The sequence below is a fragment of the Scleropages formosus genome, chromosome 13 (genome assembly GCF_900964775.1).
Source record: "Scleropages formosus chromosome 13, fSclFor1.1, whole genome shotgun sequence".
Lineage (NCBI taxonomy): Eukaryota > Metazoa > Chordata > Actinopteri > Osteoglossiformes > Osteoglossidae > Scleropages > Scleropages formosus.
In genome coordinates this window covers 29,524,703-29,665,348 of record NC_041818.1, presented here as the reverse complement: position 1 = coordinate 29,665,348, position 140,646 = coordinate 29,524,703, and the positions used below count along the sequence as shown (strand labels likewise).

The 140,646-nt window shown below is 49.3% G+C and overlaps 5 protein-coding genes and 1 pseudogene across 17 annotated transcripts in view; 5 read left to right on the top strand and 1 right to left on the bottom strand.

Moving 5' to 3' along the window:
* The window catches only part of LOC108923003 (ubiquitin thioesterase OTUB1-like), a gene marked incomplete at its 5' end in the record, with an annotated part of 6,725 nt that extends 61 nt beyond the window's left edge, over positions 1–6,664 (top strand). The window contains 8 exon segments of the mRNA XM_018733441.2: positions 1–4; positions 1,180–1,240; positions 1,419–1,428; positions 1,431–1,516; positions 2,018–2,136; positions 4,693–4,777; positions 5,701–5,895; positions 6,250–6,664. The exon segment at positions 1–4 is cut by the window's left edge and continues 61 nt beyond it. Of these exon segments, the coding sequence (XP_018588957.2) occupies positions 1–4; positions 1,180–1,240; positions 1,419–1,428; positions 1,431–1,516; positions 2,018–2,136; positions 4,693–4,777; positions 5,701–5,895; positions 6,250–6,447 (758 nt within the window).
* Positions 6,665–7,641: 977 nt separating this feature from the next.
* On the top strand, positions 7,642–20,503 carry ctc1 (CTS telomere maintenance complex component 1). Of its 5 annotated transcripts, XR_001965186.1 has the most exons (25): positions 7,642–8,258; positions 8,850–9,013; positions 9,281–9,521; positions 9,627–9,847; positions 10,073–10,208; positions 10,605–10,886; positions 11,894–12,022; positions 12,146–12,372; positions 12,496–12,649; positions 13,041–13,238; positions 13,453–13,588; positions 13,837–13,948; positions 14,024–14,413; positions 14,506–14,636; positions 14,897–14,986; positions 15,772–15,909; positions 17,433–17,488; positions 17,666–17,769; positions 17,972–18,125; positions 18,465–18,539; positions 18,686–18,848; positions 18,985–19,049; positions 19,142–19,295; positions 19,542–19,677; positions 19,915–19,945. XR_001965186.1 is itself a non-coding variant. In XM_018733544.2 (24 exons), the coding sequence occupies exons 1-24, from the start codon at positions 8,217–8,219 to the stop codon at positions 19,797–19,799; spliced, it is 3,798 nt and encodes a 1,265-aa protein (XP_018589060.1). In that variant the 5' UTR covers positions 7,642–8,216; the 3' UTR covers positions 19,800–19,908. The 5 variants fall into 5 exon arrangements, 3 of the variants coding, with proteins under 3 accessions (XP_018589060.1, XP_018589061.1, XP_018589059.1); XR_001965187.1 differs by lacking the exon at positions 18,465–18,539 and having other exon boundaries at positions 18,632–18,848; positions 19,915–19,946; XM_018733544.2 differs by lacking the exon at positions 19,915–19,945 and adding an exon at positions 19,792–19,908 and having other exon boundaries at positions 14,024–14,636.
* A 217-nt stretch (positions 20,504–20,720) lies between these two features.
* tfr2 (transferrin receptor 2) lies at positions 20,721–34,529 on the top strand. Of its 3 annotated transcripts, none has more exons than XM_029257572.1 (18): positions 20,721–20,787; positions 25,627–25,660; positions 26,113–26,374; positions 26,627–26,816; positions 27,114–27,254; positions 27,457–27,568; positions 27,686–27,928; positions 28,243–28,382; positions 29,209–29,390; positions 29,517–29,636; positions 29,882–29,964; positions 30,186–30,249; positions 30,906–30,973; positions 31,224–31,300; positions 31,899–31,983; positions 32,066–32,293; positions 32,434–32,574; positions 32,790–34,529. In XM_029257572.1, the coding sequence occupies exons 2-18, from the start codon at positions 25,631–25,633 to the stop codon at positions 33,030–33,032; spliced, it is 2,409 nt and encodes an 802-aa protein (XP_029113405.1). In that variant the 5' UTR covers positions 20,721–20,787; positions 25,627–25,630; the 3' UTR covers positions 33,033–34,529. The 3 variants fall into 3 exon arrangements, with proteins under 3 accessions (XP_029113405.1, XP_029113406.1, XP_029113404.1); XM_029257573.1 differs by lacking the exon at positions 20,721–20,787 and adding an exon at positions 22,514–22,818; XM_029257571.1 differs by lacking the exon at positions 20,721–20,787 and adding an exon at positions 25,047–25,076.
* An 878-nt stretch (positions 34,530–35,407) lies between these two features.
* LOC108923074 (phosphatidylinositol 4,5-bisphosphate 3-kinase catalytic subunit alpha isoform) lies at positions 35,408–53,883 on the bottom strand. 4 transcript variants are annotated; one of them, XM_018733547.2, is made up of 22 exons: positions 53,318–53,883; positions 49,054–49,297; positions 48,307–48,469; positions 48,010–48,219; positions 47,577–47,827; positions 46,304–46,555; positions 45,936–46,021; positions 45,519–45,624; positions 45,163–45,315; positions 44,804–44,935; positions 44,517–44,641; positions 42,996–43,077; positions 42,384–42,548; positions 42,185–42,288; positions 41,607–41,778; positions 40,019–40,125; positions 39,008–39,129; positions 38,434–38,512; positions 38,173–38,343; positions 37,955–38,072; positions 37,628–37,779; positions 35,408–37,073 (listed from the first exon to the last, which is right to left on the bottom strand). In XM_018733547.2, the coding sequence occupies exons 2-22, from the start codon at positions 49,240–49,242 to the stop codon at positions 36,800–36,802; spliced, it is 3,213 nt and encodes a 1,070-aa protein (XP_018589063.1). In that variant the 5' UTR covers positions 49,243–49,297; positions 53,318–53,883; the 3' UTR covers positions 35,408–36,799. The 4 variants fall into 4 exon arrangements, with proteins under 4 accessions (XP_018589063.1, XP_018589064.1, XP_018589065.2 ...); XM_018733548.2 differs by lacking the exon at positions 53,318–53,883 and adding an exon at positions 50,983–51,262; XM_018733549.2 differs by lacking the exons at positions 35,408–37,073; positions 39,008–39,129 and having other exon boundaries at positions 37,687–37,779.
* A 10,581-nt stretch (positions 53,884–64,464) lies between these two features.
* LOC108923194 (disks large homolog 4-like) lies at positions 64,465–98,553 on the top strand (annotated as a pseudogene).
* Positions 98,554–109,570: 11,017 nt separating this feature from the next.
* On the top strand, positions 109,571–127,476 carry LOC108922885 (ephrin type-B receptor 4-like). 4 transcript variants are annotated; one of them, XM_029257294.1, is made up of 18 exons: positions 109,571–110,131; positions 110,232–110,671; positions 115,361–115,431; positions 115,552–115,833; positions 116,141–116,534; positions 120,218–120,373; positions 120,853–121,185; positions 121,355–121,473; positions 121,600–121,768; positions 121,857–121,959; positions 122,998–123,062; positions 123,231–123,344; positions 124,258–124,505; positions 124,809–125,024; positions 125,821–125,970; positions 126,090–126,283; positions 126,389–126,547; positions 126,622–127,476. In XM_029257294.1, the coding sequence occupies exons 2-18, from the start codon at positions 110,563–110,565 to the stop codon at positions 126,728–126,730; spliced, it is 2,991 nt and encodes a 996-aa protein (XP_029113127.1). In that variant the 5' UTR covers positions 109,571–110,131; positions 110,232–110,562; the 3' UTR covers positions 126,731–127,476. The 4 variants fall into 4 exon arrangements, with proteins under 4 accessions (XP_029113127.1, XP_029113126.1, XP_029113128.1 ...); XM_029257293.1 differs by lacking the exon at positions 109,571–110,131 and having other exon boundaries at positions 110,143–110,671; XM_029257295.1 differs by lacking the exons at positions 109,571–110,131; positions 110,232–110,671 and adding an exon at positions 112,512–112,848.
* Positions 127,477–140,646: the final 13,170 nt, after the last annotated feature.

The following is a 140,646-nucleotide window of genomic DNA, read 5'->3' as shown; positions in this document are numbered from 1 at the left end:
GAGGGTGAGCGAAAGCGTTTTATTGCAGGAGAAGACAGTCCGCTCACAATATAGCTCTGCAACGTAACTTTCTAAGCACAATGTTGCATTCAACAAGAGTCGTGGAACCGAGTTTAGGATGGAAACCTAAGTTATGCTGCAGGAGTGAGTCAGACTCAGTCAGATCATCACATCACTCAGCAGGCAGGCAGGCAGGGGGACCGGACTGTGTCTGCTGTTCCCGAGCGGAGCACAAAGAACCGGCAGTGCCATGCCATTGTGGCTTCAAGATGATAATCCTAGTATTACTAATAATGTCGCAGATACGCTGACATTCTGAAAGTGAATCTGAGCTACAGCCAACTCTGTTGTGTGTTATGCTCAAAAAAGTTGCTCGATGACTGACGACAGACAGGATGATCTGTCGCAGATGACATGATGATGTAACAAATAACATAGTCATGTGTCAGAGAACATGATGAAGAACAATAGAGACACCGTTATCAGAAATACACTCCGTTTGCTAGGACAGAGAAGAGGATGGAACCGCTAGGTTTTTATAAAGTTTATGTTCACGGAGAGTGGTGCGCTTTCCCCACCGTTGTCATGGTAACTGCTTGTTACTCTTATTAACAGTTAATTTAGCCGACCCTTCTCTCCAAAGTGACTGACTTTTATTTACCCTTTTATACACCTGGTAATTTTGGAGCAATTTAGGGCAAGTACCTGGCTTGTAGACCGTACTACAGCTGGAAGTGGGATTCAAACCTGTGACACTGGGTCTGAAGGCAGCAGCTCTAACCCTACCAGCTGCCCTGCTAGTTTTCCTCTTATCTGTCTTTAAATTTGTCTAACTTTTGTTATCAGTAATGCAGTAAATGTTCATAGATGTAATATTAAAAAGAAGCAGTGAAAGAGGTTGATTTGAGTTTAAATAAGACAAGTTTTAATGGGCCTAGAGGTCCTGGGATCAGTTTCCCTTCATCCATGGTGAATGTGGCCCTTGCAGACCATTTTGTTTTCTTCATATTTGTCAATGAAAACATTAAATAACCTCAACCCTTAGCTGCATCTGTTACACTGAGCTGTAATTTCAGTGCTAGACCTAAATGTCTCTGTCCTGTGTTCATTTTCCTCTCTGAACACATCCCTTTTCTCTTGGTCTCTGACCAACAATGCTGCTCTTCCTTGCTTTCATAGGGGTCACTGTCTGGCTTACGATGAGGCCATCATGGCCCAGCAGGACCGAATTCAACAGGAGGTAAAACTATGAATGTTTTCAGCAGTTTCTAATAAGCAGTGGTCACATGGGTCCAAATTAAAAGCAAATTAGTGTTATGTCTCACTGGTCACCAAATGCTTTAAGTGCAGAAGGAGAAATCCTTTGTGTTATGCTGTTCCATGGAATATTCACTGATGCACTTGTTGTGTGTTTTCAGATAGCCACTAGTAACCGTTAGTGTCAGACCGGCAGGATCTCTCAGTTCTCTCTAAGGAGTACGCCCAGGATGACACCATTTACCAACAAAAGATCAAGGTGAGAACAGCAGAATTCAATGTTTCTAAATTTTCTAATTATGTTCCGAGTGTTATTTTACAGTTCTTATTTATTTAGCAGACACTTTTCTCCAGAGCGACTTCCAATGAGCTCTATGTAATGTTACCAGCCCCACACCTTATTGACCAAGGTGGTTTACACTACTAGATACACTACTTACAGTGGGTCACTCATCCATACATCGGTGGAACGCACTCTCTCTGTCGCTCACACACTACGGGTGAACCTGGACAGCAAGTCTTTGGACTGTTGGAGGAAACCAGAGCACCTGGAGGAAACCCACGCAGACACGGGGATAACATGCAAACTCCACACAGACTGAGCAGGGCTCAAACCCACGTCCTCTCGCACCATCCATGCACTGTGAGACAGCAGCACTATTCGGTGTGCCACCGTGCTGCCCAGTTATGTTCAGAGTGATTTATATTTATGTAGCAGATTAGTCATTTAAGTGTAATATTTTGTATTGATCTATTTCAGGATTTGCACAAAAAGTACTCGTACATCCGGAAAACAAGACCAGATGGAAACTGTTTTTACAGAGCTTTTGGTTTCTCACATTTGGAGTCACTGCTGGATGACAGCAAGGAGCTGCAGCGGTGAGGTTCATGACTCCCTAACACACTAGAGCTTGTACATTTATAGTATTTTCAGTTTGTATATATTCTGTGCTTTGAATAATTCTGGTTTAAAAATTGTGTTCTTTATAGCTTAAATAACCTCTCATTAGTTTTCTGGGATAGGAGACCCTACTTTTTAATACAGGCTTTCCTTGCATAACCATCATAACTTTTTTGTGGAAGTGTTTGTGAGCTGAATTCTTGTAAAACTGGCTTTTAATTGCCTTTCATTTAAATGGGGAAACATCCATATGATGGGCTGGCATCCCATACAGGGTGTATGCCCCCTAAGCCTTGCACCCAGTGATTCTGGTATAGGCTCTGGGTCACTATGACCCTGGTCAGGACAAAGCAGTTACTGAAATTAGATGGAGGGGTTAAATGGGAAAAATAATGCTTTTCTGAGCCACAAAACATAATTTTTCTTTAAATAGCAAAAAAATTCAACCCTTACCTTATCCTTTTAGAACAGAACAAAAATCTGTCAAAACAGTGTTTAGAATTTTGAAATGCTTTGGACACCTTTAAATGCAGGCTTAATGACCCATATGTTTAAAATCACTTGGACATAATAAATTTCTGTGCTCCTTTTCCTCCTTATTTATTACAGTTATTTTCTCTTTTTTGTTGTTTATGTTGTTCTCTGCCAGCATGGTAGTACTTCTCGCCTGTGCGTGTTGATATTGTTAGAATGTAGCTCAGTCTGTGTGGAATTTGCATGTTCTACCCATGTTCAGGTAGGCTGCTTCTCACTACTCTGGTTCCCTCCCACAGTCCAGAAATATGTGTCAGGTGAATTGGTGACTCTGAATTGCCTGTAGTGTGTGTGTGTGTGTGTGTGTGTGCGCGCGCGCGCGCCTGAGCAAATGTGCATGTATGTGTGGCTTGCCTTGCCCTGAGATGGACTCTCCTGTCCACAATGTACCCCACCTCACACCCTGTGCTTTCAGGATAGGCTCCAGAAACCTCCACTGGACAAGTGGGTATTGATATTGGATGACTGATGGATTTTGTAGTTTTACTGTTACCATTTTTAATTGTGATTGTTAGAGCACCTTACAATAATGTCTCGCACTCACACACACATATTGTCTGAACCGCTTGTCCCATATGGGGTCGCGGGGAGCCGGAGCCTAACCCGCCAACAAAGGGCGAAAGGCTGGGGGAGGGGGGACACCCAGGACTGGACACCAGTCCGTCACAAGGCACCCCAAGCGAGACTCGAACCCTAGACCCACCGGAGAGCAGGACCTAGTTCAACCCACTGCGCCACCGCATCCCCCTTACAATAATGTAATTATTCTTATTACTTCTGAGTTTTGTCATCAGTGTGCTGAGCCATTTGTGACGTATAACTTCTTACAAAAGAATAGTATATCAGGGCACAGTACTTGCTGTTGATTGTTCCATTGAAAATAAGAAGGGACAAAAGATGCACTCAACTTGCCGTGAAATAAAGAATAAAGGGCACTGGGTGCTTGAAACCCCGTTGAATGTGCACAGCCATGCCATGTGTGTGCTACTCAAAGTCAAAGGCTCATATTTTGAAGTTTCTACTCATACATTTGCATTACTCTTACGATGTGCTTGTTATAAGATGTAGATTTTTCAGAAATGTTAGAATATGAGTGACATTTGTTTGTAACTGCAAATTTCCATAATATTAGCAATTGTTGCACAAACACAGGCTGTATTAGTGTTCTGCATAGCACTTTTTATGTATAATTATTCTCCTTGGTCACTTAAAGTTATATTTTTTTAAATAAATATTACTTGCATAAGGTTTTACATTATTCATGTTAAAAAGTTTGCATCAAATAGTTAAGAGCTTTTTTTAAAAAAAATTAAGTTGATAAAGCAAGTTGGATGTAGTGTTGTATCTGATACGGCTCAGCTTAGTCTTGAGTTGCTTTTATCTTTGTTCAGTCTCCTTCCTCACGGCCTGCTTTAAAGCGTTTATCAAAGGTCATATAAATAGACACTTAAACACAAGAAGAAGCACAAATAATGGAATGACGCAAGAAGGCAATAGACAAGAAATGTGCTGAATCTGGTAAAGAAACATGTGGAGGGTAGCTGGCTGCCTGTCCATCTGGCCAGTTCAACAGTATGCTGTTAGGAAAAGACGTTGTGTATTTTGGAACCGATTTGTGGAACAGGCAGGTGTTAGTCTGGATCTGATGAGCAAGCAGTGGTCACTGGTTCAAGCAACACAGTCAGTTCAGACATGCAGGTGTTAGGCCATTTTCTTGTTCTTCAGTGAAAAGGTCTTTCATCTTGGGCGCATCAAGAAAAACAAAACTTACTGCATAAGAGAACAAAGCTATTAGCTGCTTTGCTTAATTGCTGTCATTTTTAATTTTTTTTTTATGTTTCATATAGGGCTCTGGTTTTATACCTGTCTGAAAAGTACTTTCCTTGCTCTTGTAAACTATTTCAGAGCTTTGCAAATAGGCTTATGTATAGGAAACCATTCTAGCACTAGCACTGGTGTTTTCTTCACACTCTTACTGACTTTCATGTGGTGCCTCCAAGGTTCAAGGCTGTGGCGGCCAAGAGCAAACTGGACCTGGTGAATCAGGGCTTCACAGAGTTCACTATTGAAGATTTCCACAACACAGTGAGTCTTGTGCTCTTGCAACCCACACATCTACACACACTACTATGTTCAAGTTTGCATCACGTATATATTCAGCCAAAGCGCCTCGTAAGTCATCGGGGCAGCTGGTAGCGTAGTGGTTAGAGCTGCTGCCTTTGGACCCAAGGGCAGCAGGTTAGAGTCTCCCCTCCGGCTGTAGTACCCTTGAGCGTGGTGCGTGCCCTAAATTGCACCAGCTGTATAAATAGGTAAATAATTGTAAATCACTTTGGAGAAAATGTCAGTTAAATGAATAAATGTGAATGTAGGATTGTGAACATATACAAAAGAGCATGAAGAAAATGTCTTATCATTTTATACTTCTATGTTAAAATGAGGGCAGCACAGTGGTTCAGCAAGTATTTTGCCATCTCAGCACCTGGGTGGTGCAAGAGAACGTTGCTTCGATCCCTGAGTAGTCTCTGTGGTTTGCACATTCTCCTCGTGTCTGTGTTTCCGATGGGTTCTCTGGTTTGTTCCCACAGTCCAAAGACATGCAGTTCAGCTGAACTGGTGTCTCTAAATTGCCCATAGTGTGGGAACGAGTGAGTGCATGTGTGTGGATACCCTGTGATGGAGTGGCATCCTATGCATCGTGTACCCCGTCTCATCCTCGCACCCAATACTTTTGGGATAGGCTCCCATTCACTGTGGCCCTGCTCAGGACAACTGAAATTGTGATTGTTGAAATTAGAAGGACAGATTTAAAAAAGATTTTGATTATGAAAGGTGGTGTTTTAAAAAAAATTCTGCTCCACTATACTAACTAGCAGGTGTTGAAAGCTCCTGGTTCAGCATCATTTTATCAAGTATTACACCAAAAGTGACTAAAGTCCATAATTCTGGAGATAGTGGAATGTCACGCTCCATGTCATGTCATGTCCCTCTTCATTTTTTGTCCCCAGTTCATGGACCTGATTGAACTGTCTGAAAAGCAGCAGTCTCTGGGCGAGCTGCTCGACTCCTTCAATGACCAGAGTGTTTCCGACTATGTGGTGGTTTACCTGCGGCTGCTCACGTCCGGCTACCTGCAGCGTGAGCACGCCTTCTTCCAGCATTTCATAGAAGGAGGGCGCTCAGTGAAAGAGTTCTGTCAGCAGGTAACGTGTGTGAGATCTTTGTGAACTTGGTAGAGTGCAAGTTTGTGGATCGGTGGCCTTCGCAGGGCTATAACGTGGGACTTTACGTAAGTGCAACAGGCTGCTTTTTGGCAGTAATTTACTGTCCTTCACTTTCAAAGTTTTGCTTGAGAAGGTTTAAGTTTACAGCAAACCTGCTGAAAGGGCCTTTTTTTTTTTGCTGCTGTGGAGACTTATTGTTGCACTTTGGTGTAATGTTAACAATGCGGAAAAGAGCATTGCTTCAATTCTTGAGAGGAAACAAGGTAAAGAGAGTAATTGGCCTGTACTATTGTTTGGATATTTGCTGTCACATTACATGTTTCCCTTCTTCAGGAGGTTGAACCGATGTCCAAAGAAAGTGATCATATCCACATCATAGCCCTGGCGCAGGCGCTGAACGTGTCCATACTGGTGGAGTACATGGACAGGGGGGAGGGAGGCACAGTCAATCATCACGTGTTTCCTGAGGGCAGCGAACCCCGCATTTTTCTGCTCTACAGACCAGGCCATTACGACATCCTGTACAAATAACAGCGTCTGTCTTTGAATTGCACAGTTGGACACAACGGCTGTGAAGAAACATGCATCTGCAAAAATGACAGTAACATGTTCAAGAACACAACACATCGTGCCCCGACCTTCCCCCCCATCACAAAAACTGAAATAAAATGTTTAAATATAGCAATGACTCCAGGCATTTAGAGTTGTACAGTTTTTTTTTGTGATTGTAAATGGTGTTGATTTGGCCTTTTTTTCCTTTTTTTTTTTTTTTTTTTTTTTTTTTTTAAGTTTTTTTTTTTTTCCTTTGTTACAGTTTTGTGTTTTATTAAAGGGATTTTGGTCTTGTCAGCTTTGTATGTTTTCTTGTTACATCTGCTTGGTTTATATTTACTCATTTGTCATTTGTTAGTATCTTTAATGGAGAATGTCTGTCTCACTGTTCTTCCTTGTTATCATTTGTCCCTGAATTCAAATGTTGCATTTATTGTCATAGTGCATTTTTTTCTGCTCACTTTTTTCCATGTAGTCTCCATCTTATAAAATTTACATTTATTCATTTAGCAGACACTTTTGTCCAAAGCGTCGTACATCTCAGCAAAAGTACCATTTATGCATTACATTAAGAGAAGGAGACATGGCTGCAGACATGTGACTCTCAGCAAACCTAGTTTGTTACCTTCCGCTTGCTGCAGCGACGTTCATCGTTCGAGTAGGTGCATAAGACACAGGAGAGACAAATCCCGATACCCTCCCACCAATTGTTTTTTTTTTTTTTAAATATTATAAGATACACAAATAAGCAGTACAATGCGAGCAGAGTAGTGGCTGAATAAAGGTTGTATCTGGGGATGCTTATGGAATTACGACGCGTGAACAGTTACACCGTAAATGAGCTGGAGAGATCTTGGGCGAAGTGGATCTGGAAAAGGTGGGTCTTCAGACCCTTCTTGAAAACAGACAAGAGTTTCCGCAGTTCTGAGTGACGGGGGAAGGTCGTTCCGCCACAACGGACCTAGGACCTAGAACCGAGAACCTCCGAGCTTTGCCTCTCGTGCGCGGGACCGCCAAGCGAGCAGAAATAGACGAGCGAAGGGGTCTGGTTGGGGTGTACCGGTTGATTAAGTCTTGTAAATAGCTGGGAGCAGTTCTATTGATGCATTTGTACACAGTAACCAGGGTTTTGAATTTGATTTGAGCAGCTGTAGGAAGCCCGAATAAAATCATATTCGCTGTTCAATTGATTGTCATAAAGCTTGCTTAGAGTTAGTTACACTACTAGTCTAAGGGTCTGGAAACTTGAAGCGTGTCTCGAACAGCAGCGTATCTCCGTGTACGCTGCTGTTTTACAGCTGAGTTCCTTGTTAATATCCGTGACAGAGCACTTAAAAGAATGAACGAGTCAGCGCAGCGCAGCACAGCAAAGTACAGTGAAGTATAGTACTGCGAATGGCTCGGTGCGCTTCGGTGAGGCCTCCCGGGCGCCAGGTGGCGCCAAGTATCTCGAAACGCCTCTGGGAGACGAGCGGAAGTAGAGGGAGCCCCGCTTTTACGTCAGAACCGTGCCGGGGCCTCCAGAGCAGTAGGTGGCGCTCGTCCCCAAGTGAAGACGCGCGAAGCCTGTTTGAAAGAGTTGGTGGGAAACGGCGCGATGCACGACGATGTGGAATAATAATGGATTTAACTGCAACGAATTTCCACGAGCCTCTCCTTTCTGGAGAAAATTGCTGTGAAGCGGACATGTGAACCGCACGCGTCGTGCGTTTTGCAGAGGAAAGACACTGACTGAGGGTACGAAAATCATGGATTCGTTTCTGCGGGAATTTAAGGACAAAAACCGAGCGGTAAGAAGAAGACGTCGCTCACGCTGCTGCAGTAACTTATTTATTATACATACATACATACATATTATATAATATTTGTAGTTAATACTAGTTAATCTGCTTACACGTAGAAGAAGTAAGTAATGAAATTACATGACAGTGTGACTGACAGACTGTCACAGGTGCGTGTGTGACACAGACACCACAAGACAAGACACGACAGACAGACACAGACAGAGTCACACAGTGAGTGACTGAGTGTGACAGAGCTGGCCGAAGGCAAAGATGATGATCAATGATGTGACCTCTGACTCTGTGACTGACTGTCCTGTGTGAGCAGCAGGGGTAGCATTTTCGGTGTTTTGTGCTCTAATAATTTATTTATTTTAGTATGGAAAAGACTTCCTCAACAAGTCTTCAAAATCTTAGCAGAATCAATGAGTGACTCGGCAGAAACAAACAAACTAGCTGTGACCCAGAGGTGAAAATCCTAATGATCTACTGACTGAGCGATGGAAAAAGTCTGTATTGATTTAATCAATGTGCTATTTTCTGTGAAGTGATGCTTAACTCTGCTCTGGGATGTGAACGTTCTAATCTACCTCCTTCCAGGAGCTGCTGTGGCTGCGTGCCCTGTACCAATGCGTGGTGGGCCTCGTTGGGCCGGAGCCGAGCCCCCCGGCAGAGCACCGTGTGCTTCTGCTCGCGCTGGGTGCGGTCAGAGCTCTGCGGCAAACGCTGGGCTCCCATTGCGACGCGCTGCCGCTGAGCTACAGGTACTGTAGAGTCTTTTGGCGTCTCTGTGAACTCTGCGGGAGGAAATCTTGTTTCTTGTTAAGGATTGCACTCTTCGGGCAGCTCTGAGATATAACCCCCACCTGGCTGTCTCCAGAAGCGTCGAATTCTCCGAGCTCCATCGGTGTCTGCGTGTCTCAGGAAAAGGCTTTTCTCTCTATTTTTTCCACGAAGGTCATAATATTGTACGTTCGTGAGTGAGGCCTAAATGACAGCTGTTGATGGATTGTTTATTTTTCCTTGCGCAGGCCAGTGTCTGTGTGTGAACTGGTGAGGAGGCAACTCGTTCCCTGCTGCAGTCAACTGACCTGGAGCAACAGTCAGTACTGTGAGTGGGCCGCAGATGCTGAGCGGCTGCAGCCCGAGGACGTGGCGCTACCACGGGAAAACCTTCTGCTCGTCGGTTATATCACTGACCGGGAAATCGAGACGTCAGAGTGTGATGGGATTCTGAGAGCGAAAGATGCAAATGCCAGTGTTAACTGTATGGTAAACGGACACATCTTGATATTACATCACAGTTTTGATTTTGCAGCTCTGCACACGTGCTGTGTTCCTGTGTCCTCTGATGGTTTTGTTCTCCTCCTCCTCCAGATGATCAGTCCCTCTCCGATGTGGCTGGACCAGTTTGTGCTCTTCCCCAGTTGGAGTTTCATTCCTCACAGGAGCTGTGGGCTCATTCAGGACATGAAAGGACACTTGGAAATCGGTGCCTCTCCCATCCCCCTTGTCCTCCAGGGTGCCTCTCAGAATTTGCAAGGGACTTTTACTGACCTTCTGGGAGTCGGTGAAGCAGCCAGGTATCTCCAGCAGAGGTGAGGGACAAAATCAAGAGAATCATGGACTACATAATTTCTTACTGCTGGTCACTGGAGGTACAATGTTAAAACCTATAATGTTTGTAAACAGTTCTTACTCCTCTTGTGTGTGTAATTTACCTGTGTGATATTGTATTTACTCTAAAAATATTTGTTGGCAAAAATGCATTTTTGTGGTTTTGTTATTGTTCCTTTATTACAACGTTGCTGTGTGTGTTGCAGCCATAGGCACAGAGGAGTCCGTCTGCACGTGTGCGGTCATGTTTCAGCTGTTTGCCCTCTGCTGGAAATTGCCGGGAAGCGCCTTTTCTGCTTCTCTCTGAGGGAAGGGGAGAACAGCGTGCCTGTCGTAGTTCCAGTGAGTCACTGGTCCACGGTTGCAACTTCCTCAGCAATGGGAAGAAGCATCTCATATCGCGGAGATGCCGAACAATTTTTCTCAGTATCTGCTGGTCTGTGTCTGTCACGCTCATTTAAAGCAATGTGATGTAAATAGTGAGATATCACATTGTGGATCTTCCAGATATGATCATTAAATCAGACATATAGCCTCCACATCTCCATAGCACTGTAAAAATGGAGAGAAGAATTGGAAAATCATGTCCTTGATAGTGTAGGGCTTACCCCGTTGCCTCTGACTTCATGCCAGTTTACTTTTTAAAGCGCACTTGACAGGCTGACAGAGAAAACAAGAAAAACAATAAAAATATTGCATCATCAGCTGTCTAACTGTCATACTTTTCTGACCCCCCAGGATTCAGGTCATGTTTGCTGGGAACTGTTTTTGCATGTTGGAGACCGTGTGTGTATCTCGGGGCTGCGTGTCTGTGCATTGCGAGCATGGCATAGCCATAGGGTGCTTTGTGTCACCCCTGAGTCGCACTTGCGCACCCCGCAGACACCCCAGGAAACACACTCAGCAGGGATTGAGACGTGTGTTCAACTGGAGACATACACAGGTCCACGCTGTGCTGAGGAGTATCTACAAACTCGCAGCAGAGCAAGGAGCAAAACCTCCCGGATCATCAGTTACAAGGTGCATAAATGTGCCTTGTTATGTTGTTGTACAAGTGGGTGAATGACTGTAGGGAATTCAGTTTAGATTGGCAGACAGCTGGCAGCATAGTGTTTAGAGCTGCTGCCTTTGCAGCCAAAGGTCACAGGTTTGAATCCCATCTTTGGCTGTAATATCCTTGAGCAAGGTACTTACCCTAAATCACTCCAGTAAATTTACCCAGCTGTTTAAATGGGTAGATAATTGCACAAAGTGCAAACACTGAGTCACTTTGGAGAAGAGCGTCAGGGAAAGGAATAAATGTAGCGTAGTGTGCCTGGTATTGTAAGTAACCTTGGTTAAATTCCTGCTAAATACTAGTGAATAATCATTGTAAGTCACTTGAGAGAAAAGCATCAGCTGAATGAATAAAAGTAAATGGCTGATGTCACTAAGCTGTATACTGGGAGGTGCTTGAAATCCAGATTCAGTCCCCGTAAATGTGACGAAATGTCTTATAAACTCAAGTAGGGATATTAAGTTGGAGGGTATTGGTATAAATATTAAATTGGTGGGAGGGTATCGCGATTTGTCTGTCTTGTGTTTTATGCACCTACTTGAACGATGAACCTCGGTGCAGCAAGTGGTAGGTAACAAACTAGGTTTGCTTGAGACTTTCATGTCTACAGCTATGTCTCCTTCTCTTAATGTAATGTATAAACTACTTTTGCTGAGATGTACGTTGCTTTGGACAAAAGCGTCTGCTAAATGAATAAATGTAAATGTAAGTGAAATTCCTTCTAAAGTCAAATTCTCGTAACTCGAATGGGCATATCTGGATAGTATGACAGTTTCTTGTTTTTCCTCTGAAATGTTATAGATGTACAGCTATTTTAGTAATTGGACAGATTTATAAATCATTCACTCTTCATCAATCTTTCGACTCATTCTGCTTCCTCGTTTTTTGGAGTCCATTTTACCTGTCAATCGAGCCTACTCTTCATTTAATTGGCGCACACACCACATCAAAGGGTTTGTTCCTATTGCAGGGGGTCCTGACAAGGGTCCTGGATGCTGAGGGGGGACTCTTTGAGCTTGACGGGAAGGTGGGGCTGTGTGTCGCCTATCAGCCCCTTCAGGAAATGGCCTGCAGCTTCAGACCTGGAGCTCAGATCGAGGTGAGAGAGACGAGCTGCCAATGCTGTGAGAAACCCTGTCCCTCATGAACCCATCCCTCTGTCTGTCAGATCCTACTTCCGTCCTTCAGTAGCTTGTTGCTGTCACCCTTTTGCTCGGCATAGCTCCACAACGCCCACTTCCTGCATCGGCCGTCCCCCCATGGCCCCGCCGCCCTGCTTTGCCTGTGTCTGCGCTCCAGCCTGCGCGTCACAGCCTTTAGCCGTGTGCAGTCGAAGCCGCTGGCCTGTCCCAGCCCCACCACAGCTCTGTTGCGGGTCCTGCTTCAGAACCATCTGGGCATCTCGCAGTACCTGTGGCTGTGCCACTGCGTGACAATGCTGAAAGAAAGGTCAGTGCTGCGTGTGTGTATAAGACAACATCTCAGACATGATTATATTTCTTTACATGCAGTATTAAAATTAGATTCTTTGAATGCCTTTTTTTAATTGGTGTTATTTTGGCTCTGCCCCAGACTGTGCCCCCGCTGGATACGAGCAGAGCGTGTCGCTGTTGTTGCAGGCAGGGTGCTCAGCTGTCTGCTGCCGCCTGACCCACACAGTTGGCAATGCAGGAGGGACATTTACATGGAGATGCTGGAAGAGCCACACAGCTGCCCTCTGTCTCAGGTGGGGTCTATGGAGGCCTATGCATACGTGAAATCATATTGATCCATTTGTCGGCTTGTTGGATTCAAGTGCTCGTGAAACTGGTTCTCCCCATCGCGGCAGAACAGGCAGTTCTCACCTGACCTCACACATTGTTGGGCTTCATTGTGTCAGTCTCTCCTCCAGCACTGGGATCCAATATCGGTGCTGCTTCACTGAGAGTTCAATTCAGTTCAACTCAATTTAATTTTTTATAGAGCGCTCTTGTCACACTGACATAGAGTGCTGAAGAAAGGCAAAAGGGCAAAGAAGCAAATATATCGGACAAAGAAACAAAATGTGTCCAGTGTAATTTCTAGTTGCATTTTTGGATCCGTTCTCTGACATGCATCCAATGTGCTTCCTGTCTCAGTACAGAGAGAGTGACCCCCAAGTAGATCTGCTGTCTGTGGAGCAGCTCCGCCTCTGGATGGAGGCAGAGTCATGGGCCTCGCTCTCCCTTCCATCACTGCTGCCCCCATCAGCCCCCCACCTCACCCGTGCCGAACTGAACCCCCTGCTGTCCTGGTCTGTTGACACCCGGGGAGCGTGGAGCCTACCCATCCCCCTGGTGAGGGCACTGGTGTTCAGAGTGTGCAGGGGGAGGGAAGTGCAGCACACACCCACACATGTACCATCCTTGGATTATTTTTATTTGGAGTCAATGAGAAGCTGAAAGACAGAGCCTTTGTGACACTGACATTATGTGAGTAAGATGTGCCTCATTTTGTGTGTGTGTGTGTGTGTGTGTGTGTGCGTGCGCGCACATACTCGTGCTCATACAGGTCGTTGTTGGTGTGTTGGGGGCTTGTGTAAGGAGGGGGTGTTTGCAGCTGCGCGACCAAACAGGTTCAGTGGACCTTGTGGCTGTGGAGAGGAGAGGTGGTTCATATGGAGCGGTCAGCGACACAGCCTGGCTAGGTGAGGCACCCAGTGATAACGCACGCACGCACACACACCCACACACACCAGCGTGCTTTAGGTTCCATCTGCAAGGAACTAAAGGAAGTTCATGTTCTGTTGTTGTGAGGATTGTAAATCACAGTGCAGTGCTTTTGACCAGCTTCACAGACATGGTCACAACGTTCCTTTGTAGTCATTTTACTCAGCTGACAGGGCTTTGTTGTTATTTGGTTCCCTCGCTGTGAGGGTATCGCTGTTTTGTCCAGGTCGCTTGGTGTGTGTACAGCACCTCACCCTGGTCATGGAGAAGTTTCTGAACACTGACTTCCCCTCATGGACACAGTTGGACCAGGACCTCATCACACATAGGCACTGCAGGTACATTGTGCACACTGACAGTACTGTGTGTGCACAGTTACACAACACTCAGATTCTCTGTTCTCCCTCTGTCAGAGTTTATATCCAGCTCTGCGTAGATGACCTTCAGGTCCTCAGCCCTTGGAGCGGCACCATGAGCTTCCGAGATGCACTGCAACAGGAAGCGGGAGCAGCAGGCAACCAGGGGACCAGCAGAGACAGGAAGGGTATGGGTGGAAACAGTGCAGGCAAGAGTGACAGGGAGCAGCCTGAGGAGCCTACCACTACAGGGGCGCGCCAACAGGACAGGAAGGAGAGAGCAAGGCAAGAGGAAGACGAGACACCAGCGCCTGCCAAGAAACCAAGGAGGGCTGACGACTGGAGCCACCTGGAACAGGAAGAGGACTGGAGCTCTGAAGCGGGGGGACAAGAACAAGATCACAGCCTCCCCAGGGCTCAAAGGTCGCATGTCCAAGTGCAGCAGAGGTCAGACACTACAGCTCCTAGTGCCTGTGTGTCTCTTGCGTTCTGTGTCGAGTCCAAGGACGGACTTACTTCCCAAAACATTCACGCTGCAGCCGCAGAGACTGGACACTCTGTGTGTTTCCGAATGTCCATCGTGGTGCTTGGAGACGTTCAGCGATGGAAAGAGAACCCCAGGAACTGTCCGCTGGAGTCGAGGGAGTCAGCAGGAGGTGCTCTGCCAAAGGTGCGCTCCGTATGCTAGATATAAAAAGAGGAAATGGGGTTGAGTGGCTGTCCCTGATTGTAGCTACCTGCTCTGAGCTCTCATTCTTCTTACGTCGTCAGTACTCCTTTAACATTCAGCATTGCAGGGATATAAATTCATTTGTATACTTTTTTTTAATGCTGTAGCAGGTCAGGGTCACCTCTCTAAGGTACAGTAGCACCTGTCCTATCACTCAGCAGCAAAGTCCACTCACTTCCTCTGCTCCCCCCCCCATCCAGATGGATGTGCAGTTTGTGGGCAGCTCTGTCTGCTGGTTCCCGCTGCTGCACCCCGGCTCTGCGTACCGACTGGTTGCCCCACACACACAGGTGAGACATAGCAGTCTGTCTGTGACTGGTGTGTCATGTCTCCTTACAGGGTGCATTACCCACAGATGGCTGGTGGGAGGATCCATTCAGCACCCTTCAACTTGTTGCAGGCAGCTGACTGTGGGGTCTGGAACACATTCTGTCTAATGTGGAATTCAATAAAATTTTTTCAATTCAATGTATTTTTATAGCACACTCTTCTCACGCAGTGACACAGAGTACTTGAACACAGGCATAAGACAAAGAAATAAATACATCAGAACAAAGAAGACAGTTGACTACAGATTAGCTTAATACAAATGCTTTTATAAAGCTGTAAGCATGCCTGCTGGCCACAGGGGAAAGGAACAAAAACTCCCACCTGGAAGCTGAAGGAGGGAAAAAACCCATGGGGGTCCAAGTTCCAGTGGTTGCCCGCCCGCCCCCGGGCATTCTATATTAAATAAGACTTCTAAGCCAGTTACAGGTAATAATGGCATTGTTGCTGTATGGTAGCTTGATTTCCCAGTTCAACAAGGTATCTCGTCCATCGTGGCGGTTGGTCATCATCGTCAGTCAGCAATTGAAGGGAGGCAGCCTATTAGTATTCATGTTTGCATTAATATCAATATCAGTATTAATGTTGTAATCATTTATTTAATATCAGTATTTCTACTATTAATATTTACTGGTGTAATGAAATGGACCTCAGATGTTTATGAGAGGAATATGTTTCTGCCGAGAGAGTTTTATTGTTTCTCTTATCTAATATTTGCTTGGTAATGCATGAGCTTTTCCTCCTGTAGGACCCTACACTGCTTTGTGGTACTCCAGTTTCAGTGAAACAAGGAGTTGTGCTTCACAGCGCCCCTTCTCTGCTGATCCAGCCCCACTGGCGCTTTTACACACTGCCCCCTTCACCCAGACTCTCAGGGCTCCTGCAGGTCAGTTGAGGTCATGGCTGGGTTCATTAGCATGTGTGTCTTTCCAGGTCACAGACATCTCTGGGTACTGTCCATACACTTGCTGTGCATGTCACATTACAGTGAAATAAAATTGCAGCAGTTTTTCATGATGCTTAGGTGAAACACACGTAGTACGTGACTTACGACTTGGACATCCACCTTATAATCTTTCAGCCCCAGCACTTGGTAATGTCTCTCTAATGTCTTATTCTATTTTAGAACATGAATGATGTCTGAAAATAGTGACAAAATACAATAAAGCCCTATCATAGAACGTAGCATTCATGCATGTTAATTGTTTGTATATCCTCATGGTCTGTATAATACAGTATAGTTCAATTTGAAGCTTACAAGGTCATTGGATCGAAATCTTGTCATAAGTCAAGGACCTCCTGTAAATTTCACGTCTTCCTCTCTTTACGAACATAGTTGGAACTGGAAGCCTGTTCATAAATTTAAGTCCAAAATCGCTTATTTATTTAGAAAATAAACAACTAAATAAGATGTAATTAAAGATAAAACTAGTAAATAAATGGAAAAGTAATTAAATATTTGTAACTCAGGTGTTCATAACACAAGGAGTCAGAGTATAGCGGGTTCAGGTGCGTTTATTACTTCGTGGCTCTGGGTTCGGAAACTATGTTCAGTTCAATTCAATGTATTTTTATAGAGCTCTTCTCGCACAGTGATACAGAGCACTTTAACACAGGCATAAGGCAAGAGAAACAAATGCAGCAGATAAAGAAACAAAGACAGTTGACTACCAACTATTGTAATTTAATGCTTTTATAGAGCTATAAGTATGTCTACCAGCCAAGGAGGAAAGGAACAAAAACTCCCAAGTAAAAATCGAGGGAGAAAAAACCTCAGGGGGTCCGAGGGTCAGTGGCTGCCCCCCCACCCCTCCTGGGAAATCTAGATTAAGTAATAATTCTAAGCCAGTTACAAGTAATAATGATATTGTTGCTATATGGTAGCTTGAATCCTCAGCTCAGCATGGTATGTCTCATCCATCATGGCAGTTGGTCATCATCTTCAGTCGGCATGGGGTATGTCTGTAAAGGCCAGCCTCCTTAGGTCTTATGTAGGGAGACAATGCTTAACAAGAAGAAATAGTTAGTAATTTCTAACTTGAACAAGTACATTTAATTTGCATTGGTACAAAGGCGGGAAAAAACAAACGCAGGCAGGTGGAATTACATTTCGAGGTGGAATACCTGAGTAAACATGTAAGTCTCAAGACTGGATTTAAAGGCTGATACAGACAGGACATTTCTGACAGTAACTGGTAGACTATTCTATAGTTTAGGTGCTCTATAACTAAAGGCACGACCTCCTACTGAGGTCTTATTGATCACAAGTACTTTAAGGTAACCTGCATCTAATGAACCAAGATATCGTCCTGGGATATAAGAATTAATGACAAAGAGTCAAAGCTCCTTAATGAACTCCTTGTCTTTGCTGGTTTCATTGAGTCACAGTGTCTGTCTGTCTGTCTGCAGGAAGCCCGACCCAGAAAACATGCAATTTTGTCTGTATCCGAAGTCCTTTACTGCAGGTAAACGCCGAAGTGAGATGAACAACCACACTGCACACATCACATTAACACACTTATTAGACTAATGAGCAGCAGAATCTCCTTTCATCACCTCGCATTCTGGTTTCACTGGAACCTGTTTGGGTTCATCTGCCTCATGAAGCCTGGTGTTCTTCTGCTGTCATTTTCCTTGTCCAGCACTCTCCTCGACTTGGTGTCCTTCGAAGGGCTCATTTCCCAGCGGACACACCTGCAGCAGAAAGGGAGGACTGCAGGGCACCCCCAAAACCACGGACCCAAGGGTGAGAGCCTATAAAAGCAACTTTAAAAACTTCAATGTGAAGACATTGAAAAGGTATAGTTTAATGTATTTCTGGGATGGCAAAATATGACGCAAGTACATTTGCTCCCCTGGCACAAAACACACACACTTTGGCATCATTGCTGACCCCACTTTGGCATTTATGCCCGTGATCACATCTGCCTCTTCCTGCATGTGGCCAGGACTACCTGTCAGTGTGAGGCTCACTGTGCAGGACTTGAGCTCACCTGGCCAGTGGATCCACGTCTACCTGGATCTCTCGGAGAGGCTGTACATCCCAGGACTCCTCCCAGGAGCCAGAGTGCTCTTTTCTGCCTTTCAGTGCGTCGTGTCCAGGTGACGAGCAGCACAGATGACTTCTGTAGCGCTCATGTGGGTTAGGGTTAGTGTGTGTGAGTGCGCACGCCCATGCATGGACACACAAGGGAAACACTCTTTAACAGTGTCAGTTCTGCTGAGTCATTATTTTTTCCTTCACTGTGTGCAGTTTATTTATTTTACATACCAGAGTATGTGTTGTATGTTTCTGTTTCTCATTTATACAGTTTTCACAAGGGTAATAATTATTATTATTTATTATTGTTATTCTCTGTCAAGGTTGATACAGTGTGAGGTTTCTCTGTCTTGTGTCCTTGTTGTGTTTCTGTGAGGTCAGGGGTTTGTTACTTTTCGCAGGGTGAGAAATGTTTACTGCCGCTCGGTTCCCCTCAGCTGCATCACGGTGAACGCACTCGGTCAGGTGCACTGTCGGTTAGTTTCCTTTCTCTGTTTCTGGGGTCCTCATCACTTCCTCTTCTTTTTTCCTCGTTCACCACATCCTTCACTTTGTTGCTGCTAATTAGCGAAGCCCGGATCTTGGACATGGATTTCATGTGAGCTGCTGTGTCGGTCTGCAGGCAGGACCCCCCTGGACCTCGTCCCCCCACTGTACTCCTTGGCGAGTGGGTTCAGGACGGGGCGCAGCGCTGCATCGTGGGCCAGGTGCGGGTCCACATTGTGGTTCTGCTGTTCTTGCAGCTGCAGTGGACTTGCTCTCTTTGTGGGAGCATCTTCAAACAGGTTGGTGCAAACGGCGCTACGAACCGCAGCGTTTACGTGTAATGGACGGTAAACCCAGAGATAAAAAAGCACAGCAGAGGTGCCTTGATGAAGCCCAGACTGTATGTGTGCTTGAGAAGTTTTCCTGCTGTTACAGGACTCTTGTACCCGAAGCACCAGCAGCTGTACCTCTCACTCTGCAGTCTTCCAGGCAGAGGCAAAGTAAGTGTGTTCTCTACCGCATGTTTTCCTCCTGTTCGCAGCGCACTTACATATTCAGTGCGATGCGTCTGCATGTCGTTGCTCTTCCCCAGGGCTGCAGTGGAGGACGGAAGTGGTGAAGCTCATGTTTGGTTCCCGTCTCACCTCACTGCGCCGCTGCTAGCTTTGGGAGCAGCGGAGTGGGAAGGACTCCAACGTTCTGTGAGAGTCAGAGGTCACGTCCGAGTGCATCGAGGAAGGAATGTGGTGAGAAATGATATGCGTTCCAATCTATGCCATTTGTACACGCAGCTGCTTGTGTAATGTGTGCTGGTTAAAACCGTACTTTGAGAATCAGCTGTCTGTCTGTGTCTCTTTTGTTTACTGCGAAATGTACGTCACTTTGGAGAAAAGAGTGTGCTAAATGGATAAATGTACATGTAAACTCCCCCAATTTTTTCCAGTCACACAGTCAGTGGAGCAGAGCGATTCTCACGGTTGTGCTTGCTGCAGGTAGATGCTGCTGACCTAGATGACCCCCTGCTGCACTACCTGTCCTGTCTCTGCATGTGTGCAGCTGTCTGCCGCCCTCTCACCCTCAGCTGCCAGCTGAAACACCGTTCCCAGAAAGCCCTGCATCTCCAGGATGGTGAGCAAGGACACCACAAATGAAACTCGACAAAGAGACAGCCTGCACTGTTTCTCTCCATATGACTTGCTCTCTCTCTCTCTCTCTCTCTCTCACACACACACACACACAAAGCTGAGTGAATTTGGCCAAGAAGAAAGATGTGACTTGTTGCTAGCAAAATTTAGTTTCCTTCAGAACTCTTTTCTGTGCAGGATGTCACCCTGTGGGTCCTTTCATGTTTACTCTGGTTTGTAGGCAGCATCCAACCAAAGAGAGTCCCCCGCGGAGACAGAGAGTTCGTCACGCGTGTTGCGTCCCCCCTGCAGCTCACCTGCACCGAGCTGAGTGAATGGGAGCCCTGCTTGTGATGCAGAGCAGAAGTGGACAGAGGGGCATAGGCACAGAGAGAAGGAAGGAGGCCACCTTCAGTTCTCGCCCCTGTGGATTCATAGATATTGGAAAATGCATTTTTACCCCTCAGTTGTTGTTCTCTCCATTCATTGTATTAAGTGGAAAAATCATGTGTCTTAACTGGCTCAAGTAGCTGCCCTGTTCTGCCTTCACCATGGTGATGTCCATGGTTATGGGTTCAAGTGTGGATGTCCTCTTTCTGTATGCCACTCTCCACTAAACACGTTTGTTTTGTAGCTGTAGTTTCTGTGTTTCTCTGTCTCAGGTGTGATGAGCTTCAGCACAGCCAGTTGTGTGTCTCCACCTTCACAATGTGAGCCCTTCAGTCATCAGCACAAGAGATGACTGACTGCTGCTCAGTCATCTTGTACATGATTTTTTTTTTTTTCCCCTGTGAAACAGGCCAGAAACACTGGAAATCTTTGTTCAATAAAAGCAGTTCCATTACTGCTGAGAACAGAATTTTTCAAATCTCTGATCCACTTTTTGTGCCATTAAATTTGCAAGGGACATATTGCTCTAATTGCCTTCCAACTGGTCCGAGGAAGCCACACGACCGTTACCCGGCCAGTCACAGTGGAAGGGCAGTGACCTGGGAGGGGCCACCCTTGAAAATGCAGCTTTCCTGTCTGTCTTTGGGGGGTGTGGGTGGAGTTTGTCACGGTACAGCAGTATCGAGGCTCTGAGAGTGCAGTTTGAACGGAGGGCCACAGACAGGTGAGTATTGACCGCAGCTTTTTTTTCAGCTCCAGGTGTCTCATTTTGAGCTGCTCTTGTTGGGGTCTGAGTAGGACAGACACACAGTCTGCTGGGACCACTCAATTTCTGGAGAGAGGAAGTGTGTGTGTGTGTGTGTGTGTGTGTGTGTGTAGGGATACGCTCATTGCCACTACTGACAGTTTAGTTCAGCAGTTACAAGGTGGGAGAAGAATAGTGGACAAGCCATTATGTTTGTAAACTAAGGTACTGGGAACAAAGACAGAAGCACCGTGTACCATATTTACCATGGTACAACCTCAAGGTGTCCTCGTAATGTGACCGTTGTGATCTAATCACTCAATTCTTCTTTTCAGTTCACATTGCTGCTTGGTTGAGGTTCCAGGTCACTAATGTACTAAACTGTAGGCATAAAGACATTAGCACGTAAACTAGCTGGGGTATTACTATTGTATAAAAAAATCATTGTATGTGTCACATAACTGCAAACCTTCAACCCTTTTTCGCATCTTACCTTTGACTGTGTTACCTCTGATCCACCAGCAGCAGAGTAAAGTTGTAGAAAGAAACTAACTGACTCACCTTGGCTACATTGTAAACTCGGTTTACGTCAGTTTCTGCCCCCACTTGTGTATATTTTCATGGAATAAATAAACAAAATAGACAACATCCACCACCTCCAACCTTTATAATTCTTTGAAAGTATAATGCAGAGTATTTGTTTAGGACAATATATGTAGGTGGTGGTTACTACCACTAAAAGTATACTGCTCTCAAATAAGAGGAGCAGAGCTGTGCATCTGTGGCTCATCTTGATGGGGCCAACAGATGGTGTAGTGCTTAGAGTCACCAATGATTTCAGATTCTGTAGTCCTCTGATCTCTAGTCAACTGTCTTTGTTTCTTTGTCAGATGGATTTGTTTCTTTGCCTTATGCCTGTGTTCAGGCGCTCTGTCCCTGCGTGAGAAGAGCTCTATAAAAATACATTGAATTGAATTAAGGTACTTGCTCTGTATTGATACAGTAAAAATCACTTTGCTGTATAAAAAAGGGAAAATGGCTCAAAGTGATTGAGTGTACACACCTGACAGTGTAAGTTCCTTTGCACAGAAACTAAGGCTAATAACAACAACAAGAACCAGAGGAGGATTATAGGTTTACAGGATATTGTGGAGAAAACAAAATGAAACTGGCTGTTTTATTTGCAACAAGCAGTCGCCACTGAAGGGATGAAGCTCAAACAGGAAGGACTTGTCAAGTGTTGCTATCTTTGCTCACATACACTGTGTACTGTAGACACGCAGCAGACCAGACGATAGTGTGCTTTATTACACCTAAATTCTCCGAGGGGCTCCGACCATCGTCGGCTGAGTTCCCTTTGTGCTCAGGGCGAAGCTCCTCTTCTCCTTTACAGTGCGTGAAGGTAGTGAACGCAGATCTGTTTCCGCTGAAAATAAAGCTTGAACTGAGCCGCAAAATTTTACCGAATCGGCCGAGTCACAGGTTCGGAGCAGGGAGATGTTGTTTACCGAATAGTTAATAAAGTTACTGAGAGTCAACAAAGAATCGTTCCCTCTACCCTTCCCACCAATGGTAGTGCGATTCAGGCCTTCGCTTAGGCTCTGTGAACTTTGGCAGAGCGGGCATTTTCACGCTTCCTCTTGTTTTTGGCGAACGTACGAACGCTGACTGTCGTGGCGTCCGAATTAATGCAAACAGTCCTCAGCATAATATTTGCTGTCCTGCGTACATTTTACTTTTATGGCGTCTTCAGCTATAGGCTGTCCATGGTATCGGAAGTCGGGACACTTTGTTACCAATATGTAAAGCGTAGAGGAGCTTGTTGTGGTTTCACGTGAAGCAGTGACCGCATACCACGCAACATTGTGCATTCGCTTTTACGCTGCTATTTATTTATTTACAGGGGCTTTTATCCAGAAGGTGTACATTCCGAGAGCCCAGCCCAAGAATAGGCAGCCTCCGTACAGACTATGAAGTGTAACTTTGTTTCAGCCAAACACTACTTGTAGGGTAAGCAACCAGACAGTAAAGAATATAAATGAAAGCAACCTTATTGTGAGCTCATTAAAAACAGTTTACAGTAAGAATTGTGTTTGTGTGTATCTTTTTTTATTATTATTGCTTATTCCATTAAGTGTTGTTACTATTTTGTAGCGCTGTTTTCTCTCTCTGTGTGTGTGTTTGCCTGTACACAGCCAGGGTGTGGTGGTTTATCCTCATCTTATCTTAGAGCTGCATACCGACACTGAGAGATGAGGGATGTTTCAGGAAAATTGCATCATGTCGTCCTGTACGTAAGAATTAGTCTCTTCAGCTTCCAGCAGCAGGGCTCTCCTTTTGCCTCTGGACTGGTGACATTAGTGGTTCTATTATAAAGGTGTTTAGTGTGCAAGGATTAAGTCACATTTCCCACATTGCCATGATAGTTTTTGTTTTTTCGTGTAAGCCGTTGCACTTATTCATGCTACAAACTTACCCTTTTGCCAAGGTTGCCATTTTACTAGAGCAAGTCAGCAGCATGAGTGGTCAACAAGTGGTGTAGGTGTCAGGAATGTTGGCTTGTAACCTGCTGGTCTTGGGTTCAAATATCCTTCTTGCTCTAAAACCCTGGATCAAGGTACATGTCTTGAATTGGCACACACACAGGACTATGGACACACAGCTTGTGAGCCTGCGTCTCACACCACCACGTTGCTGGTTCACATCCCTCCAGTAGCTCCTGCAGAAGCGACATTCAAATAGCAAACACATAGATGGGCGGCGCAGTGGCACTGTAAGTAGCGCTGCTGTCTCACCCACCTGGGTGGTGCAGTAGGATGTGGGTTTGATCCCTGATTGCTCAGTGTGGGGTTTGCATGGTCTTCCCATGTCTGTGTGGGTTTCTCCCAGGTGCTCTGGTTTCTTCACACATTTCAAAGATCTGCTGTTCAGGTGTATTGGTGACTAAGTTACCTGTTTGTGTGTGTGAATGACACACAGAGTGTTTCACTGATGTATGGATGGGTGACTCATTCGAAGTAGTGTATGTAGTAGTGTAAGTTACCCTGGTAAATAAGGTATGAGATAACACTACACAGTGTCCATTGGAAGTCGCTTTGGAGAAAAGCGTCTGTTAAATGAATATATGGAAACACAGATAATGATAGCAGCTGGTGTTTGTCAGTGGACTCATTTATGGAGCTGCCAGGTGATCAGGAGAGAAGTGGTTCCCAGAGAGATGGGTTTGAGACTCTTTTTCAATCTGGGACAGATTCAGCAGCTCTGAGAGGCACAGGGAGCTCTTTCCACTGCACGGGGGACAGAATTGGGGACATACACACTGTCTGTTGTGGGACCACCAAGTGGCCAGAGGTGGAGGATCTCAGTGCTCCTGCTGGCCTTTTGGGAGTGATCAGGCCCTGTAGGTATCGGGGTTCACATTCTTCGACCTTCTTGTATACTTTCGTACAGCATAAACTGAAGTGCTGGCAGAGTGAGGAACACCTGTGTGATACGATGAATGCAGATGACAGTCTTTCTTTTCATTATTTTTGTTTTTTATAGAGCGCTCTTCTTACGCAGTGACACAGAGCGCTTTAACACAGGCATACAGCAAGAAAAATTGATACAAAGAAGACAGTCAACTAAGGGCGACCGTAATGAAGAACTTATTATAGAGCTACAAGTATACCTACTGGCCACCGGAGAAAAGAACAAAAACTCCCAACTGAAGGTTGAGGGGAAAAAAAAAACCTCTGGGGGTCCACGGGCCAGTGGTTGTGCTGGGCATTCTAGAAAGTAACAATTGTAAGCCAGTGTGTAACAAGTAATTATAATGTTGGTAAATGGCATCTCGGATCCCCCGCTCAGCAGATGGACATCGTCCTCAGTCAGCACGGGATTCGTCTGTCACCACTGGCCAGCCTCCTCAGGTCTTATGTAGCGAGGCAGTGCTCAATGAGAAGATAGGACAGAGTTAGTAATTTGTTACTTAAGTAAATTTAAAATGCATTTTTGTAAAGGTGATAAAATAAACAACCAAGGCAGGTCGAATTACATTACGAGGTGGAATGCCTGAGTGAACACGTAAGTCTTTAGTCGGGATTTGAAAACAGAAACAGACGGGCATTTCTGACAGTAACTGGTAGACCATTCCACAGTTTAGGTGCTCTATAACTAAAGGCACGACCTCCTACTGAGGTCTTATTGATCACAGGTACTTTAAGGTAACCTGCATCTAATGAACGGAGATATCGTCCTGGGATATAAAAATTAATGATCTCACAAAGGTAAGCTGGAGCAATGCCACGTACTGCCTTATAGGTTTTTTTCTCAGCACCCGTGAGATGTTTGACTGATGCTGCTGTGTCACAATGACCATTAGAGCCAATGAGTGAAACCCTGAGTGAAATGTTGAATTTCAGTAGAAGTAAACATTTTACATTTACATGTACATGTATTTATTTATCAGACACTTTTCACCAAAGAGACGAATATCTCATAGAAAATACAAAGTGTTCATTACAGAAGCAGGAAGAGACACTTAGATACAGACGTGTGATTCTTAAGTGTTTCTTTCCACCATATGAACCAACGTTCATCAGACAAGTAGCTGCATAAAACTTTACCAGAATATCAGCGATTCCTGATCAGCTTCCTACAATTTTTTTTTTTAATTAGTTCAGCCATGAGTCAGTAGAAATAATGACTAAAATGGAGCTGTTTCCGTGTGTCAAATAATTGGAGATGATTTTCAATATGTAGAATCAAATATGTGGAATTATTTTGTTTGAAAATGTGTGACTCGGGGGTGTCTCACTAATTATTTCCTCACTGCAGGCACATGGAGAAAGTTCAGTCCCTACTAACCCGGGTAAGAGATCATTTCCTCAGCAAGAGCAGCATGTTATACAGATTATCAGCGAACATCTAGCTCTTCATGTATTTGAGCCTATTTTGTGAAAGAACTTTCATTTCACTTTTTGTGATGTTCAGCACAGAATCCCGTTTGGGCATCAGCTCTTTTCAACATCCTTCTTATAATTCATAGGTAATTTAAAACTCTTTAAGGCAGCAGATTTAGTTTATTTAAAGTTCTCATTTATAGATTGCACCATATCTTGTGCTCTTACCTTTTTGTTGTCGACTTGCACCTCCATTCAGCCTGTGTTGGACAAAACTGACCTTTTCTCAATACGAGGATATACTGTGGTGAAGGTCCACACTCCACTCCGTTCTCATGTCTGTAGACGAGTGATCCTCTGGAGCTCAGGAGAACTCCTCTTCATTCATCTGTGCTCTCCTCATTTCACTGTGTCTTTCCAGGCCTCCCATCATCCTTCGCACGTGCGCTGCTCCATAAACCGGCACAGGGGCGGCCGCGAGAGCCGTGACGAGGAGGGAGACGGAGATGGAGATGGAGACAGAACCACCCGCGTGGAGGTGAACTTCTTCCAGCCAGGGTCTGAGGAAGACTTGGAGCCCGGACCCACTAATGACATCACTTCCTTGGTTCTGCATCTGCCCAGGGAGCACAAAAAGGTGGTGCTCTATCTGAGCCTCATCTCCCTTCTCATCTTCACCACAGGTTTGTGCTACGAGAGGCAGTACTAGAAAGAACAGTGAGTCCCCAGAGTTGTGTTCTTGTCCTTTTGCTCTGGTGTTCAGGGGAGGCCTAAAGAAGGCCCAACAGCCCCCTTTCACTTCAGGAACCCTCTGTAGAGCGGTGGGTGAAAATGGTCAAATAGCAGTGACGTTCCTGGGAGCACTTAGCTAGCAGCGGCTTCCATGGCTTGGGCACTCGGTACACTCCTGAGGGTGGGACTCTTGGACTTTACAGCATTCCTGCTGGGCTACGTGGCATTCCGTGGCTCCTGCCACCACTGCGGGGACCTCGATGGGGAACTGGTCCCTGTGGACGATACTGCAGGCTCAGAGCATACGCCTACAGGTGGGGTCGCGTACCTGGGAGAGTTGAGAGACATGTTGAGGAAGTACTTGAAGGAGGAGAAAATCGAGAGCACTGTCAGGTAAGGCACTCTGTCAGGTGGCACACCTCTGCACTCATATTTCATGTTTTGTCCACCCCTACGGCAATGAGAGAACGACATGCAGTTTGTACAGAGGGAGGCAAACATTGTTTTGTACAAGGCCACAAGCTATGATGAACCTGAAAGGCTCGGGTTATGACCTATGGGACGGCCAGAGGTGTGTCGAATAGACCTGCAACGCTCGAGGTGTCACCAAGGACCTTGTTTTTATAGGATTAGCTTCAGACCTTCGGCGGTGCCATCTGCCATCGCTGTTAACGAGTCTCTTGTTGTCAGGCGAGTGAGCCGAGCCACTCATCCTCCAGGCTCCATGGAAGGCAATGAACTGGCCAGCGAGATCCTGCACAACTTCCGCCGGCTGCGCATGGACCACACGTGGACAGACTCGCACTATGCCACCCTGCAGTTCCCGTCCAGGTGAAGGTCATTTTTCCCTAGAGAGTCCGCTGACTGAATGGCCGGTAAAGGCAAGAATACACAGAACCTGCATAATGCATGAGGAGCGAAAACGTAGCAGTGCAGCTTCCTTTCAGAAGAACTTGAGTAACACAATGAATGAAGTATGCAAATGAATGAGTGGACAATCCAGGCAACACTTTCTGTGTCCTTGTCTTTGCAGAAGCCAGAGGAACTTCCTGTGGATAGTGGATGGCCAGGGCGAGGTCCTCGAAGACATTTCTCCTGAAAGCCCCCTGGATTACTGTGCTTACAGTGGGACGGGTACAGCCACGGTTCGTGTGTGGCTCTCTTGTGTTTTTGTGCCGATCTTCCCTGTCTCTCTTTCTCGGTGCCCACATTCTATGTCGACGGTCTTGCTGACCTCTGACCTCTGTGATGTCTCTCTGCAGGGCGGTGTGGTGTACGTCAATTATGGCAGAAAGGAAGACTTTGACCTCTTGGTCTCCAGGGGCCTGCCTCTAGAGGGCGCCCTGGCGGTAGCGCGGATAGGGGGTGGTGTCAGTTTTGCCGAGAAGGTGTGGCACGCCCAGCAGGCGGGACTGGGTGGAGTGCTTATTTACCCCGATCCTGCTGATGTGCCGCAGGACCCACGCAGACTGGGGCTCTTCCACAATGCATCCATCTCTGAGCACGTGAGAACCGCCTGCTTGACGTATTGCGGAGGAACACGCCAGTAGCAAATGCAAAACAAAGGCAAAGTTGTAGGAGAGCAGCACCTTTAGCTGAGCTGCACAGAGTACGCTCTAGGAATGCACCACAATGCACCGTAATCAACACAAATCTTCATCGCAAAGCACTGTACTGAGCCTCTGTGTGGCACATTGTTACGAGAGACCATTTCTAGATGTTGATTTATTAGAAATATGAGTGGGATCTGATCACTGCATATTTTCAAGAAAGACAATAATAAAGTTGACAGGATTCCATTTTTTTCTGATGCTTGCAGGTGCACCTGGGGTCAGGTGACCCTTTTACCCCTGGTTTCCCCTCATTTAATCACACACAGTTCCCTCCCACCCAGTCCTCTGGCCTGCCCCTCATTCCTGCGCAGCCAATTAGTGCCAATATAGCCTCTAAGATTCTCAGGTGAGAGCCACACCTGTCCACCTGTCTCAGTTGTGCAGCTGAAGGTGAAATAATCTGTCCATTTTGTCCTGTAAGTCTGCAGTTCCTGTTTGTAGTCGAGTTAACGTCACCCACGCGTTTACCCTCCAAGCCAATAGATGGCGACAAAGAGCGTCCACATGAAACAGGAGGGTGGGACCACCTCAGTGCAGCTCGCTTCCCCAGTGTTTACAGCTCCTGTGTGCTCTTCTTGCTTGTCTGTGATCAATAACAAGATGAGGAACGTTGCACTTGTTCATGTCATGAATCAGGCAACAGTCTGTATTAAATATGAATATGAAGCAACAGATTGTCAGATGACACCAGATTTTTATTGTCAGTCGTTTACATTTCCATGTCCATTTATTCATTTAGCAGACACTTTTCTCCAAAGCGACGGACATCTCGCCCTGAAATACATAAAAAAGACGCGTGATTCTAAAGCACAGTTAATTTGTTGCTTTGCACTGTATGAACCAATGTGCATGACGCAAGTACATGCATAAAGGGTCATATTATAAAGGTTAAATGAAAGGTTTTTATAGTAAATAAATGTCTTTCAAAGTTAGTATGTAGATATGTAGAACGTCTGAGCATTCTTGTTTCTTACTGATTTTGGCAGGACTTTCCCTGACAATAAAAGGAGACGCATGTGTTTTGTTAACCATTTGTTGATTGTGACTCATTGTTCAAAGCGACTTTGCAACTGCAAACAGGCTGAGTTATGAGCAGACCTCTGGTTCGCTGGTTTGTGAAACTTCTGACTCGGTGCTGTCATTCGTCTCCTCCTTCCTCTGCCCATCATCAGCCAGGTGACAGGGACAGACTGCCCACGGGCCTGGCACGGGCGCCTGCCCTACGTGCGCTGTGCGCTGGGTCTAGGCTTCAGCGTCCCCAAAGGCCGCAGGGTGAAGATGGGCGTCTACAACAGCATGACCCCTGTGCTTCTCAACAACATCTTTGCCTCAATTGAGGGCAAAATTGAGCCAGGTGAAGGAGGCTGTGGCCCTTGCCCACCACACACACGCACACACACACACACACACACACGCAGCAGCTCTGAGATGTGTTTCATTTAGTCCTTTCTGAATTTGTGTTCTATCCCTTGTCCTCCAGACCATTATATCATCATGGGAGCTCAACGGGATTCATGGGACCCAGGCGCAGCCAAGGCGGGGGTGGGCACCGCCCTCCTGCTGGAACTTGCTCGCACCTTTAGCTCCATGGTGGACAACGGTACCCTGGGAACGAGCACGTAACGTGTTGCTGGTCAGGGCTGCTGACCACTCCTGTGTCCGGCAATGTGTTCAGCTCCCTGCTCTGTGCCACAAATCCTACAGTATCTTGTTTAATTTCCAAATCTCATTATAATAACCTGATAGTTTCTAAAACGTTCTTTCTACAGTGTGCGTTTTGCTGGTCGTCAGATTTCAGATTTTAAGGATAAGGCAGTGTGCTTTCTGGGTATTTTTAAACGACAGGCTTCTATCCCCGCCGGAGTTTGCTGTTTGTCAGCTGGGATGCCGGCGACTTCGGCAACGTCGGTGCCACAGAGTGGCTGGAGGTCTGTACGCGACGCAACGAAAATGCAGCGATGACAGTTCACACATAAACCCAAAGTTTCAGGTCTTTACTTCTTGTGACATATTGTTTTGTCTCAGTGACTTTGGTGCTTATTATTCGGTTCTCTCCGTAATGAAAACTAGTTTTGTTTTTAATATTTAGAAACTTTAATGCCCCTGGAAAGCACCTCATTAACCTCTAACCTCTGACCTCTGTTTCCAGGGTTACCTTTCAATGCTGCACCTGAAAGCTGTGGCATATTTCAGTCTGGACAAAGCTGTCCTGGGTAATGGGCCCTTTGCTTGCTAAAGTAACGCCCTCCATCTTTCTGAGTGATCAGTAGATTCTCTCTGCAACTGGACAGTTGTTCACAAAATTGCTCAATTGCTCGTACGCACTGGACTGGTCAAAATTATTACATTGATTCATTTAGTTGACACTTTTCTCCAAAGTGACTTACAATTATATGACCATGTATATAGTTGGGGGGCGCGGTGGCGCAGCGGGTTTGGCCCTGTCCTGTTCTGTTCTCTGGTGGGTCTGGGGTTCGAGTCCTGCTTGGGGCGTCCCGTCCTAGGTGCGTCTCCTTCCCCTCCGGCCTCGTGCCCTGTGTTGCCGGGTTAGGCTCCGGCTCGCCACGTCCCCACTCGGGACGAGTGACTTCAGCCAGTGTACGTGTGTATACAGCTTGGTAGTTTTATTGCAGCAATTCAGGTAAGTACCTTGCTCAAGGGTACTACAGCTGGAGGTGGAATTCAAACCTGTGACCTTCAGGTCCGAGGGCAGCAGCTCGAACCGCTATGCTACCAGCTGTCCCCAGTTTGCCCGTGTGTGCGGCAGCTCCATTAATCATATGAACCCGATTCAGGTAGAGTAATGTCCGTCATTTGTTAGTGCACAAAAAGCTCCTTCATATCTTTCTGTCTCTTCTCCTTGATTCAGGTGATGACAACCTGCTGGCCTACACTAGTCCCTTGCTGGTGGATCTTATCGAAGGAGTGATCAAACAGGTTTGTTACGTCTTCTCTTGTTGCTCTTGCAAGGCCGTCCTTTTCTGTATAAGGTAGCAGGCACACAGTGCTTTGGGGAAGTGGATCAACGCCCAAAGTTTGCAGTTTGATGTTCTCAAGAAAAGATGTACGTGACTCAAATGGTTTCTCTGAAGCTCCCAGCCATGGGAACAGGTGCTGTAAGTAGAGCCTGTGAGTCATCAAAATACCTGTGTGAGTGCCTAGTGTGTGTTACTGCTGTGTTACACAGGTTGAACACCCCAAACACTCTGGGAAGTCCATCTACACCCACGCTGAAGACCAGGGCAGCAGCTGGAGGAGTCAGATGTGAGTATGGCCTGCAGAGAGGTAGCTGTCAGGGGCCTGCACTTCATGACGATATGACAATCTCTGCATAATTACAAAAAAACCATACTGTATGTATCGCCACATGAAACTTCAGTCAGTGTCGAAAAACAGTCTTCGCTGTGTCATTTACACTTGTGCAGTAACAAGTCAAAAAAGCCTGAAAAGATAGACATGTTTTTCTATATATACTGTATATATAGATATACTGTATATGTATATAGATATATATATGTAAAATTAGTTAAAATTATACGTGTAGTGAACGTTGCCGGTGACGTTGCTCCTGGGTTGTACGCTGCACATTAGAATGCAGCAAAGGCGCTCGACGTTTGAGTCGTACCTGGATCGTATCCATCTTTCCTTTGACTCAAGGCTTTTCGACAAGTACCGATTGAGCCAACTGTACCGTGACATAGAACAAAAGATGACGTTACCGGGGTTCGGCACCAGCGCTGCCGTCGTCTCGAGTCTGTAGCGCAAATGAAAATGAGCTGAGCTCAGTCCGGCTCAGTGATCTCCCCCGAGCTTCATTTGCCTTGAGGAAGCCGGTGTTACAGAGCGCTTCTCCTTGTGTCAGAGTGAAGCCACTTTACCTGAACAGCGGCGCCTACAGTTTCACTGCGTTTGGTGGCGTCCCAGCCATGGAGCTCCGCTTTAGTGAGGTATGGAGCCAAATGCCCCGCGCACCTCTCAGAGTCCAGCTCTTCTCCCAGGCTGCGCCTCACCTTGCGTTCTTCTCCCCAGGAGAGGCGCCCGTACCCCTTTGTGAATACGCAGCTGGACACAGCGCAGCGGCTACAGGAGATGCTGCAGGGGCGCCTGGGGGCGCTGGGGCGCAGCGTAGCCGAACTGGTGGGGCTCATGGTGCTGCGCTTGGCCCACGACCACATTCTAGCCCTGGACGTGACCTGCTACAGCGGCAGCGTGCTGCACTTCAGCTCCCAGCTCAAGAAATACTCTGATGAGCTGCAGGTTCTCGCCCAACAGCTTCCCCTTCCTGCGCTGCTGAACCTCAACCGGCTCCATTGATTTTGCTTCTTTCCTTCACGCGTGGCAGATAAAGTGGTTAAGGTGCTGATATGCAGCTTGTGCCTGTCACCCCCCCTCCGCAGGCCCGAGGCCTGTCGCCTCAGTGGGTGTTCAGCGCCAGAGGGGATTACAACCGAGCAGCAGAGACGCTGCGAGAGGCCATCCTCAACAGCGACATACAGGACGAGAGGCTGACGCGGCTCTACAACACACGCATCATGCGGGTATGATGGGGCTGCGCGCGGCAACAGCACGCGACGTTCTTCGTGCTTTCTGGTCGCTTCCTTCTTTCTCGCTGTGTTTTAGTCTGGAGCTTCTTTTCTGCGATGCCACCGTCTGAGCGTCTTTGAACGGGGAGTAACGGCATGTGGAGGCACATCTAGGAATCTGTGTGTGCACGTGCACGATTTACCAGCGGTGTGTGCTCGTGCCTCTGCAGGTGGAGTACTACTTCTTGTCTCAGTACGTGTCGACCGTGGAGACGCCCTTCCGTCACGTCCTGCATGGCCGCGGAGACCACACGGTCGGCGCCCTCACTGAGCACCTGTCCCTGCTGCGCTCCAACTCCAGCCGCTTTGACGAGGCTCGCTTCCGCCGGCAACTCGCGCTCCTTACCTGGACTCTGCAGGGGGCTGCAAATGCTCTCAGCGGTGATGTGTGGAATATCGACAACACCTTCTAGCCTCGCTGGTGCCGACCGGCCTGCTGCCCTGAGCGACCGCGTGTGCGCTTGGGCCACGCAGCGTGACCGTGAGGCTCCTCTTTATCGTTCCCGCAGCCGCACGCAGCGTCTCTGGTGTCCGCTTTGTGTCGGATGCTGCCGTCTTTCACGCGCTTTGCCGACCCTTTCGTGGCACTTTGTCCGAGTCCTGAACGACAGATGTTCAGTTCATCTGGCTTCCTTTGCATGTTTAACAGACAACCGCAGAGCAGCTTTTATAATGGATTCAGTTCAGTTTGTTTTTAAAAACTGAACAGAGCTGAATTTTTCTTCCAATTTTAATGAATGTGAATGTTGTGAAACACCCAGGAGATTTCACGTCCTACCACATTTTAGAATAAAATGAAAGGAGAGGAATTGCTCAGATGCTCCCTTAGGATGACACTGTAATCAGTGATCAGGGGATGTTCATTCTCTCTTATTCACCGAAACACTGCAGTGTTGATAACTGATGGTGACCTCTGCTCATTTGGGACACGACGCTCCCAGAATCTCTCTTTACGCATGTTTTACACGTCAGCCTTGGTTACTTGGTTACTCCTGGGATCAGTTTAAATCACAAAAACAAAGTGTCTGTGAGCATTTTGTCAAACTGTCAGTAAGACAGCGACAGCGTCACCAGTGGGCCAAGACTGAGCAACTGTCCTGTTTCCTCCTCCTGTTTCTTTCTTTGATTTTGTATGAAGTATATACTGTATTTGCTGTATCGTGGTCTGCCTAGGTTGTCTGCACTCTGTCCGCTTTCGCTGTTCTTAATGTAGCTGTAATTGATCAGTCAAAGTGATCGCTAATAATCCTTTATTTATTGCAAAGTGATAATGAAAGCAGTAATTATCGGAAGCAGTGCCTTCCATAATTACGACAGTGACACTGTCGACCAATCACACAGCAGCATCTGCTATCAATCACACCAGGATGTTATGGGACAGGTTGGGTTGGTCGTATTCTTGTCATACAAACACATTGTGGTACAGGCTTCCAAAGACATCGGTCACTAGGAAACTGCCGTCATCGAAGGTTTTAAGTCTAATTTCATTCATTACAAGTCTGCCAACGGCATCTTTCTTGATGTTTGATGGGATGCTGTTGCATATCCACATTATTGACCACTAGCAGCCAGGAGCTGTATCCGACTCCTGCGAGGGTCACTTGACCGTATACACACAGGCCTTCCACCCAGGTCATGTGGACATGACATCTGCGATCATTATTTTCCAGGGTTTCTGGGAGCAGTCAGACCAGACATTCCAGACAGAGCACACCGTGTCACACCACCTCCTGGGCCTTATTTCCTGTGTTTGTGACACCGCTTCCTACTCACTGTGGGTTCACTTCTTACTTTTGGTCCTCTTTCTTTTCACTTTTTTTCTGACATTGTCCCTGTTGAGTTCAGTGCACGTGGTGATGTGTTCTCATTTCTGACTACTTCCAATAAATCTTTTCATGTTCTCCCACTAATCTGTGTATAAAAAAATCACTTTTTCTGTTCCATCCCAAAAAAAATTTGGAACACACTTGTACATAGTTAATGAAAAATCCTTACGATTACGATCACAGATGTAATTATTCACTTACACAGCACAGGAACTCTGTGGCAAATATTTATTCAAACATTGATAAAACAACATGGTAATAAAACATCCAGGAAACAAACTTCAAGTTATACAATCAATTATGTGCCATTGTTCTGACCTGGACGATGGTAACATCGGTATGGAAATTATCGAAATACAGTACACTGATTTTTGAACAAACTCCCACAAGAACAATGATTATAAAGCACTAGAACAAAACACACTGAATTAAGTGCCTCTTTGTAGGTCATTAATTTGAGCGTTGAAAACCAATATTGCGTCGCCGTTGCCTGTTCCAGCAAAGTCAAGCCTTGTACCATGGTGTCCAACACTGAATACCTGTTCACCGGTACTTTCACACTTTGAAATAATCTCAGGGCAAGTGAATCACCCCGACTCAACATTTTGCTCATTCCTTTTTAGTTTAAATGCTGAAACGTTTTGCATTAATTAGCTTTAGAAGTGTAAAGAAGTTTAACAATACAGATCTTGTGATATGACACCACTTGTGTGACCCTAAAAAGTCCCCCGTTGAGCTGGTGATGAGCAGGAGCTTTGACAGGCAACAAGCTGCCGGACAAAACACAACAGCCCCCCCACGGAGACCTGGACCCAGCGCCCGACGGAGCGGCGCGTGCATGGACCCGCTTTGGGAGCTCTTTCAGTTCCCTAATGGTACGCAGCTTCAGTGCTCCATCCCTGTGCCCTGCTAAGCGTGGTGCCTCCCCGCGAGGCGTGAGAGGGCAGTTTGTAAGTGTGCAAGTTGTCAGGTCGAGGTGGAAAAGGAGGGATTTGTGATCCAAATGGAGCAACGGGCACAGCTCTTATTACAGTCACAGTGTCTCGCGTGAGAAAACGACCGTTTTTGCTCAGTTTAGAGCTCGTTCGCTTGATACTGAATCACAATACAATACTGAGGTCAAACAACAACAAAAATGTTTCTCCCCTCTAAATGTAAAGTTGTGGGAATGTGGAAGACTGTATCAGCACACTCAAAATGGTTATTAACATCACCACTCAACCTAGGCTATGCCATTTTTAGCATAGAAAAACAAACAGTAATAATAATAATAATAACAATAATAATAATAGTGATGTCAAATTTGGCATCTTTGCAGGAAACAAAGTCGAAGCCATTGAAACTTCCTCAACTGAGATCCCGCTGCGGCCAAAATGCCCGTTCAAGCGACGTGCGATTCAAGGACCACAGGTGCAGATGATGCTCCTTGCAGTAATGACACCTAGAACCACTTGCCATCGGTGACACGAATCCTCGTTCACTAGTTCCCGTGCAGTGCGGTCAAGTAGTGCAGGAGCAAGGAGGAAACGCCCTGCAGTGCAGCGTGTTGCTACACATGCACAGGGTGCGGGAGCCAAGTCACCCTCGGCGCCACCACTGCCCCACGGCGAGTGCGCCTCGCGTGGCAGCGACGGTGGAGCCCCGAGCGCTCGCAGCGAAAACACAGTGCAAACACAGTCGAAACACAACCACTCAACCACTTGTGATCACAGTGCAGTCAAAACACAGTCGAAAGACAGTCCCGAAGAGTTCCAGTGCATTCAAAGTGCAGTCAAATCGCAGTCTTCCTCTGTCACGGCACGGCCCCAGGCACGGGAGCGAGCCTACCGCAGACAATGGGGGTGCAGTGAGAGTGCAGTAAACTTCAGCGGACTCTCCGTTGTGACTGTACAGCCAGTTGGCAAACCTCTTAGTGCAAAAAGCTGCAGCTGCTTTGTATCGCGGTTAGAAAGTCGCCGCTGCTCTGCATTTGCCCTCAGCATCTCTCACCGTGTTCAGCATCGGCCTGACGCAGGGTCTCTGGTGTTGGTGTCGGACACACTGAGCTCGTGAGGGTGCTGATAGCGCGCTGCTGTTCCTGCGAACTCTGCAGTTGGGGGGTAAAGGCCAAACACTTCCCAGCGGTCAGCACGACACACGGTGTATTGCTGCTCCAAGAACTGTTTTTTTCACTCCATGCCTTGGCACTTCCTTGCTCTCAACACAGCAGTTCTGCAGGGTACCGCAGTACCGTTCTTTCGGTTAGACCCTCTACGCACATGTTTCGGTCCCTCCCCTGCAGAATCAGCTCACATCTCATATGTGACTGTCTGTCGGAGTATCTCTGTGAGCATCTCTTGCTCAGCAGTCAGGTGTCAGTGCTCATTGGGCATGTGGCGAATGGTGTGGAAGATCCAGTCCATCTTGGTGGTCCAGCCGCCGTGGTGGGCATCGTTCATCTGCTTGGTGAAGTACTCCAGTGCCTCCTGCTGGCTCTTCTCCAGGGCAAGCGTCTTGCGCAAGTACGCAATGTCATCAAAGCTCTGGAGCTCAGGCATGCCACAGCCCAGGAGCAGTGAGAACAGGTTGATGAAGAGGCTGGCATGCTGTCGTATGGCCAGGTAGGCCTTGTAGCACATTTCCTGGAACCTGCAGCCAAGAAGGGAAGAGCCAGAGGACAAGGTTATAACTGTGGGGAACACTCATGCAATGCATTGCAGGGTGTGTACAGGGCCAGCTGGTAGCAGAGGGGTGATAGCTGTTGCCTTTGGACCCAAAGGTTACAGGTTTGAATCCCAGCTGCAGTAACCCTAAGCAAGGCACTTACTCTGACTTGCTCCAGTTTAAAATACAAAGTTACTCTGCTGTATAAAAGGGGCAAATAATTGTTAGTAACAACAGTGAAACTGGCTTTGGAGAAATGAGTCAGATAGATAAATAAATGTCATGCAGTGTCAAGAACTTGATACTGGGTGCTAGTGAGACCACATATGGATGCATGGTTAAGTAGCCCTTAGGCAGGTATGTGAAAGGATAGGGCATCAGTTCTCTGTGTGGGTGTATAACTGAAGCACTATTTCATGCGGAAGTTAAAACAAAAAAAAAAGCCATAATTCCTTATTGTTTGTAACTTGTGCCGTTCTCATTACACCGGTGTGCGTGTGTCCATGTTCTCCTTCTCATCTATGAGCTGCGAACTGCACCTTTCAAACTCTTTCGTTTTGGTGCACTCCTGTACTCCTTTACTAATGACGATGAGGAAGTCCTGCGTGAGAACAAAGGGCACTCGCTCCCGTTTGTAGCCAAACTTCTTCTTCTTGTGGTCGAGAAAGTGCCCGAAATCAATGTGGAACAGCTGCAAGGAAGGAGAGAGCCGTTTTATTTCAGCCGTCCCGCTAAAAGCGTCTGGATATTCCAGGCTGAGAAAGTCACTTTGGTTCAATTTACGCTCAATATTACGGCCTTCCGTCTGACCTCACGCTCATACATGCCATGCGGAATAGGGAGCGCAATCGCCATGGCCATGCTACCTGGCCGTTCTCCTTCACCATGATGTTGCTGTTGTGTCTGTCCCCAATGCCCAGGATAAATGTGGCCACGCAGTAGCCGGCGCAGGAGCGTGTGAACAGGTCGATGGCACGGTCGTACCTGCGAGAGACAGAGAAGGGCCTCAGGCCTCGGGCTCGGAAGGGGTCGCGCCGGGGGCAGGTGAGCAGCCTGCAGGTATGGACGTGGAGCAGAAACTCACGCCTCTCCACGGTTCTTGTCCTTGATCCAGTGATGCAGCGTATTGCTGTTGAACTGCAGCGCCCCCTTTAGGCCGCCCTTGCACTGGATCTGCATGATCGTGTACGAGTTTTTCACCACCTCGATCAGCCCTACGCAGTCGCCGATGGACAGGCAGCCGTACGGCAGCATTCTGAGGACAGACAAGACGTTGTAGCACCGGGGCTGCGCTGCCCAGTTGGCACGAGAAGGGCGATCGGATGGCCGAGGATGGCAGGATTACCGTAGGTCCAGTCCCTGGTTCTGCCAAATGTTCTCCATGATCTTGATGATCTGAAGAGTTAGCATGTCCTGCCGCAAATCTGAGGGGAAAACATACCAAGTCACGCATTCGCACTGTGCAAATACACACGAACACACGTTCATTTAGCAGACGCTTTCCTCCAAAGCGACATAGATCTTGGAGAAAAACACAAAGAGTGCATCACATCGATGGGAGGAGAGACTTGGATGCAGACGCGTGATTCTAGAGCACAGTGCACGTGTCACCAGTGGCTGCGAATACGCTTTTCCGTTATTAAACAAATTGGTATTAGTGAAAAATTATTGAACATTAGCACTTACACATGTATCGTGCGCTTGCGAGATGGCACGGGCATTCTCTCTCTCTCTCTCTCTCTCTCTCTCTCTCTCTCTCTCTCTCTCTCTCTCTCTCACACACACACAACAAATACAGACACTGTGAAGTTCATAAAAGATGTTATTATGCTATGCAGCTAAAAATAAAAAAGTCGCCGCAAGATGTCTTTAAACAGACACAACTGATCGCACGTGCTTTGCTCTCCCGGCATCCTCACCGTCTCCGTTCTTGAAGATGATTTCATTGTTGGTGAAGAGCAGCTCACTCATGATATCAGGGTTTTCCCAGTTCAGCCACAGCGGACGCTTTGCCGATGACATAATGCGACACTCTTCCAGCCTGGCGCAACACGAGAAGCTGAGAGTCAGTGGGAAGGAGCACTGAAGGCGGACCGAGGCTACAGATGAGTGACAGGAGAGCTGGAGCTTCTTGTTAAACATTTTGTGTGTCCATCGCCATGGAAGTGAAGCCTCTCCTTGTTCTGTGATATTTTACCATAGCAGGAGGTGCCGCTCACATCACGTCCCTAGGCACATCGTGTCGTTTCTCAAAACGTGACTAAGTGACAGAGAGAGTGTGTGTGCTCCACCGATGTATGGATGAGTGACCCAGTGTAAGCAGCGTATCTAGCAGTGTAAGTCACCGTGGTGAACAAGGGGTGTGGGCTGATGACACTACATAGAGTTCATTGGAAGTCGCTTTGGAGAAAAGCGTCTGATAAATAAATACGTGTAAATGTAAAACTTTGACGAATTTTACCTGCGCTGAGCACAGTGTTGGATATTTAAGCAGCGAGACGTCACAGACACACAAAAGTCTGGCGTATGTGGACACTTAGTAAGTGACTGAGTGGAGTGATTAAAAAAACATGTAGGATCTGAGCAATGGGATGGATAGTTAGGAAAGGCTGGAAGGAAAGTTACACGACGCAGACACACACGCAGTGCTGGGCATTGGAACAGTCAGATGGGGTCGAGCGCAGGCCAGTGGAGCAGACCACACACGGATGAGTTTAGTACCTTGGGTGCCCACCTGACGAACTGAGTTGGAGAGACTCAGAAACTGAAAGACAGACAGACAGGCAGGCAGACAAACTTGGTCTCCAGTGTGACATGCAGAACCTGAGGTTGCCCAGGTGGGGGACAGCTTTGAGGACAGGGGACATTTCGGGGGACAGGGAAACACACAACAATGACAGGAAGAGGCTCTGTGCAGGGAAAGATGGTACCTCAGGTTGCCCAGCTGGTGGACGGGGTTCAGGGGAGAGACAAACCCCTGCAGAGCCTCCATGTAGTCAGGGCGGGACATGTGCTCCACGAGGAACTTCATCTGCATCTAGAGCAGCCAGTGGGGACACACTAATGGACAAGTGGTCCACGAAGCACCTGCACGCTTCTTCCATGGAAAGTGCAGCAGACAATGACAGCGTGCTGCACCGCCAAGTGCAATCCAGCACGCACGCACGCACAGGCCACTTTATTAGGAACACCTGCACACCTGCTCCTTCGTGCTATTACCCAGTCAGCCAACTATGTGGCTGCAGCTTAGCGCATAAAATCGTGCAGACACAGGTCAAAAGCTTCAGTCAGTGTTCAGACCAAACATCGGAATGGGAAATAATTGTGATCTAAGCGACTTCGACTGTGGCACGGTCGTTGGTGCGAGATGCAGTGGTTTGAGCATTTCGGAAACTGCTGATTTCCTGGGATTTTCACACTCAACAGGTTTCTACAGTTTACTCAGAATGGTGCGAAAAACAAAAAGCACCCTGTGAGCAGCACTTCTGTCAGCACAAATGCCTTGTTTATGAGAGAGGTCAGAGGAGAATGATCAGACTGGTATGAGCTGACAAGAAGGCTGCAGTAATTCAAATAAACACTCCTCCTAAACAACAGCGGTGAGCAGAAAGGTATCTCTGAATGCACAACACGTCGAACCTCGAGATGGACGCGCTACAACAGCAGAAGACCACGTCGAGTTCCACCCCTATCAGCTAAGAACAGAAATGTGAGGTTACAGTAGGCACAGGCTCACTGACACCGGACAGCTTAAGCTTGAAAAAACACTGCCTGGTCGGATGACTCTCGAGTTCTGCTGGGACATCCAGGTAGTATGGTAAATGTTTTCGTGGCACACATTAGGCCCCCTAATACCAATCGAACATCGCTCGAATGTCACAGCCTGTCTGAGTCTCGTTGAGTGCATGCGCGGCCACAATTTACCCATCTTCTAATAGTTACTTCCAGCAGGACGATGTGCCAGGTGACGAAGCACAAGTCATCCCTAACTGGCTCCATGAACATCACAATGAGTTCACTGTTCTCCAGTGGCCTTCCCAGCCACCAGATAAGAATCTGACTAGATAACCTTTGGGATGTGCACACTGGGATGAATGTAAAGCTAACAAATCATCAGCAGTTATGTGATGCAATCATGTCAACATGGACCAGAGTTTTGAGGGAATTTTTCCAGCACCCTGTTGAATCATCACCATGAAGAACTCATGCTGTTCTGCGAGAAAACGGGGTCTCGCCCACTATTAGAATGGTGTTCCTAATAAAGTGGCCTGTGAGTGTACATAGAACTAGATACGTAAGTAAAACGACAGATAACTTTGCCGGACGACTGGGATTGCTAGGTGTTGGAGGACGTGAGCACTGCGAGTTATAATCGTACTGCTGAAGAAGAAACGTGATTTCCCACGAACGCCCCGCTGCAACCAACGCAAGTTCTCCCTGAACATTAGAGGTTACAGAGATCGAGCACAACGAGGAAACGGGGGACTCGAGCTGTCGCCATTACTCCGATCGCAGTACCTTCTGTGTCTCGTCCTTCTTCTCCTGCTTAAGCGTGTCTGTCAGGTTGACCAGCTTCTCCATGGCCTCCACCTGCCGGTTCAGGTGCTTCAGGTACATCCCGCAGGCCCGGCAGAAAGCCTCCAGCAGCAGGCCGAACCGACGCGACACCGTCTTGTTGTGCATCTCCGACCTAAACACGGTCATCATCACCAGTCATCATCAAGCAGCAGGTCCTCATCACCTCCATCACCAGCAGTGTCACTAGCGCCACAGGCACTGGTATGTGGACCATAGCACACTGTACCGTGTATCGGTACTCATTTTAGTGACCTGGATCCTTCCAGCAGCTGGACATGACTTTTTTTCCTCATCACTCAGCTCATTACTGACACTGACGCTCGCTCGTTCCTTACCCTATTTAGCTTTTATTTAGCGACATAATACCGTACACATTTCGCTGTATGGCCCCACCTCTCCTTTGTAACTATTATTCGTGATCAGGATTCGTAATCAAAGCACTCGTTTTATTTCTGGTCTCTTCAGTGCGACCGGTGTAGGCAATAGGACCGTCGTTTTCATCCGATCCTCATCCTCACTTGAGGTGCCAGAAGAAGAAGTGCCCGATCCTCTGGTTGGTCAAGGCTTTCTTGATGAGGAATCGTGCCAGAGGGTTGTCCAGGTACATTTCGTACTTGAGCACCTGCAGAAACACAGCCATTCAACATGAGCTCGCGCACACGGAAACGCGCACGGCTGCCGTGAGCACGCCGCGCCTCTCGCGCACTTTTCTTTCACCTGCACCAGCTGCAGCAGGTACTGGCTCAGCTTGTCGTCCGTCAGGCCCTGGACAAGGCAGCGCAGGGCGAACTCCCGCACCATGGGGTCGGGGAAGTTGCAATCCAGCAGCTCGAGGGCACTCTCGGGCTGCATGAGGGGCCAGTCCCGCAGCAGGCAGTACATCTGGGGCAAAAGGGTACAGGGCATGTCACAAGATGGGCTAGGATAGCACGGGGTAGGACAGGATTATACTTTATGGATCGCTGCAGGGAAAGTCACTCACTCACACACACACACACACACACCGCAGCTCTACATGACACATAACAACAAAGCGCAGTTATGCTGAATGCCGACAAGTTACACACGCAGTCGTAGAACCGACGTGAGAACGGTGAAGCCAGTGCAATGACACTTAGTGCTCCCTGCATCACCTCGCTGAGGAGCTAACAGGCGCTTGACTGGCATTACGGAGGCCCAGGGCTGTCGGTATGAAGGACCCAAAAGCGCCTCTTTGTGTACCACCGGTTCCCTTCACACACACACACACACACACACACACACACACACACTACCCCCTGGTTCCCTGCTCACTGTGTGCGCCTCAACATCGTGCTCTCACTCCCTTACTTGGGACACCTCGTCTCGCGAGTTCCACTTGACTGAGAGCAGGAGTTTGGGGAGACTCTCCGGGATGTTGACGCAGTAATGTCTGCAGAGAAACAGGCACACACACAAACGGTGAACAGCAGTGTAAATGTGCAACGTCGCACACGGGCATCAGGGCGTTTATGGAGCCGAGCTGAGAACCGACAAAGCGAAACCCGGCACTCTTTAGGGAAACGCGAGCGTTTCTTCCCGGCATTGAGCACCACTGCTCGTCTTCTTCACACGAAGGGCCACCGGACACAACTCCCACATGCCGGAGCTCAGGGCACGACCGACTTTGTTGCCCCGACGCTTCTCCTGCTGCTTGTTGATGCTGTCGGCCTGCTGTGCCGGACGCTCTCCTCTTTTCGAAAAGGGGACACGGGTTTCATTTTGTCCCCAGTCTCTCTCTGACCCGCTCTGCTTGAGGACAAAGGTAAACGGGCATCTTTGCTCCTATGCTCGGCAGACTCGAATGTGAAGCCTCAATAGGCTTCATCACCTCCTCATCTTCACACTTAACAGAAGGTGATCCAAGAGTCCAATTGCTGAATGACTTTAAAAACTGCTCAGCTTTGTAGCTGCAATCTTAGGGAATCCTTTGCGAAACCGTGCGCACAAAGGTGGGAGGTGCAGCCCCCTGCCCAATGGTTGCCGTGGTAACGGAATGGCGCACCTCCTAAATACTACTTTCTTACTTCTTACTTCTTAGCCTAGCTGCGTCTCCCCGTCTGTTTTTGCACTTTTCACTTTCTTTTTCGCTTTATTCTTTGTTCTTGCGTTACTCCAAGGCCTTTTCTCTCGCTATGTGTGTACGTCACGACGTTGCTCTTCCGTCACTCTTGTGTGTGTGTAGCACTGGTAGCACTGGTAGTACTGGTAGCACTCTGCACTCCTGAGGTTGCAGCCTCATACCCCACCTCCTGCTGTAGCTCCCTTGCGCCAAATACTCCTCCTAAATTTTGCCAGGAAAAATCACCCTCTGGGTCGGGTCCTGTACTCCTGTGTCACAGCTTTTCGCTTCTGGGAGCTCGTGTGAATTCCCGGTTTATGGTCTGCAAGGCAAGGGGGTGCGGTGGCGCAGTGGCGCAGTGGGTTGGACCAGGTCCTGCTCTCCAGTGAGTCTGGGGTTCGAGTACTGCTTGGGGTGCCTTGCGGCAGACCGGTGTCCCGTCCTGGGTGCGTCCCCTCCCCCTCCGGCCTTACGCCCTGAGTTGCCGGGTTGGGCTCCGGTTCCCCGCGACCCCGTATGGGACAAGCGGTTCTGAAAATGCGTGTGTGAGTGTGTGTGGTCTGCAAGGCATTTCTGTGAACTTTTCATTCATAAATGGAAAAGGAGTATAAATTCATGTGCTTCAACATTCTGAGTATAGTAAACGGAAGGATGACTTGCCACCAGAAAGCTGATGTCTGAATGGTTCTGTACAAGAGAAGCGCATCCTACATCATCTGTGTTTCACGTGGCAAGGGACCCCCATCTGCAATGACGACGTGTGTGCACACCTGTGCCTCCACAGGAAGTCCTTCTCCTGTTCTGATAGCTCGTACAAAGGGTCTCGGCTGCAGAGGCTGCGCAGTTGCTCGACGTCCACCTGCGACACGGTGCTGTCACACGCCAGCCGGCTGCTCTGTGAAGTGAAGGTATGAGGGTAGGAACGTGTTCCTTTTGTGCAACAAACCTACATCATCAGGTCAGCTTCCCTCCGCCGTCATCCTGGCACCCCATTCCTTCTGTCTTCGCCTTCCATCCTCCGCGTCCCACCCTGCCACACCTTCCAGCTCCCTCTCACCAGCCCCGGACAGTAGTTGTAGCCGAGCTCCCGGGAGATGACCCAGTTGGCATGCTCCTCAATCTGCTGCTCATCGGGAAATATCACTGTCTGGTTGAACCAAGAGAACTCAAGTTCCACACAAGGTGTCTCCTGGGAGAGGGAGGAAGAATAAAGAGGGAAGATTAAGGAAGTGCGAAAAGGTCAAAGGCACAATGAACTCACCTTTCTTGTCACAGCGTCAACAGGTCACCATTGCAGGTTCTGAAGTAGATGGGATCCCAGAAACTCACACATGATACGATGGATATGTGGCAAATCTTTTTACCTCACCACAGCTTTTCCATTTTTTTCTACCCTTTTCTGCCCCACCCAGGCACCTTGTTGGGGTTTGATCCAGCCACTCCGATGGGGTTGAGCAGGTCCTCCAGGCCATGAGGGACAGGCCACAGGCTCAGTGCCACCTTGCCACTCACAAGGGTGTCCTTGTAGTCAAAAAGGTTGACATTCCCCCAGGCTAACGGGCAGTGCTCCTGGGGAAACAGGTTTGGTATGTTTAAACACACGCACTCGTTCCCTCTCTCACACACACACACACACACACACACACACACACACACCATGCTTCAGTGTCAATATGAAATCAATACTTCAAGTTGTATACCTCTTCCACCCCAAACCCAACAGGCCCTCCCACTTCATTCGTCTTTCCTGTCCAACCCTGATGGCCGCGTACCTCCTTGGCTCCCTTGCGGCCCTTGACAGAGCAGATGGACAGACAGAGACGGGCTGAGCGAGGCAGTTCTGTCAGGTAGATGTCGTAGGAGAGCCACTCGTTCCACCTGGGAGCAACAGCACAGCCATATAGGAGCCAGTTTGTCATAAACTTCTGCAGATGATCAGGGTCCCTCAGAGTCTGGCATACAGGTGTTGAAGAAAACTTCTACATGTGTACAGTGGTGTTGTTCAGAGCACCATGCTTCAGACAGAGCAAATCCCACCTCGCGCTGTAGTACCCTTGAGCAAGGTACCTACCCTAAATTGCTCCAGTAAAGTTACCCAACTCTATAAATGGGTCAATACTTGTAGGGCGTGTGGAGGAAAAGCACCAGCTAAATGAGTAAATGTGGACGTGAACCCAGGCTTGGGTTACCTGGGGTTAGAGCAGGGAACCCTCTGGGTGTTAACGTTGTCACACAGTGGCTCTCCTCCATGGTAGATACCTGTTCTTACATAAATCTGACACACACACACACACACACACAGGCAGTTACATAGACTTACCAAACATGTCACACATTACATCAACACCACCTCCAGCTGGTGACATTGACTCCTTTCCCTGCGTTATATCACCAAGCAGCATCTTTCTTCTTCATCCTCCAGGCCATCACCCTACCGAGCCTCCCTTCTCCGCTCATCGTTTCCATCTGTCTTCCCCTCCCTCTCTTTCTGTCTTTCTCTCTCGTGAAAATTTTCCCCATGCAAGTGGCTCAATCCCTCACTAGCCCATCCACTAACCTTGTCTATGTCTCTGATGTTGACATTGACGTAGGTGGCACACAGTAAGCGAACTCTCAGTAGGGTGTTAAAGGCCCAGAGGGAGCGAGGGGGGCTCGGGTCCCCCCCCCCAGGGCAGGGGCTCGGCTGAGGTGTCCGGCGGCTGTAGGACGGGGCTACAAAGCCGCTGGCGGGCAGCTGGCTGTACAGGCTGTCCTTGGACACGAGCATGAGGTGTGGAAGCCGGCCCACAACGATGCAGCTCCGGATGTACTAACAAAGAGAGACAGGGACAGGGAGAGAGAAAGAGAGAGAGAGACAGGGAAGGAGAGAGACAGACAGACAGATGGCGAGAGAGACAGGGACAGGCAGAGAGAAACAGGGACACAGAGAGACAGGGAGAGAGAGACACGGACAGAGAGAGAGATGGATAGAGAGATAGAGAAGGTGACAGGGACGGGGACAGAGACAGACAAAGCAAGAGAGAATGACTTTCAGAAAATGTGGTTTATGGTCGCAAACAATCCAAAACTATAACAGCACAAATTACCTCATTGGTGCCATTTCCCGGGATTTTAATGCAGACATTGTGACCACATCAGTTTTGTTATGAATTTTTACATTTTTTGTACATGTTTTGACAGTGACTTCAGAGGATATTCATCTTGTAACGAGAAAAATCATAACAGTGCTGAGCCACACGAGCACGACCCCGTCACAGTGAGCAGTTCAGGGGCTCCATGTACCTCCACCTGGATTCCACCTGCGTGTCTACATGTGTGGACTGTAGTACGGAGAGTATGTGTGTATCTGACAACTACAGGAGGTCATGAGTCCAGTGGAGCTGGTGGAAGCACATCAAAATTGAGTTGTTAGGAATCAGTTTATTTTTTATAAAAGATGATTACAAACATTTCATGTTTGGCCAAAAAACAAAAAAAAAAAAAACAGTAATTTTGGTCTTCATAAATCTGTTACATTTTGTGTTGGTAAAGGGGGTACAACATGATTCCCATGTTTTCCGGTGAAGGAACTCTTTCTGAAGACGCTGTGTGTCTGCATACGCGCTCTTCACACCACTCATGCACTGACGGATGGAGAGTAAAAAGCAGTACAGACACCTCAATGCCACTTGAACAGTAAGGACAGTGAGAGGTCTGTACCACCGTAACGCAAGAGGATTCATTACAGAGCCTAATCCCCAAAGAAAGAGCAATCGCCTCGATAAAAGAAATGTGCTTTCAGAGCTCTTCAGCACCTCTCCACACGCACACTTTATTTGCAAAGTGCTCACCTTGTACTGGCTCAGCGGGTACTTCTCCAGCAGGTACTCATCGCAGCCACACACCTTGAGGATGTACTGGCCTTGGTACTCCTGCACACAGAGGCGCAACTGCTGCGCAGACAGATGCATGCTGCGTGTCTTCTTGCGTATCGCCTCTGCAATTAGCTGTTCGGGCAGGCAGTCATGAGCGATCTTCAGGGTGTACTTCTGCTTCGCATTGGAGGGAGACACGATCACCCAGATGGTCACTATGAGGCGACCTGCTTGGGACAGAGAGCAGCGTGTTGAACGTGATGGTGCTGGAGCGCGACAGGAATTAGGCAGGAGGACAAGAACTGCTCATAATCACCACATCGCAGTGATCAGGCCAAAACAATAAGGATTCATTCTTTGCAAAATCCATGCGCCAGCGCAAGTGTCAAAGGCGCAGCACGTCACACACCTTTGTCCAGCTTGCAGAAGATGTGCTGGGGCAGGTCAGGAGAGGACTCAACGTTGGGCGGGTACACGTAGAGGGCCTGGCTGTGGGCACCACCACCCTCCCTTTCCTCCATGGCTTCTCTGCACACGCTGAGAATGTTACGGCGGAAGTCCTGAACCTCTGGGTCCTTCACGAGCTCAAACTCGCAGATGGGCATCCCGATGGCAAATCCTGAGGCAAGAGCCACAAGCAGGTACATTAATCAATGTGACGCCGGTGGGGGGTGGGTAGAGAGACAGGTGCAGAAAGGACCCTGACCAATCTCCCTGTTGAGGATCTTCTCTTCCCTGTTCCCCAGCGGTTCAATGACTTTGAGAATAGGGTGGAAGAGGCGCAGGTCACACAGCCGCCGGGTCTCATCGTAGAACTCCTCCCGTTCCGCCTCCTGCGTCACTCCAACAAAAATATAGCACGACTCCTCCTGTCAAGTCAACAATTAACCCCGTGACGCACACCATCTCTTAGTGGACGTTCTACAAAATCAAGTGAATGCGGAATTGCAGGCTACGTCCTGTAGTTTTTGTTGTAAGGATTCGTGTTATAAATGAAGTAAGTGTGCAGGAAAAGTACATATCAGTGTTCAGCAGCACTGATTCTGCTGTTGGGAAATCATCAATGTGAAGGTGACCATTTTCCCCAGTTGAATCACTTCTGTGATTTATTGTCATTTTATCTGATTTAAGCAATACCTGGGACTCATATGATGACATGAAATCAGACCAAAAGTGTGAAAATATTGGATAAAAGTTGTAAACCAATGCAAAGGTCACCTTGAAGTGTTGGGCAGCAAAGCAACAGCTACTCAAACGATGAACCTCGGTGCAGCAAGCGGTAGGGAACAAACTAGGTTTGCTTGAGACTCTCATGTCTGCAGCTATGTCTCCTTCTCTCAATGTAATGCATAAATTGTACTTTTGCTGAGATGTACGTCGCTTTGGACAAAAGTGTCTGCTAAATGAATGAATGCAAATGTAACAGGAGAAACGGTGCACTGTGTGTGCTGACCTGTAGGAGGTGGTAGAGAGGATATTTACGGGCCTCAGCGAAGAGCTGCTGCTTGATGCTGATGAGAGGAGCTTCACGCAGGCACTCCAGGCTGACCAGCATGCCGTTGGGCAGACAGCAGTCAACGAGGATGCGTGGAGGCATGAGGTGCAGACCCCATAGCTCACCTGAGGATGGGCGTGGAGGCATGCTGGGAAAAAGGGGCACCTTCCCAGACCTCCAGAACAGACGAGACTAGTGGCACCTGAGGAAGCAGAGGATGGAGGACGGAGCGTCCGAGGGTCCGGAAATAAAGGAAACAAGGAAACAGTAAATGAGGTTTTGTGAAAGGAGGAAAACATCATGGCTACAGGAGTGAGACAAACACTGGCAATGAGCGGACGGACAAAGAAAAGGGGGATTATGGGAAATAATGCAGGGGTTAAGGAGGGGGGAGAAAGTAGAAGGAAAGAAGGAAGGAGGATGTGTGGAAGAGGAGAGGAGGGTGAAATATAAAGAGGAAGAGGAAGGGCTGACAAGGATCAGGACGGAAGAGACAAGTACTGGAGAGTGGAGAGGGACATGTGATGGCAGAGAGGACGTTCATCGTGGGGGGGGCATGATGGAGCCCTGGCACGGGAAAGGACATAGACATGGAGACATCAGGGAGAGAAGCTGTGCTTCATGAATAGCCATAAAGAGAAGCACTTGAGTCCTTATGTAAAACATCCGGGTTTCCTTTCACACGCGCACGTGCGGTGTGTGAACAGCTTTCATGTCACCGCCACTAATTCCACACGCAACGCCCCCTCTCGTCATGCGGCGTCATCATTCTGCACGAGGTGCCGCGAGACGAGAGACACGCAATCACACGCAACATTGTAACAAAGCGCTGTAACTGCGCGTGGCGGCGCCGAGAACAAAGCGGGGCGGCACGAGGAGCCAGAGGAGCCAGAAAGTAGGACAGAGGCGGAGATCCGCTGGAGCTCCACGAAGCCAAGGGCTCCGTACGGTACAGCCCCACACGGTGTACGTGGGGCCCACGCGTTGGCCCGACACCCCCAGACCGGCCCCACGCACGCGGCCCAATAAGAGCACGGGGCACAGACGCGCCACTGACTCCGCGCTCGCGTTGATGACAAGAGTAACGTTCAGGACCTCGTCGCAGTGACAAGTGACAGAGATAGAAACCAGAAACGCCGACGTTACAAATAGATCATAAAGATGAAGATGAAACGTAACACACACACACACACACACACACACACACACACTTCCTTTCACCAGCTGTATTGTTTCCCCCGACATCCCGAGCAGCATGGGGGCCGCGGAGCCACCGGTGGAGGGAGAAAGAGTGTGTGTGACTCTCTACGCCTTCATCATAATCGTCATCATCATCATCATCATCATCACTTTCAACAACAACATCACAGAGGCCATGCGATGCGGTGACACTGTGTTACACAGACCACAACATCACAACACAAGTGATCCGTGGACCCGACCGTGTCGTGTGTCTTTTCAAAAGCTCACGTTTATCACTGTCACACGTGCATTGTGAGTGTGTGTGCGCGCGCCCCTGGCTGGATCACATCTTATTATTCGTCTCTCTGTCTTCCTATTTTTTTGATCGTATCATCCAAATTAAGGCAGACTGATCATGTGGTGGACTAGTGGCAAACATAATTATCCTCATATTTTACATTAAATTACCGTCGGAATCACTGCACACTGAAGTGTTGTTGTTGTTGCGTAGTGAATACATTGAATAAAAATGTATTATTATTATTAGAGAATGAAAGGTGACACAGCGGGTTTGCGGTCCCGAGATGACCCCCCGTCGCGCCTCTCATTTCAGCACCACCAGCATCAACAATATAGCAGCATCTCCGCTCCGGTTCGGTCTACATAGATAGAGAAACACGAAACTGTACGGTACCGTAGACTCACCTCCGAGCCACACGTATGAGTCTACGACCCAGATTGTCCTACTAGTGCGGTGTCCCAGTATCATGGGCTCCACAGATAACAGTGCACTTTGCTGGCGCGTGTCTTCCCCCGTGCCACCGCGCGAGCCCGGGGGGGAGTTTGGTCATAGCATCTCCGCGGGGGTCCCTGAGGTGGTCCCCATGGTGCTCCCCATGGTCGACCAGACTGACTCTGCTGCCGGTGACTCTCCGAGTCCACGATTTAAACTGAAGACAATGTGTTCATCCGGGAGGGGGATGGGGCGGAGAAGGGGTTGGGGGGGGGGGGGGGGGGATGAGGTTACGATCGGCATAATTCATTTTTAAAGGGGACGCAGCCGTCGCGAGGGCCTTAAGGCTCCTGTTCTCACTGATTTTAATGCAGATTCCGAGGACACGTTGAGGACATTATCAACGGATGGTGTGATGCTCAGAGGATGGACTTCACTTCTACTTCAAGTGTTATTTCTTGTAATGTTTTTACAAAAACATGGTTTTATCACAAGTCATCATTAGTGTAATCTATTTATCTCACCCCAGGCTTCTCCACCAAGGTCACTTACATTGTCAGGTTTGTGGCTTAAGAGACAAACAGTGATTTCCACAGTACAACAGGGTATTTTCATCATGGCAGTTACAGTAGGAGCAGGATTCCAACCCAGGACCTTCAGATTGCGATGGCCCGAAGAAGGACTACGCCCCCTGCTGCAAACACCTCTTAATGTCACTGACATCCCATCCTTTAACATCCCAACAACATGCCAGAGAACGCATGTCTAATGTGTAACACCACTTCAACGCAGCATACTCATTATGCTTGAAAGTGTTGTTTTACATAATAACCTTGCTGCCGGCTGTAGCACCTTGAGAGGCCACACCTGGGGGACTCCTTAATGACCAAACAAGGCAATCTGATGATCTAAGAAGACGAGGCATAGAACAAATTAAAAATACCACATATCCACCCATTGCTGCCTCACCAGTGGTCATGTTGCAAAGTTAAAGTATCAGTTATTACAGCATTGAGGTTACAATTACCTACCTATTTATTCACCTGGGTAATTTTACTGGAGCAATTTCTGGTAAGTACCTTGCTCATAGATACTGCAGTTAGAGGTGGAGATTGAACCTGCAATTTTTGCAGCTAAAGGGAGCAGTGCTCACCACTACACTACCAGCTGCCCGACTGCTTAATGCCACCGATGTGAACAATATAGCCCGATTAGAACTTGCTCTGTATTGTATTTCAGACATTGCTTGAAGAACCAAGAATGTGAGTGCTTCTTTTTTGCTGTGGTTCTATTCACATAGACAGCAGTTTGAATCATCATCATGTTAATAGTCCATTTTACTGTAAATTATAATTCATTAAAAAAAAAAAAAAAACGCACACTTCAAGCAGATCTGTGCTGATCTTGTTTTTGTTTTTCTCAGGAGCAAAACGGTCAGAGTGACAGATGTGCCCAGTTGCCAGGCAGATATGAGCAAGCTTGTCACCACGGTAACCACAGGATGAGCCACAAAGAGTATTCCGTCAGCCCCCCCACTGTTCATGTTTACAGTAGAGATTATATGAAAATGGTAACATGATGCTTCCCTCTGCATGGGATGCATTCACAGATCAAAATATTACAATCACAGTCTTGTCCTGTACAGGACTGCTGAATGCAAGTGTTTCTCGTATATTATTAGGTGTTCAGATGGAGTGTGTACAGCACTACTGGTGTTCAGACGGAGTACGTACTGAGTACTTGAAGTTACGCTAACAGGAATTGATCAGTAATTCAATTCCGAAGACATACTAGTAACACACTAATATGTGACCATCACTGCTCTACACTGTTGACCTGCTGTGTAAAAAGGAGTTTTATTGCAGCTTCAGCAGAGTAACTATCGGGGTCCCTGACAGTTTGTGCATATTCACTGTATAAATATCCTAAGAAATTTTTTTTCAAAGTCAGTTTGGTTAAGTTTTTCTTCTTATATCAGATGGTGTTAATCTGTATGAATCTTTGTGATTTATATTGGTTCATATGCTGGAAAGCAACAAAAACAATAAATATTATAAATAAATGTACTGTAAATGTAAATATTACAGTGATACGGTAAAGACTCCAGTTGTATTATGGATAAATATTAAAATTATATTTGTTAAATTTGTTAAATTTCAAAATTTGAAAGAAGAAATGAGTGAACAGCATTGAAAGATGAAAGGTTTAATTACAATTAATTTAAAATGATTTACGTAATTACTTGATGCATTTGCACCATTAATATATATGGCCACAATAAAGACACCACATTTTTTTAGAACTTACCAAATTTTGCCTTCCGGGGTCATAAACTCAGAGTTTAGGATGTTCCTTGGTAATTTCACCCACTTTGCTTTTTCTGACTTTTCAGAGAATTTTCCCTTTTGGTTTTAAGCTGCTCTTCAACGATTCTGCTCTTTTTGCAGTTGAACGAAACCTTATTTTTCCAGAGGTTCCAGTCGCGGCATGTGGACACTATTACCGCTCTGTTATAGAGAAAAAAAAAACCCCACATGAGCACGATCTTCACATAGACCCTGAAGTATACATGTAATAAACCATTTCTTTCCCTTACTCTTGCTCAAATATGGAATTACTGCAATATAGGATTAATGCTTCACAGAGGTCAAGTCTGCCTAAATACGATTCTCTTGCGGTTTCTCTGCTTCACTGGGAAATAACCCTTCAACACCCATGTGCATGTGCAGCAATATCCTGCAGGTATGAAGCCACAATTATCATCGTGTTCGGAGTTGGGTCCTGGGCTGTGCCACTCCATTGTTCACATTTTCCTGTTTTCTCTCCCATTTGTGACCACCCCTCCTCCCACCGAAGCCCTGATCCTGCTCCCGCTGGTCCTCCACCCACAAGCTTTTTCCAGCTCCTTCCAGCAAACAGTAGTAGGGTGCTTTCCCACACATCTTCATTGAAAAAAAAAAACAGCCCAAAGCACTCAGAAGATGCAAAACAGCGGAGAGACTCTTCAGTGCTGGGAAAGAAAAACAAACAAGTTTGTTTTGGAGGACAATCCGGTCATCTGATACTCTCAGTCCCACTGTGCCCTGTCACAACATTTTTTTACAGTTAAACCTTGAATTCTACATCACATGAAGTTGTACGCGATCAGTTAAAGTAATTGCGTTTCATGATGTTATTAGTTTATGAAAACATACAAATATGGAATTAAAACAGCACACTACATTACTCAAGACACAAGAAAGTCTCCCTCCCACAGTTTCTCGCACGTCTTCCTCTTGTCAGGAGTCCAGGATCTCAGTGTCATCCTTGTGAAGCTCTCTTTCTCTTTCCTTCAAGCCCACGCCCTACTCGCCTTGCATGTCTCAGCTTCCTGGCCTTCATTCTTCTCTTTTTCGCTCTCCATTTGCATCCTTGCATACTCTGGTGGAATGCCATCCTCATCTTTCTGTCTTTTCACTCAGATCCTCTTCCTTTCACTGCGCATCTCTATTCCGTCCGCCTGTCACCTTCATTTCCCACTCGGTCACATTTTGCTCTTCTTTCTGTTTTTTCTGCTTTCCATCCCCCCCATCGCTGCCGTTCAGCCGCTTCCTGTCTTCTTTGGATGTACAAATTTCCACTACAGCCTGATCTCTCGTTCTAGGCACTTCATTACGAAAGAACAGAAGTGACTATTTTGAACATTTAAGCATTTTCTCTTGATGAAGTGTAATAATGTTGTAGCTCAGTTAATTTAGGGAAACCTCTGTATTGCACTATAGGTTTAATGTAGACCTATACTGGAATAAGAGTGTATTTGAGGGGAAAAGGTATGTATACGTAAGGGAAAAATTGTGATTATTACTTTTGACATGCCTTCCTGTTTCATTAACAAAGCAACCACTCTTTAGATTTCTGCTAAATATGTGTACCGATCTGTTTTGTTTGTGAGTTTCATTTCTTGACGTTCTTTCTGCTTGGCGATTGAGGAAGTCAACACTTTACGCTCCTTCTGTGCTTCCTCTTCCCTTCCCGACTTCAGTGATTTCCCGTGGAGAACTTCAGCTTCCTCGGTGGATGAGCAGGAGGCTCGGTGAAGCATTCGGACTACACGTCAACGGTTCACGGGGACGAACTGGATCTCAACGCTGTAGAAAGGGGAGGAAAATTTCTCGATAGAGGATCTTTATGAGAAGAAAACAAGAATCCTATTGGCACAAGGTTAATCCAACTTCATTGTATTTATTGTAGTCACAGAAATGCTTAGTCAGGCATTTCCTGTTTTGGCCACTTAATCCATTTTCAGTGCCACGTGAATGAAGGAACTTCCCAAAGTGAGTGACTACAAACAAGAAATTTTAGTTGTCCACTTTCCACTATCAAAGTACACACTTAAAATGACAACGAATGCTTTATTCACCGATATTCCACGTTAGCTTATGATGATCTAGTACAAATAGGAGCCAAAGCAAATTACAGAAAATAAGTGAATGATACATGAACGAACACGCAAGCCTGTGTGTCTTGAATCATTAATGTGACAATGTGTACGGGAAATGTGCTTTTATTTGTTGCGGTCATAGCGTGTTTGTGAGTGTGTACTGCGACACAGAACATGAAGGCAGTTTGGGAGAGCCCAGTAGAGGGCCCCACCCCCGTATGTGCCAGCACTGACACGTAGTTCACTGGGGCGAGGTGGCAAACCTTTGCCCCTGTCTTTCTGGAGCTGTAATTTTTCCATTACAGTTTCCTTTCATTTCATTCATGTGGCCAAACAGCATGGGAAAAGAAAGAATGGAAAAAGCAAAGAGCTCAGCCGCCGTCTGTTGGTCATAACCATGGGGTTTAATTTCCACCGCAACATCTCCAAAACGTTTTTATCAAAATAATTTGTGCCACTTCTGGGTTTAATTGCAGTGCTGGTACACAACACTCACATCACAGTCACATCAAGTTTATGTCATGGTTCTGTTATGGCCATATCAGGTGACTACACTACCCACTGACTGACACTATGCAGTGCGGTACTACACAGCCACCCACAGCTACAGTAGCAATTGATAAAGACCGCATATCCCGGGAAGGACACGGGTCTTTCTTCCCCCGGAGAGTAGCACTTCGCCTTTCTATAAACAGAGTTAATACCGTATGGTTTTCTTCCTGAAAGGGCGGTATCCACAAATTTTTATATATAAAAATGCACTTGTTAAAATATGAAACGTTTTCTGCTCTTGGTGGCACAATGGGACTGAATGGCAGCTGTTGAAGAAAAGAGTCGTTTTTGCCCAGGGCGTCAGACGGGGAGGGGCGGGAAACTGCAGGCAGAGATTTGGACCCCTGTTGAGGCGGTGGGGGGGTCTTTAGGCCAGTGCTTCGAACCATTGGCTCATGGTGAAAAGACAGTCCCCGAACGAGGTTTAATAACAGTAGAGACCAATCAGTCATTTTAATGTCATCAGCAAACCCTTCCGCTCTTATGGAAAACTGAGAATAATTAGGAAAAATGTGCAAACACTACCTGTGTACTTGGGTTATACTGTATCTTCAAGTTTTTAGTGAGCGCTCTAGAGCACTCCTAGTATAAAAAAACAGAAACCATATGGTGAAATGCAAACCCTGTACCATCGCAATAAACACCGGCTGCATGTTGTACTTTACCGTGGCAATCGTGTACAGGCAGGCCTGCTAAGTGCAGAGCACAGTAATGCACAATTGACCACAAATATCCTCAATCTGTCTGCATGTCCCAGGGTGGATAATACACTCTTAAGTGTGGATAGCATGTTTGTATACAACAGTGAAGATAGGGTGACTTACAATGACCACTGTAGTATTCATACACCTTTACCCAAGGTGACCTACAGTGCTGAACACACCACCTACAGTAAATCACTCATCTGTAGGCTACGCTAGAGCAACACACGCACGCGCTAGGGAGAAATTAGAGTCACCGATTCACCTCTAACGTGACTGTGGGAGGAAACTCGAGCACCCAGCCGAAACCCACGCGGACAGAGCAGGAATCGAATCAAACGTCCTCTTGCACCATTCATGCGCGGTGCCATCATGCCGCCCACTGTTACCATGGTAAACTGATTCTGTAACAAAAGGAGGTTCATCAGACTCCTTCAGACACGTTCAGTTGCAGGATGTTACCTTTCATATAATAACTGTTTATTCTTGAGCGTCATTATTCTGACTTTACTGAACAACTTTACCTTAAAGACAGCCAGACTTACAGTGCATAAAGCATAACTGCCATTCAGTTTCCTAATGTTTTTATTGAAGATTCGAATGAGGAATGTTGGAGAAACTGAGTAAGTGGCCACAGTGCCGGTGAGCGATCACAGGTCAACAAGTGCCAACGAGGTGTGCAGCTGAGAAGGCCTGTGGACCACAGGAGCTGTGAAGATGCTGTAGATGGTCTGTGGAGCAAGACGACCAGGTGATGGAGGATGGAAAACTGAGCGGGTGGATCATCAGCTCTCTTCCACTTCACTCCAAAGAGCTGGAACTTTTTCCCGCCTGAGGCTTCTCCTCCAGTACGTGTCCAAAGGCCAGCGAGAGGGAGGCCAGTCTGTTCTGGAAGGCCGTCCACACCTGAGAGCGTTCAAAAGGAGAGGATGTTCACCTCATTCGTTCGTTCGTTCGTTCGTTCCTTCGTTCAGCGACAGGCTCGGGACAGCAGCAGAACATAAGCCGGAGACTGTGAGACAATATACAACGTACAGCAACCAACATCCCCTTGGTAACACATTCAATTGCCACGATGTCCTCCGAAGAACACTGCTGTCCAAGAGTCCAGACACCTACCTGAGCGAGGTGCTCCAGCTGAGTTGTCCTCTCAGCCCAAACCTGCAGGTTACTGTTCAGCTCCATCATCAGCTCTCGGGCCTCGGCCAGACTCTGAGGACACCGTGGACGTGTGGACAGGGAACATGATGATCATTTGGACATCTAGATTACACGTCTACACAGACTACAGACAGTACAAACACCACGGCACGGACAGGAGCAGGAACGAAGAAGAACTCAAAGAAGAAGCTGCAAATCATCATTGACAACTTGCTACATCTGGACGAGAGAACCGCAGTTTTATATAATAAACACAAAAAGGAAAAAGAACTCGCCTCCGCTATGTTGTCCAGGTAATAGATCCTCATGTGGTGGAAACTGCCGGAGTCCGTTCCCGCCATTGTGGCCCGGATCCCGCGCGCGGTTCAATGGCCAGGGACCGTCTCAAAAGTACAAAGTTACCAGGGACCGTCGCAAAAGTACAAAGTTACCAGGGACCGTCTCAAAGTACTCTAACGACCCCGCGTTACTGTTTTAGGAGGGAAACTCCTAAATGTAAATAGTTGCATTCTGGAGAATAATGTGAAATGTGGGTATGCAACAACTGGGGGCATTTAGGGGGAAAATGATGGGGTGACCCTGTCTCCTGACTGACTGGTGTGTGAGGAGCGAGCCTGGGGCGCTAAGCAGGCTGGGACGGCTGGCTGTATCATATTTACGTGCAGGTCCTGAAGGAAACGGGGGTCCTCGGACCGAGAGCATTATTTCGCTGGTACCGGTGTTCAGATAAATCGTTTGTAATGAACGCTGCCTCTGTGTCCTTCTTCGCCCCATCCAAACCCACGGCGCTGAGCGCTACAGTACGATATCGCCAGGGACCGTCTCAAAAGTAAAATATCTCCAGGGACCGTCTCAAAAGTACAACATCATCACCATGTGAAAGCCGCATTTTCGTGTATTCACATAAGAGAGGCTTTTTTCCAAAGCATCTCCCAGCAGTCGCTGTGTAGTGTTTAGCCCACACCTTTCCACCCAAGGTGATTTACAGCTCTATATCTTTTGACCATGGATGGGAATATTAATTTATTTAGCTGATGCTTTTCTCCAAAGTGACTTACAGTATGAAGCTACATAGAATTATGGACCCACAATTTATACAGCTGGGTAATTTTACTGGAGCACTTCTGGGTATGTTCCCTGCTCAAGAGTACTACAGCCAGAGGTGGGGATCAAGCCAACAATGTTTGGATCCAAAGGCAGTAGCACCAACCCCTACGCTACCAGCTGAAACACACACATCATCTCAACTGCTTGTCCCATACAGGGTTGTGGCGAGCCAGAGCCTAACCCAACGACACAGGGCATAAGGCTGGAGGGGGAGGGGACACACCCAGGATGGGACACCAGTCCATCACAAGGCACCCCAAGGGGGACTCGAACCCCAGACCCACCAGAGAGCAGGACCCAGTAGGACCCAGTCCAACCCACTGCCCAGCTGAAACAGATATGCGTAAAAAAACATGCAAACTCCACGCAGACTGAGCAGGGATTGAACCATGTCTCCTTGCACTGCTCAGCTGCTGCAAAACAACAGCAATAGCTACTTGCCATGCCACCATCCTGCCTCATTCCGCTGTTTTGACTGCTTCTTCAGCATATTCCCTTCGTTGAGGTCTTGTGCTACCCTACGATGGCCCGCTGCCCCATCCAGGGTGTACCTCCTCAGCCTTACGCCCAGTGATTCCTGGATAGGCTCCAGACCACAGTGACCCTGGCCAGGATGAACTTTCACTGTGAGTGAAAGTTCAGTGAGTGAGCGGCATCTTGTGTTTAGGGTGAAAAATATTAAAATAGTGCAGAGGAGGTCTTTTAAAGTATTGGAAAGTGAAAATCGTAGCTAAACAATTTCTTCTTTACAAAAGCTCTGATGGCTGGGTGAAGGACTAGTGGTGATGAGTGATGCGAGCTGAACCCACGCTGGAAAGGCTACGGAGATGGTGGCGGACTTCAGGAGGTCTGAGGATCCCACAGATAGAGATGAGGATGTACAAGTGGCTGGGGCTGCAACTGGACAGCAGGCTGGAGTCTAAGAGCACCGACTCTGTATAAGAAAGGCTGCAGTCCCTTTTACCACCTCCCTGAGAAGCCTCAGGTCTTTTGATCACGGTTGAAGATGCACCACCAGTTTCTTGTAGCTAGTGCTCCTCCAGGGCAACTTACAAAGTTAAGCTACTTACAATTATTTTTCCATTTATACTGAAGGGTAAGTTTTACTGGGTTAATTCAGGTTATGCACCTTTTTCAAGGATACTAAAGCATGAGGTGGGATTTGAACCTGGGTCTTTTGGTCCAAGGGGGTGGTTCTAGTGGGGGTGTGGTGGTGCAGTGGGTTGGACCGGGTCCTGTTCTCCAGTGGGTCTGGGGTTCGAGTCCCGCTTGGGGTGCCTTGTAACGGACTGGCGTCCCGTCCTGGGTGTGTCCCCTCCCTCTCCGGCCTTACACCCTGTGTTGCTGGGTAGGCTCCGGTTCCCTGTGACCCTGTAAGAGACAAGCGGTTCGAAAGTGCGTGCGCGTGTGTGTGGTGGTTCTACTCACTACATCCCCTGCTGCGACTGAGAAATAAAGTTAATTCAGTCAGTTCCCCAACAGTGTATGACGCTGTAGTTCTCATCCAACAGTGCCGCTATGTTATATACTAAAACTACAAGCCCCAGAAGGTGCTCTGCTTTCCTCACAATCCCTAAAGAGGTTTAAGAGCTGTTTGTAGAGGATCAGTGGGGAGGCTAGAGCAAGTGAAGCACACGGACAGAGATGCAGAGGGGAGATACAGACTCACAGAGATACAGGGTTACAAAGGAGCGTTGTAGGAGACAGAGGGACAGAGGAGACAAGGGACACCAAGGCAGACAGAGCAATGGCTCTAAAGAGGGAAGGTCTGTATGTTTTCCATTCAATGCATTTTTATAGAGCTCTCTTCGCACACAGTGACACAGAGTGCAGTTTTTTTTTTTACTTCACCTTAAGTTTTTTTTTACATTGGTTAAAATGGATGTGATTCTGAACAAAGTTTACAGGCTTGCTGAACCTTACACTTTCATTTAGCAAATTTACGCTAATATTCACATTAAAATTGAACTTGTCGGGATTCCCACTAGCCAGTTGAGATGGTTCAGGCATCTGATAAGGATGCCCCCTGGGCGCCTCCCTTTGGAGGTATACCGGGCACGGCCAACTGGGACGAGGCCCCGAGGTCGGCCCAGGACCCGCTGGAGGGATTATATCTCACAGTTGACCTGGGAACGGCTGGGGATCCCCCAGGCTGAGCTGGAGGAAGTTGCGGGGGACAAGGGTGGTTGGACCTCTCTGCTCTCCCTAATGCCACTGCAACTCTACTAGGACAAGCGGGATAGAAAATGGATGGGTGGACAGGTGGATGGGTGGATGGGATTCCTACTGCCTCAGCTGGAAAACACCTGTCAGTCACAAAAGGTGTTTACACCATATTATTCAATTCAACTGAGATTATTTTTACAGAGCGCTCTTCTCACACAGTGATGCAATACAACTAAAGGCTTGGCTATGTGTTAAAAATTATATTAGGTATTAAAACCATAAGTAAGCCAAGCGGCCATGGAGAAAAGGAAAAGAAAAAACTGCCATCTGCAAGGCGAGAGAGAAAAAAAACTTGCGGGTGTCCAAGTGCCAGTGACTGCCCACCCCTCCTGGGCATTCTAGGTAGGAAAGGACTTTGAAGCAAACTTACAAAGTTATTTATATCATTACTACAATTGGTAGAAGCTAATACAGTGATAATCTAATGTCCAGACTCAGATATACTGATCTTGTCCACCATGGCATGCAGTGATCAGCTTTTGTTACCATGGAATGTGTCATGTCCGGTTCCGGAAGGAAGCGGCGAACTCAAGTGCAGAGCGGTATACGTGGTGTATTCGGGGAAATCCAAGAGAGGAGATCAGAGAACAGGCAATTGGTCTTCGAGGTGCGAACACAGTTACAGGGAGAATCCGAAAGGCGAGGTCGGTACACAGGCAAGAGGTCGATGATCATAAAGAGGTACTGGATTGCGGGAACAAGGGACGGGATCGGGGAAGGGGTTCGGGAACAGGAATTAGCTAGGAGGTCGCAAACGAGAAGGCTGAGCAAGGTTCCGCATCAGCTGCTGGTCTGACGCAGCCTTTTATGCCCCAGTCTGCTCTGCGTCCCAGGTGTTCCGTGTCGGCTCAGAGGTGTGGGCGTGGCAGAATGTTAGTGTCGCAGCCAAACCTCTCAGGTCTTGTCATGGGGAAAGAATGTTTGACAAAAAAGAAAGGCTTAGTAACTGATGACATAATGAGACCAGACAGTTTTAAGCAAAAAACAAAACAGCAAACGGGAAACACATCAATCATGGATATGTGAGAGGGAACAGATCAGTCTTAAGTCTGGATTTAAAGGCTGAGACAGACAGGGCACTCCTGCACCAGCTTGTTAGATATGAGCATTTACACTATGTGCACATTAAGGGTGTGCTCGAGTGATGTTTAATTTCCTTCTGGTTTTTAGTGTGTATTTAATGTCTGTCTGTTCTGTGTCTCATACCTCTGTTTCTCTACCTGTCTTCTCCTGTCTTTCTGTCATCTCACATTCTGTCTATGTGTTTGTTGTGTTAGTCTGTCTGTCTTGAACCTGCCTCTTCTGTCTGCTGTTGTTGTTCTCTTTCTTTCTCTCCCACTCTGTCGCTCTCTCTTGCCCTTGTCTTTCTCTAGGTTGGTCTCACTGTCTCCATCCTTCAGGTCTCTCTCTCTTTGCATGGCAACTGTTTTGACTGCTATCTCTCTCTCTGTTCACCTCACAGACACAGAAAGAGCCCTGCAGGCCCTGGACGCATGCTGCGCCGCCGGGGACGAGGGGTTCAAGTTTCAAGCCGACAAATTGCTGCATATCTTCCGGAGTGACCTTTTCCAGGCGCTCCTGGGTGAGAGTACAGCTCACCGCCAGTGCAGATATACCGCTTGTGTGTGTAATGCACATTGTGTGTGTGCATTTGGTGTCCACACAGAGCTCATATATTTGGGCTGAAACGCTTAAAAAAGTGACGACTTGGGTTCTTATCAGGTTGTTTGCGATTCAGTCTGTGGCAGACAGCTGTGGGGACACCTGGGCCTCTCTAAGAAATGACATATCTCAGATTAGACACATAGAGGGCATTAGATACAGCAAAATATGTGTGTTTCTGTTTTGTGTGTGTGCATGAGTGTAGTGACCTGGCACCACTAAAGGTTTTATTCAATAAAATTATGTTCTTTATCTTTTTTCAGGCTTTTCAGTTACTGTTTTCTTAACTCATAGAAGGCTTTCATGTTATATCAGTGTTATTATTTAGGTGCCACACATTTCCGAATGAGTGACCACACATTGACCGCAGTGACCACGCAGTGACAAGGCAGCTGAGGGGCCTGAGGACGACTCTCCACCCTCGTGAACCGATAACACCTTGGAAAGCAGCTTCAATACAACATTTGGGGGCTTATTGTTGTTACAAAGTTGTTGTTTCACTTTTTGGTGTACATTTCATATTTTACGCTGGGGATGATATACATTTCACATTGAGGATGATGTACCTTTCATATCTTTCAACGAGGATGGTGTATATTTCCTATTGCTTGTTACACAGCGGGTCACACTCCTCCCTCGTCCCTCATCCCCAGGCCCATATGGTGACTCTTTCCCCCCCTATGTTTATGGGCCACAGTAATCTGTGCTGGGATCCGGATTGTCTCCACACTCCACGCATTACTGACATCACATGGGATTAATGTGGTCCTGCACTGTGCACGCAGTGGACGGGTTCTTAGGAGCAGATGTGGTCCCCAGCAGCCCCCAGGGAACTGACATTTACCCTTGTGTGAGGTGGGCCTGAGGACGGGGGGAGACACCATCAACATCCCCTGAGTCCCTGGACTTAAAACCACAGAAGTGCTGCAAGCTGAGCCATATCTTACATGAGCACTGACCACTGGTCTGGATGGTCTGTGACCGTCATTTCTTAAATACACAACGGGGGCAGCTGGTAGCGTAGTGGTCAGGGCTGCTGCTTGTGCACCCAAAGATCACAAGTTTGAATTACACCTCCAGGTGTAGTACCCTTGAGTAAGGTATTTACCCTAAATTGGTTGTGTAAAGGGGGGGGGTGCGGTGGCGCGGTGGCGCGGTGGCTTGGACCGGGTCCTGCTCTCCGGTGGGTCTGGGGTTCGAGTCCCGCTTGGGGTGCCTTGTGACGGACTGGCGTCCCTTCCTGGGTGTGTCCCCTCCCCCTCCAGCCTTATGCCCTGTGTTGCCAGGTTAGGCTCCGGCTCCCTGAGACCCCGTATGGGACAAGTGATTCAGACAGTGTGTGTGTGTGTGTGTAAAGTTACTCAGCTGTATAAATGAGTAAATAACTGTAGGTAGTTTAACATTGTAAGTCACTTTGGAGAAAAATGAAATGAATTAGTGTAAATTTGGAGACTGCTGGAAATAAGGAGAACAAACCTCAGTGCACTGTGAGCCTATGAATGCAGAGGGGTCAAGCAGAGTTCATGAAGAGTGTGCATGTTACTATATGATTGTGAGCAGAAGTGACCAGACCAATACTCTCTATCCACAGACATCCAGGAGTACTATGAGCTGACTGTGCTGGATACCCAGGGTGAGGGAAGGACACATACATCGCTGCTGGTAGGTCTCAGTGGTGACACTCCTACTCGTCCTGCTGAGGTCCAGTGCTTCACTGTTTTCTATCGCTTCATATCTTTCAGTAAATGTATCAGTGTTATCCATCAATTAGTATATGTCAGTTTATGTGTCAATATTGTCTATTTGTTAATATCTAACAGTTAACGTATCAGTGTTATAAATCAGTCAGTACATGTCAGTTAATGTATCTGTGTTATCTATCAGCGGTGTCTTTGGTGACCTTTGACACGAAGGCCTCTCTCTTTGGAAGGGTCCAGAGCACAGAGCTTGAGGTGGTGCTACAAAGAGCCTCTGCCGTGTTCTCGGCCGCCGAGGTGCGGCACGGCATTGCGTGTGCTCACGTGTGCTGTGAAAGCTGAGCACTTTGGCTGTGATCAGTGGCTAATGTGCGTGCTGGACGTCCAGCCATGAGCCCAGCTGCCGACTGCTTATACAGTGTGTTTGCCCTGCTCTCGATGCAAACCCTCCGGTTGATGCACCCGAACAGTCTCACCTGCGGCTCTCGGTTGGTCAATCAGGTAAAAAGCCAGTTTTCCTTGTAAAAAGTAAGAGTGAAATACATTAAAATCATACTGACCAGTGAAGCTACCATGTCAATGTTACATACAAAACACTGAGCACATAACTAAGCGAAAACTAATTCTTTTGGTTTTTAAATGAGTGACTTTTATAAATGAATGAGAAATTTCCACTCTGGAACTTTAATTCTGTGTACATTAATGACTGCATTACTGCCTAAATAATCACGCAAACAGTCGGTGAACCAGCCGGCACAGCGAGTAGCGTGCGGTCTGACAGCGCGTCGGTGGTGCGAGAGGCCGTGGGTCCTCCCGCAGTCCAAAGGCATGCTGTCCAGGTCTCCCCATAGTGTGTAAGTTACAGGGAGTTTGTGTGTTCCACTAATGTATGGGTGAGTGACCCATTGCAAGCAGTGTGTCTAGCAGTGAAAGTCTTTTGGTGCTCTGGTTTCCACCCACAGTCCAAAGGCATGCTGTCCAGGTCTCCCCATAGTGTGTAAGTTACAGGGAGTTTGTGTGTTCCACTAATGTATGGGTGAGTGACCCATTGCAAGCAGTGTGTCTAGCAGTGAAAGTCTTTTGGTGCTCTGGTTTCCACCCACAGTCCAAAGGCATGCTGTCCAGGTCTCCCCATAGTGTGTAAGTTACAGGGAGTTTGTGTGTTCCACTGATGTATGGATGAGTGACCCATTGTAAGTAGTGTATCTAGCAGTGTAAGTCACCTTGGTGAATAAGGTGTGTGGGCTGATAGTAACACTACATAGAGTTCATTGGAAGTCACTCTGAAGAAAAGTGTTTGCCAAATAAATAAATAAATGTAAATGTAAGCTGGTTCAGCTGTGGTTGGAGGATGCCACGATCAGCAGGTGCCTTCCAGTAGGGGGCAGTAGAACTCCGTAACGGTCAGGTCTGCCTGGGTTTACGCCTCTCCCTTTTCTCTGTAGAAACACTTATCTACTGTATTTCACACCGTTATGATCTTCTGTGCCGCGCGGTCGATCGACACAATCGCCCCAGCCGTGGATGCCTCACTTTCACGTCTTGGCCGCTTGGTGAAAGACCGAATGCTTTTCGGTGCAACTATCCATAGAGTCGCTTTGAGTCGACGGCACCTAACAACAACAACATGAACTTCTGTGAGCGAGGCAGCACGGCACACTGGTGGTTGAGGACATGGACTAAACCAGAAGGTTCTCAGCTCAAGTCCTGCCAGGGGCAACATGGTAGAGGGATCAGGAAGGGCTCAACAGTATTTCTACTGAGCAGTCCTCTTCAAGAATCAGCTGAATAAATACATGCAAATCTAATGCAGTCTCATTATCTCCATGATCATATCCTGCAGCCTTTGTTGGCCTGTGGGGGGGTCTGCAGCTCCACTGCCCCTCCCTGTGGGAGAGGTGTGTGTTTATCATTTACAAGGCTTTTGTGCTGCATCATTGCTCTTAGCTTCCAGGAGCAGTGTGAGGTGCTTGAGGGGGCAGTCAGCTCACACTGCATGCACGCACGCACACACACGCACACACGCGCGCACACACACACACACACACATACACACACACACACACACACACACACACACACACACACACACACACTGCTGATGGTGCAATAAAGATTCACACACTACGCCCCCCCCCCCCGATGGTGTGGCCACAGTCTTAAAGAGAGACTGCGTGGTTCTTAAACCTTCACACATGTCCAGGTAAACATGTGAGTAGTAAAGAATAAACTAAGGTAAAGGTTTGGGAATGAAAACAAATGACAATAAGCAATAAGATCAAATGACAAGAGCACATGTGAGTTTCCTAAGAGGAGGTTGAAATGAAGAATCCTCCTCTGTGAGACTCGTGTCCCCGACGGTCTCCTGTCTGAGTACCTGGATGCCGGGGGATGGAGTGGGGGTGTATCTCACCCTCTGTCTTTCTGTCCCTTCTCACGTCTGATGTTTTCACCTCTGTATCTGTTTCTCTCTCACATCTGATCTTTAAACAGATGAGAGGGTTCAACCTTCCTCCTGCACCCCCACCCCAACCCCAACACCCCCAACTGATAAACTGACCACTGAGCTCTTCTCTGCCAGTAAGATTAAGGGCCAAACAGCAGTTGAGTGTGGAACAATGATGTTACAGAGATATTGACAAGACACACACACACACACACACACACACACACACACACAAACAGACAACACACAGATGCAGACGATGAGACACAAGCTGAATGTTACACAGACACAGACACACACTGCTTTGCAGCGACTTGCCTGCACTGCAGAATCCACTTGGCAACAGCCCTTTCCATCTCCACGGCAACAGCCATTGCTAAGGCAACAGCTGCACGATGCCATGGCAGCGGAACCTTCGTTTCACACACACACACACACACACAACCCCCCACATCCTTTTTTCATGTTCTAACGTGTTCTATCACTTTGTGCCATGATGAGAAACACAGAAACACACAAACATCTTGTCTAGCGGCTCCTTCCTCGCCGTACATCCACACAGCTGTGTTTTTGATATATTTCCACTTTTTCCGGCACATCCTCCCTCGCCCTCTCTCGCTCTCCCTCGCTCTCCCTCGCTCTCCCTTGCTCTGCCTCGCTCTGCCTCGCTCTCCCTTGCCCATCGGCTCTGTGCCGGTCCCCCGCGCTCTCACACTCCCTTGGCCGCTCTCTCTCTCTCCCGTCCTGCAGGGCCTCGGGAGAGAGGCTCATCCCCTTGCTCCGTCCCTTCCTCTTGTCATCAGCACCGCTGTGGTCATCCTTGTCCTGCCCTCGTCCAGAGGTTCCCTCAGTGCCGCTGTGCGTCTGCGTCCCTCTCGTCTCCACCTGCTGCAGACAGGCGTGCCGCTCACTCTCCTCTGCTCGCTCTTCCCTCCGCAGCCAGCCTTTCTTTTATACTGCTCCCTCTCTCCGCCCCCCCCAACCCCTTTGTCACTCTCTCTCGCTCTCTCCCTCACTTCACGTCTCCCTCCTCCTTCCTCTCGGCTCCTGCCTCCGTCAGTCCGAAAAGAGAGAAAATCGGAAGGAGCGAGGGGAAGGGATTGGCAGGACGACGGCGCGAGCGAGGGGAAGGCTGGGGAGGGTTTGGGGTTTAACCTTCTTTCCTGGGGGGTCGAGAGAGAATTCCACCTGTTCGTGTTCAGTACCATGGACTGTCTCTGCATTGTGACCACCAAGGTAAGCGGGGCTGCGACCGCTCTGGGATGGACGTTCAGACGTGTGTGTTGGGATCCAGAGGGAAAGGCAACGCTCGCCTCTTTGGCCTTTCGCTCTCTCCACGTCTCGCTCTCCCCGTGTCTCGGCCGCCGTCAGGCTTCAGCCCTGCTCTTGCTCTGCTTTGTCTTCACGATGCGCTCAACGTGTTCTGGCTTTTGTCCGTGGCGAATGTGTGCCGCGCGCCTCCTTGGGTGGTCCTGGCCTCTCCTCTGCCGGCCCGCTCGCCGGCACCGTGGAGACGGCACAGGATGCCTGAGATGGAGCACCTCGCACCTTGCGCCTCGGACGGGAGGTGCGAAGGGGAGTGGAGCGCCGGGCTGCGCTCAAGAGACGTGTTGTGCCAAGAGCTCTGAGGAGGATCTCCATGGTGCTCTCAGCCTGCTAATCTGCGGCACATGAATAGCAATGGAACTATGCAGTAATGTGCTAATGATCATGAAAACGGTTGCATTACGAAGGGGTTCTCGGTGCTGGTGGAGCCTGTTTATGTAACGCTCATGGTAGGACTGGCGTCGGAGGCCCAGACACACGTTTCTCTTCCACAGAACCTCCTGGGCTCTGGTTGCCGCTCGCTGGGCCGACCGCGGGAGCTGGTGAACGAGCTTCGTCTTCCACACCTTTGGGTGGAACAAGGAGACTGTGGGAGAGATGCTGTGCGGTTGCCGTGTGAAGACGTGTTACTGGCTGTTGCAGGTCTGTTTGACTGAGAGGCACCTGACACCTGGTCATCGTGCGGCGTGTTAACGTGGCCGAGCGTCACAGTCCGATGTGATGTGACAGAGCGGCACGAGTGGATTTCTCCAGGATCACTTATTCCTTCTTGGCTTCTCAACCATCATCATATATTTCAAGCCTCCGAACATCAGTAAGAGTGCAGCACTGCTGGAAAGACCCTCAGGATTCAGTGCTGTTTCACTGGATGGTGTGTTGTAAAGAGGCATTTCACACACTGTCTCTCTCTCGCTCTCTCTCTCTCTCTCTCACACACACACACACACACACACACACACACACACACACACACACACGAGTATACCTGCCTTTTCAGTTGTACCTTCTAGAATCTCTTATCAAACTCGGTATTTCTCAGGGGACGGGACCTCAAACTGTCCCGTTTAACATTTTGCTGCTCGATCGATATTCTGCGCTGTGGCTGATGAACACGCCCCGGTATGTTGTAGAGCACCATCAGCGACATTCTGAAACCTTCAGCCTGGGCTCCCGTTCTTTGACATCTCTGAGGTCAGTCTCTTTCTTGCCCTTCTCAGGTTTAATCCAACAATTCTGTGATGTGATGTGTCATTCTTGCAGTTTCTCGGTGACGTGTGTTATACTGTCTGTCGGTGACGTGGAACAGTTAGTGCCATTCGCATTTGCTCGTCTACTTATGTTAACTACACTTGTGCTGAAGTGCTACAGTTATGCGTTCAGAGGGAAAACCCTGAAACACAGTGATTACCTTCCACGCTGTGTTGGCTCCTTCTTCACTCTTTCTAGGTGCTTTATTGGTTCCTTGTTGATTTTTTGTTGTTTCTTATCGGATTTCTGTTGGATCCTTATTTCATCCTTGTTGGTTCTTCGATGGCTCCCTGTTGCTTCTTTGTCAGTACCTTTTGTGATCTGTTTTGTTCCTTGTTGGTTCTTGACTCTTAATCTGGATTTCTGCACCTTTCCACTGGGTTTCAATCGGTGCCATTATCCACCTCAGTTTCTTGATTGTTGACTCTTTCTCCAGATGCTTGAGTGACAATGTTGAGCAGCAAGAAAGTCATGTGCCCTTTGCAAACATTAGTAAACATCTAGCCTACTGATTCAGTGCAAACAATCGGTGAAACATAAAGTGCACCTTGTATAGATTCCACGAACAGTTTCCAAATTTGCAGTTCTTCAGAGCAATGAAGATGTCTCGTTTTGACTAAGTGCCTTTGAAATAGTATGTTGAGCTAAAGGTATGCGATTCACCGGCAAAGCTGCTCCACACAACCTTCGACAACAGCATGAAACTCTTTACCACCCTTTGCTTCAGTGAGGAACAAGAATGTGTTTTGACCTGTCCAGGGTGTGCTCTACCTTACGCCCTGTACTTTCGGGAGAGGCTCCAGACCATGCAACCCTGCATTTCATAAGTGCTTCTTGACAATGGATGAATGGATGAATGCACAAACATACTAATTAAAATCGTCTTTGTATATGTGTCATCAGGGAGAGAGACCTGCTATATTTTGGCAAATCAGGCTGTTCTGCTGATTTCTGGGATTTTATATCTATGCATGAGTGTATGAATTAATTCATCATCTGCCACGATTGAGTCTTCATGTGTCATTCTGTATTCCAGCCATTGCTCAAGCAGTGGTCGGCCTCTTCCACAGAGCCTGGGCAGGAAGTGAGGTTCATTCGGGTTCCAGTCTTGTTCTTACGACCTGTGTTATAAGAACAGCAGGGCCCTCCTCCTGTCTCTCCTCCATCCCATAATGATGTTTGTCAGCGGCGCGAAAGAAGGGCTTTTCTTTTAGCCCATGTCCAGATTTCAAGATAAAAAGACAAGTGGCTGAACGACCAGACTGATCACAACAAGAAGGATGTTATTTTGGTGGAAAAGCATGAGCAGGATAAATTCTGGACCTGCGTACTTGGCGCTGATGATTATAATTCTGGAGTAGAACAGTCGTGTGTCAACATGTGTGATGGCCATGCACGACAACACGGAAACTAAACAATGGTCAGAAGTCTCTGAATCCAGAGGCTGACAAATAACTGTTTGCTGGACAGCAGAAGCACCTCGACTTCCCGAGGTGGAATCGCCTTCACCTTCACCTGCGCGGGCAGAGGAAGGAGGTGCTGCCAATCATCCCTTTGCACACGGTCCAGCGGAGACGTGTGGCTCTCACAGCCTCACAGTCCCCGCATGTGGAATGAGCCGCTGTTTCAAGCTCTCCCTCCCTCCCTCTGGAGCAGGACTGCGAGGAGGAGGGAGACGCCTCATGAATCGTGACGTTCTCGTTGAAGAAGCGTTGACTTCTGTGTGACCTGAGGAGTGTGGGATTGCACACCTCCCTCTTACTGCCTTCCTACTCGTCGAGTCCATCTCTATTCTGTCTTCTGCTCACACTTTTGTGACGGATGGGTGAATCGACAGAGAGGTGGATATTCTGTGTCTGCTGTGTAGCCTTGATCTTGGCCTCCACACAGAACCAGAAGACTGACTCTCTGGTGATGAGTTTTCATCATGTCCCTCAGAGGGCCATGGACCTGTGGACTACATTGTGTCTCTCTCTGCCTCCCTCCTTGCTCCTCTTTTCTCTTCATCAGCTCTTTGATTCCTATGTTCCCCTTTCCTTTGCTCCTCTCTGGACTTCTGCTTCTCCAAAGTGCCGATCCTCCCTCCCTCTCCCCTCCTTCTAATTAAAATCTTTCCTCCAGAGACTATTTTATTTTACTTAATAAGGGTGGGAAGACCCCAGAGACCTGGGCCTGATCTCCTTCCCCAGGCTCTCCCCTGTTTTACATTTCACTCCAAGCTCCCGTTGAGATCGAGAGCCACCGACTTGGTGCTCAGATACACTGATGGCGTTGGTTGCTGTAGGCAGATGAGCAAACATGAATAATTATGATAATGACAGTGGCCCCAGTGTGGATATGTGCAAACACCTCATATGTTGCAGCGTGTCCCTCTGTAAAAACTGAATATACATCCTAATACTGGCTTTATGTCAAGGCGTGTTAGGCTCGGTCAGCTGGTCGGTGAAAGGTGACAGAATGTAACCCCAAACCAGCACTAGGGTTCCAGTCGTGACCCATCCTGCTCAGCAGGTCACTGTGACGGGACACGCCGACGACGCTGGGACATGGGGACGAGGGGACTGGGGAGCATTGCCATGCTCCACAGAACACCCACTGGACATATTGTCCACTGTCTGAGATTTAAACTTGGCACCTGCTCCCTTCTGTCCATCAAGCTGCTGATCACCTGGTGGGTGGAGTCAATCTAATGCCTCTTTGTCTATTGCTCCTGCACAGTGCACGTGGGATGCATGGTGTGTCTCCAGGTGTGCTGTGCAGCTGCTGGTGTGTGGGCCTAGGTGTCCATGGATGCTCTGCAGTGTGTTTGTGTGGGAGGGCAGCATCTCCCACTTCCCACAGGTACCAAGTGAGCCTGATGTGGAACAGCCAGTTGCCTTGGCCCTCTGGCAGCATGATAAACTGAGCTGAAGGACCCACAGCAGCTGCACGTTCCACTCCTATGACCGTAACCAGTGACTTATGAGGGGGGTGGCACTGTTGCTGGCTGCTGCCCGTCTGCCATCCGTCTGCCTGGGGGGGGGGGGGGGGGGGGGGTGTTGCTGAGGTCAGCTGGCACGTTGGGGTTTGGGCTTCTCCCAGAGCCTGACCCACAGCGCCACACACAGGGTGAAAACTTGCTGCACACTGCTTCCCCTGAGGTGTACATGTACACTCACACACGCACAGTGGTGTAATCTATTTCTCATATTTATTCAATGCAGCAAATTGTGCAAAATATTGTAGCGCGCTGCACTCTGGGTTCGGATGGGGCGAAGAAGGACACACAGTGTTCATGACGAATGTTTTTTGGAACACAAGGAAATAATGCTCTCGGTCTGAGGTCCCTTTTTCCTCGAGGACCCATAATACTGTCCAAAAGTTTTAGGCACTTGGTTGGAGAAAAAAGCTGAAAAAAGTGAAAATGCTTCCAGCAATAATGCTCTTAATTAATAAACTTCCAACAAAGCTTAGTAACCACCCATTGTCAACAACCACTTGTCCCGAGTGGGGTCGCAGCAGGTTTGGCCAGGTCCCGCTCTCTGGTGGGTCAGGGCTTCGAGTCCTGCTTGGGGTGCCTTTCGGTGGACTAACGTCCCGCCCTGGGTGTGTCCCATACCTTTCCAGCCTTGCTCCCTGTGTTGCCGGGTTAGGCTCCGGTTCACCATGACCCCGTTTGGGACAAGTGGTCTCAGACAGTGTGTGTGTGTGTGTGTGTGTGTGTGTGTGTGTGTGTGTGTGTGTGTGTACTTTCTTTCTTTAATGACATACAAAACCCTGTAATAGTGTAACTTTTTGCAAAAGGAATGCTTGGAAATGTAAAATATGCTCTTTCCCATTGACACTAATGGAGAAGGCATTAAATAACCATCTAAAACAAATATTTTTGTGAAACATCTAAGTACCTAAGACTTTTGCACAGTACAGTACTGTACATCTCAAGCCATACTTCCCAGCCTGCTCGGCACCCCTCAGGCTTTCTCCCTTTTTCCCTAAATACAGTCACCCCCTTATATTCCCTGTAAGTCCCCACAACGGTTAAACAATTACGTTTTACCCATAATTCCACTATTTACAATAAACACATTTTTCTTATCAAGCTCACGGTAATGCAGGTTGTTACAATAGGATTCTTACAGAGATGTACTGGTGATATGTCTATGTCCACGACACACATCTTCTGTTCTTCTCACCACTTGTGCTTCTGTTTGTCGTAGCTCAGCTGTTTTCCTCCTGCTCCATGTCCCTCTGTTTCCTTTTGACTCCTGCTTCTTATATTTGAAACTGGAAATGACTGCAGAACCTCAAGCTCGAAGTTAGCCATGAATAGATCCCTGCAGACAAAGAGGCGTATTTTTATTGTTATTATTCATTCATTTAGCTGATGCTTTTCTCCAAACTGATGAACAGTGTCAAGCCACTTACACTGATTTACCCATTTGTACAGGTGAAGGAAAGATCAGGGGGACTGCAGCAGGAGGTGAGATTTGAACCCAGGTCCTTGTAACTGTAAGATGATGACTTTAAGCACTGTGCCACTTGCTGCCTTACATATTGTATATACGGTACTTGTATACTGTAGAGTGTACTTGGGGAATGGCTGGTAGGGTAGTGGTTAGCGCTTCTGCCTTTGGACCCAAGGGTTGCAGGTTTGAATCGCATCGTCAGCTGTAGTAGCCTTGAGCAAGAAACGTATTCTAGGTTACTCCAGTAGAATTACCCAGCTGCATGAAAGGGTAAAGAATTGTAAGTTTGTAACTGTAATAACTGTAACCTTAACATTGCACAGTAAGTCGCTTTGGAGAAAAGTGTCAGATAAATGAAATGACTTTTGCTGATACATGTAGTTATAAATGAAGACCCCTCTGCTGTCTCCCTCGCTTGTCTCTCAGCTCTCTATTGGGAAGTCACTCATCTCTCTAAAGCCACCTTTCTCTCCCCCTCCGCCCACCAGTGTCCCTGTAATGCAGTGAAGCCTTCCGTTTTTCCCACCATGTCACACACTGCTGCACGTTCAAGATGTATTGAGTAATACGATCGATGAATCGGGGAGAAATCGGTACGAGTTATGTTTTACTCAACTTTTCCTTCTTCACTCAAAGTCCTTCCCCTCCTTTGTCTCTCTCTCTCTGACGAGAGTGTGAGCTGCTGAGACTATAAACAGAATGGAAGTCAGTCGCTCAGCCAGGGAGCTCCAGCGGGTTTCCTCAGACAGGACACGCGGAGAACATTTCTGTGGGATACTTAGTAAAGGAGCAAAGGGCCTCACCACGCAGCTCGGAACGCGTGCCATTCAGTGTGTCATGACCAGCACTTTGGAGAACTGAGTCCTTTTTGCAACGTCTCCCCGCTGCGCTGGTGGTGTGGCTACGTTCTCTTCATCAAAGTCCTTTTAAAATGTCATTACTCAATACTGCCATTACTCTGTCGGTATTGTTGTAGCTGTGAGTAATGGGGACAGCAGTTAAGGAAGCACACAGATGTGTAATGTGAAGGTTGTTGGTTCAAACCTCTGAACTGGGACACCTGAAAATCTTTGGTTGTGCAGATTTACATGCATTCATTTAGCAGGTGCTTTTCCCCAAAGTGATGCACGGCTCTGGGAGAACAACCGTGCATTTCACAGCACGCAAGGAGCCCACGGTGCGATAATTGCCACGTGACAGGCAGTCACGTCCGCTCCCCAGCCGGACTTGCAGCCACACCTGGCGTGGGCTCCCGAGGAGGAAACAAGCACCAGGTGCGACCAATTTGGAGGATTCGAGCGACACCTTAAATCACCAAGAGTGGAGAGAGCAGAGATTGTTGGTCCACCTGGGATTTGTAGATGGTGGCGGATTTTGTTATTTATCGTCGCTTTGTTATTAGGAATAACGGCTCCCGGCGCAGCCACAGAATCACTTGGAGACACTTTGATAATTTATTCATTTAGCACACTGTTTTCTCCAAAGTGACTTAGTACTTAACCCACACCTTTTCACCTAAGCGCACTTACAGTGTTGGATACACCACGGTGTGTACAGCATATAGTGCACAGTATACACACACACACGCACACAGTGGGAAACTTCAGAGTACTAGGGACTGGATCCAAAGTCATTTGTGCTGATGTTGACTCTTGTTTGTAACCACAGTTAAGGTGTGTGTAATTCAGTGGGCAACTCGCTGACTGATACACACTGACACTCTTCCATTGCTTCCACTTGAATTGGGCTTTGAAAAGGCAAAACAGATCCAGTAAAATGTCTGCGTTTATCAATGTGCATGAATTATGGAAAACACACACACACATTTTCAGAACCACTTGTCCCTTACGGGGTCACGGGGAACCGGAGCCTAACCCGGCAACACAGGGCGTAAGGCCAGAGGGGGAGGGGACACACCCAGGACGGGACGCCAGTCCGCCGCAAGGCACCCCAAGCGGGATTCGAACCCCAGACCCACTGGAGAGTAGGACTGCAGTCCAACCCACTGCGCCACCGCACCCCCTCTTATGGAAAACAATCCACTCATTTGTCAGTTGACATTCAGACTGAGCTCCGTCACAGTGTAGCTGTCACACTGACGCTGACAGGCAGAGGACGCTACAGACCAGATGCCGCACTTCATGTGCGTCTGCGTGTTAGCAAAACACGCTGACAGAGTGATAGAAAGTCATTCCTTCCCATCATTCCCTGTTGACAGCTCACATGTTTTAGTGTGATTCCTGTGCCCAGCATCGCTAATGGAAGCATGAAACCACTCGTATAAAGTGTGCTCCTTATTGTGCCTTGGGGAAAACACGGAGAACAAGGAAAACAAACAGGTGGATGTTGCGTTAAATCAAACCAGGACTGTCCCTGGAAGTACAGAATGATGGGCCTGAGGTTATCACTTTTCGAACACGTCAAAAAGATGGTGAACTCTGGAAAAGTTGGAGGAGAAAGAGGAGGATGAGCAGCAACCATGTGCATGGGCTCAATTGCAGTCACAGTGGCTGAAACACAACCAGACAGAAGTTTTAGAGGAAATCCATGTGGCTGAAAAGAGCCAACATCAGCTTGATGGCGCCAAACGACGACGACTTCTATTGCAAAGTGTGGCGCTGATGGTACGAAGCAGTAAACAAAACGCTGAGTGCTGCTGATGCTGAAGGTGTGGGGGGGTTCAGCATTGAGGGTGGAGAAGGATGAATATATAAGAGGATGGAAGGTACTATGGGTCGAGGATGGTGAACCCTCAAGGTTGTTTAGGTCGAAGGAGTTACGAGATCCTTGAGAATTATGTGTCTGCATCCGGATCTCTCCTTCTGCACTCTTTGTATCGTTCTCTGAGATGTCTGTCGCTTTGGAGAAAAGCGTCTGCTCAACGAACGTGTGAAGGTAAGGCTGTGTAGGGTGAAGGCGGAGTCTCGTGAAGGTGGAGCTGCCTCTCGCTCTCAGTCGCTCGGCAGTAACTTTTTTCAGCACTCTGGCACTATGCGGGATTTCTCTTTGTCCTTCACACATTCAGTTATTGATTCTCTCAAACCGCTCCTCCCACCTGGGAGCGGTGACATGCAGAGCGACCGGTCGTCGCCAGGTGTGAGGGGCCGTCGCAGTAATACTGCGTGTATGTTTCCAGGGATGGTGCGGTCACATGCTGCGGTGGTGTGTGAAGCTGTGCAGTGTGTGCTCTCTTACTGCCCGATACTGCTGCTTTAGCTTCACACACTGTCCCCTAGCGGCACCAAGTGACTGCACTCTATTACTCACAATTACGGGGGTTGGGGGGGCTGTCCAGCGCCACAGACATCTCGCAGGCGGACTTCGATGAACCTGGCTTCGAGATGCCCGAAGGTGACGCTCGAGTGGCGGAGTACATCTGCACGTACAGCATAAGGAATGTGACAATATGAACACTCATTCAGGCTCAATAAATTACTGGACACTGAAGTACTGCGGTGTTACGGGAACAGAGTAAGTGCAAAGCGGGAAGAAAATGCAATAAATACTACACTCATCGTACAATCTAAGTAATCTGAGGAAGTGGAAAGAGCAGTGAGACTAAATATAAAAAGGAGCGACAGGCAGCATTTCAGTGCAGAAATGTGTTTCCATTGATGCTACAGGAACACGGCTTTCTAGTCCAAGGCTCAGGGCTCTGTGTTGGAGCGAGGGACCGTTCGGGATTCCTCTTTGTCTCCGACTTAACTGTGGGAACTGAAGTCCGTCACTGACACCTGAAGCGGATGCAACAGCCGAGAGGCTGGAGAGCTGCAGGGATTGCTAAAAAACGCTCTGTTTTTCACCGATTCCCTGAAAGCTGCACCCTGTGCGTCATACAGCGCTAGAGGATCCCTGGAGTTCGCGTTTCCCTCCCGCTTCCAGGTGTGTCACTGCCGGGCCTTCTCAGGTTCGCCAAACAACTTGGATCAGCACTTGCGAATGGTCTGCATGGTGCTGGACAGGTGAATGGTCTGGATGGAGAACTACACAAACGTGGTGCTGATACACATGAGGAGGAAATGCTAGTGACATTTTGAGTGTGTATCTTTGTGTCTCCAAGCACATGTGCTTTAGTGGGGGAGTGAACTACATAATTCCAATGATGAGGGCACATGACATCCTGACAGCATGTCGCTTCCAGTCTGTTGCTCTATATAATGCTCTGGACATAACACACACACACACACACACACACACACACACACACACACACGTACACGTGCGTGCGTGCGCATTCATAAATCCCGTATTCCCCGTTCTTTGCTCTTGTCATTTGTTTCAGACTTTTATCTTCATGTGCCCCTACTAGTGATGTCAGTTGCCTGGCAACCAAGCTATCAGAGCCATTGTTTCCATGACAACGTGGGAACAAGCAGGAGATGGTGAAGGAAGCAAGCAGGGAAATGGGAAGAGTGAAAGAAGGACATGGCCGGGGTGGTGGGCTCAGGGGATAACAGACGGTGAGCAGAGGGATGGCAAGAGGAGGACACATCCAGAGAGCAATGGAGGAAAGCAGGAATGAGACAGCGAGAGACAGGAAGTTCAGTGCAGCTACGGATCTGCCCGTCGCAGTGTGGGGCGGCCAAGCGGCTGAGGGACTTCGGTTACTTAGATGGACAAGTTCTTCGTCACCCCGCAGGCACCCGGTCCACTGTGAGACCCACTCCACTTCTCTCCATGACCGTGTCATTTGTCTGTGTGGAACTCGACCAGTTGTGGAAATCACAACGTGGAAACGTCTCTGAGTGGACACGTCTCAAAGGGCACGTCACTCAAAATGATTTGTACTGAAAGCCCCACCCTTATCCTGTAGGTGAACTTCACTGAACATCTTACTTGTTCAATAAAGATATACTCTATTGGTCTTTATATCATGTAAAATCAAACGAGAGTTATTTTGCTGATGCTGCGGCACTAAGTGATTGATGTGTTCAAGCGCTCTTCTCCAGCTCTCTACGACTTCAGTCGTGTTGATTCTCACATTCGACGTAAATAAATCACAGCCGTTTACCTGGCAGGTGCCTCTGTCTGAATCCAAGAAATATCGTAAAAGTGGACAGTATTTGTGTCTTTCTGTCCGTCCAAATGGTCGCTGCGGTGTGTGCGTTGGAGTGTCTGTCATTAGGAAACCAGAATTTTCACAGTATTTCATTAATAACAGCTCCACTACACAAGTCGTGATGGATGTAGTGAGACGTGAAGATTCAGTTCCTCTTGTCGTCCTTTGGACTCATCTCAGCAACAGGAAGTGAAAAAGTGTGACAGCCTATATAGTATTCATGTAGCTCTGTTCTTCAGATGCACTTAAAATAGCAGGTGTCAAGTGTCCTCAGCCTGGGAGACAGGGGCAAGGGAAATGGTGCGTGTGTGTGTGTGTGTGTGTGTGTGTTAGGGTTAGGGTTAGGGTTAGGGTACACAATACGCTTATGTTTGGTCCATTAGTTTGGTCTGCTTCCTGGGCCCATTTGGTATCATCTACTGTATGGCACAGGCTTGACTGACATTTTTCCTTCTTTATTTTCTGCAATCCTGGTCTCTTTCCGGAATGTACTGTGTGGTCCAGGTCCCCACTGCACTCATCACTCCTTCTGTTGGGGTTCTAGGGAGACCTCTGGCCAAAAGGACAATTTCATGGATGGTTTGATGGCTGATGGTATTAAGGGCAGAAACCTGAACCACATCCTTCATGTGTTTGGAGTTTCATGCCAGTGCATCATCTTGAGGACATTAACAATGTAAATGCTGAGCTTCATCGCCACTCCCAGCCCCCTCAGAGGGGATCTGATATCAGGCCTTCTATCAGCACCGCTCCACTGGACCCCCTGTCTTCCCATTTGTCTTCTGTGTCCTGAGCCTGGACACCCCCTGCACTCCTGGGCTCCAGTTCCCATCTGCCCTGCTGGGAACACCTGTGTGTCTTTGCAGTTCAGTCAGCAGGACTCTGGGCTCCATGTGGGACACACACCTGTGTGTTATATGACCTGTCCATATGATGGAGCCACAAAGTAAGTTGCTTTAGGAAAGGTATGTGTCAAAACTCGTGTTTCCTAGTGGGGTAGATCTGAACACGGAACCAAGTGGACATGTGTTCCAGCCCTAATGTTTTCTTTGAGTTTCTGCCTCTGTGTTAGTGAAGGATGACATGGTGGAGATGTCTCCTCCAATCCCTGGTCAGAATGCGCTGTACTGTGTTCACCTGACATCTCAAAACCAACTCTTCCATGAAAACTTCACATCCCACCCGCTGAAGTTGTGTCTGTTTGAAGAGTGTACAGGTTTAACCAGAGTATGTGTGTGTGTGTGTGTGTGTGTGTGTGTGTGTGCGGACACGCCTATGGCACTGATTCCAGGGTATGATTGTAGGAAATGGCTGGACGTGGTCCTCTATGTGTGTCCAGACAAGGCTGACATCTGTTTAGAGATGAAACACCATCTGAAACGAGCGCTACACGCAGTGTGTCTTCTCTGTGCACCTCCAGGACAACATGGGACATGTCCCCTTCCTGTAGAGCACGTCTGCTGGACGTTCTCTAATCCGCCTCCTTTCCCTCCCTCATTTTCTCACCTTCTGCTTTTGACCCTGTGTCTCCCTGCAGCACATCGTTCTCTTGCCACCTTTCAGAACGTGACTGACACACACACACACACACACACACACACACACACACACACACACACACAGGGTGGTGCAGGGTTAGGGTTAGGGTTATGGTGCAGGGTTGCAGATGTGGTGCCCTGTACCAGGCTTCACCTCCAACAGGGGCCAAAAGTCATTGTCTGCAGTGGTCGGTTTCAGATTAAAGGTGTGAAGAGAAAGCAAATCAGTTCCTACAGAAGCTGCGGTGGAACATCCCTCTCGTCAAGTGTGTGCGTTTAACACCTGTCCCGGTAAAGACACCCCTGCAGGCTGTCCTCATGTGTACCTCTCAAGTCCAGCTGGTCATCACAAGGGTGGTGTGGTGGCACAGCCAGAAGAGCTCCTGTCTCACAGCACCTGGGTGGTGTGAGGGGACGTGGGTTGGATCCCCACTTAGTCTGTGTGGAGTTCACATGTTCTCTCCAGGTGCTCTGGTTTCCTCTCACAGTCCAACAACATGCTGTTCAGATGGACTGGTGACTATAAAGTCACCTGCAGTGTGAGAAAGAAAGTGTGTTTCACTAGTTTATGAATGAGTGACTCATTGTAAGTAGTGTATCTAGCAGTGTAAACTACCCTGGTAAGAAAGGTGTGTGTTGGGAACACTGCACAGTGTTCACTGAAAGTTGCTTTGGAGGAAAGGTACCTTTTAATGAATAAATTTTAATGTCTCTGCTCACCCATGATGTTGTGCTGAGCTCTCTGTCTTGTTGTTCAGAAATACAGGTACCAGGATGAGGAGACCCCCCCACTGGAGCACAGCCCCGCCCACCTGGCCCCCGGGAAGAGCGGAGAGCTGATGCATGTGAGCAACAAGAGCCTGACCCCTCTAGATGGAACACATGGCTACGCCCCCCACACACACCTGTCGCCCATCAAGGTATGGCTGTGCACCTCAAAACACACACACACACACACACACACACACGTAGCGAGGACATCACCTGTTCATTCCAGTTATTCTTGCTTGTGTTTCTTCAACCTTCCCTGTTTTGTCGATCCAGTTCACTGGAAAACATTTTGCTGCTTTTAATGAAACTGCTGTACTCTGGAACAACCTGGGTTCGAGTCCTAAATTTTGCAACAGTACTCACCCTGAGTAAAAATGACCCTGCCAAATAGATAGCTAAATCAGGGTGAGCGGCTCAGTGTACAAACATTGTGAGTCAAGTTGGATCAATGAGTCAGATAAATAAGCAATAATTGTGAACTTGATTTGTGCCACCACTAACTGTGAGCTCTCCACTCTTCTTTGTTTACATTAATCCATTTCTCTAACACTTTTCTCTAAAGTGACTTACATTGATATGGTATTGTTTTTACAACTATTAACCCATTTACACAGCTGGTAATTTTACTAGAGCAATTTAGGGTAAGTATCTTGCTCAAGGGCACTACAGCTGGAGGTGGGATTTGAACCTATAACTTTAGGGTCTAAAGGCAGCAGCTCTAACCACTACATTTCCAGCTATCCCTTGTATCACATCAGTCTCTGAGGGTTGAGACCCTCACAGGTCCTCCTTCACACCCGGCTGCAGCTGAGCAGTTCAGTGCCTCACTGGTTCCTTCTGTGAATCTCTCACACACACACAATTCCCCCTCCACTGGTGCTCCTCCTGCTGTTCTCTCACATTATGGACAAGGACCAACACTGTATAGTGATGCATGCTGGACATTTTTCCTCTTGCAGACTGAGAGCTTCATCAGGAATTTTAGTCTTAATATCACATGGGCCACACGCAGAGTTTTGTGCGATGCACCAGCGCCCCCACGTGTTCATGGAGGAAATGCCCCCCTCTTCTCAGCATGGAGCTGATGCACTGTTTCCATTTACATTACTTCACTTAGCAGACAGTTTTGTCCAAAGCAACTTCCAATGAACTCTGTGTAGTGTTATCAGCCCACACACCTTATTCACCAGGGTAACTTACACTGCTAGTACTGTACAGTACTTACAATGGAACACACTCTCCATGAGCCTGAAACACTGTGGGTGATTTAGTCACCAATGTACCAGAATAATGTCTTTGGAGTGTGGCAGGAAACCAGAGCTTCGAGAGGAAACCCATGCAGACACAGGGAGAACATGCAAACTCCACACAGACTGAGCGGGGATTGAACCCATGTCCTCTCACACCACCCACATGCTGTGAGACAGCAGCGCTACCGTGCTGGGTATGGGTAACATTCTTTCTTCTGCTTCTTCTTCTTCTTCTTCTTCTTCTTCTTCTTCTTCTTCTTCTTCTTCTTCTTCTTCTTCTTCAAACATAGTACCAAGCAGCTGTACAGATGGTCCCCTCTATATGGCATCCCACATGTGTTGTTCTGCAGACCTGGTTATGAAAAGTGTTTCTCGAGAAAATATTGCAGTTATTCGATCCATAACAAGTGATTCCTGTCCGTTAAGTGAGGGGTCCCTGTGACTCCCTGAAAGCGGCAGCACATCTTTAAAATTAAATGTAGGAAAATGAATGTTACTCTCTGTTGTAAATGGACTTAAAAGTCTTTTTTAACCTGCAGGGGGCGTGGTGGCACAGCAGGTTTGACCGGGTCCTGCTCTCTGGTGGGTCTGGGGTTCAAGTCCTGCTTGGGGTGCCTCATGATGGACTGGCATCCCATCCTGGGTGTGTTTCCCCCCCTCCTCCAGCCTTGTGACCTGTGTTGCTGGGTTAGGCTCCAGCTCGCTGCAGCCCCACTTGGGATAAGCGGCTTTTATGTGCGTGTGTCTTTTTTTAACCTAGAAGACTCATGGGAGGTCAGCTACTGGCGCTTGGACCCCCAGAGTTTTTTACTTTTCTACTACAGCACAGTGCTCTATGTGTTCTGTTTTTGGGTCCTCCCAGGTTAATCATGACGTCCCGTCGCGGTGCTACGCTTGTCTGTCTTTCACCACAATCCCCCCTTTTTGTCATTCCTCGTCACTGCTCATCAGGCCATCTCTCATTTCTTAGTGTTGCTTTGGAGTCAGCTGGTGACTGATGAGTGACGACTGGCTTCAGCGCGGCTCTGTGCGACGCCGTGGCCTTTTCCTTCCATTCACCCTACTGTCTCCTGCTGTGGTGTTTTGCAGCCGGTGTTGATGTCCACTGGCCACACCCCTCTCTACACGTCCGCAGCGTCCACTCTGGTAAGCATCTCTCGACCCGGAGCCTTCGATCATCTTGTCGGTGGAGCCATAGTGCCTCTTCGGGAGGGTTTTTCCTCGTTCTGGCTGTGAATCATCGTCTCACTGTTAGGACTCTCATAGTCAGACTGTCCTGACAAGCTCAATGGTGTCTTCCTCACATATGTCTGCAATTAAGGGTCATGACCGTTGGTCATCTGGTCAGTGTTACTGAGTTACATCCATGTTCTCACTCACTGTCAGCGTTCTGCAGGACTTTACCTCCAGTTCCACTGTACCTTGGTTTACCTTGGTTTTGCACTCATTTTCCATTCCTGTTGTCCTTAAACATTATGAGCACTTCTGGAAATGAGCTGGTTAGCAGTTTGTTTGGTAAATTCATGACCGCACAGTATTGTGGCTGAAAAAGTGTGCTGTTCACGTATATTCGGTTTGTTGTGTGTGTCTCAGGAGTGTTTCATGCCGTCATCTTTACGATGCCACCTGGCGCCCTTTGTGTTCCTGCGTTTATTCCAGAATAGAATTTCACTCCTTCATTCACTGAGTGATCAATGCGGTAAATATCCAGCCCTGCTTCTCAAGGGTTTCTCAGGCTGTATGTGATCACCGAAGAGTCAGGAGACCAAAAAATTGTGCCGTTTTCAAGGAAGAAAGGAAAAAAAGCTGTGTGGCTCTTATCTGTGAAACAAGTTGTGTCTCTGTCGATGGTCTTGAATTTAGTGAGGGGCTGCAGGAGAGACTTTCACTATTTGTAGAACATTTACGTACTGTATATACACTAATGATACACTGTAGATTTACATTTACTCATTCAGCTGACACTTTTCTCCAAATTGACTTACAGTGTTAGTGTACCTATAATTATTTACCTTTTTCTACAGCTGGGTTATGTTACTGGAGCAATTTTAGGGTAACTCCCTTACTCAAAGGGTACTACAGCCAAATGAAGGGGTTGAACCTGCAACCTGTGGATCCAAAGGCACTGTGCTATCGGCACGGTTGGAGCAGTGGCCTTGGCCGGCTCCCGCTCTCTGGCGGGGCTGGGGTTCGAGTCCTGCTTGGGGTGCCTTCTGATGGACTGGCATCCCAGCTTGGGTGTGTCCCCTCCCCTTCCAGAAGGTTGGAAGCCATACTGGATGATAACAACAGCAGTCAAATTTCTTGCAGAAGAAACAGGGGAGACTTCCAGAAGTTCAGTGCCACCGCAGTGCTTTTCTGAGGAAACAGACAGATACTTTTTGAAGGAATGTGTGGAATAACCTGCACGGAAGACTGTAGAAAACCTAACAAGCTTCAGAAACAGCTGGTAAGTTGTGCTTAGATGAAAGTTCCTAATGAATGATGAGAGAGAGATGTGGAGGTGGGGGGGGGGTGTTACACAGAAGAAGGGAGTGGAAGGAGCACCAGCTCGAAGGTGCAGGGCCAACTGGAGAGTGGGGACTGGAGAGATTATAATGATTTAGAGATGAAGAGATGATGACGAGTAGGGGCGCGGTGGCGCAGTGGGTTGGACCACAGTCCTGCTCTCCAGTGGGTCTGGGGTTCGAGTCCCGCTTGGGGTGCCTTGCGGCGGACTGGCGTCCCGTCCTGGGTGTGTCCCCTTCCCCCTCCGGCCTTACGCCCTGTGTTACCGGGTTAGGCTCCGGTTCCCCGTGACCCCGTATGGGACAAGCGGTTCTGAAAATGTGTGTGAGATGATGATGATGATGCCGGAGAAGCTTCTTCTCTCACCCCCAGAGGGAGTCGTTCACGCTCGGTCACTGCTTCGTTTTGAGTGGTGCAGAATTCCGTTTTTTGGGGTGTCATTGTGTAGATTTTTGGTGAAATATGATGGATATCCTGTGGTTTGCTAGCGGTCGCTCTGTCTTTTTCTTCGTCAGTAAATCTTTACATCAAAACACTCCAAAGTCAGTTAATGATCCTGTGCTGTTTCGTGTGCCTGTACTGTTACTGGTACATACAGTTACAGTTTACCGCTAGAGAGTGTAAAACCAGTGCCTGTAAATAAATCAGAATAATAAATGTGTGAATTTCCAAGTAAATTAATTTAAAGCACTCCACTTTTGTTAACCAGATATGTTTTTATGTCAAAATTGATACAAATGTAACAGTTTCTTTTTTTTTTAACTGCACTGTTGTGTTTCACTGGTCTTGGGTGTTATGTCTGAATGGAATCGAGGTTCACCTGGAGTTGACCTGTACTGGAGGTGTGCTCTGTCACCTGGAGTTCACCTGTGCTGGAGGTGAGCTCTGTTACCTGGAGTTGACCTGTACTGGAGGTGAGCTCTGTTACCTGGAGTTGACCTGTACTGGAGGTGTGCTCTGTTACCTGGAGTTCACCTGTCCTGGAGGTGTGCTCTGTCACCTGGAGTTGACCTGTCCTGGAGGTGAGCTCTGTTACCTGGAGTTCACCTGTACTGGAGGTGAGCTCTGTCACCTGGAGTTCACCTGTGCTGGAGGTGAGCTCTGTTACCTGGAGTTCACCTGTACTGGAGGTGTGCTCTGTTACCTGGAGTTCACCTGTCCTGGAGGTGTGCTCTGTCACCTGGAGTTCACCTGTCCTGGAGGTGAGCTCTGTTACCTGGAGTTCACCTGTCCTGGAGGTGAGCTCTGTTACCTGGAGTTCACCTGTACTGGAGGTGTGCTCTGTCACCTGGAGTTCACCTGTCCTGGAGGTGAGCTCTGTTACCTGGAGTTCACCTGTACTGGAGGTGAGCTCTGTTACCTGGAGTTCACCTGTACTGGAGGTGTGCTCTGTTACCTGGAGTTCACCTGTCCTGGAGGTGTGCTCTGTCACCTGGAGTTCACCTGTCCTGGAGGTGAGCTCTGTTACCTGGAGTTGACCTGTACTGGAAATGTGGACGGGGCGGGACAGAGGAACAGGCAGCAGTTGGACACCTTTCCACAGTGCACATGAGCAGTGTACGTGATTTGGGGTTGTGTGTTTTCCACTGTGGGCCACACTTTGTGTGTGCGTGTGTGTGTGTGTGTGTGTGTGTGTGTGTGTGTGTGTGTGTGTCCATGCAGCTACATGCCTCTTCAGTCACCTTGGCAACCTTATTTTTCTGAAGAGTGGTTAGTGTGAAGCAGTGAGAAGGTGGAGAAGCCAGTGAATCTGCCAGGAAAGTCCCAAGTGTATTTTTCTAATAGAGCATCATACATGAACTGAAAGTGTGTGATGACTGTGGTGACAATATGGAGAGCATCAGGACCTCACTGTGATCATCTTCTGGCCTTTGGGAGAGAGACAAGAACAAGCTGATGGCAATCTGTACCATGGGTACCTTGGGGTGGAAGGTGAGAGGTGTGGTGGACAGGAAGAGCTCCGGGAGGAGATTGAACGTTCCAGCTGGAGATGAGGAGGTCTAGGAGGAGAGATGGAGGTTCAGTCAGTGAACAGGTAAAAGAAACTGAGTGAAGTCACTACTCATCTGTTTATTTACAGATTTTCCAAACTTATTTCACAATATCTGCTCTTGACTGTAATTGAATGAAATTTAATACTGTACCATTGTAGTGAGAAGGGAAACCTGAGTGATCAAGATCTCCACTGACCCATATGGTCCTCCAAGGATCTGTAACCTGCAGGGCCTTCAGCCACAGTGCTGAAGGCTGTTCTGAAGGGTGTAGGTTTCAGTCCCAGGAAGAAAAACACATTGTAGAAGCGTGAAGAGATGAAGGAATGGGTCTGTGTGCGTGTGTGTGTGTGTGCGTGTGTGTGTTTGTTTGTGCACATTTTTGTGTGTGTTTTTACAGCCATCTCAGCACTGGGAGGAAGACAGAACTGAAAGAACGGTGGTTTTGGCTCTTCTCCGAGCCCTGCTGGGGGGGCAGTATCGTTTCACCAAGGTCCTCCTCCACTGGTGCTTTGGCTCCCCCTGCTGGCGCGGTGGTCTAACGGACGTCTTTTGTTTATTCTGTCTCTGTTGTGTCTCCCCCTCCAGGCTCACACCCCTCCAGTGGTTGTTAACACTGAAACTCTTGATGGCTCTCCCTACGTAAGGATTATATTTCTCCTTTTCTTTCTTTCTTTCTTTCTTTCTTTCTTTCTTTCTGTCACCTCTCTCTTTCCTGTAATCTTCCTTCTCTGTGTTTCTGATGGTCTTCGTTTGGTTGCTCTCGGTCCTTCCACTTCTTCTGCTCTCGCTGTTTCTTTCCTTTCTGTCTCTGTCTGCCTTCTGCTCACACACACTGTGCGTCTCCACGCTGCCGCATCGCCCCGCTTCCTCAGGGCCATTTAGCCTCTTGATGAAGGCAGCAGCTCGTGTTCGTTGACGGTCACAGAGGATCCTCACTCTCCTCCGCCGTGTCTGCCGCTGCTCTCTGCTCTCTCCCCCCTTTCCAGGGTTTGCTCCGACGATGATGTTGTGCAGGATGTCCCCGGTCTCTGCCAGCGATCTACCGTCCAATGGCCCCTTTCTGAGCGCAAATATCCTTCCGGGCTTTTCCGGCATGTGTGCGTTGGGGCCGTTGGGCGGCGTCGCTGCAGTAATACTGCGCTCACAGCCCTTGTTCTGGCGCCAGCTGCACCTCCACCACCTCATCTGCACGTGGCAGCAGTGCCCTATGGGGCTCGTATCTCTCAAAGAAAGGATGTGCGTAACCTGGCAGGAGCCACCGCTGGGATCGCTGACCTGGTCTCTTACACGTCTCCACGACCTCTTGCTCCTTTGTTTGCTCCACGCAGCGAGAGAAGAGTTTCTCTTTGGAGGTTCTTAGTAGGAGACGCACAGGGCGAGAGCCTTACAAACAGCACGCCGTTTCTCCGCTTCCCCGGCACTTCAGACTCAGAGCCGTGCTGCGTGCCATGTGCCGTGTGGCTCGTGGCGTGGGGCATGTGCTGTGTAGACCAGCCTGGGAGTGACGCAACCTCAGCCAGTTGCGTGGTCAATGCTCCGGAGTTTCTTCTCCTCATCCGTGCGGTTCGTCTCATGCGGTGCGAAGGTTGGATTCCGGGAACGAGCACTTTACAGGCGCAGCGAAGACCTCAGCTCGCACCTGGGCCACTTGGCCCGCTGTCCTCTGCTCCTTGACACTAAATGTGTTCTCAGCACGGCAGCACTGTGCCGCCATGTAACCGTGAGACCTGCTACACTTCCTGCCCCCTTCTACAAACCGAAAGCTTTGGCAGGTGTTCTTCTTGGTTTCTCATACACACACACACACACCAGTCAGAGCAATAACAACCCAAAGATGTTCCTGCATTTCTCTTTCACTATTTTTCCCTCTGTTCATCCTTCATCTCTGTTCTCTTTGGATCTCTGTCCACCTCTGCGTCCCTCAGCCTCCTGGGTGGCGGTGGTGGTGGTGGTAGGGGAGGGGGTGTGAGTGGGGCACCTGGACGAGCTCTGCTCTCTCTCCGTCGTCTCTATCACTAACAGGTCTGTGGTGTCCATATAGAGCCACACCTTCAAAGGGCCGAGTGGCCGTACTTCTGCGCGGTCAAAGCAGGGGGTGCATTTTTGTGCCGTGCTTCTACTTGTGTCGGGGGAGGAAACCTGGTTCAAGTGCCTGTAGGCTCGCGTGTTTGTGTGTGTATGTGTGTCTATGGAGTTCTCTCTTTGTGTTTGTTGTTGTGAGTGTTTCTCTGCAGTGTTCCATGCAGTCACATGTGTTGAGTGTCCTTTGAGTGTGCATCGGTGTCTGTTGAGTGTATGTTGTGCGTGTGTAGTGTGTGTGTTGTGTGTGTGTTGTGTGTGTGGGGCATTTTCTCTCTCACTTGTTTCAGCCCAGATATTTAACCATAACCCTCTTTCCACAAACGGCTGCTTCTACTCACTGATCTTTGAACACCCCCCCCCGTCTGTCTCTCTGTCTCTGTGCGTTAGGTGAACGGGACCGACGGAGAGGTGGAGTACGAGGAGATCACGCTGGAGCGGGTAAGACACCAACCTGAGGCCAGTGGCAAACCTGCATGTTTGTGAGTTATACCTTCAGCTCTGGTCAGCAGAGACATTGAGGAGGAAGAAGCAGTTTTAAATGAGACCTTTGTGGTTCCAGGGGGATGATGAACAGATCACTGCTTCTGATGATGATGATGATGGTGGTGGTGGTTTACATGGTTCACATGTGATCATCATCATCATCATCATTAAATCAGTGACCACCGGATCAAACACTGGTCAGATTGTCATTGGAAACCATCATGTTCAGGCTCTGCGTGCAGGGTAATCAGAGTAAAACACAGAGTAACTGGTAAAACTGTCTTTCTGTCACTTAGTTGTCCCACTCGTTCATCATATTGCAACTGTGCGTGATGCTGGAAAAAGACAGTTTCTGTGTATTGTGTTTTCCTCTCTGCTGTTGTGATTTTGTATGTGCACGTGTGTGTGTGTGTGTGTGTGTGTGTGTGTGAGGGACTGTAGGGGACATCAGGTCTGGGCTTCAGCATCGCCGGGGGCACAGACAACCCTCACATTGGTGATGACTCAAGCATCTTCATCACCAAAATTATCCCAGGAGGAGCAGCTGCCCAGGACGGCCGACTCAGGTAGCTCCAGCGATGACCCTACTGGTGTTCCTCACCGATGAGCTCCACCGGTGTTCCTTCCCTTCTCGCTGTGCTGTGCACCTTCGCCAGTCTCCTGTAGTGCAATGTCAGTGCTGCTGATCAGACCACTTCGCTTCACCTTTGGCCTGAAACTCTTTTTCACCTACATGGTTTATATATTCTCCATGGTCTTCATGGTCTACATGCTCTAAATGGTCTCCATGGTCCAAGTGGTGTACATGGTGTATGTGGTATGCATGATATACATGGCATACGTCTATGGTCTTCAGTGATAAGCTGCCCTTTCTTTTTTAGTTGGTTTTATAATCAGAACAGGGTCACAGCAACAAGCAGGTAGAAACAGCACACTGAGAAGTTGCAGAAATGTTCACCTATGTATGTACAGTGAGGGTTTAGGGTCAGAGCCATCAGGTTCTGGATCAGCCAACGGGTCTGATCATGTTACACTTTCTAATAACTTCCAAAAGGGTGTCCACACATTCCCAAATTGGCATTTAGAACGGTCCTGCAAATGAAATGCCAGTTTTTAAATTGGGAGACATTTAAACACTTTGGTCATTGTGATTCAGTCCAGGAGGCTTAGAGCAAATGTGCCAAAGGGCTTGGAGGGGTCCTGTTTTGAGACTTTGAGAAGACCTGTGAACCCGAATTTCTGCCTGGCCTCAGCCAGTGGCGTCAGAGCCCCGTGATTTCTGGCAGTTGCTTTTTCTCATGTTGCTCCACTCTGCTTCAGACTCATATCCGAGCGACTTGCCCGCTGTGTTCGCTTGTCCATTATGTTGAGCACACCCACAACGAATGTCATGCCTACCAGCTTGTCCAGAAGTCCAGATCTGCACAAAGTCTTGAGTGATTCCAGCTTGGGTTCCCGCCAGTGAAACTCCCCAGGAGAAACGCGGTACACCGACCGTGGTGACTGCTCTGGTGACCTTCTGTCCAGGACTACTGATGGTGTTGATTCTTCCCAAAGACACCCCGAGATCCGTGGGTGGGTGGCTCTGCTCCTGCTTCCACACACCTCCACGCGGACTCTCTGAGACAAACGCTCTGCTGGTCTCATGTGCGAAAACGTCCATGTCCTCAGAGCAGAGCAGCGCCACATTGAGAAGCTCATTTTTCTTCCTGACACCTTTTGAAAGTCAGAATGTGACATGAAACCAAAGATCTATTGTTGGGACAGAGTTGCTGCTGTTTTTGTTCGTTCAGGGTGTTTTCGTGGCCCCGCTACCGAGCGTGTTTGCCATGATGGAGAACGTGTCAACGGTCGGACGTGAGCCACGGGCGCGCGTGTGTTTCAGGGTGAACGACAGCATCCTGTTTGTAAACGATGCGGACGTGAGGGAGGTGACACACACCCAAGCCGTGGAGGCCCTGAAGGAGGCGGGAGCGATCGTTCGCCTCTACGTGATGCGCAGGAAACCACTGGCCGAGAAGATCACCGAGATCAAGCTCATCAAGGGCCCGAAAGGTGAGGCCAGAGGCCATACTTGCGCGTGTGTGTGTATGTGTGTGTGTGTGTGTGTGTGTGTGTGTGTGTGTGTGAAGACAATGTGTTCACACAAGCTTTTTCCACATAATAATTTCCCTTGTGGGATCTATCTATCTATCTATCTATCATCTATCTATCTATGTGTGTAATGTGTGTGTGACATGCGTGAGCTGTCCTCCCATGCCTCTCACGTTTGTCCTCCAGGCCTGGGCTTCAGCATCGCCGGTGGGATGGGCAACCAGCACGTCCCCGGCGACAACAGCATCTACGTGACCAAGATCATCGAGGGGGGGGGCCGCGCACAAGGATGGACGCCTCCAGATTGGGGACAAAATACTGGCTGTGAGTCCACACACTCGCTGTTGCCGCGTTTTGTCAAACGTCCACTGACTTGAAGTGGAAACCAAAGCCACATGGATGGGTGTAAGGAGTTCATCTCTTGTGTGGTGCTCTTATGGTACGTTACTTCACTTAGCAGACACTTCCTCAGAGCGACTCTCAATGAATTCTGTTTAGTGTTATGAGCCCACACACCGTGGTAAATTACACTGCTAAATACACTACTTACGATGGGTCACTCATCCATACATCAGTGGAACACACTCTCTCTCTGTCACTCACACGCTATGGGGGAACCTGAACAGCATGTCTTTGAAGTGTGGAAGGAACCAGAGCACCCAGAGGAGAACGTGCAAGCTCTACACAGACTGAGCAGGGATCGAACCCACATTCTTTCGCACCCCTGACAGCAGCGCTATCCGCTGTGCGAGAGCTCTGGTTGACCGCTGCCTGTGTCACCGCCCCAGGTGAACAACGTGTGTCTGGAGGACGTGATGCACGAGGACGCGGGTTGGCGGCGCTTGAAGAACACGGCAGAGGTGGTTTACCTGCGGGTGGCCAAACCGGCGCAATACCCCATGGACTCGTACAGCCCTCCCGACCTGACGAGCGGTGAGTGCAGCCAGCACTGACCTCATGACCGCAGTTCTGAACCTCTCGAGCTCACAGTACGTCAGTGATGACGCTGACATGTGCAAACCGTCCTGTTTGTCTCCACAGCGTACTCTCCACATGTGGACAGTGAACTGGGCCACGCCACCTACCTGCTGTCTGAATACCCGCAAGCCCTCACCCCCTCCTCCCCTCGCAGATACTCGCCCATCCCCAAGGGCATGCTGGGAGACGACGATGTGCCAAGGTGTGTCACATGCGCTGTGTGTGCCCATTCTCAACTTTCCAGGTGGTGTGCAGGACGTCTGTGCTTCCCGTGTTGTTGCGCACACACGAGCTCCCTCTGGGCTCCTGCTGCTCCGTGTCTCTGTCTGTTATCGTGCGTGTGTAACGTCTCGCTGCCTCTTCCTGTCTGTGCTCTTTGCATGTCTGGCTGCCAGTGCTTTTCTCTAAACGCAGCCTCCTCCTCTTTCTGTCCACCAGGGAGCCCAGGAGGGTGCTCATCCATAGGGGTTCCACAGGCCTGGGCTTCAACATAGTGGGCGGGGAGGACGGCGAAGGCATCTTCATCTCCTTCATCCTGGCGGGGGGGCCAGCGGACCTGAGCGGGGAGCTCCGCAAGGGGGACCAGATCCTGAGCGTGAGTGCGCCGTGTCCACGTCCCGCAGCGTCTGCAGCGCAGCTACACGTTGCGCTCGTGCTCATGTGGACGCCTGCCCTTCCAGGTGAACGGCGTGGACCTTCGACACGCCACCCATGAGCAGGCGGCGGCGGCACTCAAGAACGCGGGGCAGACGGTCACCATCATCGCCCAGTACAGACCAGAGGGTCAGTGTGACACGTGGAGCTTCCCTCAGCAACTAGTGCAGCCCCCCAAACACTGCATCACACGAGCCAAACGGCATATAAAACAGCATCACATGTCTTATGGGTTTCATGTCGCCTTTCATCTCAAGAAACATCGCGTTGTGGCGTTCACGATCTGCCCCCGCAATCATCTGGCAGCAACCTGATACGCCACATACTTACTGTCCTCGCTGTAAGCGCCTGTCTGGTCAGGGTCACATCTGTCTGGAGCCTATCCTGGAGTCGCCTGGCAGTGGAGGGTACACTCTGGGTGGACCACCAATCCCCTGCATGGTAGCCACACACACACACACACACACACACACACACACTGTGGACAACTGAGAGTGAAGAGTCCACCTGAAACACATGTCTTTGGACCGTGAACATGGGGAGAACATGCAAACTGCAAATGGGCTGAGACTGTACATTTACCAATGAGAAACACTGCAGGTGTGTTCAGAGTGTGATGGAGAGTAACACATTTGTTTACCATGTGGTGTGTGTGTTCAGATACAAGCCGCTTTGAGGCCAAGATCCACGATCTGAGGGAGCAGCTCATGAACAGCAGTTTGGGTTCTGGGACAACATCTATGAGGACTCACCCCAAGAGGAGCTTCTACATCAGGTGCAGAGCACGGCAGAACACAGCAGGAAGAAGCTTTAGCACGCACACTACAATCACGTTCCAAACAATGCTGGCGATGATGCTTTTATTTACAGTCTCTAGTCCCTGTGGAGCTGCTGTCTGCTCATTCGCACACTGTCAGGTGGACACATTGAGCCTGAGAAAGGTCTCTCTCTCCATCTCTTCCTTTTATATTTACATTTATTCATCTAGCAACTCACAGTGTTATGGTACTTAGAACTTTTTACCCATTTAAACAGCCGAGTAATTTTACTGGAGCAATTCAGGATAAGTACCTTGCTTGCTTGAGGGTACTACAGCTGCCGGTGGGCTGTGAACCTGCAACCTTTGGTTCCAAAGACAGCAGCTCTAACAACTACACTACCAGCTGTTCCCCCCCTCGCTCTCTGTCTCTCTCTCTCCCTGTGCTCACTGAGTGTCGTCCCGCCCCCCCAGAGCCCTCTTCGACTATGACAAGACAGCCGACTGCGGCTTCCTCAGTCAGGCGGTGGGCTTTCGCTTCGGCGAGGTCCTGCACGTCCTCGACTGTGGAGACGACGAGTGGTGGCGGGCGCGCCGGGTCAGTCCCCACGGGGAGCTCGAGGAGGTCGGCTTCATCCCCAGCAAGCGGAGGTCAGTTTCCCGCCCACATCCTCCCCCCTGGACAATGAGTGATGATAACCCTTCTTTTAACCTCCTTCCTTCTTCCTCCTCAGAGTGGAGCGCAAGGAGTGGTCCAGACTGAAGACAAAGGAGAGGGTTTGTTTCACACAGTGTATGACCTGCCCCCTGTGTGTGTGTGTGTGTGTGTGTGTGTGTGTGTGTGCGCGTGTGCGTGTGCTGCCACTGCTCCAGCTGCGTATCTGAACCTGCTGTCCTCCGCAGGACCGCAGCCGGGACACCATCAGCTCACAAGGTAACGCAGAGCTCTTCGAACATGTTTATTTCATCTCGACAATAATAAGAAACGACAGTGACGATCAATCATTATCTGATGTTGTTTCGCGTCGCTCGTGCAGGGAGAGATGACTTCATCCACAGCTATGAGATGGTCACTCAGGTGGAAGGTGAGTCTGCCTCTTCAGTGCAGTCTGAGCTGTGCTCGGTCCCTCCTTCCTTGACCAACGCGCCCCCTGCTGTGCACTCACTGCAGTGCATTACGCGCGACCCCATCATCATCCTGGGGCCGACGAAGGACCGCATCAACGATGACCTGCTCTCCGAGTTCCCGGACAAGTTTGGCTCCTGCGTCCCCGTGAGTGTAGCCGGACATGCCGACGCGCATGCAGGTACGCCGGCACGCACGCGCGCACACATGCGCTGACACTGTCTGCGGCGCCCCCCAGATACAACAAGGCCGAAACGTGAGTACGAGGTCGATGGGCGGGACTACCACTTCGTGTCGTCGCGGGAGCAGATGGAGAAGGACATCCAGAGCCACCGGTTCATCGAGGCGGGACAGTACAACAGCCACCTGTACGGGACGAGTGTGCAGAGCGTGCGCGAGGTGGCCGAGCAGGTGGGGCGCCGGCAACACACGCAGTACAACACGGGGCGCAGCGCACGGTCGCTGAGACTCACCTCTGTCCCCTCTGTCCCCCTCTGTGTGTGTGCGTGCATGAGCAGCAGGGGAAGCACTGCATCTTGGACGTGTCAGCAAACGCGGTCCGCAGGCTGCAAGTGGCGCAGCTACACCCCATCGCCATATTCATCCGACCGCGCTCCCTGGAGAACATCCTGTACGTCACACACCTGTGGCCACTACACACACACCACACGCAATTAAGACAGATAGCAGTTAGACCAGAGGGAGTTACTACCTGAACAGGTAACCTTTCAATGTAAATCACTTGACAGCTCTTAAAGAAACCGGTGTGTGAGTGTGTGTGTGTGTGTGAGACGTTGTACAGCGACTCCTCAACTTTTAAACACAACTGGACTGGAACCGATGTGTAACTTGTAGCTCTTTTTGTTTGGAGCCGCGCGTTCATTTTCGACACGGACTCAGGATGTGTAAAAACACAACATGAGCGCTGGTGTGTGAAAATGGGACACAGCTGTAATTTAGAAAAAGGAAACCTTGTTTCCACACCCTGCTCTTCAGTGCCCATTGTTTACTGGTGGAGCAGGAGCTGTAAACGCTGTGGAAGGGAGTTGCGTGAGGGCGGTGCCACACTCTCGCTCTATTCAGGTGCTCTGTACCGCCACCTGTCTACAGAGCTACCAAGTACATGTGGAAAGGAAGAAAGCGAAGGAAGTGCAGGAGAAGAGGAGCCGCTGCACCGGGCGCACTCTGTGAGCGCTTTTTACTCTGAGTTTACCCTGGTTCAACCTACTCACTTACTTCTCTCGTGCTTCTCAGCGAACTCAACAAGCGCCTGAGCGAAGAGCAGGCACGCAAAGCGCTCGACCGTGCCGTCAAGCTGGAGCAGGACTTCCTCGAGTGTTTCACAGGTAAGGGAGGGAGCGCGTGCCGCGGTCGTGGTCGCGGTCGTGGCCGCGGGCTCTTCCGGTCGAGGGACACACCTGACACCTTTTCGTCCCTCTCCGCAGCCATCGTGGAAGGCGACAGCTTCGAGGAGATCTACCACAAGATCAAGACGGTCATCGAAGAGCAGTCAGGCCCGTACATCTGGGTCCCTGCCCGCGAGAGGCTCTGAGGTGGCGCCCCCTCTCTTCGTGGAGCCGCCACATGCCCAACAGCGCCCCCCCCGTGGAGAGAAGGAGGGCGCTCTCGTCGCTCTCTCCTCCAGCGCTTGCGCACGTCACAGAGGAGGATGGAGGGAGGGCAGTGAGAGACAGGAGGATGGGCGACGTGGCTCGGCGTTACGCTTCCGTGTCCTTCTGCAGCCCCATATGTAGAACGGAGATGCTGTGTGTGGGGAAGGAGGCGGAGCCAGGGAGGCGGAGCCATGGCGACAGCTAGCGGAAGCCTAAGCGGTGATCCAGTGCTGAAGACAACAATGTGAGCGTTTAAACGGTCCTGGGAACTAAAGTGAAGAAGCATCTTCTCCTCCTCCTCCTCCTGCTCTTCCTCATCCTGCTTCTCCTGCTCCTCCTTTTGTTCCTCCTCCTCCTTCTCCTTTGGATGAATCAAATCATGATCGACAGTGACGGTGGCACAAGTGGAGGAGGTGGAGCGGACGCTGGAGGAAGGAAGGTCTGGACGGAGTGGGCTGGACCCAGGGCACTGACTTTGTCTAGCCCACCGTCTTTTTGCTCCACCTTAAAGCACAGTCTCCGCATCCCGCCCCCCCCCCCCACACCCGTCTCTCCACAAGACTGTATGAAGAAGAATAACTTGGTCAAGAACACAAACGTGCAAATTATATTAAATCTATATTTTTAAGGAACTTACAACAGGTGTTTCAATCTGTGAAATAACAAATCTACACAGCTTTCATTCCAATTCATTGTTTGCTCTTTTTACTTTTATTTTTTGGGGGGGTGACTTCCTTCAGCGTGCGGCACTGTGGACCGTGGAAGCTGGAAATCCACTGACCGCTGCAGGGGACCACCAGATGGTCTGGCTTGCTCTGCCCCCCACCTTCATGTGACTGCAGGAGACGTTTTCTGGGACCGCAGGAGGGACTCGGTGGACTCCGGGCTCCTCGGTCAGAGCGACCGGCTGTCCGCTCGCAGACGAAACGAGACTCCGCTGAAGCTGCACACCTCAGGGAGGCCTTTGGACTGCCTCCTGGACTCTTTGGCTCCTTTTGCCCTGGGACTGTGCCTTTGCTGAGGTCACGACCCCTAGCTGCTTTAGGTTCTGTCCACAGTTTACACGGTCAAGAGGACAGGATGTTGCCTTGTGTGTGATGGTCACGGTGACCACGGCACTCACACCAACAATCACCGACTCTGTTCAGGTGGCACGTACTGTCCTCCGTGGTGGTAGACGTGCCCTCTGTGGCAGTGGACATGCCCCTTGTGGTGGTGAACACATCCCTGTGGGGGTAGACACGCCCCCTGCGGTAGTGGACACGCCCCTGTGGCGGTAGACACTCCCCCCGTGGTAGTGAACATGCCCCTTGCGGTGGCGAACACATCCCTCTGGGGGTAGACACGCCCCCTGTGATGTTCTTGCAGATTTCTGCTGCTCTTCCTACTTCAGGGCTGCTTCATATCTCCTGATGGTCTTCATGGACTATTCATTTCAAGAAGAAACCAGAGACATGAAGAAAGATGTACTGGTATGTGTGTGTGTAAGTAAGTGTGATTTTTCCTTTCAATTTTCCCGTAAATGGAGAGCTGTTATCGGTTTTCAAATGAAATGAATGCTGGAGTTTCTAAATGCTGTAACAGTACAACTGTCTAGGACTGGTGGGCGGCACAGTGGCGTATAGCGAGTAGTGCTGCTGTCTCACAGAATGTGGGTTTGATCCCCACTTAGTTTGTGTGGAGTTTGCATGCTCTCAGCGTGGGTTTCCTCTGGGTGCTCTGGTTTCCTCCCACAGTCCAAAGACATGCTGTTCAGGTTCACCCATAGTATGTGAGTGACAGAGAGAGAGAGTGTGTGTGTGTGTGTGTGTGTGTGTGTGTGTGTGTGTGTGTGTGTGTGCGGAGATGTAAAGTGAGTAAACGGCAGAACAAGAGAGAAAGTGAGAATTAGTGGAGATGAAGTGACGACGCTCTTGCTGACAGAGCAGAACCCTGCAGTGCAGCATGTTGTACTGATCTCTGGCTGTCCTCCCATCGACCGCTGACTCGCTGCCGACTCACCCCCTTCTGACTGAGACTCACCACTGACTCATTCCTGACTGACTGTCGACTGACCGCCGACTCACCGGTGACTGACCTCCGACCGACCGCAGTCTGTCTGATTGTCGAAATACAGGTTTCTGCGCGATGTGCAGAAGCCGACAAAAAACAAGGTTATTTAGATGGTTCGTGGATATTTAGATATTTATTACCTATTTGTTTGTTTTGATGATTTATGTATTTGATATTCTAAAGGTCTAATTTGTTAATTTTGCTGTTTTTATACTCCGGGGACATCTGTCTGGCATGGTGTCACCCTGTATATAAAGACACATGTGACTGTATTGGAGCAGGGGCTCGAACCTTCGCCGCACGAAGGCCCGTGAAGAAGAAGCTGTGCCTGCGTCTGAGCTCCGCGAGCATTTCCTCAGGACCCCCGGGGGCCGTCAGGGGCCTCTGGGGTCACGGTTCAGACACACGGTGCACGTTTGGGCCTCTGCGGCACACGGATGTTCATCTTAAAACACCATCAGGTCGCAGAAGAAACGACAAGCAAGTGTCATGTGACATTTGCTTATATGAGCATGTGTTAATATACATGTTTGCATACAGACTCTGACTTGTACCACATACAGTGTGGTGCTGCACGTTACCGAGCAGTGGAACACACGCAGACACACACACGCAGACACACACACACACACACACGCAGACACACACACACACACACACACACACACACACACACACGCTGAGGCACATGCACAAACAGCTACACACACTGGTGAAATGGGGCTCTCAATTGCCTTTTCAATTTCTAGAGAAAAATCATTCGGTTCTTTTCTACCCGTTTCCATGTCACACACGTCGTCTCACTTCATTTTCAGGCAAAAATCTCATGTGCTGCTCTTTGTGTTGCTCCATTCTGATCTGAAGTGTGAGTACACCAGATCGACAGAGAGGACATTTTAAAGAGCATATTTAAAATTATTTATCTTGCAAGAATAAAAGGAAATTGAATGAAAATTATAACAATCACCTTTTATTTATTTTGAACCGCTTGTTGTAAATTAACTATCAAGAATAATAAAAGAATTTCGGCTGAAATGTACATTACGAGTTCTCTTATTCGATGTCTAATGGATTCTTACTGTTTGTGTTTTCTTATATGAAATGTGTTCAGACATACTGTATTTTAAATCCCTTTCAACGGTCTCTTAACAGGACGAGACTATGACCTCGTACCTCCAGCAGGGGGCAGAACGACACACATCTCTCCTCTTGCTTCTTCCAACTCTCTATCATGTTCCTCCTCTCTGCTCACAGTGACTCTGAACTCGTTGACACGTTAGTCCTCGTTAAGGATGTTTACCTTGTTCTTCCCTCCGGGCTAAACTCTGCCCCCGAAACACCCGCCCGTGTCATGGAGCTCTGTGGAGTTCGTCCTTCGGTGTTTGCGGAACAGGGTTGTCTGTAGGGGTGGCTACTTGTAGTGCTGCTGGTGCCCACGTGCATGACTGTAACTCGAACCCGGTGCTCGAGTGTCATACTGTATCTCAAACCCGGTGGTGCCCGTGTATCATACTGTAACTGGAAACGGGAGGAAAGAAAGAAACACTAAGGATTGACACAGAGAACAGAGGGATGATTGAGGACGAGATCATATTTGCTGTCGTCTTCCTGCTCTTTTCTTCCGCTGACATTTCAGTTCTGCGATTTTCTTTGAGTGCACTAAACACATTTTTTAATTATGAACAGATTTATTTGTTCATAATAATAACTAGTCATGCTTATTATACTGTACAGAAGCGATGACTATGATGACTTTCATGTGGACATATAGCAGACCGGATGTGCAAAATGAGTCCAGCAATGTCTGAGGACTTTCACACAGGCAAACACAGGCCTGGCGACTGTGTGTGTTTTGTGTGTGTGTGTGTGTGTGTGTGTGTGTGTAAAAGGACACATTTCGGCCATTCGCCTTCACTGTTCATTCGTCCTGCTGCTCCATTCGGCTCCAGCCCAGCAACCATCAGATTTCCTGCTATCATTTCCATTCCCATCTCTTTGCGTGAACCACTTGGACACCGCTGATCTTCTGGTATGATTATGTACCCCTTTGTCCCTCGTCCCAGTCTGTGGACACCTCAGCTCTTGACCAGCTGGGAACTGTGAGGCCCTGGAGTAATGGAACTTGGGCTGGCTGTCGCTGTTCTGTCACCTGCTGAGCGCTGCAAGGACTTGTCATCATGTGACTGCCAGCAGCCTTGCTATGCATCAGCAATGTGTGGTGTGCTCAGCGCCCACTTTCAGTCCAGAGGAGCTGTACAATGGCTGGATGGAAAGGGCTCTTAGTGGGGTGCTGTGGGATGCTGCTGGGGTCTCATGGGGTCCTATCAGGGCCTACTGGATGCTGTTAGGGGCCTGTTGGGTGTCATTTGGGGGTGGAAATGTAGCGAGGGTTTGACTTTCGGGCACATGACTGGAAACAGAATCATGTAAAACTGTTGGATCAGGATCAGCTGCTTCCTGGATCGGGGCCTTGTCGTTGCAAAAGGGCTTGCGCGATCTAGGAATCTCCAGGGCTATATTGTCGGGAGCAGTATGCTCCTGGTAGGGTCTCCCAAGGCACCCAAATCTGGAGCGAAGATCCAGACTAACACCATCTAAAAATCCCCTGAGAAAAGGAAACAATGCAACATTCACCCTGCCTGGAATAGGTTCACCGGGACCTACCCCTGTGTTGGCTCTGGAACCAAGCTCCTTGATAGGGGGTGGTCTCTGTCATACTCGGGAGTTGCACGGGGTGAAAGGTGCCGGGGGGTGTGGGGTTACTCACAAGCCCCTGGCTGGCTGCCATACAGTTGGAGTATGTCCCGGTGGACGAGAGGGTTGCCTCAATGCTACTTAAGATGGCAGAGGTTAAAACTTTGACTGCTGTGTGCTTATGCACCAAACAGCATCTCAAAGTATTTGACCTTCTTGGAGAGAGTGGGTGGGGTTCTGGACAGGGTCCCACCTACATACTCCATAGTCCTGCTGGGGGACTTTAGCACTCACATTGGCAACGACTGGGAAATCTGGAGGTGGTGACTGGGAAGAAGGGGTTGCCCGATCTAAACCTGAATGGTGAGATGGTATTGGACTTCTGTGCTAGTCATGGGTATGTCCATAACAAACAGCATATTCGAACACAAGGATGCTTATAAGCATACTTAGGACCAGAGCTCCTTGGGCCAAAGGTCAATTATTGACTTTGTAGTCGTTTCATCTGACTTGAGGCCACATGTTCTGGACGTTCGAGTGAAAAGAGCTGCTGAGTGGTCAACCAATCACCCTACCCTCACCTACGGTCATGAACTCTGGGAAATGACCGAAAGAGTAAGATGACGGATACAAGCAGCTGAAATGAGTTTTCTCCACAGAGTGGTGGGACTCACTGTTCGTAACAGAGCGAGGAGTTCAGACATCCGGGAAGAATTCAGAGTAGAGCCCCTACCCCTACATATTGAGAGGCACCAGTTGAGGTGGTTCCGACATCTGGTAAGGATGCCCCCTGGGCGCCTCTCTTTGGAGGTATACCGGGCACAGCCAACTTGAGCGAGACCCTGAGGTCGGCCCAGGACCCACTGGAGAGATTACTGTATATCTCCCAGTTGGCCTAGGAGCAGCTGGGGATCCCCGGGTTGAGCTGGAGGAAGTTGCAAGGGACAGGGACATCTGGGCCTCTCTGCTCTCTCTATTGCCACCATGACCCTAGAAGGACAAGCGGGCAAGAAAATGGATGGATGGATGGATGGATGGATGGATGGATGGATGGATGGATGGATGGATGAAATCAAACAATGTTGCTATGTGGGAAAGAAATCGAATTACTGTGTTTGTCTTATAGAGAATCGCTATATTCCTTCTAATCGCATCACCCATCATTTGTACTGTGAGCTGTTAATTTCAGTTTTTTCAGTGTTTTGTTCAGTTGTATCTGGTGTGAGTGAGAAAAGCCTCCATGGAGATCCAAGAAGGGTGTGCTGGTGTGGCAACAATGTGCCTGTCCAACAACAGCTTTCCACAAGGAAGACAAGAAGGGGAGGGTCCACATCCCAGCAACAGGTCGGCTGCAGCGGTAGGGCGCCATGCAGGAGCAGGCTGCTTTAGGCCACAAGGATACAGGAAGGGCACATGCGCCTCGGCAGTGACCCTTGACCTTCGGACCGGGCTCCTCTGTGTTTCTGAAGGACCTCTTTCCGAGCCGCGAGGGGCCAAGGACTTGAGCCTCAAAACTATACGCTGAACACCTTCAGAAGGTGATGAGTTTGCCAGACAAACGTGTGTGTGTGTGTGTGTGTGTGTGTGAGAGATGGTGGCCTGGCTAAGGTTCTGAGGGGCAGGCAAAGTGTCACAGTAACACAGAGAAGCATGCAATAAGACACTGTAACAAACAGTAAGACATAGAAAGGCGCAGAGACACACACTCCACTGCAGGCACGCCATGTTTTCAACTGCTGGTGTTTTTGTGGGAGACAGTAGGTGGCGCAGGACACGTGTTGCTCCTGTGGTGCATTGACTCGATGAATGAGGAATTCCTGTCTGGAACGAGCTGTAAATTTTCGTCGCGCTGCTTCCGTCGTTTCCTGTGTTCCCCAGCGGTGTGCACTGAGTGCGTGATGGGACAGAGTCCGGAGCGTGGATCTCATCTGTCTCGTCTCCCGATGACACGGCGACCCCGCCGTGTGCGTTCCTTACCTCTGAGTGGACGGTCAGCCACGTCCAGAGAACCAGGCTTTGTCTACAGCGGGATCTGGGCTCTGGGCACAATCTTATTTACCGGTTTGTCCACATCAGCGGCAGTCCCTCATGGACTCACGCCAGTTGTGTGTTTTTGTGTGTGATGGGTAGTAAGAGGGACACACACTGGCACATCATGCGTTACGTTCCTGCTGTATTATCTCAGTGTGTTGTTTGCACCCTCACGCTGCTCTTCATGAATGTATGACTTTATTAACAGCATTTCATGGTTTTTGCCCTCCCCTGAATGCTCTTATTTACACACACACACACACACACACACACACACACACACACCTCGTAGCGGAACAGGGCCTCCATGCCACTCTGTCAGTGATATCACCGTGCGGGCATGTGATGAGGTGCGAGCCAGCGAATGTGTTGTCCCGATCTGTACCACCCCCCCACCCCCCCGCCACAGGACACACAGGAAGCCATGCTGTTTGTCCAGGACGTCTCCCCATTGTGCGGAGCCGGACGGGAAGCGGGCAGCAGAGTGCGGTCCGACCCCGTGGCTCCGTCGGTCATCTTTCAGGGCTGCGTGTCCACCGAGCGCCTCGGCGTCGCCAGGGTGGCGCTGTCTGTGTCTGCGGGATGGCCTGAATATTCTGTCAAAAACAACGAAAAGACAAGAGGACACACTGGAGGAAACACACGCAGAGAGATGGACAGGCCCTCTTCCCCATAAACACTGTTCTCATGCCTGCTGTACTCTGGGCCATTAGTGCGTCTGCAGTGTATTATATGCTTGTCTATGGTGACTCATTGCATTTATTCATTTCGATGACACTTTTTACAAAGCAGCTTACAGCGATAAGCTACCTATTTATCCATTTATAGAGCTGGGTAATTTTACATTTACAATTATTCATTTAGCTGATGCTGGTGATGGTGATCCCAAAACTCTTGTTACAATCACACCAATCTTTACCACAAATGGTATTATATTGATATATTGACATTGGTATGATATTAGTGACATCCCGTCTGTATACTGCAACTCTCTCCTGTGTGGACTTTCTGCTACTGCCATCAAACCTCTACAGGTGGTACAGAACGCTGCTGCTGCTGCACGAGTTGTGTCCGACTTGCCGAAGCGCTCATATGTATCCCCTCTACTCGTTTCTCTGCACTGGCTTCCTATAGCTGCCTAAATCAAATTCAAGACCCTGGTTATTGTCTACAAAACTATCAACAGAACTGATCCCAGATATTTACAGGACTTGATCAACCGCTACACCCCAACCAGATCCCTTCGCTCGTCTACTTCTGCTCGCTTGGTGGTCCCGCGCACGAAAGGTAAAGCACGGGGGTTCTCGGTTCTGCCTCCGTTGTGGCGGAATGACCTCCCCCTCTCACTCAGAACTGCTGAATCTCTGCCCACCTTTAAAAGGGTCTGAAAACTCATCTCTTCTGGACTTACTTTGCACATGATCTTTTAAGTTCGTGTAAGGTGTAAATGTTCATGGACCATAACTGTCTGATGATGCCCAGAAAAGCCTTTTTACAGCTGCTGCTCCTGTATTGTACGTAAATGTTTGTGTACCTTAAAAAATAAAAAAATAAAAATCTTGAAGGAAGTTGATCAGTGTCACGTCCACGCCCACAACACAAGCGACAACACCTGACTCTGCACTACCTCCTGAGTAATCACTTACCCTATAAAGACCCTCTTCAGCTCCCATACCGTTGCGGAATCTCGTTTGGGACAACCGCTCTTCCTCGCGTTACTTTGCACACACACTTACTCTATTCTCTGTTCACAATCTCCGGTTTTTTGACTCCTTGCATGGTTTTCCGACCACGTCCATAGATCCTCGTTCCTGTCCTGTTCGCCGATCGACCGACCCTTCGCCTGCCCCTGGTTTTGAGAACTTGCATCTTCCCTCAACTTCAGACGAACAATGCTACACTTGGGTTCAGCCCTCCCGGCTCCCTGCGTTCCGCATGACAATCAGGAATCATCTATCCTGAGTTTTATGCACCTACTCGTGCAATGAACATCAGTGCATACAGTGGAAAGAAACTAACTTTACTTAAGAATCACACATCTGCAACTCTTTCTCCTAATGTAATGAACACATTTATTTCTCTGAGATGTAAGTCGCTTTGGATAAAAGTGTCTGCTAAATGAATAAATGTAAATGTAAATGTATTAGTTTGAAGCGCACAGATTGTGTCAAGGATTTGGGTGTCCTATTGAATGTAAAGTTGTCATTTGTGTCTCAAGTAAATGCTTTGACTAAGTTGTGCTTCCTTCAGTTGAGAAACAGCTAAATTACGGCAATTCCTATGTAGGCAGGATGCTGAGAAACTGGTTTGTGCTTTTGTTTCAAGCAGCCTGGACTATTGCAATGCTTTATTATCGGGTTGTATCCAGGCTACAGTTGGTACAAAATGCTACTGTGAGAATTGTCACTAGAACTAGGAAGTATGAACATATAACACCATTACTTAAATCACTGCATTGGTTCCCGGTTGCATTTAGAGTTGATTATAAAATCCTTCTTTTGACCTACAAGGCAGTGCATGGAATTGCTCCAGTTTACCTCGGTGAGATTATTGATTCTTATATCCCAGGACGATATCCCGGTTCATTAGATGCAGGTTACCTTAAAGTACTTGTGATCAATAAGACCTCAGTAGGAGGTCGTGCCTTTAGTTATAGAGCACCTAAACTATGGAATAGTCTACCAGTTACTGTCAGAAATGTCCTGTCTGTATCAGCCTTTAAATCCAGTCTTGAGACTTACATGTTTACTCAGGTATTCCACCTCGAAATGTAATTCCACCTGCCTGCGTTTGTTTTTCCCCGCCTTTGTACCAATGCAAATTAAATGTACTTGTTCAAGTTAGAAATTACTAACTATTTCTTCTTGTTAAGCATTGTCTCCCTACATAAGACCTAAGGAGGCTGGCCTTTACAGACATACCCCATGCCGACTGAAGATGATGACCAACTGCCATGATGGATGAGATGTACCATGCTGAGCTGAGGATTCAAGATACCATATAGCAACAATATCATTATTACTTGTAACTGGCTTAGAATTATTACTTAATCTAGATTTCCCAGGAGGGGTGGGGGGGCAGCCACTGACCCTCGGACCCCCTGAGGTTTTTTCTCCCTCGATTTTTACTTGGGAGTTTTTGTTCCTTTCCTCCTTGGCTGGTAGACATACTTATAGCTCTATAAAAGCATTAAATTGTGATAGTTGGTAGTCAAGGGTCTTCTATGTTTCTTTATCTGCTGCATTTGTTTTTCTTGCCTTATGCCTGTGTTAAAGCGCTCTGTGTCACTGCGTGAGAAGAGCTTCATAAAAATACATTGAATTGAATTGATGCTTTCCACCAAAGCCACTTACAACATTAAGCGACTTACAATTATTTACCCATTTATACAGCTGGGTAATTTTACTGGAGCAATTTTGGGGTAAGTACCTTGCTCAAGGGTATTACCACTGGAGGTGAGGATCAAATCTGCAACCTTTGGGCCCAAAGGGAGCAGCTCTAACCACTATGTTGCCAGCTGCCCTTTTGTTGTGTGTACAGTGTATCGCTAATGGGTCTACCTTGTGTCTCCAGTGTATCTACAGTGTGTTTATAGTGTATCTACAGTGTATCATTAATGTGTTTGTAGTGTGTCTACAGTGTCATTTGTGTGTCTGTAGTGTATCTACGGTCTATCATTAGTGTGTTTGTATTGTATCTGCAGTGTATCTGCAGCTGGTAGTGTAGTAGTTCGAACTACTGCCTGTGGATCCAAAGATCGCAGGTTTAATTCCCACCTCTGGCTGTAGCACCCTTGAGTAATACACTTACCCTAAATGGCTCCAGTACAATTACCCAGCTGTATAAATGGGTCAATAACTGTAACCTTAACATTGTAAGCCACTTTGGTGAAAAGCATCAGCTAAATAAATAACTGTAAATGTACAGTGTATCATTACCATTTTTATAGTATGTCTGCAGTGTATCATTAGTGTGTTTGTATACGGTGTATCATTCATGTGTGACCTTATCTAATCTCTACACTTTGAAGAACAATACATTATGAATATGATCATTTCCCGTTGTTGTAGAGCTGTGGTCCTGGAGACAAGTTTCACTCCTGCTGTCTCCACGGCAACAGCATCACCACATGTCACTGTACTGGGGATCTCAGCTGAAACTCAGCAGCGCAGAGAAGGATATGTAAAGACACCACAAGTAAACCTGCTCTTCCCTCCGATGACTATGATGGTCAGTGCTCTACTGTACTGTGGTAATACTGTGCAGTACTGTGTTTTCTCAGTTTCTCTGTGTTCAGTAACTACTCTCCATTTCTCCATAACTACTGTGACACTGCGTGAGAAGAGTGCTCTATGGAAATAAATTTTATTGAATTTCCTGAGCATGAGTTCTGTGGCTCTCAGCTGATCTTTTCAACATTCACCTGTAATACAGGTGGCTTCCAATTTTCACTGGGTCACATAATGGACCTGCAACCCACAGTGTCCATCACTTTCTTTCAATGTTCATCAGTGTTCATTTAGCTGATGTTATTCTTCAAAGCCACTTACAATGTTCAGCTATTTTTACAGTTACTTACCCATTTATAGAGCTCAGTAACTTTATCAGAGCAACTTAGGGTAAATACCTTGCACCAGAGTACTACAGTCAGAGGTGAGGTTTGAACCCACAACCTCTGGGTCTAAAAGCAGCAGCTCTAAGCACTACACTATCAGCCACCCACTTTCAACCGCCATCACTGTCCCCCAGTGTCTTTTAACATCCATCAGGGTGCCCCAGGGTCCATCACATTCTTTTAATGCCCTGCAGTGTCCTCCCAGTGTACCGTTACTGTACCAGTGTACATCAGTGTACTGTTACGGTACCAGTGTCTTCTCAATGTACTGTTACTCAGCACCATCCTTCTGTTGTGGGTGTGCACTGTTGCTCTCCACATTTGATGTTTACTTTGTCCCTCCCCTAAAAAGACAGAGGGCAGTGAAGCCTGCAGCTCCCCATGGGGTGGGGGGTGTCCTTTGCTGGTGTCACTTACTCTCTCACTGCAGTGTTACATGTAATGTTCTTTATTGACTCGTGTTACCACATACGGGTAAATGATCATTAAAAAAGACAGGATATATTATTGTGGCATGCGGCACCCTGGGTTTGGATGAGTGGAGAGGGACACAGGCAGCGTTCATCGTGGGCGTTTTATTGAGCGCCGGCGACACAGAGGGACATGATGCGCTCGGTCCGGGGACCCGGTTCCTCCAGGACCTGCACTTCTGGCTACCCTTCCCAGCCCGCTTAGCACCCCAAGGCTCGCTCTCGCTCTCTCCCCCCCCCCCACTGACAAACACAGACACTCCATCATTCCCCCCAGTGGTTGCACACTTACAGTTCACATTTTTCCCATAATGCAGCTATTTACAATACGCGCATTCCCGCTCGAACACCACTGTGAAGGGGGTCGTTACGTTACATTATTTTTGTGGGCGGCGAGGAAACTGTGTGTGTGCTTCACTCAATAAACCCTTGAAAATTCCTTTCATATTTCATCATGCCGACTTTTTCCCACTTTACTGAATTTAATCCGATTGAAACAAATGTACATCTCACATTTCTCAACAAAATCATCGCAACACCAACACACACACACAGCAATCAATAAAAGCCTCGAATTAATGCACGAGAAAATACCAAACTTTAAAACAAGTCACACACCAAACACTTGAAAGTATGAAACGTCACACACGCAGCAAACTAAACTTCTCGCACCGACACCCTAATCAATAAGAAGCATTAAACAAAAGCTTCGTCCACCGTTTCACACCGAAACGCTGCGCTCTTCACTGCGACCAAGAGGAATAAACGCGGCTCAGACACGAACCACGAGAGAGAGAGAGAGAGAGAGAGAGAGAGAGAGAGAGAGCGCGGCAGGAAATGGAGGGAGAGCAGCGGCGAGAGCAGCGCGTTCTTCGCTCTGCGCGTTCTTCGCTCCGCGCGCAGCGCCGACACGTTACGGCTTCACGTGTTGAGGGACCGCTGAGCTGGCCAATGAGAAGCGCTGCTGCGAGTTAGAGACGGGGCTCTGCTGAGCGAGAAGGCGTGGCGTGGCCACGAAGGCGGGGCTCTGTGGTGATGTGGGCGGGGCCTGTGTGGAAGGGGCGGGGCGCCGCGCGCTGGGGGAACCGCCCTGCTGGAGCCCTGAGCGTCGCGCGGTCGCTGGGAAGTTGGTGAAACTTTGTTTTCTAACTTCTCCGCGTATTGTTGGAACTGCTGAAGATGTTTGGTTATAATCAGAATAATAATAATAATAACAACAACAACAACAACAACAACAACAGCAGCAGCACTCAGAAGTAATGGGAGATGAGCGCCTCATCGCGACAAAGAGCTTCATCTTAACACAGAGAGGACAGGAATTTCTGACTGGAAAAAACGCCGGGACTTCGTGAAGACTGCAGGTCTAGTGTGTGTGTGTGTGTTTAGACTCGTTTTCCCCTGGCCTTCTGGAGATGATCCTCCTTGTTCTGGTCGCTGAATGAAAAACACCTTGTTCTACAGGTGAGGATGAGGATGATGATCCACTAGAGATGAAGGTTCTCTTCCAGAAGTTGCTCCACAAGCGCAGATGAACTTGCTCTCGAACTGAAGGTCTTGCAGAAGCAGCGGTGGATGTGATGTTTGTCTCTGCGATGAATAGTCCTCTGTGAGACGTCCGCTTGCTGTCCATCGCCAATGGGGCCTTCGCGGGTGTCCAGGCGTCGGCCGAGCTGACATCGGCCGTTAAAGTCGTCGTGCGTTTGCGGAGCCGCGCGCTGCTCTGCTCTGCTCGGCTCTGCTCTGCTGGACACGGTGGGACATTGCGAGACAACTATCCAACATCTATCAGCAGATGTTCTTGGCCAGTTTGTGGGTCACGATGGATCATGTGTCCCAGGGTGTGTTCGCCACGCTTTGGATCCTGCTGGTCGTCTTCTGCTGTCCGTCTTCAGCCAAAGAAGGTACGTCGATCGTTCTTCTTGAACATCATTAGTGACGCCCGTGGCGTGCGTTTGCCTGCGTGTTAATACCTGGGACATCACGGCATGTCTGTGCTTCACCCCACTTCACCCCACCCCAGCCTGGTCCTTCGATCCTCTTATTTCTCACCGTCGTTTCGCAGGACGAAACGGCAAAGTTCTCTCGCATCTAGAGGAAAACGCTGAAAAACATCCTTCTCGACTCGCGTGTCTTGGACGCTTCTTGTTCACGGGCCGAGAACGCAGTACAGCTCTGCTGCAGTTACTCTCCAGCGGCAGATAATATAATGTCTGCATTGAGAAAGTGTTTAAAAATTATTAATGAGTATTTCAGACAAATGTCTGCTTTTTTCCTCCTTCCTAAACAGAGGTAACGTGCAGGATTACGTCTTTTTTTGTACTTCATATCTTGTTACGTTTCGCTCGGCTTTGTCAGTACTCATTATTTGCTCCTTGAACTCAAAGTGTATTTCTTAGTGGAGTGTTCGCTAGTTTCCGTCTCTGGCGCTGATAATTAATTTAATTTTCCTGCACAAACCCATTACTGCTGGCAGCCACTTGTGGACTCGGGTCTCTTGCCAGTTGCTGAAGCGAAACATCCTACTTATTCACTTTTCCCATTTTAAAGCCACCTCTCTGAGCGGAAGCTCAACAGTGAGGTGAGAGCCGACCTCATGAAAACGATGCGTAACGAAAGGGCGAAAAGGGAACGAAAGACACGGAGGCCAACAGTTTAGCGGCCCGATCCGCAGACCCATGTACCGTGAAAGTAGCGCCGTTACCGGGGTACGGATGTTCCTGCATGCAGGGTTTACCGGTGGACGTCGAGCTGGGAACGCTGGGAAAGCGTGTCCATCGTTGCTCGACGCGAAGTTCCACCTTCTGTTGAGGCTGTGGAACAAAGTTGGCGACAGGAATCCTTTGAAAAACTCCATCTGCAGCAGCCGCTCGCCGCTTCCTGCCATTGTGCTCCCTCTTGGAGGGCCTCCTCCCTTCATCGGAAAGTTTAGGACCGGTACCTGGGCTCGCAGCAGCTCGCACCCTCGGTCCACATGGGTCAGCGGTCGAGACCCTGCTGAAACCTGAAAGCTAGAGGCAGGTCGGCGCGAGACCGGGCGAGCCGTACCGGGGGGCAGCGGCGCAGGCGCCTTCGACAGGCCCTTCGGGCAGCTCGCGCCGCAAGACGTCTCGCTTTCTTTGTGGCCGTCCCCTCCGGGCCGTTACCGCGGTATTCGCTTTGCTCTGCAGTTTGCGCTCATCTTCAGCTGTAAAGTCTGATGCATCACTTTGCTGCACTTGTGTGAAGGATTCCCCCTTTTTTAAAACCCCTTTCAGTGCTACGTGGGCTTTTCTAGAAGAGCACAAAGAGTTTTACACACAGTTGAAAATTGCACTTTGAATTCCCTACGTTTACTCTTTCAATATCGCATTTTTAATCACGCAGATCATGTCGGTTACGGTACACGTGCAACACGGGTTTTATCGACAACGATGACGTTCTAAAGAAAAGTAACCGTTTCCTTTATGGCGCCTCTCTCAACCTGGACTGTCTGTGCTTACGTGAAATTCTGAAAGGAAATTATTGTTAAAGCCAAAACAAGTCACGTTGGCAAGAACAAGAAGAGCCGTGTGTGTGTGTGTGTGTGTGTGTGTGTGTGTGTGTGTGTGTTCCCGGTGTGTCCCTGTGCCACAGGATTCACACGTGAACTGCAGGAAGCTCAGCCACAGCAAGTGTCACTTTCAGTCCTGTGACGTGTTGTCTTGTCCAGTGAGAAGTGTGTATGGCTTGGTGTATCGCTGAAAAGCCTCCGCGCAACTAGTTGTTGGAATCAGTGTGGTGAAGCCCGGTGAAGCCCAGTGAAGCAGCGTAAATCAGCGGGAAGCCGTGTGCGCCGGGCGGTGACGCGAAACCCCGGCACCAAACCATAGAGGGTGATTCTGGGTGACACCGGAGAGGGACACGGTGACACGTGCTTCTCGAACCCTGCTGAGCGTCGTCTCACTTACACATTTACTTGTGTGCAAAGTGCGTCAGTGGTGAAGGGGGGGGCCGTCGGGGGGCGCCGTGCTGCGCCGTGTCTCCCTGCTGCGAGAAGCTGTTTCGGTGTCCTAAAATGCTGTTGGAAGGAACCGCTTGTTATTGGAGAGGGATTTGCATTGTAAGCAGCTCTCCTCCCAAATGCCCCCATGAGCTCTTTGGGGGGTTAAAGAGGAGGCGAAGAGTCGATCGCAGGGCCCGCGGAGGGGCGTCCCCGGAGGGGCGTCCCGTGCGGCTTGTTTCCGCTGCGTCTTGCGCTACAGGCCCTCGGTGCCGCACTCGCTGTCCCCTCGTCCCGTGTCCTGCTGGTGACGACTTTGTCTCTGTGGCCACGCCCGCTCCACCGCGCCGACGGCCGCTCCTGGGGAGGACGTCGGACCGCGGAGGTTTGGACGTGGGGCAGTCTTCGTCCGCGCCGTCGTCGTGGGGTTAGGCAGGGAGAATTCAGGAGTTTGGGGATCGTGCGGACAGTTGCATGTCCGCTCTTCAATAGCTCTGCCGTGTTTTTCTGTGTTTAGGACCGAAAAGCCGTTTCCCTTTTCATTTGTTTCATTTGGATGGAGTGTTTTAGCATTTGAATCTGTAAATGTGGGTTTTGTTATTAAAGATAACCGCGTATGCACCCACCCACTACCTCCCTGCGTCTGCTGTGTCCCCCACCCCACCCCACCCCACCCAGTGGAGCGCAGACTGTGGGTGGAACATAAATATAGTAGGTGGAGCGGAGGGGTAGTGGGTGGAGGAGGAATCGGAGCGAGATGAAGGGGGCTTTGGGAGGGAGGTCTTACGAAATGCAGCCCCCCCCCCCGTGTTTCTCAGGAGCAGCTTCCCCACGGGACCACCACCCCCGCCCCCCCCCCCCACCTAAGCTCCCTGAGCACCCATGACACTTATTACATATACAGGATGTATTAAGTGAATTCTGATCCAAAACTGTTAGACAAGTAACACTGTGTGTTTACACAGCAAACTTCTGCTCACTCCATGGTTTTTGCTCTGTGTGTGTGTATTATTTTGTGTATTTTGCCACCAAAACTCATTTACTGTAGTAAAGGAGAATAGTTAATATGCAGAAGTAACTTTCACAGAGAAGCTGAATTTCTGCCACTTGGAGGTGGTCTGGCTTCCTGCTCCACAGCGCCCCCTACTTGTTCTGTCTCAGCAGTGACAGGCCACCGAGGCAACATGTTCACTGAGTGTGCAGTCTGTACTGCGGTGTGATGACAGGACAGTGATATTCATCTCACAGGATGTGTTTGTGTACCGAGGAGGCCCAGAGGAGCACGATAATGACGATGGAATTGAGATACTAAATGCGAGTCACGTGGGGAGATGATCACTGCCTTTGAGACCCTACTGACAACACAGGAACATCACGAAAAGGTGCCCCTCCAGAGCCTGGGCTCGATGTTATACCAGCCGGGGAAACTGCTGACCCTTGGTGACTTCTGTAGCCAGCTGAGTGTGGAGACAGAGCAATGCTGGAAGATGCCCTCCCATGATGCCATGGGGCAGCTGATTGGTGTAGTGGGATGCAGAGGAGTGGTGCCATGGAGCCCCTTCTTGCCCCACAATGGGGTGGGTGCAGGGGGTTCAGTGTTAATTTGGGGATCCTGAACACACACATCATCTGAAACCGCTTGTCCCGTACGGGGTCGCGGGGAGCCGGAGCCTAAGCCGGTAACACAGGGCGTAAGGCTGGAGGTGGAGGGGACACACCCAGGACAGGATGCCAGTCCGTCGCAAGGCGCCCCAAGCGGGACTCGAACCCCAGATCCACCGGAGAGCAGGAGCCGGTCCAACCCGCTGCACCACCGTGCCCCTTGGATCCTGAACTTCGAAGGGCAAATTCTCTCTCTCTCTCACACACACACGTTTACTTTGATTTCACTTTAACTGCTTTTTATACTGAGATTGTTTACTCACTGTGATAGAGAGAAAGCTCTGTGTGTGTGTGAGGAATTCCCATCTGCACCTCGCTCTGCTGACCTGCTTCACTTTTTCCCCACCCCACCCCACCCCACCCCTGGAGCCTTTCCTGTCTCACTGTTGCTCTCGGCTGCCGGACGTAGGACAGGTTTACTCGCAGTGTTCGCTGCTCTGTGGCACGCGAGGCACTCGTTTCCCCGAAGGCCCACAGGAAGAACCCGTGGAAGCACGAGCCGCACTGCTCTGTAATTGTGCCGCTCGACCGGCCGCGTCTCTCCTCCTCTTTAGAGACTCGCCGCTCCTCTGTCTCCCTCCCGTTCTCTCAAATTGCGAGTAGAAGAACAACTGCACTCTTGTGGTTGTGGGATCAAGGAGTTTCCTCTTCTTGAACGTCCCCAGACATGTCTCTCCAAAGCTCCGCTCAGCTCATGTTTACCACCACCGCCGTGTGTCTGATTCCCGAACCTGAGTTCCCACCGGTGCGTCCTGCTTCATGGAGCTCTGTCTCTGTTACCATCCCTCTCTGGGATGCAATGGCTTTTCGCCAACTTGCTGTGTGGAGTAAAAAGCGCTCTCTCTGTGTCTCTCTCTCTGTTGTTCTCTCCCTGTAGCTCTCTCTCCGTCTCTGTCAGTATGTTTCCCCCACAGGACAATCTGTACACCTACTGTGTTCTGAATCCTGTCTCCATCTCTTCGTCCCCCAGAGGTCCTGATGAGCACCAAGCTGGAGACATCGGACCTCAAGTGGACCGTGTTCCCCAGTACTGAGCCACAGGTCAGTGTTCTCTCTGTCTCACTTGGTGACCTCAGGGTGACTGTGAGCTTCTCGTCGGGTCCTTTGCGTCTCCTCCGTAACCGCGTCTCCCCCTCCGACCCGACCCGACCCCGCCGCCAGTGGGAGGAGATGAGCGGCCTGGACGAGGAGAACAACATCGTGCGCACGTTCCAGTTCTGTCCACCCGACAGCTCGGGGAGCCACTGGGTGCGCACCACGCTGCTCGAGAGACGCGGCGCCTCGCAGGTCTACGTGGAGCTGCGCTTCACCATGATGGAGTGTTCTTCCGTGCCCACGCAGCACCGCGGCTGCAAGGAGACCTTCAACCTCTTCTACTACGAGGCGGATGCGGACGAGGCCACGCTCACCAACCCGCCCTGGATGGAGAACCCCTACGTCAAGGTGGGCGAGGCCCGCTCTCTTAGTCTACATGTGTTTGTCGTGTTCGTGTCTTGGCTTTCGTGCGAAGCGACTCACAGCATTCCTCTTCCTAGTCGTTTTGCCTTTTCTACGCATTTCGGACTTTACTGGAGCCGTTCGGGGTAAGTACCGCGCTCAAGGCTACCGCACCCGGAGGGTTTGACTGCGGCGCTGCCAGCTAGCCCTTCAGTGAGCACCCGCAGTGTCGTGTCATCTCCCGCTCAGTGGACACGGCTGTCGGTGGATAGAAGCAGCGCGCCTCACTGCATCTTTGTCTCTGCGAGGACAGGTGGACACCGTGGCGGCCGACTTCCTGCTGCGCAGAGGCGGTGAGCGCAAGTCCAACCTGAAGACGGTGCGCCTCGGCCCGCTCACCAAGCGCGGCTTCTACCTGGCCTTCCAAGCTCAGGGTGCCTGCATGGCGCTGCTGTCGGTTCGAGTCTTCTTCAAGAAGTGTCCGGCCCTCACGCGCTCCTTCTCCTCCTTCCCCGAGACGGTTCCTCACGCGCTCGTCTGGCAGGCGCCGGGCCAGTGCGTGGAGAACGCAGCCCAGCCCGCCACGCCCACTGCCACACCCCCGCACATGTTCTGTGGCGAGAACGGGGAGTGGGTAGGGATGCCCAGCACCACATGCGCATGCCGGCCCGGGTACGAGCCCGTTGATGACGACAGCCGCTGCCGAGGTGAGGAGGCGGGGTTGTGGGCGTGGCTAAGTGCCAGGGGGTGGTGTGGAGGGGGTGGGGGTGCAGCGTTAGTGTTAGGCAGTGGGATATAGCCTCACGCCCCCCCCCCCCATAGGATGAGATACACGATTGATGGGACTTTGACATCCCACGGCTGATTCGTGCCTCTCTGAATTGGGAGGAGACCATGGGGCAGTGGACAGCTGAACCGAGAAGGAGAATGGTAAGGGGGGAGCTCGGTGCCATAAGGCACAGGTCAAAGGTCATTCCCAGTGGCTTGCAATGTAGCGCTGGCTACAGGAAGTGTGGCCCTGCGATGAGGGACGCTCGTTAGAACCGCACGTGTAAATAATCTCTCTGTTTTGCCGGCTCACTGTCAGTTTCGTGAAGGTGGACGCCTCGCCGGGCTGACGACACACTGTATACTGTCAGGTTCCCCCTGTCCGTGCTGAAGAAGCTCGGGCGCCTGCTGTTCCTCCCGCTTCTGCTCATTGTCTTTCCACGCCGAAAAAGCATCCTGCAAAGGGACACATGTTCACTTCTCCATTTTGCTGACGCTTTTCTCTAAAGCGACGTACAATTTAAGCCGGAGGTGGGGATCGAACCTGCAACCTTTGGGTCCAAAGGGGATGAGTTTAACCACTACGCTACCAGCTGTCCATGCAGCCGTCAGTGCCATGCAGAGCACCAGCACTGTCTCCATCTCCACTGGTGAAATCTTGATAGTGTAGAGCCACCCCCCTCCCCTGCCATGTCCCAGAACCAGTACCATGTAAACGTCTCTTTCTGGGACCATTTACCTTTGTCTGTTCATCAGACACTTTTCAGAAAGAAAACACACAGGTAATTGTAGCAGATGGTGTTGGACTCATTTATGAAGCTGTCAGGTGACCAGGAGAGAAGTGGCTCTCAAAGAGATGGGTTCAAGGCCCTTCTTTAATGCTGGAGGGATTCAGCAGCTCCGAGGGGCACGGGGCGCTCGTTCCACCACACTGAGACCAAAACTGATGATCTACAGACTTTTGGATCAGGATCTTTGGAGGCAGAGGAGCTCAATGCTCTTGCTGGGCTGTAGGGGGTGAGCAGGTCCTGCAGGTATTGGCATTTGCGTCCTTTGATGCTCTTCATACGTCTAGAGGCAGGCAGCCGGTGGAGAGAGACGAGGACGGGAGGCACACAGAGTGAGTTTGTTGTTCACTGTGAATCAAGAAAAGCACATCTTAGGTGTTATTCACACCGTTACCCCTTGGCTTCTGCTCTCAATTTGATTTGTGGTTTTCAAACAGGAGAAAGTAAGTGACAGCTAAGTTTTTTTTTTTTTTTTTTTTTCTTCTTCTTCTGCCCCTCTTCCCCTGTCAAACTTTATTGACAAAAGGCAGAGTGACACTGATGAGTGTTGATGTTTTCGTTGCTGGCTATTTATATTTGGTGAGAAGGGAAAGTCCCCCTGCATTGTTCTCATATCATCTTCTTCATGCATTAGGCTGACGCTGTTGTTTTTCTGCAGTTACAGCTTCCTGTCATGCAGAATTCACACCTTAATTGTTTTGTCCAGTTTCCTCTTTCTTTGCCAAGCGATAAATCAGACAAGTTAATTTGTGTGTCGTCAGTTCCCCATCGGTCGTCTTTAACTATTAATTCATTGTCATTTTTTATTTAGCTGACACCTTCGTCCAAGGTGACTTACAGTGGGACGTTTATAGAAAACACACGGCCTTGCAAGGTCACATGACAGCAATCCAGGGTGAAATATTGTTTTGTAGCTCTAACACACAAGATCATCCTGAGACTCAACTAAACAATCATTCAGCAAAACATGATCCAACAGAGGACCATCTCAAAGGCAAGTTCAGCTATTTAGAAGAAGCAAGGCTTAAGAACACACAGATGTACTATGGGGAAAAAAATGTACATACATTTACAAGTATTTTTTTATCAGACGCTTTTCTCCAAAGCGACTTCCCATCAACTCTATGTAGTGTTATCAGCCCACACACCTTATTCACTGTGGGAACTTACGCTGCTAGATAGACTACTTACAATGGGTCACTCATACATACATCAGTGGAACACACACACACACACTGTGGGGGGGACCTGAACAGCATGTCTTTGGAGTGTGGGAGGAAACCAGAGCACCTGGAGGAAACCCACACAGACATGGGGGAGAACATGCAAACTCCACTCAGACTGAGCGAGGTTCAAACCCACGTCCTCTCCCACCACCCAGGTGCTGTGAGACAGCAACGCTACTAAAATTATGATGGATGATAATTATTAAAGAAATGACAGTGCTGTGGAGATTTGTTCCACAGCTTGGAAGTAAGAAGAGATGAGTAGAACCTCTGTGTGTGGGTTAGGGGAGAGAGTTTACAGCTAGAAGGCAGGTGGAAGTGCAGTGAGGTGCACAGCTCTCTTCACCATTTCAGTTTTTAAAGGAGGATTTTGACTTGGTCTTTCCAAAAGTCTCCAGTTCCCTGCATTCATCTTCAGGTTTTGTGCCAACAGCTCCAGTTCTGCTCCAGTGTCCTCTGGTAGATCCATCCACACACACACACACACACACACACATTTTCAGAATAGCTTACTCAGTGTCACCAAGCTGCTCAGGCCTTACGGCAGCAGAGCAGCCCCAAAACATGATGCTCCCACCACCATGTGTGTTCGTCAGCCATTTGTTTTAATTGCATTTTTGACTCAAGTCCAGAGCACATTTCCAGAAGTCATGGTCTAAACCCTGGTAACCCCCAGCAAACTTCAGAAGTGCTTTATCTTCTGTTTCGAGTGCAGAGATTTGCTTCTTCCTGACTCCCTCTGAAGACTAAGTGATTTTAGTCAGATTGCTGACTCGTGCACATTGACTGCAGCATGAGATGCCTGGTATTTGCCATTAGCCTGCACTTTTTGAGACATTTTGGAGAATCTTCTGGATAGTACTGGGCTGAATCTGATGGGACAGCCCTTGCTTTGAGGAGCAACTGTAACTTAGATTTTTTCCATTTGTTAATTATCTCAGATCACTCAAAGTTTTGTGTGGTTCAATTCCATGTATTTTCATAGAGCTCTTCTCACACAGCGACACAGAGCGCTGAACAAAGGCTTAATAAGACAAAGACACAAATCAGACAGTTGACTGGATACTAGAGTAACACAGTGTCCGTGCAGGTATTAAAGCTATAAGTATGTTTACTGGTCACGGAGGAAAGGAACAAAAAACTCCCGACTGAGGGTCAAGAGGGAAAAAAAAAAAAACTCTGGAGGTCCAAGTGCCAGTGGCTCCCCCGCAATGTATTCAAAATGACACCACTTTCCAGGTACCCTGGATGAACAGCTGCGTTTTCTCTGAGATTTGTATTAGGAGGGCACCAGGAGGGAAGTGCAGTAACTGAATGCTGGAAAAACAAGGCCCTAGAAAAAAGGGCTCGGCGGCGCTTGTAGCTCATGTTCTGTGGGGTCGAGTTGCAGGTCTGGGCCAGTGGAGTGACGTGACGATTACAGTTGAGAGGCGCTACACTGAGCTCCCGCTCTTCTTGGGAGATCTTCAGTGGGAGGTCTGTAGAAGGATTAGCAGTAAGGATAGTGTAGCAGAAGGGTGGCTCTGATGCCCCACTGTGGGTGGTGTGTGTGCTGTAGGTGTGTGTGTTGTAGATGTTGTCCCAACCCTTTCCTTCTGTCTTGCACAGCTTGTCCTCAAGGACACTTCAAGGCAGCAATGGGAGCCTCTCCCTGCAGACGCTGTCCAGAGTTCAGCCTTGCTGTCAGCAGCGGGTCCCCTGTGTGCCTCTGTCGCCAGGGTTACCACCGTGCCGAAGCGGACCCTCCGGACACGCCCTGCACCAGTACGTATCTCCTCGCTCTCTGCGTCTCTCTGTCCGTCTCTCTGTCCACCTCTGTGGTCCTGGTCCTGGTCCTGGTCCTGCCCCCGTCTCCGCCCTGAATCCTCACACAGCCACCAGCGCAGTGTGTCGGTACAGGGTCGAGGACGACTTGCTCCTTTGTCACTGGAGTTGAGGACATTCGAGCTGAATTAGTTCTCCGGAGACGAGATCTCAGTGGTACCAGCTAGGTTTTACCGAAGTCAGGCATAGCCTTTTACATTGCACTTCTCAGGCCTCGGGGCTCCTCTGCGGAAGGTCGCGGAAAATTTACGCACGCACGAGTAAGCTGCGGGGTGTGGCTGGAGAGGAGACTTTGTAGAGGGCTAGCTGTGTTCCAGGGGCATGCCTCCACCCCTCCCCCTTGTCCTCCCAGTGGTGTGTCGTTGACTCGACTCCTTCACCTCTGACTGCTGTAACTCAGGGAGCTTTACCCCCCCCAGCCCCCCCCTCAGCTCCCCGCAGCCTTGTGACGCAGATCGATGACACGTCTGTCACTCTGGAGTGGAGCGAGCCTCTGCAGCTGGGCGGCCGACAGGACCTGAGCTACACGGTGCAGTGCCGCCACTGTGGCCCCGGCGGGCGCTGCGCCCCCTGCGCCGACAGCGTGAGCTACCGGCCCGCGCAGCGCGGCCTCACCGGGCGCCGGGTCGTGGTCTGGGGGCTGCAGCCGCACACCACCTATAGCTTCTCCATCGAGGCGCTCAATGGCGTCTCCCAGCAGAGCGGCAGCGAGCCGGCCAGCGAGAGCGTCAATGTCACGACGACCCGCAACGGTGAGGAGGGGGGCTTGGGGCTGGTAGCTGGGTTTGAGCTGCAGCATGTGAAGAAATGGGGCAGGGTGGAAAGGGTAGGATAGAGATGTGCACAGAGAAGGGGATGGTGGATGGTAATACTGATTGTGTGCATGTGTGTGTGTGTGTGTGTGTGTGTGTGTGTGCGTAGTTCCCGTGTCGGCCATCCGGAGGAACCACGCCACCGAGAACAGCATCACCCTCGAGTGGTCGGTCCCTGCAGAGCCACCGTATACCATCCTGGGCTACCAGCTGCGCTACAGTGCGAAGGTGAGTGCTCTGTGGGACGTTCTCGGTCCATCCAGCATGCAGCTCGGTCCAGCATCCTGACGGTGTGTGTGTGTGTGTGTGTGTGTGTGTGTGTGTGTCTCTCTCTGTGCACACATGTGCCCTCAGGAGCGGCCTGAGCAGGAGCCCAGCTGGCGTTACACTGAGACGCCGACAACCCATGCGGTGCTGAGCGACCTGCGCAGGGCCACACAGTACGAGGTGCAGATCCGGGCGCGAACCCCCGCTGGCTATGGCAGCTTCAGTCCGCTGGTGGGCTTCCGCACGCTGCCCGACGGTGAGACCCCTCCCCCCGTCCCGGTGGGACCATACTCCTCCACCGTGATCTTGTGCCTCATCCTGCGTTCCTCACCCCGCCCCCGCAGGAGAACACGCCCCCTCCTCCCAGCTTATGGTGACGGGGATCCTGGTGGCCGCGGGGACCCTGCTGCTCCTCGTCGTCGTTGTTGTCTCTGTCTTCTGCTTCCGGTGAGCGGGGCCTCCGGGTGCGAGTGGCGCACACACTAAGGACGGAGGGAGGAATTTGATCAAGGAAACACTTGTGTTTGGTGTGTGTGTGTGTGTGTGTGTGTGTGTGTGTGTGTGTGTGTGTGTGTGTGTGAGAGAGAGAGAGAGAGAGAGACAGAGACAGAGACACGTCAGAACAGAACAGTTCCCTCGGTGCGCTGGACGTGCAGTATTTGGAGACAAGCTGAGGCTCCGCCTCCCAGCACCTGTTAGCGCCGCCTTTTTACGCTCAAAGTGCCCAGCAGCTGTTTTGAGCATGTTTGTTCTGCTGCTTTTTGGCACTAAGACGTGACATGGAGTAGATGCCGTGCAGTCAGGTCCAACTGCACTCTCATTGTTCCCGCGGTAAGGAGGAGTATGGCAATGGTTCGCCGTTGCCATCTTCTGCATGTGGCTTCCGGTTGTGAACACGCAGAGATCACGTAAACTGCACACGTCCTCTGGGGCATTCAGACGTGATCTAAGCAGCAGCTGTGATACCCCAGTGTTACCAGTCATACGTGCGATGAAAGCCGCGGTGCCGTGATGTCAAGTGTGTGGATGTGGGGGCAGGGCACGCACCGGGGGTGGGGGGCTAGGGGGGGCTAAGTGCGCGTGTGTGCCGGCAGCCCAACCACGCCGGGCTAGATCAGTGGGGCCTACGCTAGGGGCCACACAGTGGGAGGCCCTGGTGTAGAAGTTATTTTATTCCATATGATGGAGGGGACTCAACCTTGACAGCTCCCCCAGTGAGGAGGTGGGGGAGAGGGGCTCCGGTGAAAGAGAGAGAGACTGTAGAATTAGCAGAAAGAAGTGACCATGAAATTAGCAGCTCAGCATGTACATGTATGTTGTGCACCCCCCCCCCCAAAAGAAAAACCACACACATACAATGCTGTGGGTACTGTCTGAGTCACTTTTTATTGTTATTATTCTCGGGGCTCCAAACTCAAGTTATGGGTTATGAGCTTCATTCCTGTTGATGAAATGAGCAGGACACTGTGACCCCCCAACCCACAGGAAGCACATGCGAGCGAATGACCCAGAATCAAGTGACAAGAACAACCACTTCCTCATGGGACCAGGTGGGTCTGGCTGCTGCCTTTCACACCGTTGTGAATCCCAGTAATATTGCCGAGGTATTGAGCTGAATCCTTCTGCCATAATAACCCACCGTATGTGTCTTTGTATGTGTCTCTCTGCGTGCGTGCGCGTGTGTGTGTGTGTGTGTGTGTGTGTGTGTGTTCGGCCAGCGGTTAAGGTGTACATTGACCCCTTCACCTACGAGGACCCCAACGAGGCCGTTCGAGAGTTCGCCAAAGAAATTGATGTGTCCTTTGTGAAGATCGAGGAGGTCATTGGCGCAGGTGTGTTCAGAGCTCGGGGCAGAACCGCTTTTCAGCACTGAGCTGTCACTCTCTCTCACACACACACACACACACACACACACACACACACACACACACACACACACGCACACGCGCGCGCAGATCACACATGATCACAGGAGACACAGTCGCTGGGAGCATCCACCTTCCCAGGGGAGCTCTGTGACGGTGCTCATGAGAAAGTGATGCTGGTGCTGACGTTAGCTGGGCGCTGGAGACAGTCCCCGGGGTCCTCTGTCTCCTCTTAAGCTCTCCTTCCCATGTGTCTCTTCAGACCAACTCTCTGGTAACAGTCTTCAAGGTGCTCAAAGGACCTGAACCCCAAAACCTACAGGACACGACCGCTAGGGAGTCAATGAAGGGGGAAAAAAAAAAATTTAAATTTAGTGTCTTACCTCTCCAAATAGATCTTTTGCACAGTGTTTTGAACAGTCACATTAGCACTTCCTTAGAGCGTGTGACATGTAGTTATCTTTATTCTTTTCGGACTTGCTTTTGTCCTACAACGCTGTCCTCAAAGGGTGTCATACATGATTCGAGCACAGTGATGGAACAGTGACCGCACAGTCCATGTCACAGCATTTTGTCTGTGTCACGCACCAGTGGGCTGTGCAGAGGGCACCAGAACGTCCTGTGGAAGTGCACAGCAAACAGAAGGTCAAGCTCACCTCGTGCCGGAGCTTCAGTTCAGGACGGGGGACAGTGCCGTGGCGGTGCTAGTCGAGTGTTTTCTCAGGGCACCATTTGATGCGACTGATGTTTGACGTGACGTGAAATGAAATGGACGAGTGTCGCAGCCGCGTCATCCTCCTTCAGCTCCGCATCACACTGTCCTGCTGCTCAGAGCGCTTCTCCTGGAGCGTCCCCGAGCTCAGAGGCCTGTTTTCCCCAGGGGAGTTCGGCGAGGTGTGCCGCGGAAGGCTCCAGGTCCCTGGCAAGAAGGAGAACTATGTGGCCATCAAGACCCTAAAGGGCGGCTACACCGAGAAGCAGAGGCGGGACTTCCTGAGCGAGGCGAGCATCATGGGCCAGTTCCAGCACCCCAACATCATCCACCTCGAGGGAGTCATCACCGCCAGCTGCCCTGTCATGATCCTCACCGAGTACATGGAGAACGGCGCGCTGGACTCCTTCCTCCGGGTCGGTCTCTGCGTCCGCGTGTCACTCTGCCTGTGTGTGTGCGCGCGTGTCCTGCTTTGTCACTCCGTGTCCCTCCCTCCCTCCCCTCGTGGAGGTTTCTCACGCCGTAAGTGATGCCGTTTGAGCTGGAGCTGGACTCCTCCTTGCGCTCGGTCCATCTTCAGGTCTGCGGTCAGTCGTCGTTCCAGATAGATGCTGCGTGCCGATCGCAGCCGACACTGACTGACACCGAGTTCCTTCGCTTCCTCCGCTTCCTCCGTCCCTCGTCTCACACCGTCTGCCCGTCTCCTGTCTCTCCTCCAGCTCAATGACGGCCAGTTCACGCCCATCCAGCTCGTGGGAATGCTGCGGGGAATCGCCTCGGGGATGAAGTACCTGTCGGAGATGAGCTACGTGCACCGGGACCTCGCGGCCAGGAACATCCTGGTCAACAGCAACCTGGTGTGCAAGGTGTCTGACTTCGGCCTGTCGCGCTTCCTTCAGGAGAACTCCTCGGACCCGACTTACACGAGCTCCCTGGTAAGAGGAATGGGTTTCAGACCGCAAGCTGCGTCTCCGTGTGCCACTGTTCATCTAGCTGGCGCTGTTCTCCAGTGACTTCGTCGCGTCGTCGGAAGGGGAGACTTGCATGCAGATGCGTGATTCCTGACCGCAGTCACTTTGTCAGAGCGCACCGCATGAAGCAGAGGGCGTCACGTGAGCAGCTGCATAACATGTCCGTTTTTCCGCGGTTCTGCTCACATAGTCATTGAGCATAAACTGTTACGCACTAAAATGCACTTAGGAGATCGTGGGACAAGCGAGTCTGGCTGAGCTCACTTTCAAGACCCTTCTTAAATGTAAAGCGAGAAATTGGGTGCCGTCCTAACGCCTTGTAAACGTCTCTGTCTATCACCAGTGGCTGGAAAGTGACGTTTACCTTTATCTGTTTGTGAGACACTTGTCAGAACGCAAACGCACAGATAATTGTAGCAAATGGTGTTGGACTCATTTACGGAGCCGTCGGGATCAGGAGAGAAATGTCTCTCAAAGAGATGGGTTCGCGACCCTTCTTCAATGCGGGAAGGATTCAGCAACTCTGAGGGACGCAGGGACCTCGTTTCATCGCATCAGGGTCATAAGTGGTACCTACAGACTTTCAGTTTTGGATCCCTGTGAGCGAGACCACCAAGTGGTCGGAGGTGGAAGAGCTCAGCGCTCCTGTTGGGCTCTAGGGGAGCGTCCAGGTCCTTGGCCTATGTGAAGGCACTGGAGATGTTGATGTCTACCGGACGCCATTCTCAGGTCCCACTGAGTTCTCCTGTCCCCGTCTCAGGGGGGTAAGATTCCCATCCGGTGGACAGCCCCAGAAGCAATCGCCTTCCGCAAGTTCACGTCGGCTTCGGACATCTGGAGCTACGGCATCGTCATGTGGGAGGTCATGTCCTTCGGGGAGCGGCCGTACTGGGACATGAGCAACCAGGACGTGAGTCTCTGTCTCCCAGGGTCCGTTGTTCCGCTACCGGTGTGGAGGTCCTTCTCCACCATAAGGAAGGGTGACGTGTCGCTCTCTCGCTGCCGCCCGACCCCACCTCCTGCCCCCAGGTGATCAACGCCATTGAGCAGGACTACCGGCTGCCCCCGCCCCCTGACTGCCCCACCTCCCTGCACCAGCTCATGTTGGACTGCTGGCAGAAGGAGCGCGGAACGCGGCCCCGCTTCGCCGCCATCGTCAGTGCTCTGGACAAACTCATCCGCAACCCGGCCTCCCTCAAGGTGGTGGCGCGCGACGGAGCCGGGTGAGCGGGGTGGGGCGGGGCAAGGCGGGGTGGGGCAGGTGCGAGTGTCCCAGAGGGCCGTAGCCTCAGACAGTGTGTGTTAACTCCCCACCTCATCGTCCCCAGGCCCTCGCACCCGCTGCTGGACCAGCGCAGCCCCCCGCCCCCATCCGCCTGCGGCTCCGTTGGAGAGTGGCTGAGGGCCATCAAGATGGAGCGCTACGAGGAGAGCTTCTACCAGGCGGGCTTCACCTCCTTCCAGCTCATCTCGCAGATCTCCACAGAGTGAGTGTGTGTGCGCGCGTGCGTGCGTGCGTGCGTGTGTGCCGCTGCTGACTCACACTGCGTCCCCCCTCCAGGGATCTCCTGCGCATCGGAGTCACTCTGGCCGGACACCAGAAGAAGATCATGTCCAGCATTCAGACTCTGCGCGTCCACAGCAAGAGCCCCGGGGGGGGGCAGTACTGAGAGCGCTCTTCTGGGGGTGCTGCTTAGTGCCAGAGGTCAGAGGTTACCAAGCACCAGCGGGTGATAGACAGGACAGCTGCAAAAATACGGCGCTGCTGTTGGATGGACCTGCCGTTGCCCTTTTGCCCGGTTCCCCTTTCTGCCCCTGGTTGTGAACTGTGGTAAACCGTGGTCGACTCTCCAGTACAGTCATCCAGGGACACTTGGTTTACTGTCCACTCCTTAAAGAAATGGGACTATAAAGCCCTGGAGCAACTGCTGTCTGGACGGACACCTCTCTGTCCTCAGGTCCCCAGCGGAGATGAACCTCCATGGAAAGAGCAATAAATAAGGGCTTCTGCCTTCGTTTGACCTGGGGCTGTGTGGGGTTAGCGTTGTGGGCGGGGCCTCGTTGTAGAGCACTCTGTTGGTGGCAACACGCTCATCTTCATCCTGGGCTTCACCTCACGTGACCCCTTTGACGTCCTGAGCGCCTGGATCTTCACATTGAAGGTCTGTGTCATCGAACAGACCGGTGGCATCCTGTCCTTACCTTATATATGCAGTGCTGTGCGTGTGCGTGCGTGCGTGCGTGTGTGCGCGGGTCCAAAGGGGATTGAGGTCACACATGGTGTGTCATCTATGTAAAGTTGCAATAAATAATTATGTTCGGAACTCTTCGTGTCACCTAAAACGGTGATGCCACTCATCCCCTGCCTGGGTTTTAATAACTGTTGTATTTATACACACACACGGTTTCTGTGGCAGCTGCCCCCCCAGGAGGTTTTGTATGTGTATATGCGTGTGTGTTTCTACACGTGTGTGCTTGTTTCTGTCTGTGTGTGTGCGCGGTGCACTACTGTACACTCAGTTACGTCACCTGCACACACTGCGAGAAAACATGTCAGTGTCACAGTGCGGTCCTGACAGTGACCTCTTCAGTGACCCTCCCAGAACCAGGAGGACCAGAGACAAGTGATGCTTGTCCCATCAAGCTGCTCTTTGCTGCACATCCATTGGAAGACGCCACTGCGATGCGCTCAACAAACACGCATAAAGAACTGAAAGGTGACTTAGGACCAGGGGTTTGAACGCGATCGTTGTCGACACCGCAGCCCACCCTTCATGAGAGACAACTGTGATCCAACTGGGGACAAGAGAGAGCTGCTGTGTGTGTTTAGTGTGTTTCCCCCGTGTGTCTTCACTGTTTGTCCTGCACTGTGTGTCTTCTCTTTGTCCTTTACTATGTGTCCAACACTGTGCGTTTTCAGCACTCAGTCTCTGTTGCTTTGGTTTCATGTTGCTTTTCTTCTTTTTTTTTTCCCAGTTTGTGTCTCCCAGAAGTAAAAATGACGTGGTTCTCCTTTTATTTCTTTCTCTTCTTCAGTGAGTGCAAGTACTGCTGAGTCCTCTTACGTCCCGCTGTCCTTCATTTGTCCTCCCCCCTTGCCCGCTAAGGTTTCTGTTTCACACTCCTGCACCTTTAGCCATCGCAATGACACAAAGTGGAAGAAATGAGAACAGGAGTCGTATAAATCCAGACAAACAGTTATTGCTTTGTCATCCATTGAAATTTTCCTGGAAATAATTGTTTCCCTCCAGTTTCTCTGTGAAGCCAAAAAGGATCTGACCACAGGCTTCGCTCTCGGTGCGAGTGCTTGGCCCGCAAGATGCCGTGCTCGTGGACACGGGGTGAAGGTGAAGGTGAAGTCGAAATCCAGCGCCTCGTGGGCGGAGGGGCCTAAAGCCACGGGCTTCTCCCGCACATCTCGGGCAGCCTGGAGCACCTCGGAGAAACCGCGTCACGTTTTACCGTAGTGCAAAACCATCGTCTGTTGTCAAAATGAGGCCTCGAGCGAGAAAGTTTTACAGAAAGTGCACAGCGACGAGGTTGAAGAGGGAAAGGGAAGCCTTACCCGTCTGTTTGGAACCTGCAGGACCTAAAGAGAGAATCCTCTGAAAGGTGCTGTTATTACACACGCGTGTCATTCCGTTTGTTCTCTGCAAGTGCAAGTGACACTTTACTGGGAGCTCAGCAGAGAGGGGCTGCGAGGGCATCATAGGGAGCGACTGCGTGAACGTCCTCCACAGATTGATTGATTGTGCTGCAACGACGACGAGGACGATCTCGGCGACAGCGCGGTGGCAAAAGGACGTTTCTCCGAGATCGATCTTCACGAGAGCTACGCTTCCTGTAAAAAGCTGCTCTGCACTGCGGAAGAACGAAGCAGAGAAATGTATGTCCGCTGACTGGAGCTTTTCTTCTTCTGGATTAAACCGCATATGGGACGTTGGTTCCGACGTTTCCGGCGAGAGAAGCGAAGCATCGTCACGGTGTGACCGCATTTTGTAAACCTCCAGTCAGTTGACTCTAACCGCGAAAGCCTACGGTTTTTGAAATGTATGTCCCTGCGTGCGGCACGTTGACGTGTCTCAGGTCACGGATGGCGCCAGAGAGGGTGGACTTGAGGTTTTTGTATCTGAAACCAAAGTGCCCGTGGTGGAAATGACCAAACACCGAGACGGAACACAAACTGTAAAGCACAAGTCAGAAGAACTTCGCTCGCTTCCTCCGCTGCTGTGGGCGGCTGACAGTCCAGGAGCTCCACTTGTCTGGTGCACAATCGCCATGCTCTGGAGGGTGTGAGGCAGGGTGCACACTGGAGAAGCTGTCAGTCCATCACTGAGTAATTTCTCTCTCACACACACATTTACTTTTCCCCCATTATGTTTATTATACAGCTTTTCTCCAAAGCAACTTACAAATACACTGATTTGGGTCACTTTTACTCTATCAAGTTCTGCCAGAGTACCTTGATCAGTGATACTGAAGCCGGACATGGGATTTGAACCCCAGCTCTTTGAATTGCTGGGTCATGATTCTAAACACTCTGCTACCTGCTGACCCGAGGAACAGCCGCCTTGACCTGCTCTTTGAATTTCATCGTGTTTCCACCACGTTTACCTTGCTGTCCTGTGTGTAGCTCACCTCAGGCCAGACCTCCTACACGGTATCTGGCCTCAGTGCGCATGCGTTCTCACGTGGGGAGAGGAGATCAGAGCCTGATGCCCCATCATCTCCTCCAGGATAGGACCGCACTCAGTGCATGCAGCAGGAGTGTGTGGCTCTAACTGTGTGAGTGTAGGGGGGTGTGGTGGTGCAGTGGGTTGGCCTGGGTCCTGCTCTCTGGTGGGTCTGGGGTTCGAGTCCTGCTTGGGGTGCCTTGCGATGGACTGGCGTCCCGTCCTGGGTGTGTCCCCCTCCCCCTCTAGCCCTTCGCCCCGTGTTGCCAGGTTAGGCTCCGGTTCCCCGTGACCCCATATGGGACAAGCGGTTTCAGGTGATGTGTGCGTGTGCGTGTGTGAGTCTATGGGTGTATAAGTGTGTATTACAGAATGATAGTTAATAAAGTGGCAGTCTTTACCCAGGGGATCATGGGAAGATGGAAAGATGGAAAGAAAGACGCAGGGTTTTGGTTCCCACCAGCAATGCATGTTGGCCTTTGTTCCAAAACAGGGGGCGGGGCCAAATGTTACCTGATGAGCTGAGAAAATGACCTCTCATCACTTCACACCTGTTCATTACAACAGCCGGTGACTCCACCCCCTCATTGTTTTATTCAGTGGTGCCATAACCTAGCCACCTGGGCCTGTTCTTCACGTTTGCTGTTCTCTGCAGGAGCTCTGGAGTTCTCAAGCCTGGGTTTGGGCCGAAGCCCCGCCCCTCACTTGGCTGTTCCTGCACTCCACAGAGTCTGGAGTGCCCACAGTCTCCTGCTCCTCCTTCTTCTTCTGCTTTTTCCTGGGTTTGAATAACTTGCATTATACATGTCAACATTCTCAGCAACATCTTTTCTTCAGCATCATCATCATCATCATCATCATCTCCAGTTCTCACTCTTGTCTGTCAGGTCTCCTCAGCATTTGAACCCTGATAGTGAAGGTTGCAGTTTCACTGCTGGAGTCATCGTCAACATCACTTATAAACAAGGACTCATGGAGGTCTGTGCAGTTACACTGGTGTGATTTGGCTCACAGCGAGGTGGATGGTCTCTGAGGAATCATGGTTTTGCATCAAACGTGTCGGTTTCCCAATCAGTTCAGCCTGGTGAGGTACCTGTATGTGGTCCAGGAGGTGAACCCTGACACGATGCGGGAGCCCCAGGGACCAGTGAGGACAGGGCCTGGGGGCTCGAACCATTAGCAGTTAGAATCAGAATCAGAACGAGCTTTATTGCCAAGTATGTTCACACATACAAGGAATTTGTCTTGGTGACAGGAACTTCCACAGCACAGACAGAATGACAGTGACAAGACAAATGAGAAGATAGAGTATGTGAATAAGGGATAAAAAATATATAAAAATACAAAGTATCCAATATACAAGAATAGTCACCAGTTAGCAATGAGGTGTTGCAAAATCTCTCTTTCTCTCTTTTGGCTCAGATCTGCATGTGTCTGTGGGCAGAAAGATGGCTATGCAGATTTAATTCGTAACATATGATAAAGGGGCGTGTCCCCGCATTCCTGTCTCCACAGGCCGCCGCCCCCTCGCCCCATACTGTCTCTTTTCATTTCCTGTGTAAGAGGATTAAAGAGTGGCGTCTTTCAGCGCCTCAATGACCCTCTTTGCTCATTGCCCCCATTTCCTCCTGCGTTTCTCCGTCCGCGGCTCCTTTCAGTCCGTCATCATCCCCCACGCACCCTTCGGAGCACCCCTCCAATACCCCCCGCGGGTCTTCTCCTGCGCAGCACATAGCTGTGCGTCGTGTTGCCCCAGTGTCACGTTTCACCCTGCACCATGCCATCCCGCTCAGGTTCCCTTTCAATAGGGCAGCCTTTGAGGGGCTTCGTCCTCCTCTTGCCCGCTGCAGTGCCGATGGACCAAATTTGCCCCAGCGCTTGGGCAGCGGAAAGTTCGCGAGAGGAAGTGATGAACCTTCCCCGTCTCTCCATCGCTGTCCTTACTGAACCTGGGCAGCCGCCTGTCCTCTTGAACCCATTCCTTCTCCTCGTCTACATTCCATCTCTCTGCATCTTATGCCTTTCGTTTCGTCCGTCTTTAGCTGCTCACTCTCCTTTGGACGCTCCTCTTCTGTCTTTAAAACTCCCCACATCTCTCTGTTCTCTCACTGGGAGCTAAAGCGAGTGCAGGATTGCAGGCCAGTCTCTCGTTTTCCGTCCTTTCCCCAAGCGGTCGAATGTGCCGTGTAGTCGCTCATCTGCATTCCTTGCCCACAGCAGTCCCCTCCATGGATTTCAGTCTGGACTCGAGTTGGAGTTCTGCACCAAGGAGGTGTCCTGGAGCTGCCTGCCTCTCTTGTCTTCTCACTCTTCTCCACTGCTCTGCTGCATTTGACACTCACTGAAAAGGTTTGACTCTCACCTGTCAGGTGCATCTTCCATCTACCTTCATTCATTCAGCTGAGCCATTTCTCCAAAGCAACTTACTGTGATTGCTCATTTATACATGTGATAGTATAATTTATACTTATAATTTACAGTCATTTCTACTGTGTCAGGAGCTGACATTTGAACTTGGGTCTCTCAGCCACGATGCAGCAGCTCTAACCTCCGCACTACCTGCTCTCCGCCCTTATCGGCTGCTCTCGTGTTGTTCTTCCTCCGTCCCTCCCTCTCCGGTGTTCCCAGGGCAGGGGACCCGGCCCTTCGCTCTTCTCTGTCTGTGGGGCTTCCCTCAGTTCGCTCATTACTTCCCACTGCCTCTGCCATCGTGGCCATACAAGAAATATGCAGCGATTCCTCTCCTCCCCCAAGTGCCATATTTATCGTCTCACCGACGAGACACCATCTACGACTCAATCTCTCCAAGACAGATCCTCCCGACTCCTTGCTGATCTTTCCCCATTTAGAGAGTTTGGTATCAAGCTAGATATCTCACTCATGTCATCCTCATTGTCAGCCAAGATCTTGGGAGTAAAAACTGACTCAAGTCAGAAAACAAAGAAGCTACAACCCAGTGTTGCAGGTGCCTGTTTCTCTACATCTGTGCAATCCAGCAGTACCTCAAATAGAGTCACACTCCATGTCCACGTTATTGTCATGTCCCACCTGGGCTCCTGCAATTCCCTCCTGTCTGGTCTTCCAGCCTCTGCCTTCTTCAGCTGATACAAAATATCCTTCCTGTAGCTGCCAGCATCAAGTTCATCTCTGGTTACGGCACACAAGATGGTCAATGGGTCTGAACCCCAATACCTGCAGAATATTTGCTGAGATGTACGTTGCTTTGGACAAAAGCATCTGCTAAATGAATAAATGTAAATGTAGGACACTTAATCAGCACTGAGCTCTTCCAAGCCTGTCAATTCTCACTTTTAACTGCAGTGTGGTGGAAAGAGGTCCTTGTGTGCCTGAGAGCTGCTGAGTCCTTCCCACGTTCAAGAAGGGTTTCAAACCCATCTCTTTGAGAGCCACTTCTCTCCTGATCTCCTGACAGCTCCATCAATGAGTCCAACACCATTTGCTATGATTATCTATGTATTTCCTATTTGAATGTCTCTTCCATAAGAGCTAATGGAGGGATGTGAACCAGCAACATGGTGGTGTCACAAGCACAAGCTGTGTGTCTATAGTCCTGTGTGTGTGTGTGTGTCTTAAGCTCTTTGTCTGTTGTTGATGCACTTTTTTTACTCTGACTTGAAATGTAAAACACAAAAGTCTACATGAGCAGAGATGTTCCCAGAGTGCTTTTGGCTGAAAGGCCTGCTCTCCAGTGTGGAAGGCTCTGGAAGGTTCATCTTGGGTGAAACCCTGTTCAGTTTAGTGAAACATTTCCTTCAAAGAATCCTCACTTGTTCTGTATCATTAGTGTCGCACCATCCTTACCTTTGTGGGCAGCGGTGCCAAAACACACCTGAGAGCGGCTCCCTATCCAGTTCTAAATTACTTCTCTATGTCTTTGTTTGGACTCATACTGTGTCTTCTAGATCTCATATTTTATCAAAGTGTTTTTCCTTCTGTGTCAAACCTAATGGGTTCATGAGTGTCGACCACCAGGTGGACACGGGCCTTTCCTTGTCACTTCCTGTTGCAGTCAGTATTCTGTATAGCACTTTGGCTAAACCTCGACTGTGTTGATAAAACATTTGACTTTTGCGGTCGCTTGGGAGTCCTTGCTGCTCTTCCACACCAGTGCCCATCTCAGGAGGCGCCTGGCACTTCTCGTGTTTCTCATCAAGATGAAGAACGTGTAGAAGTTTAGGTCCTTCCAGCTGACTACTTTTGGTCAACAGCGACAGACCGTAAAACGTGACAAAGACGTCTCAACGCACAGAGAAACAAGAGCTCTGTCATGTGCTTCTGATTTATGAGCAACAAGCAAACTGTAGTAGAGAGCAGAGTGAAACCACATCCTCGGCGACGTGATCATTGAGGCCTTCTGTGTCCTGCAGCGAGGCGCAGAGGCAGTCAGCTCCTCTTTGTCCTGAAATGCTCTGTGCAGGAGACAGAACTCATGTCCAGTGGCAGCAGTTGAAGGAAGGGGGGGCAGAAGGCTCAGATGAACCTCACCCCTCTGAGATCTTTGTATCGCTACGTCCTGAAAGGGACCAAACGGGCCTCAGCGCTGCAGGAGCAGGACGTCAGCGAGGAGATGAGCCACATTCCAGTAACACTAGAGCCCATAAATCCAGTCGCAGACCTCACAACCATTAATTATCCCTCCTTTCTTCTCTGTCCAGCTTCCTGAGGAAGGCGTGTGAGTAAGAGCTGCCCCTCCCCCCCCAACCCCGACTCCCACAGGTAGAGGATCCGGTTTCTAATGAGAGGGCAGGTCCATAATGTCCTACAGGTGGGCTCCTCTGGTGAGCTTCTTGAGCAGATGGGAAACAGGCATGTGTACGTGCGTGCGAGTGTGTATGCGTGTGTCTGTGTGTGCATGTGTGTGTGTGTGTGTGAGGGCCAGAAGATCAACCAGAATCCAAGTGTCACTTCAAACATGATGCCACTGATGAGTCGTTACCATCATTTTGGCTGTTTTTCACCTGTTTCTGAGGCTTACATACATTTTGTAATTGTATGGCTGATGCATCTGCCACACACACGTACAAACACACATAGGCTGGCACCCCCCCCCCAAGACATAAGGTCTGCAGTCCAGTCACGGCAGCGATGCAGATGAGCTTATTTTGGGCTCGTGAAGATTCATTAATTAGTCGTCTGTTTCAGAAAGTCCTTCCCTCAGATACACCGAGAAGCAGACATATTCAGGAGTACTGCGGTAATAAGAAACATACTCTGCAGTAAATCTGCACACTTATGGTGATGGGCATTTTGTGTGTACTGAGGGACTCAGTACTGAACAAGGTGTTTTTTTTTTCTCGGGAATCGTCTTCCTGACTGAAATCATCCCCTCGTTGGACACCGTCTTCCCGACTGAAACTGTCCCCTGACTGGACACTGCCTTCTTGACTGAAACTGTCCTCTCACTGGACACCGCCTTCCTGATTGAAACCGTCCGCTCATTAGACATTGTTTTCTGTATGGAATCTGTTCTCAATACAACCTGTACTTTTAATGCTCTGCAATAACCCTAACCTGCTGCTCTTCCTGCCCACAGTCCCCTGAGTCAATGAGCACTGAGGGTGTGTGGTGGACATTTTCCAGCTGACTGCTCCATTACTATAAGTCAGGCTTTTCTTGCCACCCTGCAGGAGGCTCCATTTGCACAGGACCTCCAATAAATAAAGTAAAACAAACCAGACCTTCAGATCTTGAGCACAAACCAGGAAAAACACATAAATCACATCTGAAGAGTTCAGAGTAGAAAAGAATAACAACTCTTCATCAAACTGAATGAATGCTGTGACAGTTTACTCTGCGCACGTACGATACAGAGATCACATGAAGGAGAACCTGTAACGCTACTGGTGATTCTGGCAGGAAGACAACGGGAGGCATCCTTGGCCTACAGCATATGGTCCTATGGAGGAGCAAATGAGTCAAAGGAGATGGCAGAGTGAGGTTCAAATAACACCTACTGCAGTCTAGGCCAGAGAGAGCAGAGAATGCTGAGAACCATGGAAAGAGTCACAAAGCAAACTCTTCTGAGAAAGAGCCATCATAAAGACAGGCCAAGACGACCAGAGAGCAGACTGTGAGTTGAGGTCTTGAAGGGTAGGTAGAAGAGAAGGTCTTGAAGGGCAGGTAGAAAAGAAGATCTTGAAGGGCAGGTACAAGAGAAGCTCTTGAAGAGAAAGTGTCATGTTCCTGTTTTGAAATTATCGTTCAAACTTGGGGGGCCTAAAGGTCCTCTTAAAAGCAGTCTCGTGACCTGTGAGTGAGCGGTCACTTCTGACCGCACTTTGATGGCTATGTTGGACCCTGTTGTAATTATTTTCACTATTATTGTTGCTGCAGTTTTGCAAGTTGCTCCAGATCTGTTGCACCAGAAAAGTGTCCTTGAGCCACTCCACCCCCCTACCCCCCCGAGAGTACTAATCCCCCCCCCCCCCCCCAGTTTCTCTGAAAAATGGGAAACGAATCAATAATAAATGAAATGTTGAAGTGATGGATGAAGACAAGAAATGAAAAGCAAACGAATGTAAAAGTAACAGCGGGAGCAGTGTGACCCCACCCTTCTCCAGCATGGCTGCTGCAGCCAGGTGAGCAGCTCATCCGGTGGGAGTGCGTGAGTCAATGTGCCGTGCACACACACACACACACACACACACACACACACACACACACACACACACACAGACAGCGCTACAGGGCGGCTCGGTGAGGACTGTCGGTGGCCTTTCGGTGGCGCCGTTCTGTCTCCGGATGTTGCCCCCTGATGCTCAGACGTGTTTCATTAGAACTGCGAGACACACAACATGTGTGTGGGAACCATGAGCCTCGCGGTAGATGTGGTGCACCGGGGGCTTGATAACACCCTCCGGGGGGGTCAGAGATTCCAGCTTTGTGACGACATCTGGGGAGGAACCATCTCGTCCCCAAACCCCTGCTGGACTCCGGTAAGTATCACATTCATCAGTCCTCACTCACTGTAAACGCACATCTGAGTGGCTGGAATCGCACTTTTTCACTGTTCCACGCACTGGAAATTTCCAGTCCAAACATCTATGTTAATTGCGTCTCTGCGCTTTCTCTGTGTATTAACGGCATCTTCTAAACGGACCTGCGATGTCCATCCCCGGGCTGTACCGCGGTACAGAGACCCATGGTCGCACCGTCCTCTTTATTCAATCTGCTAAAGAACTGGGGGGGAATAGAGGGTTCTAACTGGCCGCTTGTCGAGAGATTGGCAATGAGGGGTAAGGTTGACGGGAGGGTCATGAGCATGGAACGACAAGAGTCCCCGTGTGTGTGTGTGTGTGTGTGTGTGTGTGTGTGTGTGTGTGTGTGTGTGTTTAAAGCTCGGAGGGTTTGATTTTTCATCACTTTCACAGAGCAGAAAAGGGGAGGGAAGGATAGTTGGACCCGGAGTTGAGGGGCTGGACTGGAAATGTGCAACTCATTTTGGAGGGAAACAAAAAAATGTTTTGATTGAAGACGGAAGGCAAGACATGAGGTTTGTTTCAAAGGAATCTGAAGGGTTCAGTGTGTGGGGACGAGAGAGAGAGAGAGAGAGAGAGAGAGAGAGAGAGAGAGAGCGAGCGAGCAATGGGGGGGCAGGGTCGGGGGGGTATTCTTAGCCGGGTGTCATTGAGGGCTGCAGTGCAAGCTGCCTTGTGGTGGATGGACACGGTTCTCTTTCCACCCCCAAACCACAGGCCGAGGAGGGGTTTGAGGAGCTTGAGCAGAGACAACACCCACCAACCCCCCCCCATCCCCCAGGCAAAGAGGACTCTGTGTGGTGAAGTTCAGTTCAGCCTCAGTATGATAAACTACAGACTGGTGTTATCTCACACACATACAATGACACGTGGAGCTGTCATGCCAGCTGCAGTGAGGCAGATCCTGTGGACATGGCCAGTCAAACTGCAAGGCAGGAAACAGGACACAATGGAGTATGCAGCCAATGAGAAGTAGGGTGCTGTGCCCTTAGTGTGTGTGTTACAGACACCTGATGAGAACCCCGTGGACTCATGATGTGGGAAGAGTGACTCTAATGACTTCACACCATTGTCCTTTTTTCCCTGGACACACAGTGGACACACACAGTGGACACACACACACACACATACCTGCACCCCCTCACATGTTGATCATTGTGGGGAAAAAGTGAAGATGTCCTTATGGCCAAACTGAATGAATTGCCACCATCAGCTGGTTATTAAGACCTCACTTGTGTCTTATTACAGACTCAAGAGTTTCGACTTGCTTTTCTCCATCTTCCTTGCGTCCCTGAAGGTGGGACTGATGCTCCAGAGACCACAGCTCCTCCAGCCAATAAGAAACGGCAGAGGAGATAACAGACATGAGATCAGCTATGGGCGTGAAGCGAGTCGTCGGTGAGGTTTGTCTCAGGACCGGGAGAAACTGCTCAGTCAGAACGTGTTTGTGGACCAGCCTGTCCTCCCTTCTCGGCTCCTCCCGAGCCACTCCTGGCAGCAGAGGCTCAACCAGAGCTTAATGTGGCATAAAGCATTACAGAGACGTCCTGGTGTGGGTCAAGAGCTGCTGTTCATCTTCCCTGGTCTCCCCATGCGTCTCCTGTCTAGCCTTAAGCTGAAACTTCTCTCCAAATCCTCTTCTCCTTAATGATTCTGTGCCATTCTGGTGTTTTGTTGGACCGCTTTCTCCATCACCCCCCATCACCCTTCCTGTCTCACATTGGACTGGTGAATGTCAGCTCGTTGTTTGTTTTTGCTGACACCTTTGTCCCAGGTGACTTTGCAACAACTTACAGTGACAGATTAGCTTGTTGGCTGGTTGGTTTACTGGATGCTGGGTTGTCATCTGGTGTAAAAAGCTGGTGAAGAGCTTTTATTGAGTGACTAATGAGGAATTTGGGACATGTGAACACAGCCTCATCAAGATACTTCAAAGAAAGCGTGGAAGTCTTCAGAGGCCTTCAGAGCCCATATCGCTCAGCCTCCTGGAGGTCCCTCAAGTCAGTGTGAACACAGCTTCTCTAAGGGACATTGCAGGTGGCCTCCCTCTCAGGGTCACATGTCTACTGAGATGGTTGAAGATCTTTACTGGCTGTCATGGAGAGGACCTGGAGAGCAACGGCTTTTGGTATTTGTGTTGGTGTGCGTGCGTGTGTGTGTGTGTGTGCGTGCGTGTGCGTGTGCTTGTGTGCGTGTGTGTGCATGTGTGTGTATGTGTGCGTGCATGTGCCTTTGAGTATTTGCAATTGTTTCTTTAAGTACACTGTCAGTCTGACTTATTTCTCCTTCTTTCTGTGTCTGTCCTCTGATCTTCTCCATCTGGGAAATATTTGGCCTGGAATGGAGAGCCCCGACGGAGGGGGAGGTGATGGTTTACCGAGCAGAGACATGGTAACAGTCTCGCTGGGTTTCGGGGGAAGGGCAGATTGAATAAAGTCTCAACTGAAGGGTTTCCGGGGGAGAAGGACGTCAGTTTGATGGGAACCAGATTGAGACGCTGCGTGATGCCCGCATGCTGCAGGACCCCCCCAAATGAAAACAATATTATTGGTGGATGGCGGCCCCAGGAGTGTGAGTGTTCTCTTTGTGGAGCTCTTCATAGCAAGGAGATCATTTCACCTCCACATGGGCCATCAAAATTCTCATCCTATCTGCAGCTCGTGGTCTTCAGTGGAGCCTGAACCCCTCCTTCGATAGGTGGCCTCTTTGGGGGGGGGGGTGTTCATTAGTGTTTATTAGCACACAAATTAGATCGAAGTGCAAAACTGCACACCTGCAGTGAGTGTCTGCTCCTCCGAAGTTCCTTCCCCAAATTCTCTCATGTCCATTTAGATTGATGAATATGAGCTATGTTGGACCATCAGCAGCTCCCGTTGCTGAGGAACATTATGGCCACTTCCTCTCTTCATTGGCACTTGGCTACCAGTTGTGGAAGGGTTCGTGGAGGCTTACGGTCAAATATGTGTTTTATCGCCTTATTTTGAGGGAAACGTATTCACATTCCTGCCATTGAAAAAAGGATGTTGTGGTAGAAGAAAGCTGGAACTGATCTGAATGTTGGAAAGTTTTACCTCCCAACATCAAGCTCCTCTCTGTCCTCCCACAATGCACTGCTGCTCCTGGAGGAGCTACTCTACTGCTGATCGTATCGCCCGGCTTCCTGTTTACTTCCGAAGAATTTGCTGAGGTTTGGGACGGATCCCCGGTTTGCAGTTATGGACTTGATGGCACCACAGGTCGCAACCCTTAACCAGGTCAGTCCGTCCTGTGAGTCCGCATCTAGAGGTGAATTTATGTGGAATCCAGGATTCTAACACCAAGGGCACATGGGCCCATGTTCTGCACATCTGGTCTGTGGCACCAAAGTTGTGCTGAGCTCTGAGTTTCACATGCTGCAGTTTGCAGCCTGACACGCACATCCCAACACACACCCTGCCACACATTCTGCCTAGCAGACTTGTCCTCCCACACTTACCTGTGCAGAATATGGGCTTGGAGCTGTTTGGTGACCAGGTGGACCATGGTGTTTCCATACACCTTCATTATGGTTAGATCCCAACCCCTCGCTTCAGGCCGTGTCTGCATTCTGTCACCCATTCACTCGTTGCCATCAACCTTCCTCCACCCTTTTCCTCCTCATGGTCCCTCCCCTATACCCCCGCTTCCACAGGGGGCCCCGCTGTGGATGTGACTTAATTTACAGTAACTGGGGTGTGATTTTGTTAGCCCCCCAACCCCCAAAGTGCTCCAGGAGAGAGAAGAGAAAGGGCAAAATGAAGACGGCAAACAGTAACAGTAAAAATGTAATTCTTGCAAAAATGAGTTTAAAATGTGGAAATGTTTAGAAAAGTTCATCCTGGAATGGAAAAGAGGCGGAAACTTAACAGAAAAGAAGGGGAAATTGAACGGAAAAGA

Excerpts from the sequence above, each read along its gene's own strand:
- ctc1 (XM_018733543.2), top strand. The coding sequence starts at position 8,217 with ATGGATTCGTTTCTGCGGGAATTTAAGGACAAAAACCGAGCG. Across the intron at positions 9,522-9,626 it reads ATGCCAGTGTTAACTGTATG|ATGATCAGTCCCTCTCCGAT; the intron begins GTAAACGGACAC and ends CTCCTCCTCCAG. Across the intron at positions 14,637-14,896 it reads CAGGAGGTGCTCTGCCAAAG|ATGGATGTGCAGTTTGTGGG; the intron begins GTGCGCTCCGTA and ends CCCCCCATCCAG.
- tfr2 (XM_029257571.1), top strand. Across the intron at positions 30,250-30,905 it reads TCTGGACAAAGCTGTCCTGG|GTGATGACAACCTGCTGGCC; the intron begins GTAATGGGCCCT and ends TCCTTGATTCAG. Across the intron at positions 30,974-31,223 it reads TCGAAGGAGTGATCAAACAG|GTTGAACACCCCAAACACTC; the intron begins GTTTGTTACGTC and ends TGTGTTACACAG.
- LOC108923074 (XM_018733547.2), bottom strand. The coding sequence starts at position 49,242 with ATGCCTCCACGCCCATCCTCAGGTGAGCTATGGGGTCTGCACCTCATG. Across the intron at positions 38,513-39,007 it reads CATCTTCAAGAACGGAGACG|ATTTGCGGCAGGACATGCTA; the intron begins GTGAGGATGCCG and ends TTTTCCCCTCAG. Across the intron at positions 38,344-38,433 it reads AACCAGGGACTGGACCTACG|AATGCTGCCGTACGGCTGCC; the intron begins GTAATCCTGCCA and ends GTCTGTCCTCAG.
- LOC108922885 (XM_029257294.1), top strand. The coding sequence starts at position 110,563 with ATGTTCTTGGCCAGTTTGTGGGTCACGATGGATCATGTGTCCCAGGGT. Across the intron at positions 121,960-122,997 it reads GTCTCTGTCTTCTGCTTCCG|GAAGCACATGCGAGCGAATG; the intron begins GTGAGCGGGGCC and ends CCCAACCCACAG. Across the intron at positions 125,971-126,089 it reads GGGACATGAGCAACCAGGAC|GTGATCAACGCCATTGAGCA; the intron begins GTGAGTCTCTGT and ends TCCTGCCCCCAG.